The sequence below is a fragment of the Phyllostomus hastatus genome, unplaced genomic scaffold (genome assembly GCF_019186645.2).
Source record: "Phyllostomus hastatus isolate PE091 unplaced genomic scaffold, TTU_PhHast_1.1 phas_scaffold_501, whole genome shotgun sequence".
NCBI classification, from domain to species: Eukaryota; Metazoa; Chordata; class Mammalia; order Chiroptera; family Phyllostomidae; genus Phyllostomus; species Phyllostomus hastatus.
The window spans coordinates 8,498,555-8,635,013 of record NW_025334033.1 but is presented as its reverse complement, the minus strand read 5'-3'; the positions used below and the strand labels follow the sequence as shown (position 1 = coordinate 8,635,013).

At 55.9% G+C, this 136,459-nt stretch overlaps 6 protein-coding genes and 2 pseudogenes across 19 annotated transcripts; 5 read left to right on the top strand and 3 right to left on the bottom strand.

The window, feature by feature from the left end:
- Window positions 1-4,568: 4,568 nt before the first annotated feature.
- On the bottom strand, window positions 4,569-20,043 carry DISP2 (dispatched RND transporter family member 2). Its single transcript, XM_045823075.1, has 8 exons — window positions 19,903-20,043; window positions 14,632-14,961; window positions 14,326-14,355; window positions 14,056-14,179; window positions 13,657-13,772; window positions 13,334-13,461; window positions 12,874-12,971; window positions 4,569-11,560 (listed from the first exon to the last, which is right to left on the bottom strand). Exons 1-8 carry the CDS (start codon window positions 20,013-20,015, stop codon window positions 8,300-8,302), a joined length of 4,200 nt encoding a protein of 1,399 aa, XP_045679031.1. The 5' UTR covers window positions 20,016-20,043; the 3' UTR covers window positions 4,569-8,299.
- A 5,743-nt stretch (window positions 20,044-25,786) lies between these two features.
- On the top strand, window positions 25,787-26,834 carry LOC123808731 (annotated as a pseudogene).
- Window positions 26,835-30,347: 3,513 nt separating this feature from the next.
- Window positions 30,348-31,359, top strand: LOC123808563 (annotated as a pseudogene).
- Window positions 31,360-39,788: 8,429 nt separating this feature from the next.
- Window positions 39,789-48,643, top strand: CCDC9B (coiled-coil domain containing 9B). Of its 3 annotated transcripts, none has more exons than XM_045823479.1 (11): window positions 39,789-39,926; window positions 40,684-40,797; window positions 41,069-41,176; window positions 41,712-41,867; window positions 41,959-42,084; window positions 42,740-42,939; window positions 43,242-43,300; window positions 43,894-43,947; window positions 44,049-44,148; window positions 44,752-44,794; window positions 44,877-48,643. In XM_045823479.1, exons 1-11 carry the CDS (start codon window positions 39,915-39,917, stop codon window positions 45,414-45,416), a joined length of 1,512 nt encoding a protein of 503 aa, XP_045679435.1. In that variant the 5' UTR covers window positions 39,789-39,914; the 3' UTR covers window positions 45,417-48,643. The 3 variants fall into 3 exon arrangements, with proteins under 3 accessions (XP_045679435.1, XP_045679436.1, XP_045679434.1); XM_045823480.1 differs by having other exon boundaries at window positions 39,909-39,926; window positions 40,998-41,176; XM_045823478.1 differs by lacking the exon at window positions 39,789-39,926 and adding an exon at window positions 40,479-40,581.
- Window positions 48,644-53,519: 4,876 nt separating this feature from the next.
- Window positions 53,520-56,643, bottom strand: INAFM2 (InaF motif containing 2). The gene is made up of 2 exons (XM_045823717.1): window positions 55,223-56,643; window positions 53,520-53,821 (listed from the first exon to the last, which is right to left on the bottom strand). The coding sequence occupies exon 1, from the start codon at window positions 56,130-56,132 to the stop codon at window positions 55,668-55,670; it is 465 nt and encodes a 154-aa protein (XP_045679673.1). The 5' UTR covers window positions 56,133-56,643; the 3' UTR covers window positions 53,520-53,821; window positions 55,223-55,667.
- An 8,654-nt stretch (window positions 56,644-65,297) lies between these two features.
- PLCB2 (phospholipase C beta 2) lies at window positions 65,298-85,096 on the top strand. Of its 3 annotated transcripts, XM_045823455.1 has the most exons (32): window positions 65,298-65,589; window positions 68,972-69,049; window positions 69,491-69,559; window positions 70,096-70,236; window positions 70,372-70,451; window positions 70,528-70,581; window positions 70,688-70,763; window positions 73,802-73,902; window positions 74,054-74,220; window positions 74,309-74,455; window positions 74,625-74,782; window positions 75,026-75,108; window positions 75,347-75,431; window positions 75,953-76,115; window positions 76,268-76,383; window positions 76,470-76,566; window positions 77,603-77,687; window positions 77,810-77,934; window positions 78,446-78,600; window positions 79,136-79,300; window positions 79,889-79,988; window positions 80,521-80,625; window positions 80,792-80,886; window positions 81,026-81,101; window positions 81,360-81,401; window positions 81,514-81,739; window positions 81,826-81,997; window positions 82,098-82,174; window positions 82,268-82,363; window positions 82,877-82,934; window positions 83,561-83,647; window positions 84,001-85,096. In XM_045823455.1, the coding sequence occupies exons 1-32, from the start codon at window positions 65,506-65,508 to the stop codon at window positions 84,202-84,204; spliced, it is 3,567 nt and encodes a 1,188-aa protein (XP_045679411.1). In that variant the 5' UTR covers window positions 65,298-65,505; the 3' UTR covers window positions 84,205-85,096. The 3 variants fall into 3 exon arrangements, with proteins under 3 accessions (XP_045679411.1, XP_045679412.1, XP_045679413.1); XM_045823456.1 differs by lacking the exon at window positions 81,360-81,401; XM_045823457.1 differs by lacking the exons at window positions 65,298-65,589; window positions 68,972-69,049; window positions 69,491-69,559; ... (2 more) ...; window positions 70,528-70,581; window positions 70,688-70,763 and adding an exon at window positions 71,252-71,490.
- A 4,203-nt stretch (window positions 85,097-89,299) lies between these two features.
- On the top strand, window positions 89,300-92,781 carry ANKRD63 (ankyrin repeat domain 63). The gene has a single exon (XM_045823053.1). The coding sequence runs from the start codon at window positions 90,031-90,033 to the stop codon at window positions 91,189-91,191; it is 1,161 nt and encodes a 386-aa protein (XP_045679009.1). The 5' UTR covers window positions 89,300-90,030; the 3' UTR covers window positions 91,192-92,781.
- Window positions 92,782-95,161: 2,380 nt separating this feature from the next.
- Window positions 95,162-129,879, bottom strand: LOC123808510 (serine/threonine-protein kinase PAK 6). Of its 10 annotated transcripts, XM_045823200.1 has the most exons (15): window positions 128,950-129,517; window positions 128,717-128,798; window positions 118,219-118,301; window positions 117,620-117,738; window positions 111,852-111,988; window positions 110,310-110,399; window positions 109,020-109,071; window positions 106,137-106,345; window positions 104,609-105,259; window positions 99,671-100,177; window positions 99,406-99,539; window positions 98,932-99,058; window positions 98,699-98,824; window positions 98,114-98,248; window positions 95,162-96,719 (listed from the first exon to the last, which is right to left on the bottom strand). In XM_045823200.1, exons 8-15 carry the CDS (start codon window positions 106,338-106,340, stop codon window positions 96,552-96,554), a joined length of 2,052 nt encoding a protein of 683 aa, XP_045679156.1. In that variant the 5' UTR covers window positions 106,341-106,345; window positions 109,020-109,071; window positions 110,310-110,399; window positions 111,852-111,988; window positions 117,620-117,738; window positions 118,219-118,301; window positions 128,717-128,798; window positions 128,950-129,517; the 3' UTR covers window positions 95,162-96,551. The 10 variants fall into 10 exon arrangements, with proteins under 10 accessions (XP_045679156.1, XP_045679155.1, XP_045679161.1 ...); XM_045823199.1 differs by lacking the exon at window positions 110,310-110,399; XM_045823205.1 differs by lacking the exon at window positions 110,310-110,399 and having other exon boundaries at window positions 111,852-111,906.
- Between the last annotated feature and the right edge of the window lie 6,580 nt (window positions 129,880-136,459).

Sequence of the window (136,459 nt, the reverse complement as noted above, 5' to 3'; positions counted from 1 at the left end):
TCCCTTCCACTTTCTATAAATAAATAAAGTCTTAAAATGGGGAGTCACCAATGTAAGGATGATAAGGATAAGTATGTAAGGATGATAAGGAAAAGTGAGTAAGGATGATGAGGATAAGTGAGAGTCAATCAGATGAACGATGGGGGAGGACAATGCGGGAGGGGGCAGAAATGCGAAATCCTGAGGCAGGAAGGGGCTTTTCCCCTAGGTGGGGACTGGAAGATGGGAGGAGAGTGGTACAGTTAATGCTACAAGAATGGCAGCCTTTGTAGGTCCAAGGAAAAATAATGGGAAGTCATTGAAGTATTAGAGAAGAAGACTTCTTGAAGTTATATTTTTAAAAGCTCATTCTAGCTACCTAGAGAATGGATTGAAGGGGGCAAGAGTGGAACTAGGAGACAATTGGGAAGCTACTGCAATCATACAAGTGAGAGAAGATGGTGGCTCAGCCAGGATGGTTGTGGTGTGCGTGGAAATGAAGAGACAATCAAATACATTTACGACAAATTTTGGAGGTTGAATCTCAGAACTCAGTGCTAGATTGGAAGGAGGATGGGGGTGGGGATAAGGGAGAGGTAGATCTTAAGGACTGTAACCATGATTTAATATTACTAGTTTAGTGATCAAAGATGTGCATTCTGTAACAAATCAAAGAGTATAATTAACCCTGTGCTTTTAATCAACTCTGTTCTGTGTTTTCATTCCCATTTGCTAAGTTCTTGTCACAGCCTAATAACTCGTTCCTGGAATGAGGGGTGCTGACACTGACAATGAAGCAATGGACCACAGATGTTGAGCTTAACTATGTCACAAGATAACATCAGAAACAGAAAAATGAGCCCAAGCAAGAACTGCATGATTCCACTTCATTCCCCCTCCCCTCACTCCCAGTTCCCTTTCTCAAGAGAAACTGCATGTCTGCATTCCATCCTTTGGAATTCTCCCCCTTCTGAATTCCTACCAACTCACTATAAGAACCACTGGCTTGACCAGAGATGTTGAGATGGTTTTGGAGGCATGAGCCTGCCACCTCCTTAGGTTGCCAGCATTTAAAATCAACCACTGTCTTCCGCACCAACTCCTGTCTCACAAGTTTGGCTTTTGTGGTGGCGGGCAGTGGAGCCTGTGGGGACAATTTTCCTGGTTTCAGGATGAGTCCTTGGCTTGAATAATTATGTGGATAGAGTCACAATTTTGTGGGGGGTGGGGGTAAGAGTTAAGTTTTGAACATGGTAAACGTGAAATGCCTCTGAGACATTCAGGTGTTTAAAGTGTCAAGTAGGCAGTTGGAAATACAGGCTTTGAGCCCAGAGGAAAGTCTAGGTTGGAGATACACTTTTGGGAATTACGGGTATATGGATGCATTTAAAACCAGACCTTGGAGGAGATCACCAAGGGAAGAAGTGTACCAAGAGACTTAGGGCCAGGACAGGGACAGCCGTGTTTAGAAGTTGCAGTAAGAAGGTGCCAGGCAAGAAACACGATAAAGAGGTGCCAGAGAAGTGAGAAGAAAACAAAAAGAGGGTGATATTTTAGAAGCTAAGAAGGAAGTAGTAGTAAACTGCTGAAGGAGGGATTGGCAAACTATTGAAAATAACTAAAAGGGCAAGTGAGGTGAGAAATAACAAGGATCCTTGAAACTTAGCAACAAAGAAGTCATTGATAAGTATAGGAAGAGAAATTCTCATGGGGAAGTTTGAGTGGAAACCATGTTGGAACAGGTTGAAGAGTGTATGAGAGAGGAGGAAGAGAGAGATGGCAGGCATGGATTTGAAGTTTGTGAATGGAGTAGAGCCACCGGGAGGTAACTGGAAGTGGGTTGAGGGGCGTACCCTGAAGGTGCAGGTACTGGGTGGTGCACGTGCTGATGAGAATGAGCCAGCTGAGAGGAAAAAAGGGATGCTTCAGAGAGGAGAGGGGATGAGGAAAGAAGCAAAGTCATAGAGAAAGAGGGAAGAAGGTGGGATCTAGAGCAGCATCTTTGAATTCTTTTGTTCATGAAACCCCACAAAATAACGAAACAAAAACTATGTACCTTCTCCCCCATTTTTAGTTGGTGACTAAATGTTTTCATAAATTATTTGTAAAGAATATATGCTTTCTACCTACTATATATTATGCATGATCTTTATTCATTTCTAAAATTCTTTTTTTCTTAAATGTCTAAACTATGGTTAATTCTAATTCAGTAGTTTTTTTTAAAAAAAAGATTTTTATTTATTTATTTTTAGAGAGGGAAGGGAGGGAGAAAGAGAGAAAGAGAGAGAAACATCAATGTGTGGTTGCTGGGGGTCATGGCCTGCAACCCAGGCATGTACCCTGACTGGGAATCAAACCTGTGACACTTTGGTTCGCAGCCCGTGCTCAATCCACTGAGCTACGCCAGCCAGGGCTTGGTTCAGTAGTTTTTCATCTCAGACATTTTAGTTTGCATCTCTCCACGTTCAATTCGGGTATTTTAAAAATATCTCCCAAGTTTCTACTTAGCTATGTTAACATTTGGAATAGTTACAATAACTGTTTTGATGTCCTTATCAGGTAATCAGTATCAGTTCTAGGTTGGTCAGTTGATTTTCCTCCTCAATATAGGTCATTTTTTCTGCTTCGTTGCATGACTGGTAATTTTTTATTAGACTCTGGACATAGTGAATTTTATGTTTCTGGGCACTGATTATTTTTTGTATCCCAGTAAATATTCTGAAGGGTTGTTCTGGAGTGCAGTTACATCACTTAGAAACAATCTGATCCCTTCAGGTTTTGCTTTAAAGATTCGTTAGGTGGGAACAATCAGTATTTAAACCAGGGCTAACGAGTTCCCACTACTGAGCCACACATGTTTTGAAAATTCTAACCAATGCTCCATAAGTTATGAGGCTTTCCAGTGTGGCTAATGGGAATAGGCAGTGTTCCAGCCCTCTGTGACTCGTGGCTACTGTTCCCTCTGATCATTTTGGGTGGTTCTTTCCTTGGTCTCAAGTGGCTTCCTCACAATTTTATGATGAGCAGTGCTCTAAAGAATACTCGAGGGGGTTCCTTTTCAGATCTCCAGAACTCTCTCTCTCTGTGTACCTTCCTCCTATCTAGTGTCCTGTCCTGAGCACTCTAGCTCCCTTGGTTGCCCCAAATGCTGTGCTGTCTCCTCAGCTCAGGAAGTCTGCATGGGCCTGCCTGGGTTCTCCCTCCCTGCAATGGATACTGGAAACCCTCTCCAGCAGTCAGCTGCACAATTACAGGGCCCACCTCATGGGTGTCTTGTACATCAGGGATCACTGTGCTTTGTTGTCTGGTATCCAGTGTTGTGAAAACTGTGTTTCATAGATTTTTTTCCTGTTTAGTTGTTGTTTCAGGAAAGAGGGTAAATCTGGTTCCTGCTACTTCATCTTGGCTAGAAGGGAAAGTTGTATATGTACTTTAAATCTATTTTGTTCAAACTATGAAGCTTTAGATTTAAATGAGTCCACCTTTGAAAGATATCCACCACGTGTCCTGTTTGCAAAGCCAGTCCTCTACGTCAAACCCATCAGCCAGATCAGGCTGACTTTCTATTAGAAAAAGCCTGATTTTTTAAAATTTATTTTTTTGTTTTTAATTTTGTTTTTCAATGGAAATAATTCAAAGTAAATGAAGAAGGCACAGAACTGAGTTATAGAGTTGCCCCCTTCGAAAATTCTCATAGAAGCTCTCTAGACTTTGCTTTCTCAAGGACTTCCTCAAGGAGAGCATTCTCAAGTAGCCCCGCCTTTTTACTCTAATACTGCAGAGTGAGCTCCCAGAGCAGGATTCAACATGAAGGAGGGGGTCAGCTGGGAAAGAGGAGACAGAGAAGAACGGACTGACCCAAGGCTCCTTCTTAGGCTGATCAATACAAAGAAAGGAAGCATGAAAGCAGCAGCTCTGGAAGTTGATTCCCTTACAACTGTGTCCACGTGCCTTTTAGAAAGTCTTCATGTTCCTGTGGAAATGCAAGCCCTGTTTGAAGGCCGCTGGTGCCATGTGTGAAGCCATAGATGGAACAATTACTGTGTCCTTTGTTGTAATGGAGGGGATGGGGAGAGAAGCGGGCAGGGGCAGAGATGGGTAAGTTGGGGACTTGGAGGCTTGAAGGTGAGTGCATTTCCAGTTTTCTTTACGAAGAATGGGCTGTCCATGGACAGTGGGGTTGTGGAAGGTGGAGGTGGGTATCAGATACCTGAGGAAGGTAGAGAAAGTATGAAATGGTCCTTACAAAGAATGGACACTAGTAATTAGAATGGAAACTAGTGAGGCAGGGACTAGCTGAGGGGTCAGTTGGAGGTTGGTGGTCATCAATTCAGACCTACATCACTCTGCCCAACTGTCTGATTTTCTTTAGCAACACTAAAGCTCCTGTTCGATGTTTGCAAAGTTGACAAGATGCTGATCTTTCCCCTCTATTGAGAGACACTGTGAATAATCACACAGAGGCCTGGTAATAATTATAAGTTTATCAAGGTCCTTCCAGGGCTCCTCAGCACAGGGCAGCTTTGGACTGCTAGTCATTCACACGGCACGGAACGGCTTCCTTCTGTTTCCAGTTAATCTTCCCAGTTAATTGTGTTACAGTTTCTTCCCTTAAGCATAAACACCTCCAGACCTTGAGTTACCGTCGCCCCTGGGAACAAGGGTGAGGGTAGAAAGGGTGAGGAATGTCTGTTTTTGCTGTTACCAAGCAAATAGGATCTTGACGAGTGGCCTGGGATGCCAGGGAGCCTGTCATTGCCCGTGTGTGTTATCAAAGGCTGAGATGAGGCCACCGTGGCAGAAAAGATCAGAAACTCTCTGGACAGTGAGTGAAGGTCATACAACAAATCAATGTATTATCCTCCTTCCCGACACCCCTCAGCTGTCTCCCTGCCCTGTTGTGCACTGGGAGAATGAAATGAGTTGGAGGGGGTTGAGGAAGTTTGGCTTCTAAATCTCTTAGGAGAATTAGAAGCTGTCTCTTTCAAAATCAGGCTCAGGCTGGGATATTGACTAGATGTCATGGTATGGGATACGCCGTGTGCCAGTAAAATCTAACATTTGGCCAGTCACATCAATCCGTGTCCACCACCATCATCATCAAAGTGCCACAGCCATGGAAGGATGGGCTTTCCCGTTGTCACAAATGTTACCAAGTTACATTTTAAAAACACAGCCCACATACTCTGAGCGTGAGTTCAAGCATCTGTGGCACCAATAGGAGAGATACTCAAGTCCCAAATGACATAGTTCTATTGTAAAGCATCTCAGTGCTAGCTAAGAAACCATTTCTTGGATTTTCCAGAGCAAACATAAATGCTTCGACTGGTTTCCCTGCCTCATGGCACGCTTCTAAGCCTCTCCCCACAGGTGTCCAGGGCCACACACTCACTGTGACCACCCACAATGATAATGAAGAGAATAGATCTGCTAAAGTCAAAGGAAATTGAAAGTGCTAAGTCCTGCCTTCCAAAATTGGGGCTGGAGAGGTGGGCTGGGTTACTCACTGAAGCAGGGCGACTGCTGTCACTGTGGGCCATTCTCATTGCAAGGTGAAGTGTTTGATTGCCCCTGGTTTTCCAGTCCTTGGGGCCTGGAGCAGTAAAGGGCAAATCTAGTCAGCACCTTGACGGCTCTGGCACATCTGCCCTCCTATAGGGTTTTACGGCCGTGGCCTGCAAGACTGAGACCCGGGAGTCCCTGATGGCGTCCTCAGGCGTGCCCAACCCCCTGTGACCCTCCGCCCCATGCTCTAACATTTCAGCGGTTGTGCTCAGGCAAGGTTTTTGAAGCTCCAGTCCCAGACACCAATGTTTTCCTTTGTAAGACACGAAGAAGGGTGTGGAGGAGCAGGTCTTTTGGGTCCAGGTCCCTGCTGCCCTCCCACAACCTGGGGCAAAAGGGCCTCGGTGAGCTGTTGAGAAGCAACTCAGATGCTGGACTCTCTTTTGAGTCAAGGCCAGACTTCTGCTCATGCTTGAAAGGAAGAGCTCACCTGTCCTCCCTCTAGAGGGCTGATTGTCCCAGGTGAGACCAGGGCTCTCACGGCCTGGCTGTGTGCTAACAGAGGACCCAGTCTTCGGTGCAGAGAAGGCAGGACCCTGATGAGCAGCCCTAGACCAGGGAGGCTGAGACAGGGAAAGAGATCCAGGTGACATCTTAGTCACTGCCTCCTTTCCTAGGAGTCGAATGGGTTTGATTTATTTGTCTCGCAGAGTAAAGGGTCCTGTCATTCTGCCCATGGTCATCTGTGTCTTCCACAACTCCAGTGTCTCACTGGGGTTTCTGTCCCTGGGAGACTTGGTGCGGGAGGCGAGTCTCAACAATACAGAAACAAAACAAAACAAACCACTCCTTGATTTGTCTCCAGCTCTGCCATAGACTCTTCCTAGAAAACTCCCTTCTCTTTTGTGACATTCATCTGTCAAATGGCCTGAATCAGTTTCCGCACCAAACTCGGCGGAGCCTTCAGGAGTTGGACGGCTCCCGGGCTCCCAGAGAAGTGCGGTGGAAGGGGAGGTGAGCCGGCTCTGTTTGCTCCCACCTGGCACCCCCTGGAGTGGCTGCTCTGTGTCTGTTTTATATACTGTGTTCCCACACAAGAGTTCTTTGAAGAAGGGGTCCTGAGGCTACAGAGTTTGAAAACTTCTGGATGGATGATCATTGAAGTTCCTTCTAGTCTGAGATACTTAGACTTCTGAAGCCCAGCTCAAGCAAATCTTCCAGAAAGCTCTCCTGGTTACCCAGTCTTGGGTACTGGAGCTCCAGCGATACTGATGGTGACAGGCATATGTCCCTCAGAGACCCACTGATGCCTGCATGGGCGTGTGAACTGTTTTCCCCGTTACAGTGTGAGCTCCTTGAGGGAAGCTACTGTTTCCTCCCGTGCCTCTGCCTCCTTGGAGTGTCGTGTGCGGAGTGGGTGTTCAGCAAGCTCGCTGTTGCTCGGAGTGTCGTGAGCTCTTACATGTGATAAAGCCTTCCAGAGAGACTCGTTGCTTTAGAGGGGAGGAACCACCCTTTGGTCTGCTGGTGGCCACCAGAGAGACCTGTCCTTAGGAAGCTGGGGACCCTACCTGGCAAATAGCTTCAGATCCACGTAGTCCCAGCAAGGACAGCCCTGAGGTCTTGCCTTAAAGGAACTCTGCTTCACATCTACTGCCCTCAGTGTCTCTCCCGGCAGGGGCTCTCCACACACTGGGGCCATGGAAGAGGCTTGTCACAGACTCTGGACCTGGAGATCAGGAGAGCCAGGACACCCCGCGGCCAGTAGGCATCTCAGCGCCCAGTAGGCATCTCAGCCAACTGATGGGGAGGAACTCCAGGCTTGTTCAGGGTGTAGCTCTCTCTCTGGAGATGCAGGCCTTTTAAAAGGAGGCGGGAGGGGAGCTTACTCAGAGACATTTGAGAAGGCGGGTCATGGGAGGGTGCTAGAGGCAAAAGATAAGGACAGCCACAGACCAACGTCCTTGGGGCAGGTGACCACCAGGAGGAGAGTGGGAGCTGCAGAGGTAGAGTGAGTGTGGAAACCTGCTCTGCCATTTATTAGCTCTGTGACTTCGGGCAAATCACTTTGTTTAGTTTCAATGTCTTTACCTGTAAACTGGGGGCAGAAGGACCTGGCCAACTGCAGGCTACGCCATAGTGAAGTGAGATTCCAAGGAGACAACAGGAACAGAAGTGTTCTGTAAACTGAAAGAGGCAGGGATGGAAAGGACTCTGTTAACAGCAGAGACCACCCTTCCCTGCCACAGCAGCTTCCTATGAGGGACCAGCCTGCAGTATCATAGGGATGCTCCGCAGCTGAGCAGGCGGCCTCCTCCTGCTCCTCCCGCTCCTTCCATCTCTGGCCTTGATGAACTTCCGGTCAGGCTGGGAGATGTGAGGTGGGCAGGGCAGTTCAGGACACAGGCCCCCTGCCCAATTCTGGCACAATGAAGCTCCTCAAAGAGAAGGAAGTATCCTGATAAAGAGCCCCTGAAAGGTGGGAGGCCCAAGGGGCTGCTGAGATTCCTCAGGACTCTTCTGCGCCAGGTGGGTCCTGGCTGGCACTGTGGGGGCACAGGAACTTTCAGCAGGTCACAGGGAGAGCTTGGCATTTCCCACCAAAGACTTTCCCTACTGAATCCTCCAGATGTGGGGTGTAAGCAGCAGCCCAGGCCAAGGATGGAACATCTGGCAGGGTTTAAAATCCACAGCTGGAGGGTGAGACCTTTCCATGCTGACATGGGGAAACACCATCAGGCTCCAGCCTGATGCTGCCCCTGCCTCGCCATCCCTGACAGGCTCTGTACCCTGGCCCAGCCTCCCTGGGCTTCCCTCAACTACTGTAGCCTGAAGTGTGGGTGCTGGGCCTGCGCAGCCAAACGTCTGGCAGATCTGGCTGGCTGTTGGGCAGAACCACGGGGCTGCCATCCCCAGGCCCCCCACGGCCCTTCCAGGACGAGCTGCTCTGGTGAGAGGCAGGCAATGATGGGTCGTACACAGTCTCCTTCAGCGCCAGCCACAGGGTGTCCCGCTTCCCATTCAGCTGGCCCCGCTCGGATACTGACTGCTCAGTTTCACCTGGGTCCTCTGGAGAGGCACCCGTGGAATCTGGCACACGGGCACTGGGCTCAGAGGTGCTTAGGCAGGTCTCGTCAGAGACGCTGAGCCCCTCCAGGGTGCTGGCTGAGGAGCAGAGGCAGTCAGGTGGTTCTGCAGCCTTGGGCTTGGGGGCGTGGGCACGGGCTTCTGGTGAGGCTTGCACAGGCTCAGCCTTCTGCCCTTGGGAGTCCTGCCTGGCCTGGGTTTTAGGGCTGGGGCCAGCCTGCTTATAAGGAGAGGAGGTCTGCAGGGCTGGGCACTGGCTGAAGACTGCCTTGTGGTCCAGGAACAGCTCCCTTGGGGAGGCAGGGGCTGGTGGGGGACGGGAGCAGCAGGGGCCATCATGCAGCTGTAGATCCTCAGAGAGCACTGAGGGCCGGTGGGACAGTTTGCTGGTGGCTGTGCTGGTGTCAAAGCTGGGGCTCCGGCGCCGTGCCAGGGGCTGTAGCTCATATTGCTCTGAGCAGGACCCGGGCTGCCCTCCTACTGGCCCTGGTCGTGGGCGGCCTGTTTTCTCCCCACGTGGCTCCCCAGTTCCGGCATCCCACGGCAGGTGGGCACAGGGCCAGAGGATCTGACCACAGTTCTTCTCTGGTCCGAAGAAACAGCAGAGAGATTGGAAGAAGAAGCTGGCAAAGCCACAGCTGACGCACTTGACCATCATGAGGACAATGCCCAGCTTGCGATAGAGCAGCACCGTGGCAGGCAGCATGAGCACACCAGCGGCAAACAGGGCCGCGGCCCCCATGGCCGTGGCGCAGCTGGTCTGGCGCAATGAGAAAGCCACGCGGCTCAGGCGGTCCGGGTGTGGGCACAGGTGATAGGAGATGCAGTAGTTGACAGTGAAGTCTACTGAGAGGCCCACGGAGGCAGAGAGAAAAAGTGCCTCGGCAGTGTTGAGCTGCCACTCGAGGAGAACCAGGAGCCCGACGGTGAGCAGCACCGTGCCTGCCACAGCTGCCACGGAGAATAGGCTGAGTGGAACGTTCCAGGTACCCAGCAGCAGTGTGGCAAAGGCCAGCGCCAGAGCCAGGCCCAGCACCACAGCAGGCTCGGTGCTCAGGCTGTGCTGAAGGCTGTACAGCTCCAGCTGGCTGGTGAACCAACCTTGGCGGAGGCCAGGAGGCGCCCTGCGCAGCTCTGCTGCCAGCCAGTGGCTGACCTCAGTGTAGAAGCGGTGAGACTGGCTATAGTCCGGACTATACTGGAAGTTGGTCTGGAACTGAAGGACCAGGGCAGTCAGGCCGCCCTGGGTGTCAAAGCGGGGTCCCAGGTCACGGGTGCTCTCCGGGCCTTGCTCCAGAGCCATCATCTTGAGGCAGTGCAGGAAAAGCTGCGGCGCCCAGGGGAAGCCTGAGTGGCCACAGCAGAGGCCAGGCCCCAGGCGGGCACAACTGGGGCTCTCCATCCAGTGTTGGAGGGTTTCCACAAAGCACACTGTGGGCCAGCCCTCGGGCTGGACACCAAAGAAACTCTGATTCCGAGCTCTGTGGCAGAGTGCCAGCAGCCAGCGCTGGGCCTCAGGACTGCTGGCAGAGAAGGCAGGGTCACTTACCAGTGAGCTGTTGCTGCGAGGGTCCAAGGGGTCCCCAGTGTCCACAGGCAGGATGCCCCACACCAAAGCCACGGGCATGTGGCCCCCCTCGCCCTCAGGTAGCCGCTCGAACAGGAACTGCTGACGGTACTCTGCATCGAAGCGCTCGAAGGGATGGCTGGGCCGAAAGACCTGGCCTCGGGGCGGAGGCAGGGTAGGCAGCCTCAGGCGGGGGCTGACGCCGGCGATGTAGGCGCCCCCTGCTGCCAGCGCCGCGAACCAGCAGATCCAGATGTAGCGGAACTTGATGACGCCGCAGGGCAGGAGGCGCTGGAAGAGTAGGCGCGAGGTGCCGGCCGCTGCCCTCCGAAGCCCGCGGAGCCTCCGGTGCAACGCCAGCGCTAGCCGCCGGGGTGCGCTGCCGGCCCATGGGCCTTGCGCACGGGCCGCGCAGCCCCGGGCCAGGTAGCGCTCGTGAAGCACGGCAGAGGAGGGCAGCCAGGCCAGCGTGAGTGCCAGGTGCACCAGCACAGCAGTGCCCATGTAAAGGGCGAAGCAGCGCACGGCCGGAAGGCGGCTCAGGTAGCTGGCGTAGAAGGCTGCACTGGTGGTGAGGCCGGAGACCAGCACCAGGTAGCCAAAGTGGTGCATGGTGCGGCCCACTCGCTGTGCCATCCCTCCAGAGGGCAGCTGGCTCTTGCTGAGACGCCAGAGGTCGAAGAAGATAAGGGTGTGATTGATGCAGACGCTGCTGAGCAGGACGAGGGCCGCCAGATTTACAAAGGGGAAATAGGCCATTCGGAAGGCCACCCGGTAAAGGAAGTAGGCCACCAGCAGGGAGCCGAGCACCCCTATCAGCACCATGAGTGTGAGGAAGAGGGAGCGCAGGTAGAGGGCGGTGCTGAGGAAGATGGCAACCAGGGCCAGCAAGGGGTACACTGTATCCTGGGCCAGGTAGTGCCTCAGCAGCTCCTGCTTGAGGCCCAGGTCCATGCCGGTGATGGACGTGTAATTGTCAGAGAGCTCCCAGGGGGTGGCTAGGCGGTCCAGGTAGATGCCCATCATGGAGGCACCCTTTGGGGTGGGCAGGAAGAGCAGACTATACTTGAGAGAGGGCACCTGGTAGTCAGCAGTTTGGGGACTCAGAAAGTCCCTGTCCAGCAGGAAGTGCAGAAGTTGGTACACAGCACTGCTCCGGGAGCACTTGGTGGGCACCTGGGAACAGCGTGGGGGCTTATCCTGCCCTGGTCCCAGACAAGAGGGCACTAGGACACCACGGTGGTAGTAGAGGGCACAGGCCCGAAGCAAGGCCAGTGTGTGGACTGTGTCTGCTTGAGTAGTATCCAGGCAGGAGGAGCGGTTGGAGAGCACGGCCACATAGTTGCCCAGGGACCAGCTGGGGCAGCACTCCTTGGCTGCTGTGCGCTGGCACAGAGCCCCGAAGTGGGAATGGGAGCGGATCTGTAGGGCACAGACAGCAGGAGAGAGTTCACGGGCAGGCAGTGAGGAGGTCCAGGGTTCCCCAGCCCTGCCCAAGGCCCTCTCACCTCCTTTTGCAGGGCAGAGGCATAGCAGTATCCTGACAGCCTAGCAGAGCGGGCTTGTCTCAGAGCTGCTTTTGGCTCTTGGCCCAGGTGTCAGCAGTTACATCTTGGCTCCATCAAAGGAGCTTCAGAGATGCTGCCAAGGCCCCAGCCTGAGAGGTCCTGCCCTAAGGGCCCCTGTGGGTCACACACCCCAACTCTATGCTGCCTGAGCCAGAAGTAGGAGTGGAAGTGGCAGCCACAGATGGAACAGGGTCAAAGGTCTAGGAAACTGGAAGCAAATGGTGAGAGAAGTGGAGGCCAAAACATTCCAGGATCAGGGTCACTGCCAAACACTAGCCCTTTCCCTCTGTCTACTAGTCTGTTTAAACCCTCTCAGGCACAGGGCTGTTTCTTTTCAGACCTCCTGCCTCCTCTTCTCTCCCACCTGCTGTTGACATCACGACAACCAGTATAGTTACAGAGCACCTGTCTGGGAGCCCCAGGCTCTGTTCTGTCACCAACTGGGTGTATGGCTTTGCATCTGAGATCATGGTGACAGTCTTAACATTTATTGAGAGATTACTATTGCCAGTCATTGTGTTATAGTTTTACACATTCCATCTTAATTGTCACAACATGCCTATGAAGAAAGTACCATTCTTATCCCCATTTTATATGTACAAAGACTGAGGCAGTGAGAGGTTAAGAAACATGCCTGAAGTCACACAGCTTGAGGGAGGGCAGCTGGTAGTCAGTCTGAATTCAGCTAGGGAGTACCAGGGCTGGCCTGGAAACCAGGCATCTGACTCCGGAGCCCATGTTCTTAACCAGTGTCTTTGGTGCTTTGGGTACCCTGTGTGAAGTGAGCAGCTGGGGCTACTTTGTGGTGTTCAGCAGACCTTCCTGCAGATGTTACGGTGTGTGGTTGTCTAGTGAGAGGCGGGGGGCCTTGGGCCAGTTCTTGAGTTCCGCAGTTCCTGAGGTTCCTTTTCGGTACCTTTAGGAAATCCCCAGGCTCTGCATGTTGGTCTTCCAACACTTGTGTTTTGGTTCTTGTGAAAACAGCTGACCCTTCTTTCCCTACCCCAACCCGGAGCCTTTCAGCAGCATCGGAATAATTTTCTAAGCAGAGAATGCTCTTGCCCGTCCACTCTGGCAGTCATGGCTCAGCAGTGTTTCCCTGGGATCAGGTTCTTGGCGACCTGGTCCCCCCACACCCAGCCTCTTGTACCTTCCGAGTCAGCTCACCTGGTCCTGTTCCATGCGACACATGGAGTGGATGGCGTGCAGGTTCCACAGGCTGCCCGCGGAGGTGGACATGAACACCAGCTGTGCATAGCTCTTTTCTGCAACACAGCCCCCAGAGTTCAGCCCTTTGGCCCCAGGTCCTGGGCCCACCAAAGGAAAGATTCTTACCCAGAGCCAAAAAAGGTTCAGATTCTCAGGAGCTTGTAACCTGTCCCTGGCTGCCTTGTCCTGGGCCCGCATCCCAGCTCCTGTGCCCACCCACACCCAGCTTGACCCTACCTGGCAGATCGCCTGAGACCTGACTCATCTTCCTAGATACAACCCAATTTTCTTGGCTTGAATGTGGCCAGCTGGCTTCCTTCCCTTTCTGTCTGCTGAAATCTGTGCTCCTGGGTCCTTCTGTTCTAGTAATGGGGTGGGAACCACTATTAAAGCCAGGAACTGGCCAAGTGAAGCTTACCAGGGGGGCCGCAGAAGAAGCTTTCTTGCCCTCTGTCCTCCAGGGGCTCCACCATCCTCCGGGGCCGGACCATGCCCTCTTGGGCACTGCTCCAGGGTTCGGGGCTCAGAGTGGTATGCGGGTTTGAGCTGAGGTAGAGAGAAAACCAATGCCAGGCACCATCAAGGGGCGGGGTGCTCAGAGGAGGCCAGACATTACTCCCAAGAGGTCCCCAGCCAGCCCCTCTGACTGATCTAAAAGGAGGTCACTCAATGGTCTGTCCCTAGAGGCCTCATTTCCTCTTCCATTTCCCTCAGTGGTGTGGAAAGACGGGAACCCGTTACCTGTTCAGCTCAAGGTCTGGGGAGAGGGAAAGCAGCTTCCTGGGGCCCGTGAGGGTCTGCAGTGCTCTCCAGACCACTAGCTTGCGCCCGATGTCTGTGTCCCGAGGCTCAAAGCCCTGTAGGGAGGAGGGCCGAGAAGATCAGGCAAGCAGGAGGAGGGGTTTTCTGTCTGGTGCTTCTTGGCTCTGCCCCTTTGTCTCTGGGGAACAGGGAAGGCCAGCTCGCCTGCCTGGATTGTTAGATAGGCATGTCGCCTCTGTACCATCTTCCCAACTCGCTCTGTAGGCTGAGAGCCCAGCACTGCCACCCCACCCCCAGCTGGGCCACGCCAACCTGTTGCCCCACACGGAGCTGAGGTGGCCAGACCTGGGGGTCCCCTCCCTCCCCTTGGCTCCTCACCAGCAAGGGCTTGGAGAAGTCAGGCAGGTGGCCCCCTAAGAGTCCAGCCAGGGTGCAGAGGAGGATGACAGCTAGACATAGCAGCAGCACTGCCACTGGCCACTCAGCAATCAGCTGGGAATAGCTGGGAAAGAGGAAGACAGCCCACATGAATTGGTGTTGGGGGTGGTAGCAGGGGCCAGATGAGCTCAGAGCCACCTGGAAGGGGTGGTGGGGCTATACTGGGTGAGGACTGGGTACCCCAGGGGTCAAGAAAAGACCTAGGCTTACCTCTTTGGCATCTGGAAGGCCTGCTTCTGCCTGTGGAATAAAAGAAAGGATAGCTGCTTGCCAAAGTCCTCTTATAGGGTGGGATGTGGGGGTAGGGGGTAGAGGAAAATGGCATTAACCCTTTTAGGCTTTCCCACACCTCAGCTACAATTCTTACTTCCAAGCTCTCTACCGGAACTGCCTCCTTCATCAGAGGCGGGGGGCATCCTGGGCTGCACGGAGCCTAGAGCCCAGGGGATCGGCCCCACTTTTTAGCCCTGCCCTACCTTTCAGTGGCGGCTGGCAGGCTGCAGGACCCCTCCTTACCTGACGCTGACCACATGGTGTTGCACAGATGGCGGCTTCCAGGCCCCATCGTGCTGTGAGGGGGCTGGGGAAGGGCTGAAGCTGGAGCCATGGGAGCACAGAGCCGCCCGGTCCCCAAGCCCGGGCAGGGAAGTGCCACCCCGGTATTCCTGTGGTGCCCGGGCATAAGTGAAGAGGGCAGGGGCCGAGGGGCTGGATGGGCCCACAGGCTGGAGGGTAGAAGTCACTGGTGGAGGTCCTGAAGAACTGGAAATGTCCTCAAGGGGGCAGCTGTGGAGGGAGCAGCTTCTTTCTGGGCTTGCTGCAGGGGCCACGGCCTTGCTCTGGGACCTGGGGAGAGAAGACACAGGGAAGACTGGGTGGGGGAGCACTGGTAGGACTTTTCCATCGCCAGTCCCAGAGGGGAGGCAAGAAGGGTGGGGGCTGTGGATCTGCATCCGCTGCCTACCTCTTGGGGTCCGTTGTCTTACTCACCCCATGCACTCCAAGAAAAATTGGCAGCCTGCTTACATGCCAGACACTGTGCGAGGCTACAAATGTGATTTTACATGTATGATCTAATTTACTCTTTACAAAAACCTACAGAGGAAGTACTTTCCTTGTGCATAGATTTGAAAACCAGGGTTCTGTGGGATACGAAGAGCTGGGCCTTGAACCCAGTTCTGACTTGTGGTCCTGTGTTCTTTCTGCTACAGTCGTCGGTTCATTCTCTCATTCGATATGTATTGAGCACCCGCTGCACCCTTGTCCCTACAGATAATCGCTGCTCCCCCAGATAATTGCATGGCTCTTACTCTCTCTTTATTCTATTCTCAGTTCAACTATTACCTTCTTAGAGAAACCTTCCATGACTACCCTCTCTAAATAATCACCTACCAGTTTTCCATCCCCCTACCTGCTTTATATTTCTTCAGAGCATTTGCCACACCTGGACATTATGTTGTAGAGTGGTCATGTTTATTTCCTGCCTCTCATATGGAATGTGAGCATGGGAGAGCAGGGGTCCAGTGCGTTTATTCATCTCTCTGTCCTCAGTGCCTTAAACAGTGCCTTACACACAGAAGGTGCCCAGGGAATGTTTGTTGAATGAATACTGAGTGCCAGACAGGCTGCTAATAGTGGTGCTAGGATAAAGAAGGCCCAGTCCTTGTCCTCTAGGCACTCATAGTAGGTGGGAGATGTGGACAGTCTACCATGTTGAGTGCTGTGAGAGAACAAGTCCTAGAGGGCTGAAGGAGCCCAGAGGAGGGCCCGACCTTCACCGGGCTGGGGTAGTTGGAGAAAGTTTGGCAGAGGCTGCTGCTGTCCTTCCACCAATGTTGAGTTGTGGAAGGAAGGTTTGTTTTGCAAGGGTATGCATTGTTGGGAGATGGAGTTTGGACCCTCAAGGAACTTGCTAGGGAGGAGTCAGAAATAGATTTCTCTTCCAAAATTACTAATGAAGGCGGGACTCTGTGTATGGACCCAGCCCCACCCTTTGGGTGTAGGGCTAGATGGATCCCATCCCATGATAGGATTGCCAGACCCAGGACAGGAGAACATGGCCACAGAACAGAGTGGGGACCCCCAGGGGTTCTGAGATGGGCAGCCTTGGCATAGCCCTGTTTCTTTCCTCCCATCTCCCTGGCTCACCTGGCTCACCAGAGCTGCATAGCTCCTGCGGGAGGGCCAGGTGTATGCTGAAGCAACCCTGGCTGCCAGTCCCGCCAGCTGCCCTGCTGAAGGGGCTGTGGGCCACAGTCCTGGTGCAAGTGGACATTGCCTCCAGAGGCTGGGCTCTGCCCAGAGACCAAGTAAAGGAACTGGAAAGAATGGGCAAGCTCATCCTCTTCCTCCTAGAAGGCTGGCTGGCACAGCAGTCGGGGGAGCATGGCCTTATACTGAGAATAAAATGGGGGGGGGGAGCGGTGGAGGTGTGCTCCTGGCTCCATGACCCTTTAGCTCTGGGACCTCGGGGAAGATACACAATTCCTGGGGCACTGGCATCCATGTCTGTTGTGTGAGGGTGTGCTGATAATGACCCCTCCCAGGTTTGGTATTAACTGATACAACATATGTGAGGAGCCTGGCACATTTTCTTTCTTGCCCCTTCTCACACTCAGTGCTGCAGGGAGCATGTAGTCTAAAAAGTACATATGTATTTACAATTTGGCCTCTTTAGGCACCTCAGTTCATAAATCTCTATGTGAGAACTTCTCACACCTTGAAAATCTCGCTACATATATAATTATAAATGCTTTCCTTTTTGTTATCCAAAAGCTGCATCAGGATTTGATTCCATGATTTAAATCACTGATACTTATATTTTTTTACTAACTCAGAATTTTGAAAAATAGGAATTAGCCCTGGCTGGTGTGGCTCAGTGGATTGAGCTCTCCGGTTTGTGGACCAAAGGGTTGCTGGTACTATTCCCAGTCAGGGCACATGCCTGGGTTGTGACTGACTGCTGTATCTCTCACACATGTTTCTCTCCCTCTCTTTCTCCCTCCTTTCCCCTCTCTCTAAAAATAAACAATATTAAAAAAAAAAAAGAAAAAGGAGAATTAGACCAATGTTGTTTTAAAGCAAGACCTCAGATTACCGCATATAGTTAATGATATAGCGACCAGGATCCTGGCAGTTAAAAGACCATATGGTCCCATCTCCATGGGCCAAAAGGAAGCTGGATATATGGCCTGGGTTTATGTGTATAAGTGTGAGCATCTACTTCTTTAAGATTTTTACTCTGCGGGTGCTTTTTTGAGCACCTACTACATGTTGGGCACCGTGCTTGGTCTGAGTTCAATCCTGAAGGCATGAAGATGACCCATTAGTCTCAGCCTCCCTCTGTAGAGCTGGGCCTGCCTCCCAGAGGTCAGGAGGGTGGGGCAACCAGGGTGCCTAGTCCAACTTTTCACGGCCTTAACACACTCATTGAGCACTGGACTTGTCCTAGGAGCCAGGCTCCCACTTGGAGTGTCAGTTTCTTTTTCATTAAGAAGGTGCTGGAGGAGCACGCTCCCTTAACCAGCCTACCAAACCTCAAAGTCCAACCCCTTCCTTAGGGGTTGGCTTCTGTTCAAGGGGCATTCCAGGTTCTACCACTGGTTTGCTTCTATTGGGGTCTTCCTGGCTCCACAGTCTTCCTTTTAACCCCTTCTTTCCTCTCCAGAGACCAAGGATTAGTTGTTTCCAAATCTCACCCTTTTTGACTGTGCCCATCATTATCAAAATGGTAGAATTTGAAAGTCTCCACATTCTGACTGCTGCAGGACCGGGCCTTTGTCTCCACTCTTTCAAGGAGAATAGCCAAACTCTTCTCAGAATAAAAGCTTTCTCTTGCCAGCCCTTGCTGCCCTCTGTACTCAGGAGGCATAGTAATAATATGAGTTAAGCAGTCCAGGCCTTGCCTCCCCAGGGGGCTTTCATTCTCACCCTCTCAGTTCCATGGCTCTCGCTGGGATGATCAACTTCCTGGGCTGTCTGCCTGGACCTGCTGGCCTGTAAGCCAAGTTAGTGATTGAGGCGGGCAGGCAGGGGAATGGAAAGTGGTGACGCAGACCTCCTTAAGAGGCCAGAGTCGCAGCAGTCAGGGCCTAGCTGACAGGGCCCCAGACACAGAGCCCCCATTTGGGAGCCTCACAAGAGACAATGTACATGTGCATTAACCTTGCCCCCAAGCCCACAGACACATAGCCATATGGACATGCATGTGATCCTGAAGAGTGGCCAGGATAGATGGGGAAGCAGCTCATGCTACTAGGAAAATAAAATGGTAATTTTAAAGACAAAGAATGAGTTATCTCAGTTGGCTCTGTAGTCAATGTGTTAGTTAAGTACCATGTGTGTGCATGTGCACGTCATCATCTTCACTGTGTATCTATCCCCAGAGTTCTCCTGAGCTCGGCAGGAGCATATTTGTTCTTGAATTGAAGTGAGTCCCTTTGCCTGATTAGTATCCAGGGTCTCTGGGGAAGTGGAGAGGGGTCAGCGGTCCCAGGGAGGTTTTGAAGGACAGCAAGTGGTTCCTGTGCCCAGGAATGACCCTCATGGGCAGGGAAAGTGAGCAGTCCAGTCAGGGTTGATCCTTGGCAAAATATCCAAGGAACCAAATGACTCTTCAGCACCTTCGGGGAGGCTTCTGGCCCCAAGTCCCTTCTCTGCCCTGTTACCATCCCTGCCCTGTCTACCTCTGGCTCTTTGGTCAAGCCACACTCCCAGGCCGACCCTGGTCCCGGGAGCATATCAATCCTGTGTCTCATCTCTTTGAAGAGATCTCTGTGCCTTTCCTAAGAAAAAGTGACTAAATCCATCCAGGCTAAGGTGTTAACAATAGAGGAATGACAATATTTCACTTGTGGAGCCTCCTCTTGCTCTGAGGTACAGAATGTACATTTTAACTGCAGCAGTCTGGAGACCATGTGTCTACCTCTGCTTTTTGCCTCTAAAGAATGCCTCTTATTTCAGTGCAGGCAGCATAGAAAGGCAGTGTCACATTAGGGGAGGGATCCTGTAAGTGGCAGACCATGCAGGGCACAGAAATTGCGCCATATTGCTACCTGGCTGGGCTGTTCCCTCACACATATGGTGGAAAAAGAGAGAGGATAGGCACCAAGATCTGGGCCTTCAGCCGGAAGGTATTCCTCCTGTCCTGCCAGCCTGGGGCTCTTTCAGGTTTGGTTCTGACTGTAGCCTGAGCCTCTGAGCCTGCCTACCTTAGTGTCTTCAGCGAGTGCAGGTAGCTGCCACATGCGGGGACTCTGGTCCACACGTGTGCAGCTGGCCATGCAGGGAAGAGTGGAGACTGATGGTGATGGACAAAGACAGTCCTTGGCGTGGTCGCTGAGTATCTGCTCTCCCCAGGACACACACCTTGTCAAACATTCCGTCTATGGTACATACGCACTCTCCAGCCCACTGACACACTGGAACCCCACCTGAGGTTGCTGCAGGCTACGGGTTTACAAAGAAGACGTGGGGGGCAGGGCTTAAAGGGAGGGACTCGGAAGGCTAGAGGGAGGGAACCCCAGACCTTAAGATAAGAACAGTGGGTGGGGCAAGAACTGGGGCGATGAGAGCGATGGGGGGCTGACAGTGGGGTGTAGCAGGGAGAGAGAAAATTGACTTGGCAGAATAAGGGCGTGGTCAGGGGGCCGGGAGCATGGAGGCGCCGGAAGAGGCTGAGAGGGGCTGGGGAATGAATAGGGGCGATGTATGGCGGCTACTGGGAATAACTGGGGCGTGCGTGCTGGGAAGGTCTGTGAGCTGGGTCTGTGGAGTGGTTTGCCCTACCTGTCCGGGGAGCTTCCATCTGGGGCCAAGGGCTCTCCCTCGGGTCGCTGCTCCCCTTCTGGACCTGGGCCGGGAGCCGGACCGCTACCGCTGCTGCAGCTACCTCCGTCCATGCCCGTGGGCGGCGCCGCTGTCCGTGCGCTGGTGCTGAATTGGTGGCAACGGAGGGCTTCTGCGCATGCGTAGGCGCAGGGCGTGTTTGCTGGGCGGAGCTGATGAGAAGCCCAGCCAATGGGCGCGGAGCCGGGGGCGGGGACAGAGGCTTCCCGCGGCGCCGCTGCCGGGAGCTGGAGGCTTGAGGTCTTTAAGAAACCCCCGGGCTGGTGGTGTGGGCCCCTGTAACCAAGCCAAGTCTGAGAGCTTCTGTTAGAAGTCCGGCCTTCTAGCTGTAGTCTGCACATTGGCCTTTCCTGAGTGGTATCAGTCTTCCTGTAAGGAACTAGGAAGCACGAACCCAGGGATCGTGTTTGGGAGCCTCACAACCTGAAGTGCAGACTACTCCAGTGGCAAAAACGGAGTAGCTCCTCGCCTGCACTTCACAGCACGGGGCACGGAGGGGTCGACAGGTCGGGTGACTTTAGTCCCACATTTTTCTGGGATCCATTCAGTGCCCCCCTTTCCTCCCCAGTGGGTCTAGACAGCTGCTCAAGTTGAGTCTTCCTTCACTTTCACCTGGATGTGGACCTGGACCTAAGTCTGCTCCCATCAGACATGGAGCCCCAATTCCGTTATTCAAGTGTGCGTATGGTGGGGAGGGGGGGGGGGAAGGGAAGTACTCAGGGAACCCCTGGTACCTTTTTTTAATAATCACCCCACTTCAGCCTGGGAAGTACCTAGTAGCCACTTACTCCAGGGCACTTGCTGCCTCCCCTGTGAGGGAGTGACTATGAAGGAGAGGAGGAGTGATGGGCTGTGGACAGGCCTGGCTAGAGGACTGTGGTAGCTCTAGAACAGATAGGGACAGTGTGAGAAGCCTGGGAGTTGGCGAGTGGAGAGGGTCCCAGATCTGGGATTTGCATGAGCAGAAAGGGTTTCACAGCAGGCAGACTGGATGAGTGTGCAGGGAGGTGCTTTGGCTGAAGAATGGGGCTGGGGAGTCAGAACCCAGAAGCTTTTGGCATATAGGTATCTCTAAACTGTGTGCAGACACCACCCTTTGCAAGACATAAATCAGTAGAGGATGGGGGTGGGAGAATCTGGACATGTGGAAGTTGGGCCTGCCCTGAGTAGTTTGGTTGGAGAAATAAAAGGCTAGCCCATGAATTGGTGCTGACTGGGTAGGGTGTGATCACACCCATGTGAGAGTTAATATAAGGTGTAGAGAAGGAGGCAGTGTGCAGAGAGAGGATCTCTCTTTTCCTAATGGGCTTTAGGGAAGGCATCATGCTAATGGTGGAAATTCATCTGGCTTGGAAACAAGGCATTACTGACCTGGGAGTGGGGTAGGGGTGGAGGTAGTGGGAAACTGTGTAAAGTTAAAAAAGCTGGAAAGTTCAATGTCTGCTCAGGGAATGGTAAGAAATATATGTGGACAGTAGGGATTCCTGTGGGCCGCATGCAGCTCAGGATGGCTATGAATGCGGCCCAACACAAAATCGTAAATTTGCTTAAAAAATTGAGATTTTTTTTGTGATTGCATGTTGCAACATATTTAATGTGTGGCCCAAGACAACTCTTCTTCTTCCGGTGTGGCCCAGAGGTGCCAAAAGGTTGGACAACCCAGCATTAAAGGTTTCTGATCTATAGAGTGAGGCATGCAAGATGGAACTTTGGAAGGCCCACTAGGTCTGGGTATATATGGTGGGGTAGAGGTGGTGAGTCCACATTTTAGGCCCTCTGATGGGAAGAAGCAGAAGTGAAAAAGAAAGCAGGTGGCCTTACACAAGCATATGCTATGGGCACCACTGAGTCAAGCTTCTGAGGATGCCTGGCTGGGTAGCCCCATTCTCACAGCTAGGGAACTCAGAGACCACTGGGTTCCTGAGTGCCAGGTTGGATGTGAGGGAAGACTGACTCTTTTAAGAGTAAAACATGGCCTTTAGGAGACTGTTTATTAGGAAGAGAAGAGTCTGGTTCAGGCTCCATGTCAGGTCAGCAGGGCAAGCCACTTAGGCTTCCCCTTCTTCTGTCCTGTTTCTTCTGCTTTCTCGGTGATGTGTATCAGGGGGTGCTCACAGGGCCCTGGAGGATGGCTTCCCCCAGGACAGTGCCCAGGGCCAGGGTCATGGCCATGCCCACCACCGTGGCAGTGCTCCTGCAGAAAGCCAAATGAGCAATGTTAGAGCCAGTGCCTATCTCACCCCAAATTGACTTCCCCTCTTCTCCTCCCTTCACTCTGTAGAGGACTCAAGATTCCTGGGCATTAGCAGGGCATCGTGGTGGAGGATTGGGAGGTGGGACCAGCAGCGGCAGCTCTTAGCACTGGGCTTTTTGCTTTGATGAAGCCAGAGCACCAAGCAGACAAAATGGGAGGAAGCTAGATTCATTGGTCTCCATTCCTTGTGCGGACATATGATTCCCACTCCCTGGACCTCAGTTTGTTTTATCTGTAACAAAGAAGGACAATGATCTCATCTTCTCCCTTCCATCACCCAGGAACCCTTGTAGAGTGACTAGAGGTTTTGCCATGCTGGGAACTGCAAACTGACTGTACTTAGAAATGAGGGTGGGGCTGGGGAGGCTACAGAAGAGCTCACCGTGGTCCCAAAGCAAGGAGGAGACAGGAGGCAGGATCAGTGGATGTGTAGGAGCTAGGGGTGCAGGGAGGAGGAAGGCAGCTGGAGACTGGGAACAGACCAAAGGCAGGAGGTGGTGTGGCAAGGTAAAGGTGTGCATATTCACTATGTTGGTAGTGCATGCATATGCATAGGTACAAGTGTGTATGCTAATTTACATACAAACAGCTATGTCTGTGTACATGTGCATGGTTGGGTGGGTGCATATACATGCTTGCTGTGCATACAGATACATGCATATGGGTGCATGTGTGTGGTTGTATGTACAAGATAATGGGAGAGTGTGTGTGAGCCAGTGCCTGTCTCTCAATAGGTGCCAGACTCAAGAAACCAGGAAGAATAGAAAGTAAAATCAAGGCTTTACTGCCTCAGTCAGAAGAGGCCTACAAAGAGGCTAGTTTAACCTTCTGTCTTGGCTGGAAACACTTTTGAGGTCCCAAGGCCAGAGGAATTTCTTTGCCTTTTGCCACAGGCCCAGGGAAAAGGAGAGCAATTTTCTGGGGCCTGGAGGGAGCAGGAGTAGGGCTATGCCCCTGCTCTAGGGGTGGGATGACTGGTCAAGTCTGCTTCTGCCTCCTAGGACCTGGTAAAGTCTTGGGCATTGGGGTGGTCGTGAGCTGGAGAGGCAGGCTCCAGGACTAGGGGCTTTCCTGTCAGCACGTTAGAGAAGCTCCTGCCCCATCCAGGCTCAGTGATGCCTGGAAATAGCCCCTTTCCTTGCCTGCCTCTCCTTCTTTGACTATTTTTATGGTGGGACCAGTTCCAGGCCTGGGTGCTGGGTCTGCTTGTGGTAGCCAGTGGAGGGATTGGGGGAGCAGAGAGGAGGGCTGGCAGCCTCCCTTCTCTGGCCTAGGCAGGTCACTGGGGCCCCGTAGTGTGGTTGGGGTTTGGGAGCAAGCCAGCCATCCAGGAAGTCTGTGGGGGTAGCCAGGAAGGCAGGGAAGCGTGGAACAGGCGGGGAAGCAGCAGGAGAGAGGATGGGCTGCTGCAGCAGGGAGAGGATGTGAGGAAAGGGGAGAGACAGATGGGAAAACAGGAGAGCAGCTGACAAGAAGGCTGCAGCCGGCAGGGGGTGGATGAGTGCTGTAGGGCTGATGACTGAGCCTGCTTCCTACTCTTCATTTGGGAAGGTCTAGGAAGGTGGCTAGAGGCCTGGAGAACAGGGCAGTAGGGAGGAAAAAGGGAAGATGACTGGGAAACTTCTACCTTCCAAGTTGTGGAAAAGAAAGGGGAAAAAAGAAGCAGCTTTTGTCATTTGGTTCTGCAGCCAGAAGCCTGACCTCTCCCTGGTGCTGGTTTTGTGCCCACCCCCGCCTCCAACAAGGCTCCTCACTTTCCTGACCCTCATTCCTTCCTTCATCCACTCAACAACAGATACGGGTATATTGGAAGTCAGTGGAAAGTTCAGCTGTGCATTGCCGTTGTTCGGGAGCTGGCCCTGTCCTCCTGGGTGGGGTGTCGCCACCATCCTGCCAGCTGTCCGCCCTGCAAACCTCAGCCAAACCCTATAGCTCTAAGGGAGGCACTCTGCAGTGGCAAACCCTGATTCTTCTGCTGCCGCCGTCAGAAAGGCCCCATCCAGCCTTCCCACCTGCCCCTCTCCCCAAATCCCACTTTTCTCAGCCCAGTTTCTGTGCAGACCCTCAGCGATTTGTTGGCTACTGCTTACCACCCTCTGTTCCCCTCTCTCAGCCTTTGCTCATATCTCCTGCCACTTGAAAATTTCTCTTGTTCAACTCCGTGTTGCCTTCCTGCAGGATGTCTGTTTAGATCGGGCCACCCCGCCTGCCTTGCCTGCCCTGCCTGCCCTGCCTTGGCTGCGGATGCCATAGGGTCACTCTTCAGTAACCAGTCCGAGTGGTCCTGGGTGCTCTGAAGTGCTCTGTTGGTGGGAATTGCCTACTCAGTGAGGCGTATTTCTTGAGGGCCAGGATGGCCTTTCGTTCCCTTTGAGGGAAGCCAATGGCACAGATGCCAAGAGCTGAGTTCTGGACTCCCCGCCTAGCTACACCTCCACAGCCTCGCCCCGACCACAACCCATAATTTCCCGCGGCCTCATGTGTACAGTGGGAGAAACACCTGTCTGCTTAGTCCTGAGGATGTTTCTTAAACCATAAAGAATTCTACAAAGTGTAAGAGATTTTTTCGTTTGGGCCCCTACCACTCCCTTTGCACAAACACACATTCTGGCATGCAGTGGCATGGTGATCTGCCTTCACCATTTTCCTTCCTTCTTGCTTCCTGCTTCTGCCCCTCAGCCTCCAGCCACAGTGGTTTCCTGGCTCCATCTTTATCAGGCAAGCACACAGAGTGACGAAAGGAACACCAGGGGTTTTAGTTTACAGTAATCTAAATCTCAGCCTTTCCCTATTCCCTCCCTGCAATGTGGACACACAATCCATTCAAGGACTAACAGGTAAAACTGCTCCCTCTGGCTTAGCTTGCCCCCAGCGTGGAGCTGGGCACTGAGTAGGTGCCAGGCATGGGTGGTGAGTGGATGCAGCAGGTTCGCTCACATGGTGGGTAGACAGAGACATGAAAGCATCATGTACTGACCCCCGAACTCCACTCTCACACTTGACCCTCAGACTCACAATCATGTATTACTTCAATTTCACTTGGGCCAATGTCGACCATGGTAATTATTCATGTTGTGGGCCTACCATGTGCCAGGTCATGGTACCCAGTCCCTATAGATTCTTGTCCCTGTGGAGACACCTGGCATAAAGGTGGGAGAGGGTGGCTTGGTGAGACCAGGTTGCCCAGGGCAGGGAAGGGCAGGATGGGGTTAGTGGGTAGGGGCCTATGGAAGATCCAGGGACCCAAAGATGTTTGCAGGTGAGTAGAAAGCCTTCCAGGGTCCCAGCTGCTTGTTCCTGTCTCCTCCCACCAGGATTGGAAGTTGGCGGGAGGCCTAAGGTCTGAGCCAGGCTGTCATTTACCAACAAGTGTATTCTCATTGGGTGGAGCTGCTGAGGTGCTCTGGTGCCAGGGTTGGCCTCGCTTGCTTGGGCCTGGCTTGTAGACCACAGTGGACAACCCCAGAATGGAACAAGTGCACACACAGTATATTCATTTTTTTTTCTGACTCACAAATTAGAATACATTATATAACATGAAGACCAAATCCTTGAGCCTCCACCACAGCCATGTCGTTCTTCCTGGAGCTTTACTTCAACATGGACAATGGCTACTTGGAGGGACTAGTGCATGGCTTGAAGGCCGGGGAGCTCCACCAGGCGGACAACTTCAACCTGGTGCAGTGCAAGACGCTCGAGCACGTGAAGCTGCACCTGCAGAGCACTGACTATGGCAACTGGCCAACGAGGCATCACGGCTGACAGTGTCAGTCATTGATGTCCGGTTCAAGAAGATGGTGGTGGAGTTCTGCCACGTGAGGAACCATGCCTATGAGCCACTCACCAGCTTCCTGGATTTCATCACTGACAGCTGCATGACCGACAGCGTGATCCCACTCATCACGGGCACACTGCACCAGCACTGTGTCACTGAGTTCGCACCCAAGTACCATGCACTCAGCAGCTTTGAGCAGATGGAGTTGTGAACATTTCACAGACACCTGCTGAGCTCTGCCATGCCATTCTGGTGGACACACCCCTGGTGGCTGTTTTCCAGAATTGCAGGTCAGAGCAGGACCTCGATGAGATGAACATCGAGCTCATCTGCAACAAGCTTTACAAGGCCTACCTGGAGTCTTTCTACAAGTTCTGCACCCTACTGGGCAGGACCACGGCCCACGCCATCTGCCCCATCCTGGAGTTTGAAGCAGTCCGCTGAGCCTTCATTATCACCATCAATTCCTTTGACACAGAGCTGTCCAAGGAGTACCGTGCCAAGCTCTTTCCACACTGAGGGCAGCTGTACCCTGAGGGCCTGGCCCAGCTAGCTTGGGCTGATGACTACGAGCAGTTTAAGAACATGGCTGACTACTACCCAGAGCACAAGCTGCTTTTTGAGGGTGCAGGCAGTAACCCTGGAGACAAGACCTTGGAGGATCTATTATTTGAGCATGAGGTGAAGCTGAACAAGTTGGCCCTCCTGAACCAGTTCCACTTTGGTACTTTCTATGCCTTTGTGAAGCTCAAGGAACAGGAGTGTTGCAACGTTGTATAGATTGCTGAGTGCATTGCCCAGGGCCACCGCTCAAAGATCAACGACTGCATCCCCATCTTCTAGCACCCTGGCCTAGGGCTCCCCACAGGTGTGTGTGTCTGCATGTGCTGGGACCAAGGCCATGGCTCACATGCCTGCCCTGGGGTAGCACATTGTCCTAGCATTTGCCCAGCTTCCCTGCTCTTCTGAGGCTACTCCTGGGCCTGAAAAGGGGCTGGGTGCCTGCTCCTCTGACCAAAGAGAGACCAAGTCCCCCTCCAGATCAAGGAGGTCCCTCAGCTCTGTTACAGCCACTGATACATCTGAGAAGCATGTGGTCAGTTTTGTGCCCCTTCCTAACCTGAGAATCCCTGGGGGCAGCCTGAGCCTCCTCTCCCCTCTGTGGGTCTCCCCCAGAGCCATGGGGAAGCAGTGTGTGTGTGTCCTTGAGGCGTGGGAGAGGTAGCTGTGCACATCCTTTCTCAGCTCTGCCCCTCTGAACAATAAACTGCCCTCTCGAAGGAAAAAAAAGACCGCACACTTGACATCAGAGCTCTCTGGTACTCATGTAGTTGCTGAACATAGAAACACAAATGTTCACACACACACACACACACACACACACAGTACAACCATCCAGCCCCTTGCAAGACAGGCCCCTTGCACCTCCTGAGCCACCTATTTTTTGTTGGCTTCCACTTGCACCACAAAGGTTCAGCTGTAGTCAGCCTCCAAGCTGTGCCTGTGGTCCTTCCTGCCCCTGCCTCTGCCCTTTGATGAGTGATGAGTCTGGAAGAGATCCATGGGGCTGGGCTCGGGCAAGGGAGCAGTGAAGGAAACCTTAGGGCCGGTCGGAATCTGGCTTAGCAGAGGAAAGATAGGCTTTGGAAAAACGCAAACGATCCAGTTGGAAATCAGGTGGAGGATATGAGCAGACTTTCTCCAAAGAAGACATGCAGATGGCCAACATGTACATGAAAAGATGCTCAACATCATTAATCATCAAGAAAACACAAATAAGAACCACAAGACACCACTTCACACGTGTTAGAACAGACGCCATCGAAAGACGAGACGTAACAAGTGCTGGTGAGGATGTGGGGAACAGGGAGCCCCGTGCACTGGTGGTGGGGATGCAGACTGGTGCAGCCACTGTGGGAAGCAGTGTGGAAACAGGTTCCTCAAAAAGTTAAAACTAGAACTACCATATGACCCAGCAATTTCACTTCTGGGTATATTTAGTCAAAGAAAATGAAAACACTAGCTAGAAAAGGTAGGCACCCCCATGCTCACTGCAGCACTACTCGATAGCCAAGACACGATAGCCAAGACACGGCAGCAGCCTAAGTGTCCACTGGCAGACGAAAAGGGTACAGGAAATGTGATACACACACACAGTCATATTATTCGGCTGTAAAAGGGAAGGAAATGTTGCCCTTTGCAATAACATGGATGGACCCTGAGGACATTATGCTAAGTAAAATCAGTCAGATGGAGAAAGACAAATCTCACTTACATGTGGAATCTAAAAAAACCCCAGAATACTAAAACAAACGAACAAAAACGCCCTCAGCTCATAGACGCAGAGAACGCACTGGTGGTTATCTGGGGAGGTGAGGGATGGACGGATAGGTGTGGGTGAAATGGGCGAAAGGGATCGAAGTTACAAACTGTTGCACACCTTACACTGATATGTTATATGTCAATAAAACCTCAAAAAAAGATGGCGGGGGAGGGGCTTGGACTGTCTCTTCCCAGTTCAGACCAAGGTGTTTGAGGGGCAGCAGTTGGTGGCCCTGAAAGGGAACTAGTCATCCAGTCTCTTTGATCCTCAGCAAAACCCCTCTGCCTGGCATGGCAGAGGCTGTAAATTCATTATAACTCAAGTAGAAAGTAGGGGTTCAGGGACTTGGCTCGGAACGGGACAAGGACAGGTGAACAGACCTGGATGCAGACACACAGACACATGGCCTGCAGACCCACACTGTGTTCATGAGAGATGCAGCCTAACACACACAGGTGCATGACACCCACACAGAGACTCGGGAGCACCCTGACCTGCCACACCCTCACATAGAGTCCCTTCTGTCCCTGGCCCGCAGCAGCAGGGCCAGACCCTCACCTGAGAGAGCGGAGTGGGTCAGGGGGACGCCCAAGGCTCTCCATCTCAGGTATATGGGTACAGGGCAGTGGTTTTCAAATGGTGTGCTATGGCGTACTGCCGTGTCACAAAAATTCTTAAAAAACGTGCAGTGCTGAGCTATTTTCCCTCAGATTGTCAGATAAAAACATGACAACAGCACAACAAAAGCCATCTGGTGCGAATGAATCAAGATTATACCTATTTTTTTTTGTCAGATTGGCAAAAAATCTATTTTTTAGTGTGCTGCAGAATTTTAGTTATCATTTTATATGTGCCATGAGGTGAAAAAGGTTGCAGGTCACTGGTACAGGGTGGGGAGGAGCTGGTGTGGGTTGGGCGCACTGGAAGGAGCAAGGGCAGAGAGTTGGGGGGCAAGGAGAGGGTGGGCTAATCTTTGTCTGGACAAGGAGCAGCTGGCAGCATGTGCGTGTGCGTGTGTGTGTATGTGTAGCTGGTGGAGAGCGTGGGAAACAACCCATCACCTGATTGGTCTGGTAAGCAGACACATAGAACCAAGGCAGGGGCCAGCACCCAGCTGGCTCTAAATGTTTGTGGAGCTGCTACTGAATGCCAGGCCATGTGCTTCGCATGCTTTAGTTAACCGCTGACTCCTACAAAAGAGATAGGATCCTCACCTGCCTCCTCAGGTGGAGGAGGAAACAGTGGCTCTGGTGGAGGAAACTGGCAGAGTCTTTGCCCTGGGCACCAAGCCCCAGTCCTGAGTTCTCGATTATGCTGCCCCAACCCAGGGAGCCGTGTTGTGAGTGGAAGTCGAACAAGTCAGAAAAGGGCACTTTGGAGATGGAGTCCAGACAAGAGGGAAGGGAGCCTGGGGTTTGAAGTTCAGACTGCCAGCTGGCACTGCGCTCGGCAAGGCCCTGTGCTCTGGCCCCAACGAGGCCCTGTGACTTCTGCTGTAGGCCACAACCCTGGCCACACTGCCCTCCACTTGTGCCCTGCAGGCAGCCCAGCCACCCCTGTCACAAGCTCTCCTAGCTGCCCGGATCCTCTCTTCTAACGCCTCTGCCCTCACCCGCCTGTGTGCTTGCCTTTGTGCTTGCGGTGACTGGCCCTCGGCGGTTCTCCTGTCGCTCTGCAGTGCCCAGTAAATATCTGGTGAAGTCTGAGTGCAGTTACTTTGGGTAATTATAGAAATATAATATATATGCTTCCATTTCTGTGGTTTATGTTTCACGTTTTACATATGTAAAAAATTTTTTTTGGCCCTTGCTGGTGTGGTTCAGTGAATTGAGCACCAGCCTGAGAACCAAAGGATCGCTGGTTTGATTCCCTGGCAGGGCACATGCCTGGGTTGTGGGCCAGGTCCCCAGTTTGGGGTGCATGAGAAGCAACCACATTGGTGTTCTCTCCCTCTCTTTCTCCCTCCCTTCCCCTCTGTCTAAAAATAAATAAAATTAAATCTTAAAAAAATTTTTTTTGGATAAAGGAGGAGAATGTCTTCCATGATTGCCGCCCCTGGATGGCCTGAGCTCCGGCTGCCCGCCCTGGAGCTCGAGGTGTGGGGCGAAACCGAGGCCAGCGGAGACTCCCATCCGCAGCTGGGCCAAGGGCTCGGCTGGCCTGTTTCAGTCAAGGAGAACAAGAGCCATGTGAAGTTGAAGGCACACAACAGAAAGCAAAGAAGCTAAAATAGTCACTGTTCTAGGTTTTCCTGTAAAGAGCCTGCATGAACACTCTGCACCCGAACAGCATCACATTCATTTTTCAGAAGTAACATACCTCATCTCCAGGTAAGGGTGGTGGAGCTTTGCATTGACTATGTTCAGCCCATCTGGTAAACTTGTCCAGATTGAATATGTTTCGGCTGCTGTAACTGGAGGAGCCCCTTCAGTGGGAGTTAAAGCTGCAAATGGTGTGGTATCTCAGGCAAGAAGAAACAGAAATCCGTTCTGTATGACGAGCAAAGTGTACACAGAGCGGAGCCAACCACCAAGCGTGAGGCATAGGGCCAGACGACAGAGTGCCTGTGCACGGCGACACTCTCTTGCTCACTAAGAATCGTTCCCACAGCTCGGCCAGTACACAGAGTGGCTTCTGGGATGCAAGTGTATACCCAGTCAGGTACATTGGAGTTATCAGAGTCACTGTACTGATTTGTGGTTGGGATGAGAGACAACCACATTCACTTCTGTCAGATCCCTCAGAGCTCACTTTGCCTGGAAAGCCATAGCAATGGGAAAGAACTATGTGAATGGGAACGTTTTTCTTGAGAAAAGATGTAAGAAATATCTAGAACCTGAGGATGCCATTCACACAGCCATATTAACCTTCAAGGGAAGCTCTGAAGGGCAAGTGGCACACGGTGACAAAGAAGCTGGAGTCGGCGGTGCACGGGACTCAGGCAGCTTACTCCACCTGAACCGGCTGCTGGGCGGCTGCTGCTCAGCCATGAAGCGACTGAGAAATCCAGGACTTCAGATCGTCTCTGCACATAAACATGTCTGAGGTATGTTTTGTTTTGCAAACTTTTTGCACACTTATTTCTACATGATTTAATGGGTCAATGTTTTTCACATGATGTTTATAAATTGTAATAAACCGTTATATCCAAGTGGTGGGGAGAAAGTGCAGACAACTGTAATTGAACAATAAAGTAATAAAAAACTTCTATATCCAATAAAGTGAAATAAAATAAAATAAAATAAAATATACCTGGCTGGCATAGCTCAGTGGATTGAGCGCAGGCTGCGAACCAGGCATTGCAGGTTCGATTCCCAGTCAGGGCACATGCCTGGGTTGCAGGTCACGGCCCCCAGCAACCACACATTGTTTCTCTCTCTCTCTCTCTCTCTCCCTCCCTCCCTCCCTCCCTCCCTTCCCTCTCTAAAATAAATAAATAAAATCTTAAAAAATGTTTATTGTATAAAAAAAAAAACCCGTAACATACCTGTTGCCAGATGGATACTAGACTTATCGAGGTGTTCAGTTTGTAAGGTATAAATGTCTAATCACTATGTTATATACCTAAAACTAATATAATATTGTATGTCAATTGTAATTGAAAGATAATTTAATATAAAAAGTAACATGTCTGAGAGAAACGAGAAAAGGCCCTTTCAGAGGTTTATACTTGAATGTTCAGAATAGCTTTGTTTGGAAAAGCTAACAATTGGGAACTTTTCAAATGGCCATCAACAGGTGAATGAGTACGCAAGCTGTGGTGTGTGCATTGGAGGGAACACTATACAGCGATAAAAAGAACTTTGCCATGTGCTACAGGATGAGTGAATCTCAGAATAACTGCTGAGTCAAAGCAGCAACACCTAAAGAACACATACTGTATAATTCTGTCCAGAATGTACTAGAATTTTGGAAAATTCTAGGAAATGTGAACTCTTGTAATGACAATGACAGCAGACCAGTGGCCGCCTGGGGAAGCCGGTGGGAACGGGAGGGATGGAGGGGACTCCAGAGGGGCACCAGCACGCCTGGGGGCTGGCGGGCGTGTTCATCGTCTTGATTGTGGTGATGGGCTCGTGGATTATCCGTGTGGCAAAACTTACCGAAGTGCACAGTGTGTGCCGTTTGTGGACTGTCAGTTTGGTCGCAGTCACAGCTGTGAGAACAAATAACACATCCACATCAGAAAATGATCTGAAAAAAGGAGACAAGGAAAAAGGGTGATTGTCCATTATTTCCACGGCGCGCAGAAGAGTATTTCAGTGTGTCAGGTTCTTTCATAGCTTGGAGACAGGTGTTACCTCCCCTCTTTTGTAGATTAAAAAGATTCAGGACTCAGAGAAACCAGGAAACTGGCAGAGGCCACCCAGCCACCATGCTGGGTCCCAGCTGCAACCGTCTCTGAGTCTAGCCTAGGCCCCTCCTCCACCTCCTCATCCTCTCTCCTTCCTGGAATGCTCTTCTGAAAAACATAAGCTTTGGTAACACTGTGGGCAAAGGGCTTTGGTCACTGACCAGTGGGGAGTTATTACTGTGTCACCCACACGTTTGCTGTGAGCCTTGGGGGAGCAGGGCATGGAGGACGGAGGACCACAGGGCAGGGTGCAAAGGCGTGGTACCCGAAGAGCTTCCACCCCTCAGCCCACACCGCCTGAGCAGAAGGCCCTGACTCCACCTACGCCAGCCCTCCACACCCCTCTCTTCCAGGAATCCTCCCTCTCACTTTCAGCCACCCCAACAACACGACCTCCCCAGCCCAACCCAGCTGTGGCAGGAAGCTAGAAGGGGAGGCCTGTGTCCTCGCAGGTCCTCACAGGGGGCTGAGGGGCTGCAGGGCTGAGGAATGAATGCTCTGGTCTCGAGGTTCAGGGACACCATTCTCACCATCTCTGGAGTCAGGTCTGAGGTCGGGGCCTCGGTCACCGCAGAACGGCGGTTGGAGGTACGAGGCGGTAGACCTGTCTTGCTGGGGTGGACAGAGAAGCCAGGACAGACTGAGCTGGGAGGCCCAAGGGAGGCGAGGATGCCCACAGCAGGGTGAGCACGCTGGAGTCAGTTTGCAGCAGATTATGATGTTCTGGGTTCTTCCCCACCAAGCCCTAAGATCTTGTGGACAAGCAGAGCCTCAGCTGCAGGCGTGTCCCCTTTTTCCTTCAGCACTGTGCCTTACAGGTGGTAAGCACTCACCAAGTGCTTGAACTTATTGCCTTGCTGAGAGAGGTAGCACTTACCTGTCAGAAAGACACTGCCTGGAAGAGAAGGAGGCCTGGGGAGCAAAGGAGACATTGCTGGGGCGAGAGGCCAGGCTCAGGGAGAGGAGAGGCTGAGAGGCATCTCCTGTAGTGATAGGAATCTCGGGAGAGTGCACACGGACAGTGGGGGCCAGAAGGCAGGGTGTCCTTCTCTGTGACCTCTGATCTCTCTCAGCAGAGCCAGCCAGGCCCCTTGCTCCTGGGCTGCCTTGTTGGGTGGGGAGGGAGGCAGGCGGCCAGGCTCCTCCACACATTTGGTCGGACAGGTTTCTCACTGCTGGAGAGCAAAGGGGGCCAGCCCTGGGCATGCACTGGAGAGTGTGCTGCAAGGCTGGGGCGTTGGCCTGAGTGATTCAGGACAGGTGCCGTGGGGAGGCCTCCACCCTCCACCCAGACTCCTGCGCAGGTCACTGACCCTGATCGACAAGGAGAAGCTAATAACACCTGTCCTGGCTAATTAACAGATTTCAGAGCTTGATGAGGTCAAATGGCACCACTGTGTGAGGGTGTGGCCACGTCAGATGTTAAGTGCAAGGTGTTATGTATGACCATTGTCAGGGTTAGCTCGGAGGACTGATTTGATTTCCCGACCTCTCCATTCCTTCCCTTGCGCACACAGGGATCCTCCTGATGGACACGCCGGCCAGCCTCCACCCCCACCCACCCCCCGGCCCCTGGCATCTCTGAGTATCTCATTAACACGCTTCTGAGAAGTTCTCTCCCTGTCCCAGGCTCTTGCAACACTGTCCTTCCCCCTAAGTCACAGGTGGCAAACACAAGGCCCGTGGTCAGAATCCGGCCCTCCACATTGTTTCTACCCAGCAGCAGCGCTGAGCTCTCACTTAACTGTTAAGGAGCACTTACATTTATATAGTCCTAAATTCCTTTCGGCCCTTTGAAGGCAACGACGAGGCTGATGTGGCCCCCAGTGAAAATGAGTTTGACACCCCAGCCCGAAATTGACCAATCATTCAGGTTTGCCTAGAACTGAGGGGTTTCTGGATGCAGGACTCACAGCGTTAAAATGGGGTCAATTCCAGGCAAACTGGGACAGCTGCTCTCCCCACCCCCAGGCTGCTTCCTCTTCCCTGTGGTGAATATGTCTGTCCCTCTGCCTCTCTCCCTCTCTCTCATCTTAGTTGCCCTTATCTGCCTTGCAGCCTCTAAGCCAGGGCACAGCACCCAGAGATGGGGCGTGCTGCCCCTGGCTATTCCTTCCCTCTTCTCAGCGGGGCCGGCCAGCCCTCACCAACCCCTCAGCCTCCTGTTGAGCTTCTATCCCCTGTACACCTCAAAACTGTGCCAGACCTTTTCCCTAATGAGAGAAGATATAACCGCACCTCCCCCCACCTGCTTTGAGAGGCCTCTGGGATGAGCTTCAAGGGGGAAGAGAGCCTGTCTGTCTGGTCCCAACCCTCTCTGCCACCCAGAGGAAGGAGCACCCCGGGTGCACATGGCCAAGCCCCGCCCGCTCCCGACATCCACGAGGTTCCGCAGGCCTGAGTCCTCAATGCTGGGTGGGCCCTTCCGCTCTCCACGGTGCCCACCTTCAGCCATGCTAATACTCTGGGCCTCCTGCTCACTCTTCCCCAGACCCCCACTGCTCTGCCTGGCCCAGACCCCTCCCTCCAGGCTCTAGACACGGCTTCCTGCCCGTGCGCTTCCCTGCACCTCCACCCCGCTCCGCCATGTCTTACCTGCTTGACCCATTCTGGCTTCATCTTCCCAAACCACCGCACAGCCCCTCAGACCCTGCTGTAGGACCTCCGCCGAGCCCCTCCGGACCTCTTGGACCACTTTACCCCCTCAACATGCCTTTCGCGTCCTTCTGGTCTGGTCTGCACCTTCTAACCTAACATTCTCTGGCTGGTCAGAGCTGCCGCCACTGCACCGACAGGATGCCTTCTTGCTGCCATCCCCTTGCTGAGTCTTGCTCATTCCCTTAAGGCTCCTGTGCTGGAAAACTGTCCTCCTCCACTGGCCCGGTATTTGCAAGTGTCTCTGAGGCAGAGCTTGGGTGTTCACCTCCTCGTTCCATAGCCTCAGCCAGGCAAAGCACACAGTAGGTGCTGCTACTGTCAAGGGCAAGCCCTGATGGGGGCAGCACTTGGCCTTTGGTGTGGAGGGCTCTGGGAACAACAATCTGAGTCATCTTTGCAGCTAGCGAGGAACAGAAAGCCCCCTACACAGGAGACCCCAGGCGTTCAGTGCCACACAGGGTTCACCTCCCAGTGCTGGGCGCAAGGCTGGAAAGCACCAGAGGCCCCAGCCCGGGGTGTGGCCTGGAGAGCAGAATGGAAGGGTAGGTCCCCAGACCAGTTTTCCTTCCTGATACCTCAAAGGGCTTCGGGCCTGTCCTGCCCCAGTATGCGTGCTCGTGGAAGAGGTGGGGCCCATACTTTGTCTCTGGGACCTCAAGCCTGCCCACAGCCTGTCCCTCTGGCCCAGTCTCATGCCCATGAGTCTTCCCCACCCTGGGCCAGGCCTGGCCTGACCTGAAACGCCTGCACATACTCTGGTCAGTAGGAGTTAGCATGGCAGTTTCTTGAGCCAGGAATGGCCATGGTGGGGGCAGGGGGGGGGCGGGTGGCTCACTGGAGGGAGTGGGTTTGTAGGAAAGGAACACTGTACTTTGAACTGCCCTCTTGCCCCCTCCCATTTGGAGGGCTGCTGCCTAGTAGCTGGGATCTTGTGCAATCCAGCTTCACTCACCCTCTTCCTCAGTACTCATCCGCCCACCCAGACCTGGCAAGTGGAACCAGTGACCACTAAGGCCTAGGCTGCAGTCAAAACGAATGGTTCCCAGGCATTGGGATGTGAGCCTGGAGCTGAGCCTGGTGGGACCCAGAGGCAGGTGAACACAGGGGCTGCTTCCGGGAGCGCCAGAGCCGCCTGGAAAGATATGGCAGCCAGAGCCTGGATTTCAGAGGGGGCAGGGCATGGGGGAGCTGGGGCAGGAGTCTGGCCCTGCAGGGTCCGCTGGGCAGGGAACAGCATGGAGGAAGGCACAGAGAGAACGCCGAGGGGGTCTCCCCACCGGCTCACAGAAGGTCTCCACATCCGGGGGCCCAGAGGTCTTCAGTGTGTCCCCTGCAGGCTGGCAGGGGTCAGCCTTTGGGGTGCCTCAAAGGGCGCTGTGATGGCAGCAACCAGAAGGTGGCTATCACAGTTACCTGAGGCAAGAAGAAAACTATTCCGAGCTTTACTCTGGGTCACACGTTGTTCTAGAATCCAGATACATATGGATGTTACCAGGTTACTTCATTTCTTCTACCAGTGACCCAGTGAAGTGGGTACACCTCATCTGACAGACAAGGAGCAGAGACATTAGGGACATTACTTAAATCCACACAGCCAGTGAGGGGTGAAGTTAATTTGGAATCCAAGAATCTGTCTCATTCTATGACAAGGACAAGGGCTGGAGTGCTTCTGTTTAATGACCGGCCATCCTCAGGGGCAGCTGTTCTGGAAACAGTGAGCAGGGTCTGAGCGACGCAGGCTCCATGGGAGGGGCCTCCGCCAGGTCTCCGCTCCCCTGCGCAGCGCATGGTCCTTCCTCCCCGGCATGCTTCCCTCTGCTCCTCTTTCTCAGCGAGGATTTCCAGACTTGCTGCCACTGTGTCCTCAGGGTTTGCTCTGGGTCTGTGCCTTGGATCCACAGTACCTTCCAAAGGGGAAAGATGTGACCTGTGACGTGTTGGGACAGTTGGTGGGTTTGGGGGTGACAGGGAGAGTGCTGGGCAGGGAAGGAAGGTGTCCTGCCGGCTTCTAGTCTCATTTGCCCTTCAAATAGGCTGTGCAGCCTAGGCTGATGGGGCTACCTTTCTAGGCCTTCTCATCCATAAAATAGGTCTGGAACTGCGTCACTTCTCCAGTCTGGTGGAGGTGGGAGGTGGGGTTTATGGAGACTTGAGGTAGAGGAGCTGGAGAGCAGGAGAGAAGGGGAAGACCCCTCCCATTCCCAAAACGGGGTTTTGTAACTTTGCTGCCCCTAGTGGTGGCATGGAGTGACAGAGACCGGGGCTCACTGAGTACACCATACTGGCCATCTCCCTGCCTCACCAGCCACTGTCTACCTCAGGGCTGCATGCTCTCTGGGTGAAAGAAAGGCAGTCACAGCCTGTACATAAGATACCCACAGCTGTGCCCAGGATTGCATGGGGTATTCAGTCCTGTGTTCATTCTCCAAGTGGTAGGAGGAGGGTCTGCAGTTTGCAGGGGAATCTGGGGCCCTAGGCACACCATTTTGCCCTCAGAGAGCCTCTGTCCAGTGGGAGAGCAGACTCTGGAGCAAATAGGAGAACGTGGGGGCTGCTCCAAGGTGTGACATTATAACACGTGGGAGGCACACGGCCAGACACTGTGGGTCCCTGTCTCACCGTTGGCTTGTTCCGGGCACACGGGCCTCACAGCCTGACGGGCTTCGAGGCTTTGTCACCAGGTCAGCGGAGTTTCTCCCTGCAGACCCTCCAGAAGAGCTGGGCCACCCTCCCCATGGGATGGCTGGATTTCTACCTGTGCCTCCTGTGCCCCCGGCTGGGAACGGGACCCAGAGGGACGGCCTCACCCCTGCAGCCCTTCCGTCTCTACCCTTCCCACTTGGGCCTGGGATCTGGGTCCCAAACGTGACGGAGAACATTCAGCGTCAGCTGCCTCTCCCCGTCCCCGGCCGGTGCTCTGCGGGCCTCCCAGCTCCAACAACAACACGGCAGGGGCAGGCGATGGGAAGCCTGACAGCCACCCACCAGAGCCCTGTGCCTGGACCTTGGGGGCTCTGCAGCCTGTGGGGGGCAGCGTACGGAGAAGGTGGGAGATAGAGCGAGCTTGTGCGAGAGAGAGAGAGAGAGAGAGAGAGAGAGAGAGAGAGAGAGAGAGAGAGAGAGAGAGAGAGAGAGAGAGGGCCAGGACGAGAAGCCCAGTGAGTCACATTGCTGGGGAAGCAGGCGAGTCTGACTCAGCGGGAACATCCGGCAGGAAGGGAAGAGAGGGAGCATTGGCGTCTCCGAGCGGGATGGGAACTCCGGGGCTGCGGAGACGGGGTGTGGGGTCAGGGGTGCTGTGTGAAGGCCTGGCCGGGAGAGAGGCTACATGTGGTGAGGAGGGGAGGGTGGACAGGAAGGGGTGGTGCAAGGTGAGCAGAGGCTGGGTCCCTGGCTGGACTGGGGACGACAGGGGGGGCAGCAGGGCTTTCTGCTCTGGAGACGAAGGGACAAGTCGTGCCATGTAATTAGGGAAACTGAGGCCTGGTCAATCAGCGATGTAGGGAATGTAGGGACGTCTGCCACCTCAGGCCGCAGTGGTCAGGGCTCTGTAACTGCTGAAAGAGACCACAGGTGTTCCTGGCACAGAGATACCACCCCTCCTCGGGGCACCCCAAGCCCCGGGTCCCAGAGGCTCCCAGGGTGGGGCTGCCAGGTAAGCCGCGCCCCGGGGCAGAGGGACCAGCCTTAGCCCTACAGGGAAAGTTTAGGGAGGAACTTTCCCAGGAAAGTCTGCTTCCTTTCTCTGGGTCAGAGGGCCTGAAAGGGCTAGCCCCAGAGATCAAGGCCAGGACGGGCCCAGAGTTAGGAGCCTGAGGAGAGGAGGCTGGTGGCCAGCTGTGAACTGTGGTGGCAAGGGTCCTTCACCCCACACCAAAGAGAGACACGAACAGCTGAGCCTCCCAGGGGTGGCTGAACTTCAAAGTACAGGAAAGACAGCATTCAACCTAAAGGAATGAGTGACTAATGGTGTTATTCTAGGTACTAGGTAGTATTCGGTAGCAGAGGGCAAGTGAGCTTCTTGATCCCTTCAAATGATTTTAACTTGGGCTGGTTAGGAGAGTGAGGGGGGGCTTGTTTGAGGAGGGGACCCTCAGACCGGGGAGATGGATGGGCTGGGTCCTATAGGCCTTTCTCTACTAATGGGAGGGGCAAAGGCTTATGCGGACTGCCCCTCTGTCTGCAGGCAGGCCCAGGCCAGGGTCTTGCAGAGGTAGGGGCACAGGGCCTCAGGAATGCAGGGCCTGGGGCAGCCAGGTCCCCGGTGTCGGCTTACCCTGCCAGGGAGAGGTCCCTGTTGGTTTGTCTGGGACGCTGGGGCAGGGAAGGCAGAGGTGCTGGGCAGGGCCAGCTGGCTGCCGGTGTCCTGGCCCTCGCCCTCCGAGAGTGGATGGGTGGGGGCAGCGTCCAAGGCGTTCCTGGCTGGGAGCCCAGAGGAGTCTTTTGTAATCACAACATGATCTCGTGTGCTGAGCAGCGAAGCCGGCAGGGAGAGGCCGGCAGAGGCCTGGCTCCGGCGGCTCCCGTGTCCCTCCTGCTTTAGCTCCCCCAAGGCTCCTCTGGAATTCTCTTCGTGCCCGCTGTTGCCATGCACTCAGCTGTGAGTGGCACCTCACCCTTGGAGGGCTTCTTGGGGCTGGGAGAGGGCCGGGACACCAGGAAGCCATACTCTGGGAGCAGCTGGGGACAGCTGGGCCTGGGAGGAAGAGGGCTGTGCCTAGGAGGCAGGGGACTGGGCAGGGGCGTTGGTGACAAAGGAGACCCTGCAGGCAGAGAGGGAGGGACCTGGGCCTCCCCGGGTCTGACTCCCTCCTGTGCCCACGGCCAGCAGCTAGCCGCCCGGAGCGGCTGGGCGCCTGGGAGCGGCTCTTTCCCACAGGCTGGGCACAGGCCTGAGGAGTGGGGTCCGGGGCCTGGGAGCTCAGGACGGACCGGGGGCCTCTCTTTTAACTGTGGTTTTGGGCCTGGGAGCCAAAGAGCTCCCTCCTCGACCTCCTGAATCCCCTGGCAACTTCCCAGTCACGGCAGGTTCCGCTGCCAGAGCCATTTATAACTCCCATTCCAGGCTGTGCTCGGCAGTGGAGCTCCCTGGGGAGCCGGGGGAGGGGCAGCCCACTGCTGGGAGCTGCAGGCCTGGGTACGAGGTCCTGACCTGAGCCCACGAATGCAGAGTGATGGCAGGCAGGCCTCGTGGCGTGGGGACTCGGGGCCTTTTGTGTGTCATCTCTTCTTTGGACCTTAGCGCTGGGCCTGGGGTATGTTCTTTGGGTGGTAAGAAGCCGATTGGGAGGGAGAGTCTGGGCACTGGTCAGGGAGGACCCCAGCAGTCAGGAGCTTGGGCCCTCTGCCCTCTGCAGGGGCCTCACGGGGCCGAGTCCCTGATGAGCAGGCAGGAAGAGAAGGATGCAGAGCTGGACCGGAGGATTATTGCCCTTCGCAAGAAGAACCAGGCCTTACTCCGCAGGTACCAGGTGAGTGGGTTGTGCCGGGGCCTGGGAGGGCCGACGGGGTGGGCACTGCCTGTCTGGTGTGCTGGTCTCTCCCTGAGGGCTCAGCCTGGGGACAGGGTCAGGGTGGGCGTGGTCCATCTCGGAGGCTGTGTGAGGGTCTTGGGGACTCTGTGATGCGGTGTCTCTGCCCCCTGGTGTCCCACCGGTGTCTCTCTGTGTAGGCCTGTCGGCGCCTGTGTCTCTGTGCCACTGGGGGGGCCATGGCCCGTGCTGACCCCCGGCCCTCCCACAGGAGATCCAGGAAGACCGTCGGCAGGCGGAGCGGGGGGGCATGGCTGTGACCACGCCGGAGCTCCTCCGACCTGATGGCCTCACCATCACCATCAGCCAGGTTCCCGGTGTAAGCCCCACCTGGGAGATCAGGCGGGGCGGCAAGGAGGTGTCCACCCACGTCGGGGGCGGACATCTGCTCCTCCCACTTACAGTTGTGGGGTACTCCCCAGCTCCCAATCTCATGCAGCCCAGGCTGCCATTGTCCCCCCACCCCCAAAGGGCCACAGTTGAAAGGCCAGCAAAGGGTAGCCTCCCTGTACCCTTTTCCAGCTCCACAGCCCTGTACATATGCCTCAAAGCACAGGCTACCCTTAAACCCCAAAGCCCAGTGCTCAGAGCAACGCGGCTGAATGCTAGCCCCAGTGGGTGAGGGACAAAGTCACATTGTCTGAGTGCTCTGGGTTTCCCTGCTCAGAGATGACGGGTCACTGTGGCATCTTGGGCCTCAGGGTGGCCCTAGGCCTGGATAACCTAATGCCACTGGCATGTGAACGCCCCTGGCAGTTGGCTTTTCTGTGGGCATTCGGGGGAGGGCCAGGGCTGGGGAACCACCCAAAGGACCCAGCCCCCAGCTCCTGGCCAGCACTGCCCTCGTTCTGCAGGAGAAGCGAGTGGTCAGCCAGAACTGGGCAAGGAGCACCCGTGGACCTGGGGCAGCCAATGAGGCGCTCACAGATAAGGATCTGGAGGACCACACGGACACCTTCTGCTTAGGGGAGCGGGTGGAGCTGGCCGTGACCATGGAAAACAAAGCTGAGGTGAGGGGGACGCGTGCGGGAAGCCCAGGTGTCAGGCGTGTAGCCTCTTCCCCCCCAGCTCGGCCACACTGCCCATGCTCACCTCCCCCAGGCCAAGCGGATCGTAAGTGAGAAGCACACCAGAGCGAGAAGCCAGGGGGCAGAAGGGCCACCTGGAGAGGGCTTGGGGCGGAGCTGCTCCACGCAGATGGATGTCAGCTCGGATTCTGCACGGAAGGTATATCTTTAAGAGGGGAGGAGGACGTGAATGTGGTGGTACCCATTCAGGGGGAGGCCGAGAAGCTGAGTCACATATGTCCCCCGTCTGTGGGGACATGCCCACGCAGCCCCAGCAAGAATTCCTACCCCTTCTTCCTGTCCTGGTCCAGCCCCCACACTGGGTGGGCCTTGCCTTACCCCAAGAGACAGGGTAAGCCAGAGGTGTGATCCAGCTCCTTACCCTACCTGGACTTCTGGTGGCAAGTGGGGGGGGACTTTGGGTGGGGCCAGGAGGGTGCAGAAGACTGGCCCCATGCCAAGTCCGACCTCTAGGTGGCAGCAGCCCCTAGTCCTGGCCCTGGCTCATGGCTTCTGGGCTGCCTGGCCACACCCCCTGCAGCAGCCCTGTGGATAGGTGTTATTATTATCCCCATTTTACAGATGAGGAAATGATACACAGAGAGGTTTAGTAACCTGCCCAAAAGACACAGCTAGCAAGTGGATGGAAACCGTACCTATGGCAAACAGCACATTAGAGATGGAACACATCGAATTTTTAGATGGGGACGGCAAAACCTTGAGAGAGGAAGGGGTTAGTAGACTCTGGATTTCCATTCCAAACCCAGGGATCTTTCTGCTTCTACCTCATGGTGCTGAGTGTCTTCTCCTGGCAGGGTGCCCGGGAGCCCCGGAGTCCAGGCCTGGCTCGCAGCTCAGCTCCCCACCGGCCAGTGTGGGGACCCCTGGAGGGGGACTGGGACTATGCCCAGTGGAAGCAGGAGCGGGAGCAGATCGACCTGGCCCGCCTCGCCCGGCACAGAGATGCACAGGGTGACTGGCGCCGCCCGTGGGACCTGGACAAGGCCAAGTCCACGTGGGTGGCAGGGCTGGGAGGCTTATCGGGCCGACATGCTGTGGGACTTGGGGTAGGGCTAACTAAATGTGGGTGCTTCTTGGAGGGCTGATGGGACCCTCCCCAGGGTGGTGAGGGTCTGCCTGGGCCTTCAGGTCAGGGTGCTGTGGGGGCGCTGGGTCCCCCATCTTTCTTGGGCCCACCATCTCCCTGCTGCCCTCTGTGCTGGGGATGGGGCTGGGGAAGGTGGAGGCAGTGTGGGTCTTGCCGCAGCCTCTATCCTCCCTGCGCCAGCAACCTGACTACCCTCTCTGTCTCCACAGGCCGCAGGGCTCCAGCAAGCCTCAGGAGGAGGGCCGGGGCCGGGCGGGCAGCACCAGGGGTGAGCCAATGCCCCACATCTCCCCTTTCCCCTTGGCTTTTTTGCCCCTTGCCCCCCTTCCTCTCTTTTCTCTGCCTCTTGATTTACTACTCGCTTTCAGAGCTGGAAGGAAGCCTGGAAGGACAACTTCCTTCCTCTCCCTTGCCATCAGAGGAGGATGCCATGACCTCCCTGTCCACCCTCCAAAACCGCAGCTTCTGCCCAGGGTTCTGACCCCAGAACGTGTGGGGAGAAGGCTTGTGAGGAACTCTGCACTGGGGCCCCCGGGGTGTGAGCCCCCGTGCCCTGCCTGGCCTGCTGTAGGAGCAGAGCTCTGCGAACTGCTTCTCCCCTTGTTTTACACACGGGGAAGCTGGCGCTGGAGAGGCCACTCAGCCAGGCCGGTCACTCAGCCAGGAGTGGTAACTAGAGCACAGGGACCCCGCCTGCCTGTTCTCCCGGCCAGGGCTCGATTTAGGGGCCACAAAGCCAACAACTGGACCAAGGGAAGGACTGACAGCTTCCTGGCCCTGGAAGAACTGGTGTTCCTGCTCCAAACTGGTGTTTGGGTCCTTCGCCACCTCACCGTTCCCCTTTTCCTTTGCCCTACTCAGGTCCCAGGAGCCACCGGAAGCTACAGCCCCCACCATTGCCCCCTGATGGCAAAGGTGAGTTGGGAGAGAAGGAGGAGCAGGGTCGCATGAGCTGGTGCAGGAGCTGCGCTGCTAAGGCCCTCTTCTCTCCTTGATTCGTGGACCATTTCTTGCAGGTGCTACTACTCGGGGTGGGCAGTCTAGCAGATCCCTGGTGGCACCAGCCATGTGCAGCAAAGCTCGAGGGATGGATAGGCTGACTGGCAGGGCCCGAAGGTAACAGGCGGCAGGGGGCAAAATCAGGGAGGCATCTGGGCTTCCTGATTGGCTGGCTCTCCTTTGCTCCTGGGAGTTGAGAACCCCCACTGGTCAGGTGCTGCTGGTCTGGGGCCTGCGCCAGCCCTCCCTAGAGCCTCTTCCCCCTGGTTGACTGCTGCCTGCTGCCTGGGGGCAGGTTAATAAGACACAGGACGAGACCATCAGCAAAGGCTGTGGTGGCAGCAGCAGCAGCAGCTGCCGCAGCAAGAGCCTGGTGCCCAGGGAGGTTGGTGGTAATTACAGCAGCTACCTTCCCCCGGGAAGTCAGGTGCCTTTTCCAGGCAGCACAGGCAGGGACATGCCTGGAGTCTCCACAGAACTCAAGGTGCTGCAGGCTTGGCACAAACAGCAGCTGGGGACCTGGGCTGGGGCTAAGGAGGGCAGTGTTCAGAGAAAACGGCTGAATTTGGGGAACAAGTTGGGCTGGAAGAAAGCATCCAGGAGCCTCGTTCTGGCTCTGATGCCCCTGAACTCTGGGGAACATAGGTCACCGACTACAGCGCTGGTGATGTCAGGCAGGGTGGGTAAGAGTGGGGCCTGCCATGTGCTGTGTTTCTACAGGTGGGAGACAAAGGAAGAGAAGGAGGAGGTGGAGAGCCCAGAGGTGGGTGCTGGGACAGGGAGTGGGCGGGCTAGGGACCCGAGCCCTGGATTTGCCAGCCAGCAGAGCCACTCTCTTGTTTCAGGGAAGTCAAAGCCCCGGCCAGACTCTGAATGAGAAGGAGCATGCACAGACACAGAGCAGGACGGAGCAGGGCGGGCCCCCGAGTGCCCCGGCAGCCAGCCCAGCTCCAGCATCCCCAGAGGGGCCAAAGGGGGAGTCAGGAGCTTCAACAGCCAGTCCGGTCCCTGGCTCTCCACAAGCCTCTGACTTGGTTCCCCTTGACCTCTCTCTAGGAGGCACCAGTAGCCCTGGGCCTGGGAAGAGCGTGGGTGTGCTCAGTCCAAGCCCTGGGGCCCAGGAGAGTCCTGTGTCCCGGTCAGAGGGTTCCGAGCAGCCCCTGGGGTGGGAGGATCCCCAGGCTGAGCAGGAAGTCCAGACTGGCTCTGAGTCACAAAGAGGAACAGGGCCCTTAGAACCCAGAAAAGATGGGCCTGGCAAGGCTGGGGCCCAGCAGGGCCTGGCACCACGAAGTAGGCCCCCCAGGGGAACTGGCCAAAAAGTGAGGGGCAGAGGAGCTGTGAGGGGCAGGACAGGGGTCCCTGGCCCCACAGGGAGATGCTGAGCAAAGCTCCTGGGAGCAGGGGGACCAGGCTGAGGAGAGGAGGAGAAAAGAACACAGTCAAGAGCCTTCTTTGTGATGGGCGTCTTGCTACTGGGGGCTTGTGGCAGTCTGGCTGTATGGTTTGGCAAATTCTCTGGCCCAGGGACATTGTGAGGGCAAGGAGCTGTCCTTCCCTGCACCTCATAGGTACACACCTCTGTGCACAAGTGTGTTTGCACCTGCAGGCACAACCCTGGGTGTATTCCTGTGCCACACCTGGTCTCCGAGGCTGGTAAGCCCTGTCTTGCTTGGCTCTACTGCTGCCTAGGCCACAAGCTTCCCCCACATTCCCTAGGGCAAGAAAGCAAGGCTGAAAAGTACTGAGCCCCTGGCTTGTGTGGCCTCCCTTTCCAGCTGCCAGCTTCCAGCTCCTCAGGTGCGGGCAGCCTCAGCAGCTGGCACGGCCAGGCCTCTGCCCTTCCTCACCTCTGCCTTGCACCCAGGTGGCTCACGGCCCCAGATTCAGGATGGCCAAACCAGGGGAATCTCACCAATCAGCCAGAAGCCTTTTGCCTTTCTGGGAGAGGAGGCTGAAGCCCAGAGAAAGGGAGGCCACAGTCAGCAGGGGCTGAGCTAGGGCTGGAGGAGCAGAGCTGAGGTCTGCCCTGGAAAGGCCTCCTCTCTGAGATGGGGTGGGGGTGGTTGGGGAGGAGAGGGCCTCCTCTCCCTGCAGTAGGTGGGGGAGCTTACCATCAGGGAACCCCATCTCCACACCAGGTCAGACACTGAGTGCACCCCAAATGGGGGTCCGGGAGCAGTCCTGCAGCCCAGGGTCATTTCCTGCCATCCGCTCCTTCCTCCCCCCGCCACCTTGCTGAACCATGGTCAGGGAACAGCAAGGACTCAGACAGGATCTGAGAGATAAGAAATGGCGACTGCAGCAAAGGAGGGCATCAGGACTTGCCTGTCCCACCTAAGTCTCCACTCCTGCCCCTCCGCTGAGGCCCCCCGTCTGGTGAATGATCCAGACTCTGCACAAGCTGTGGCTTCCTCTCAATTCAACAAACATTTCCTGAGCACCCACTACCAGCAACACAGCCAGTGGGCGATGGGGACTTTGCCAGCAGGAGGGAGGGCAGAAGCCCAGTCACTGGGCAGATCCAGGCGGCACAGCAGGAGCCATCCTTGGCCCAACAGGGGACAGGGGCTGGGGGTGGCGGTGGCAGCCCAAAGGGAGCCATCCTACCTCTGCTGGAGAAAGCAGGTGCCCCTCCCTCTCTGTGTGCACCCTTTGCCCCAAGCCCTTGCCGGGATCTCCCCACGTGGCCCCTCTGCCCTCCTCCTCTGCGGTCCTGCCATGGTTGCTCCTGTCTGCTGACCATGCCTCCCTAGGTTCTCTGGGGAGTGTCCAGATTGTCCCCCGGATTTCTCCATTGCCAACCTGAGGCCTTAACCATGAGGTTGCAGCCTGGGCTTCCTCACTGGCTCTCATTCCACCCGCCCCAATGGTTCAGGAAGTGTGAGGAGGGGATCAGATTGTTTAAAGCAGTGCTTCTCGCATGTGCAGGTGCAGAGAAGAACAGATGCTAATTCAGTAGGTCTAGGGTGGGCTTGAGAATATGCATTTCTACTGCTTCTCCAGGTGATGCTTACGCTGCTGGTGCCCAGACCACGCTGTGAGCAGTAAGGGCTTGGACTAGCACTTGTGGAGGGCTGGTGGCCGGCTCTGCAGAGGATGGGGTGGTGCTGCCTCCGCTGGTGGGACCTGCTTGGCTTCAGACCTGGGTGGGAAACTGAGGCAGCTGGGAAGATGCTCGAGAGGCCAGTGAGTGGCGGTGCCAACTTCCTGCAGTGTGGGGTGAGGTGAAGGGGGTGGAAGAGCTCGGTGTGGGGTTGATCACAGGGATTTTGGAAAGACTTGGGGACATTCTTGTGCATGTGAGAGGGAGGCCCCTGGGACATGAGCAGGCAGGAATGAAAGAGTCCCAGTTCAACTGGGCCCAGTCGTGGCCCAGTTCTTCCTCTTGCCTTCCAGTCACACAAATATGGCTTTGGAGCACAGCCCTGGTCCTGGCGCCCGTGACTCCCCAGGATGGGCATGGGGTGGAGCAGGTGCAGGCAGGGCCCTTGACCGCAGGTGTTTCCAAAAATAACTGTGACCGAGGACTTGGATTCTAAGATTCACAAACTGCCACCAACCCCCAACGCCTCCAGCTGCACGGATGTGCCAAGGCACGTCTGACCCTAAGGAGCACGGGGCTGGGTAGCTGACAGAGCTCTGCTTCAGCCCTCACGGCGGGACATACGCTAGAGAGGAAGCTGGGTGGAAGGGCCACGGAGAGACTGGGCTCCTCTCCCTGAGGGGGACATTCAGAAGGACCTTAGGAGAAAGGATGTCATAGGAGCCACTGGGGGCTGGAGGGGATGAAGACTGATACAGGACATCTTCACTGGAGGAAGATTACAGGGCAAGGCAAGTATCCCTGAGCTTTAATTTTTTTAAAAAAGGAAGTCCTTCTTCAGACTAAAGGGAGCCAGCAGCCACGGGGCCACCCCTCCTGCTCCTGGGTGCAATCAGCTATGGCGCAGAAGGGAAACATAGGGAGATAGCCCTCTGGGAGGGGACAAACCCCGGGATCATGGAAGGCTGTTTTTACTCTCTTCCTGGATCCTTCCTTTTGGAATTCTGTCTCCTCTCCCACTAACAAACAAGATTGCTATAAAAGTTGGGAAGTTCTTTGTGAGACATGAGTATCCAGAACCCAGGACCCAGCTGCAGGAACAGAGAAGAGAGGGTCCAGGAGGTAGCAGAAAGCCAGTAGGGAGATGACAGCTTTACCTAAGGCCCCAGAACAAGGAGAACGGAAGAGGCAGAGGCATCCCTGCCTGGGGCCCAAATCCCTTAACGGGGGAGCAGCAAACTGCGTTGCAAGGGAGGCCTGTTTTCTGAGGATAAGCAGCATGGCAGAGTGGCACAGACACAGGTCTTAGAATCCGACATTCTGAACCTGAATCCTGTTTGCCATCTACTAGCTGGATGATCTTGGTCCATTTATGCTCAAAAAGCCTCAGTTTTCTTATCTGCAATGTGGGGATAGTAATACTTCGAAGGGAGTATTAATGAAATACTCAGAAAATGAAATCTAAGAGTATGAGAAATATGCCTGGCACACTGTAGGCACTCTAACAGTAGCCTAAAAGCACTTAGTAAATATCTGTGGAATAAACGAAGTAGCTATTTGGTGTGATCTCTGTCTACTTTGTTTCCAGTCTTTTCCTTTACCTTCTCCTCTAGTTTCATTCTCACTGGGCTCAGCATGGCCTCAGGGAAACAGGGATGGTTTCTAAAGCTTACCAGCATTCCAGGACCTGCTTTCATGTGGGGGGAGTCTAGCTGAGGCAAAGCCTCAGGGAGCAGCCCTTCTCGTACAGGGAGGGTTCTCTGTTCTCACCCACCAGTGGGGTCATAAGGGTATCCTAAGCCTTTCTGCCTAACTTCACACATTGGTTCCCACTGCTCAGAGTGGTTCCTCTCTCCCTTTGTTCACATCGGTAGGAATCTCAGGAACTTCCACCAGTGTTTACTTCTTTCATGTTGTTTGGGGCATCGTTCTGCAAAGTGAAGGGTTGCGGTTTGATTCCCAGTCAGGGCACATGCCTGGGTTGTGGGTTTGGTCCCTGGCTGGGTGCATGCAAGAGGCAAACTGACCGATTTCTCTTTCTCACTTCGATGTTTCTCTCCTCTTTCTCTCTCCCTGGCTCCTCTCTCTAAAAATAAATAAAACCTTTAAAAAATTTTCCTTCAGAAACAAAATCCTTGGTGGAGTTGGCTCATGCCTTCTACTGTTAGGTTTTGCCACCCAAAGGAGCAGCATAACTACATGTTCTTACGGTCAAGGGATGGGTGAACGGGGACCCCTGTGAGGAGGGGCTCCCCAGCTCCGTAACAAGGCACAAGTTGGGGAGGTCTGACCACTAGTCGACTCTGGTCCCAGCCCTGGCCACAGGGACAGGAATAACAGGCAAAGCTGGTATCAGCCCCCCAGAAGAACAAAGAAAATGGCAAAGCTCCCCATATCTTTCTATTTCGGGCACCAAGTCAGAGGGAGTCAAGGGAATAGGAGAAACCAAAGACACCAACCACGTCACTGCTGCTTCTTGAGTCATTTATCAGTGTCCACAGGCCTCGGCAAGCATCTCTCTGAGCTCTAAGCGAGGGTTATCGAGGCTCACGAGGAAGGGCGGACACCGGTGACCACAACCTCACTGCGGGAAAGAATTCAAGGCTGGAAAAGGCAATGAGAGGAGCCAGCACAAGGCCCAGACTGAGGCTGCTTTTCTTCAACGAGTCTGCTGGCCCACGTCACGGCCTCTCATTAAGCATCCACTTGACGCCAGGGAAGTGAAATTGCACAGACCTGGCACCAGAAGGAACAAACGTGGCACCCGCTGCTCCTTTTAAGGACTGGCCAGAGGAGCAGCAGGCCCCAGGGAAGGAGGTGAGGAAACACACCAATACCTTTGTGGGACGGGGAGGGAGGGCTCTCTCAGGCCGGCCTCCTTCTGAACGAGCTCTCCAGGGCACGTTCTCCTGCAACTGCCAGAAGTGACCAACAACGTGGGCTTTTCCCTCTTTGCTCACCAACTCTGGCAACACAGCATCTCCTCCCCGCCCCCTAGCAGGGCAGCTAGCTTCTGCCAAGAAAGAGCATCAGAAGTCCCCCTCAATAATCATCTGTGAAAACAGAAACACCCTAACCCTAACCCCCAGATTCAGAGGGAAAGGTTGGGCCTGCAGTTCTCACATTTTAGTGCTCATCAGAATCGCCTGGAAGGCTAGTTGGAACACGGCACTGGGCTCCATCCCCTGAACCTCTCATTCAGTTGGCCTGAGATGGGGCCCAACACATGGCATTTCTACCAAGTTGCCAGTGGTGCTGATGCCGACGGTCACAGCACTGGCATGATGCTTGCTCCCTGCCCCTTCGCATTTCTCTCTGAGCATCGGTTTCCCAAAGGGACAGACTGCCTTGAACATGAACCTCCTCGTGTGTGTACGCTGTGCCTTTATTCCCAAGGTCTCCAAGCTCTGTCCCATCTATTACCACCATTCGCTCTCATGCGGTCCCATTAAGTCAGGAAAAAGAGAGGAGTCAGGGGCCATAACCAGTGGCTGCTGCCGAGTCCTCAAGCCTCCTGTTTCCCCAAGAGCATGCTGCCTCCCACCCAGGTCCCCATGACAGCGTGAGCTGTGAGGGCTCAGAGGCTGGCTGCTGGGACAACGCTGCCCAGACTGACCAGCAGCTGAGGGAGGAGGTAGCCTCCACAAGACGGTGTGGGGAGGCCTCGACTCGTGACCCAACACACCACGGAGGCGGCAGAGAAAGGTGTATTTAAAAGGAAATCCTTGGTGATCAACACAATTACTTTTTTGGACAAGTTGGCTGGGACTTTTGAGGCTCACTTGGCCTACTGTAGACACTAAATAAATAGTTCTTGAATTAATGGTAGTGGTTTGTGGAAAATAATCTAAGTTAAGTTAGAACCTTACAGCTGTTTAACTGATAGGCTACCGCAAAAACGGATCCCTGAAGGTAAGAAAACAGGGCATAACAGGGATCCTTGTTGGCGTGACTGTCAATTCCTCTTTACGGGGCGGGGCCCGCAAGGTGACCCTGCGGTCCTGCACATTAACAGGCAGAACAGGGAGGCTGGTCCACCTGCTGTTCCTGCTGACTGGGCGGCTGGCGTGTGCCGTGGGAGCCGTGCTGTTTCCGCACTTAGGATGGAGAGTCTAGTAGAGTCTGGCTGTGCGGTAAAAAAAAAGTTTTTGTTTTTCTATTTTTAAAATTAGCTCCTGGAGGCAACAAAGAGCATAACATAGGTTTTCTGGCAGCAGAAACCCACAGGCCATGTCAGCAAGTAAAACAGATGTGGCCAGAAAACTGTTGATGGATCAACATTACGCATAGGGCCGGACAGAGGAGACCACGAATGGATCACGTATCTCTGTCACCTCCATTACGCTCCACATGGAACACCGCTACGGACTGGCGCCTGCGAAGAACAGGCAGGCCAAGCCCGAGTCCCTCAAATTGGAAATGCAGAAAACCACCACTAGAATGGCCAGTGCAACTGTTTTCCAGGGGTTCTCTCGAGCAGCCCATCCACTCCCTTGAACCAGATTGTGGGCTGTGGATGTGGGTCCACAAGTGGATTATGACAGTGACACCACAATGACCCGAAGAACAAGTCTATCCAACACAGTGACCAACTGTGAGCAGTGACAAACTCAGAGCACTGACTACTGCGCCAGGCACGGAGCGCAGAGCTCAGCACTGGACGTGTGAAATGAGCAAAGTCACTGTGGTCCCTCCCTCAACCCAGTGGGGGTGGGGGCACCAGAGTGCAGTTCTTGCCCTTTTGTTACGGCAGTTACAATTCCAGAAATACCTCCATTCTCTGCAGACAGGAAGGGGAGGACAATTATTACCCCTTTTAAATAGCTGTGGTAGCCCTAAAGCTCGGGAGCTGACCTTTCAGTTCCCCTTAAAGAAACATGGAGAAACAAGTAGATGCTCTCCACTCAGCATTTCAGAACAGGATATAAATACTCAACTAAAAGAACACAACTCAACTAAAGAACACACTATCTTAGAATTCCCTGGTGAAAACTGAAAAACAAGGTAGACAGAAAATGGCCTCATACTGTGCAGAAATCTAGAGCTCTTAGGAAGAAAAATATTTCTTATGCTTAAAATTTCAGAGAAACACTTCTTTGTACCTCGGCATCCACGGGGGAGAGAAATGATACCCACACAAACTCAGTGTAACCAGCTTAGCCAACTGCTGGCCCATCACCCCCAACACTTCACTTTCCAAAGAGGATTATCTCTTCCTTCAAACCCAGGCTGTCAGGGAATAAGTGCCTGTGGTAACTTCTAACACAAGCAAACACCTAGAAATGATCCTGGTGGTGCAGGTAAAAAGCAGTTGAAAGTAATCCCCTTTGCACAAACCTCTCCTTCCTGGCTCAAAAGCCAATGGACAATTTTGCAGCGAATTTCTAACCCTTGAAAACAGAGCTATTCAGACCACTGCTCCCCACCAACTGGGCCCTGTTCTGTGAACAGGGCTCTTCTCATCAGCCAGCAGGTGCCTGCCACACACACGGCTGTACAGGCCCACCCTGTGAAGCCCTGGTGCAGCTGCAAAAGCCGCAGGTCACCGGCTACAGAGAGGGGGACTGACTGGAAGAACCTTGAAACTCTTTCCCTCCCCTTCTGCTCTGCCTTACCAAGACCTCTCTTAGAAACCTATTGTGTAGGCTGAAGAGAGAAATAAAGAAGGGCGGACTTTTCCATGCTCCCCTGCAGACTACAGGGTGATGTAAAAGTGCAGCAGCCACCCCCTAACAGCTCTGGAGAAGTGCAGGCCCCAGGGGGCCCTCCAACACTGGCTTCTGGTTGTGTACTGGGCAGCATTGTCTAAGAATGAACTGAGCTCAACTGCTTGCCACATATTTTGCAGGATAATTAATCCCTCATTTTTGTGCTTTTCACCCACATGTCTTTTATTGTTTGCTTTAGGGAGAGAAAGAGCCTCACCTTTGAAGCGACCTAAAGCTTCTCTCAGCCATTTGGCTCTTTCACCTCCTCCACTGTAGACAAAGCTCTGACCACTGCAGACTCCTCACTGTCTTTCCCAGTGTTTGCATTTCTCGAGTTATCTAGGGGCCAACAGTTTGTTTAAAGGTGAGAACAGTGATGCCCTCAGCCAGCTCACTATTTGCAATAATTCTTAATATGCATGGTGGCTGGTCCTTTGGCTTCCTTAGTTTGGCATATGCCCAGTCCTTTAAGAGCATAACTTTTTTCAACCTTTTTTAAGCTAGATATCACTGTTCTTCCAACCCCATCGTTGCTTCCCGACTAAGATGGATCCTGCTGCCCTTCACGAATCAACTCAGTCGAGCTGCACAGCACTGAGAGCAGGAGAGTGACTGTTTTCCCTCCCATACCAGTTCATCACCACCCACCCATGTCTCAGACCACCTCCTCCTTCAACCTCCACGCCTTCCCAAAGAAATTCCAGAACTGGAGCGATCAACTTACACAGCTTATGTGTGGAGTTTTTAGAATGTATTTTTGTTCACCTGAAAAATAAAACTTTTAAAAAATATACAAGACTTTTTGAGTACAGGTATATCTTAAATGGCTGCATTATAAATAATGTCTCTGGTCATGTTCACAGCTAGAGCTGGAACTAATGTCCCGATTCCAGTGAAGGCTTTAGAGAGTCAGGAGGCCAGCAGCTGGACCTGTGAGCGGTCTCTTTAGACTCTTTGATCCGTCCCAGAGTGGATTAAGCAGTCCAAAATGCAGGGGTCGGGAAGGGGACAGGGGATTGGACTCTCAGATGTTCTCCTGCAAGTTCAAAGAATTCTTGGAATAAGAGATCAATTTATAAATTATTAAAATATAGGACTAAAAATTCACACAATAAATATAAATTACAGGCTATTATTGAAGTTATAAAGTGGCATTTTTATGTTTCTTCCCCCAGGCTCCCACCAAAAATTTTAAAAGGCCTCAGAGGCTTTCTAATGACCAAAGTCAAGTCAGCTGCTCAGAAATCTGCTCCAGCCAAGACACCCTTGGGGTGCTACCAGCCTGCCCCTAGGCTATGACAGCGCAGCTGCTGTTATCTCGCCTCCTACAGGACAAGGCTTAAAGCAAGGCTGTTCATCTTGTGAACTGGGATCAGAGCTAACTGGAGTGCAGGCCAGAAAACTGGAGAGAAAAACTGCTTCCGGACTCAGGTGGCTAAATTTTTGTCTTGTTTTAAAAAAGTGCCTCATTTCCCAAAAAGGAAACACTAAGGGGTTTGATATCTCATCACTACCCACACTCAATTGCCTAAAAGCAAGTGGCAGAAGGAAATGGAATCTGAAATTGAGGATGTATCATTCTTGCTGCCCCAGAGCTAAACAAATGTCATTTCCCTTGATGATTCTCATTTCAGTAAAAGTACAGGCTGTATATAAGTTTATCAGGAGAGGTAAAGACAAGCCAATTTAACTTTCCCACTACTGGTCTAATAACTGGCTCTTGGAGCACAATCCTGAGTTTGAAGCCCATCTTTTAAACGGGAGGACGCGTGCAAAGCTCTGGTTTCACAACAGATTTCATCCTAATCGCAGAGCTACTCTGTCACTACAAGCTCATAGAAGAGGGAAGGCTAGGGATGCTTACTGGAACAAGACAAGTTTTTAAGGGAAAAAAGATAAAACACTTGTGACTCAACCTACTTACAAAGTTTGCTGTTCCTAAAAAACTATGAGAAGGCCAAGGATGGAAGCACAGAGGCACTGCTCTTTCCCTTCCTTTTCCTTGGCCCATGTCCAAATACTTAGGGTGCAACAGGAAACCTCTTAAGTGAGGGCACTAGGGTGGGAAAGAGAACAGTGCACTCCCCACCCTCCCTACACAGCTTCTACTGCTCTTAAGGTTTCCCACTATCCTTTCAACAAGTCTAAGAATGATTATACTCTTGTGTCATAATCCTTTTTTCTGCAATAGGAGAGGGAGCAGGGGAAAGAGTGGGTGATGGAAAAAAGTGTCTGTGCCCTCTGGCTAGCTGCACTTGGGGCTTAGCAAATAGCCCTTGCCTGGCCCCAACAGTCAGTAGCTACCCAGAATGTGGGAGGATAGATATATACTCATATAGTTCTATGTAATTACTGCTTCTAGTGCACATGTCAACAACTATATACAGGGATCTATAAATTAAATGCATTTGTGGCCACTGCAACTAGGTTGACGTACCTGAGCTCCACTACTTTTGGTGCCCTCCTCCTTCCGAGAGCTTCAGCTTATTTAAGAGCCCCTACAACTCCCTCTTTCCCCTGAGTCTTGTGGGGAAAACCCGAGTGACCCCGCACGTAGGATACACAAGCGTGAGCGGCGCAGAAGTGTTCCGGGCTGGGATCTCCCTACCCCTTCCCCCAACGCCCAACGCCCTACGGCTCAGGGCACCAGCGCTGCTGCACGGGCCTGGGAAGACCAAACTGCGAGTCCCGGACGAATCGCGGTCCCCTGGCTGAAGATCCAGCTGTAGGCCACTCGCCCCTACAAGCCCGCGATCGTCCTGGGAGGAGGGGCGTTCGCTCCCGTGAGGGTCACTCCAGCGGGCTCTCCGCCCCGTCCTGCTGCACAATCCAGCCTGCAGGCTTGGGGAGGATGGTTCCCCACCGCCCTGGTGCGGAGGGGTTCAGCGGCTCCCGGGCGCCGCCGCCGCTTCCTCCTCGTCCTCCTCCGGCCCCCGTGGCCGCTCCAGCGGCCCGGCCAAGAGGCTGTCGGCAGAGGGCTCAGGAGGCGTGGGCCGTGCCGCCTGCAGCGGGGGCGCGTCGCGCGGTGCCTCACGGCTGGACGATCCCGTGGTGTTTGGCCCCACTGCCGCCGCCGCCACCGAAGTCCCAGACGGGCCGGTGGTGTTGGAGCCGCCTGGGGGCGGGCCAACGGCTCCCCCCGAGGTCCCGGCACCCACCGGCTGCCAGATGAGGCTGTAGTAGACGGCGAGCACGATGGCGGCCAGAGACACAGAGAGCACGTAGGCGAACACGGTGGCGAGCCGGACCCACTTCTTGTTGGTCTTGGCCGCCATCTTCGCCTTCTTGTCCCCGGTGTAGGTGGCCGGCTTGCCCCGCTCGGCCGGGGCCGCGTCGCGCTCCTTCATGGGGGGGCCCCGGCCTTTGCCCCGGTGCTCCACGGCCCCGGCTGGAGGGGGCCTGGCGGCCTGCGAGGACTAGACAAGGGGCGGCCGGGCGCCCTCGGTTCCTGGCTGCTCCACGCTCCGCCGCCACTCCTCACGACGCCCGCCCGCAGCCCGCCACCGTGTCGCTGCAGCCGCCACCGGGGCCTGGACCAGTCACCGCCGCCAGCGCCGCCGCCGCCGCCGGCCCGTCAGCTGCTTCCCCGCCGCCGCCACAGCCACAGCCGCCACAGCCGCCCGGCTCCGCGTCCCCATCCGCCGCCGCCGCCTGCCCGGCCGCCGGCCGCTCGGTCTCCAGTGGCCGCGCGGACAGCGCGCTCCGCTCCAGCCGGGCTCCCCCGCCTCGCGCGCGGGCAACAGGGGGCGGGGGAGAGCGCTGCTGGGGGCTGCCTCTTAAAAGGGCGACGCCGGGGTCCGGAAGTGCCGCGCGGGGAGGCGGGCTTCTGCAGGGCGCCGCAAGCCCCGCCGGGGCGCCCGGGTACGAGGGAGTTAAAGGAGGCTGGTTCTTAAAAGGGCAACGTCGCCGCAGCCCCGCGCGGGCTGGCGCGGTGAGGTGGGAGCCCGGGCGCTTCTTTAAAAGGGGAACGGCCTCGTTTGGGGCGGAGTGCGGAACGGAAGAGGGCGGGGAGGGGCATTCGGAGTGCGGACCTGTCAACTCTGGCACCTCTCCATTCGGTCCTGTCCCAAGTGACAGATGGAATACCAGCAGCAACTTCGGCCCCCAGGCCTCGGTTTACCCCAGAGTGGGGGAGAGACCACTTGTGCTCTCGGCTCGCGCCCCGCTCCACGTACCCTCCGTACCGTCTGTGCGGGTCATCCAGATCTCTTTATACCTAGCCAGTCTAGCCCACGTCCGGCGTACGCAGACAGGGACCAGTGGTTCACACTGTGGTCATAGTGGGCTCCGTCCCTTCCCCACCGGCCCCATCCCCTTCCCCGTCCCGCCGGTGGTTCAGAGCTTCGCTGAAATCTATCCGATCCCTTGTCCTCTTAGAGCCCGGAGTCAGGATGTCCAGACCTTTCAAAGCTTCAGAGACAGTACCACGTGCTAAGCTGGCTTTCCAGCCTCGCCTCCCACGTTAGTGCCAGCTTACAACAGGTCTCAGGTCCCTCTTTGGGGGGCTTCCGAATCCCAGGTCAAGGGGCTGCCCTGAACCCATAGAGGGGCTATCAGAGATTTCCCCCTCTCTGATCATCTCTGGGCCTTAGAGTCTGGGCGTTTGTTCCATCACCCCCTTCCCATGTGAGGTTTGTCCTCCTTCAGGTCGATTCTGACACCCTCTCTAAGCTTAGACTCACATCAGCCGCTTTCCCTTGTGCCTTTCCCCCTCCTTCCACCCTCCTCTCTCCTGCCTTCTCTTCTTCCGATTCCCTCTCTACAAGGCTTTCTAGAATTTCTGGCTCCCTTCTCTTTGAATTCTACTTCCTGTGTTCCCAGAACTGGATATGTGGACCACCTGGGTGCCTCAACTGGCTGTGGGAGACTGTGTCTGTGTGAATGTGTGTGAGGAGAGGACTGTGGTCATGATGGGATTCTGTGGGTGAACAGCCCCCCACCCAGTCTTGCCCCTGTAGATGTGAGCCTGACTCCTTACTTCTATTCTGTGGGGCAGGACCCTCTTGCCTTTCCCACTTCCCCTCATCCTCCACAGGAACCTTTGGTATCCAGACACAGTGTCCCTTTATGAGGAAGCCCCTTCCTGACACTGCTGCCCTGCCCCCAAATAAGGGTATGCAGAGGGAGAGAAATCAGAGAATCAAGGCAGGGTGGGGACAGAAAGGGCCCAAAAGGTGATCTTTTGCACATACCTGCCGACTCTAGAACCTCCTACACAACACCCCTACAGAGCACTCTTCAGCCTCAGCTAAAAGACCCTCCATGATGGTGGTGGACCTTGTCCACTCCCTAAGGCATCCTTGTCAGGCTTTGGAAAGTTCTGACCAATTACACACAGAAGTCAGGTGGCTACCAGAGCTGAGTGTGCTGATGGCTGACAGAGCTAAAGGCCTATAATCCGAGCCCTCACTCTCATTCCTGAGGCCCAGGTGTGAGTCTGCCACAGCAGTGGCCAACTGTATCCTGTTTTCAGGAGCAGCCTGTCTTTTTACTTTCTGAGAAATTTCAAGAACACTGCAAGTTTGGAGTGTGTATTGTGTTCTGTGGACTGATGGGGAAAATACAACCACTCCTTCCCCAGCCGGCTCCCAGCTTGTCTAGCAGGGCGGCCTGTTAAGTTAAAATCCCTGAGTTGTCTCTGGGTGTTCGCCTCTCTTCTCTGCTCCGCTCTCTGGCTTTCCTGGCAGGACCGTTCATACCAACTACAGCAAGGTGAATTATTCTGAAACATTCCAGGGAAAGTCAACCCAAAGCCTCCTTCTGTCCTCTTTCTTGAATTCTGTTGCAAATTAAACTTCTTTCTTCTTGCTTGGTTCTCAGGGAGCAGAAAACAGCATGTCACTCTCTTCTAAGGAATAAATATACTTGAAGCACTAATTCAATTCCTCTCACTGTATTTTTCTCCAAACTAAACAGTGCCAAATTCTTTAACCTATCATCAATAAGCCCTATTTATTATCTGGATTTACATAGTGTCTTTTACCCTACGAACTCAAATTGCTTTCAGATATAATTGAGGTTGATCTCCCTGGTGCCTGAGCCATTAAGAAACCATTAGTGTATTCCTGCTGTAGGCAACTAAATGGCCCCCTAGTGGCCTGATAGTGAATGTGCTTGTCTAAGTGTGTCACCAGGGGTAGGCACAGCGAGGGAAATCTGAGAATCAAGGTAGGGTGGGGAAAGGAAGGGCCCCAAAGGTCTAACCTTTTGTACATACCTATGGACCCTAGAACCTCTCACACAACACCCCTATGGAGCACTCTTCAGCCTCAGCTAAAAGACCCTCTATGATGGTGGTGGACCTCGTCTGCCCCCTAAGGCAGCCTTGTCAGGCTTTGGAAAGTTCTGACCAATTACAACATCAGTGACATCCACGCTCTTACTATGTGCTAGGCTGCATACCAAGCATTTACATTTCTTATCTCATTGATCTCAGAATAGCCTATCAGTTACTCTGAAAGGGCTGGTGACTCATTCTGACCTGAATGGACATATATTCTGGGTATATATTTCTCTCTCTTGCCAAAGGCCTCAACCAGCACCACTCCCTAAAGGCTGAAAGAGTGTTTGATCCACTGACTTGGGATCTCACGTAATGTTGCATCAGATCAAGAGTCCCACTTTATAGCAAAAGTGTGGTTGTGGAATCTTCTGGGCATATCACATACTTTGCTGCCCACTGGTGAATAGAGTTGACTGAGTAAAAGAACAGTCTTTCAAAGGGGCAGCTGATGCCCCATTTTAGAGATGGTGGGACACGGTGCTCCAGCATCGAGTAGACACCTACCCAGTAGCTGTCATATGGCACTGTGGTCCAACAGCTGAAATACAGTGGTCCGGGGAGGGGTGGAAGGAGGGAGGAACTAATTTACTACTGACCCTTGGCGGGGGGCTTGGACTGTGTGGTTCTTATTCCGACAGTTCCAAGCTCTCTGAGTTTAGAGGATCTAGGGCCTAGAGGTGGAACACTTCCAGCAGGGGACAGAACAAGAATTCCACAAAGGTTCCATGTGGCTGCTTTCATCCTTCAGACTCTGTGCCAAGACACCAGCAGGCAAAGAAGGGAGTCAATTCCTGGCAAAGGTACTTGACCCTGATGCTTTAGGAGAGATAAGGCTGCTGCTACATAGTGAGGTCAGGGAAGAATATGTTTGGCACTCAGGGGATGCACCAGGCTATCGCTTGGTACTCCCTTGCCAATTTTAATAGTAAGTGGACAAATTCAGAAGCTCGGTTTGAGAAGGGCGTGGTGATTAGGGGCTCAGACCCCTCAGGAATGCCACCAGGTAAGCCATGTAGACCAGCAGAGGTACAAACTGAAGGTACATAGAATCTAGAATGGGTAGTGTGGTGGGGACAGTGCTGACTATCAGTTGTGACACCAAGACAAGCTGCAGTAGTGGGGAGTCAGGACTGAGCAGAGGAATGAATTGATCAGTGATGCAGGCACGACAAAGGACGTCTCCACAGGGAGCTCTGGGGTTGGGATGACCTTCCAGACCTGGCCCCCGACTGAGGCAAGAAGGCTGAACCTTTGAATCCTCACGCTGACCAGGCAGATTATCCCTAAGAAGGGCTCGTGAAGTCGGGCGAGGCAACTGCTTTTGGAAGTGCCCAGGGAGAGGTTCAGTTATGAGCTATTCACTCCTGGCAACGTGGGGATTAAGTTTCTTGGCCCCAACGGCAGGATCTGGGTGGTGCACCATAGCAACCACGGCAGCACCCCCTTCACATGGCTCAGACCTGCATGCTTGTGTGGAAATAGCTCATCCAGAATTCTGGCAACCATTTTCTCTGGGAAACTTACAGGAAGGTAAGTAGGGGGAACTATAGCTCCCTCTTCATGAGCCCTTCCTAGGGGTAATCTGCCCAGTCAGCGTGAGGATCCAAAGATTCAGCCCTCTTGCCTCAGTCGGGGCCAGGTCTGGAGGGCCCAGAGCTCCCCGTGGAGACATCCTTTGTGGTGACCTCATCACTGATCAAGGTATTCCTCGGCTCATTCCTGCCTGCTTCACTCCCTCAGATGCCATATTGTTTCTGAGAGCACCTCCCAATAAACTTTCTGCAAGCAAATCTCCTCCCTGTAATGTTGTCATGGGAAACCTGATCTAAGACAGTCACTTAATTCACCTAAGATTCTAACCTTGGGGACCCAGGAGAACAAATCTCGTCCATCTGAAAGTAGACCTCCTGGCTGCCTCTGTCTTCTAAGCCATGATTCCCTCCACGAGGCCTCACAGAGTGTTGCGTGTGTCCTGCATCCCGGCTGTCCCCCACCAAACAGCCTCCAGCTACGTAAAGCAACCGAACTGCAGTCTCTGAGTACATCATGCCAGGAGGGAGAATGTGACTGAGTCTTCCTTGGTTCTAGAGCCCTAGCCACACACTAGAACCAAGGGTGAAACCCTTTAGAAACTCAAACTCCTCACCTTCCTTCCCCGCTCCCCACTCACCCACCCTGATTCAGAGGGTCGGGTGCAATCAGGAATACACAGTGTTACCAGAGCTTCCGGGCAATTCTGATCGATACCACGATGGAGAGTCACGGGGCTCAGTACCCACTTCAGTTCAGGAGCCTAAGAGGCTGCCCGAGTTTCTGGCAGCCTTTCCGTTTGACTCATAGGGAGCTGGCTGTCAGCAAGAACCCTCAGTTTTCTTCACACTCGCTTCTGCTAAGCCGCCACCTCCCCGCCCTGTCCTTGTACACTTGGTGCCTTGGAGCCAAGCCCAGACCTCTGGGTTAGGCCCTGTTCATTTCACCTTTGAGGTTCAGCCTGTTACCGCAGCAGGTCAGGGTGTTTTCGGATCCCGTGTATCTCCCAGCATGTCCCCTGTTCTCATGGACTTCCTGCTGTTCACAACGTTGAGGGGTTTGATCACTGTGGCTCTGCCCAGGTCCTGATAAAAAGGTGGATAAGGACAGAAATAAGGACAGAAGCAATCAATCTTTCTGAAGGCTGTCCTCACGAGCAATGCACTATGCCCGCCTGGCAAAGGACAGCATCTAACCTATTTTCATCCCGCTTAGGAAAATGGGTCCATTTCACAGATAAACAAAGGCAGAGAAGATAATAAGTAATGCGTCTAAGAATACCCTGCTGGGGCAGGGACCAATCCTTTCCTGCCAGCTACAGCTCTTCTCTCAGGGTTGGCCCTTCTGATTGGAAAGAGAGAGATTTTTAGAGCTGGAAGGGATCTTAGAAATGATCAAAAGCTTAACAGTTTTGAGAGCTCAGGTGACTTGCCAAGATCACACAGCACACCTTTCCTCTGTTTCGGACAAAAATCTGGGTTTGCTGAGAATGATCCAATGTTCGGGCAGCTACATCTCCAGGTAAGTTTGTTCCAAAATGACACTTCAAAGGGAAGTGTATGCGGGACTGATTCTTTTCCACTTCTAAATCCCAGACGGTTCCTTCTGTGATTCTAGAAGGACTTGGTTTGGGAGGACAGGCAACATCTTCCTCTTGGGCTTCTACCAAGAGCTTCTGTTTGCCTCTCCTCTCCTGCCTAAGGGATTAGAACTTCAGCACCTGCTGCCCAGAGTGTCCCTTCATTCACACTCAGCTCTGACTGCGCAGAGGGTGGCCAGATCGAGGGCCACAGCTGGACATACAGACAGGCGATGGACGATGGACGGCTCCTGGTCCTCACCCCCAGCCTGCCTCATCGGCTGTGGGGGCCGTGGTGGCACAAAGGTGGTGGGAGGTTGGCACTCGACTTCACAGGTCCTGGCCGCTTGGAGGACAGCCTGCCTCAAGCCCACAAGCAGGAGCAGTCCTGACTCAGTCTGCCCTGGGAAGGTGGATCCAGCCCTCAAATTCACACACACTGCTGGGGATAATATCCAAAGAACAAGTCAGTGAAGAATATATACTGAAGAAGAAGTAATAAGAAATTGCATTTCTCCTGTCAGTGTCTGTTAAAATAACATCACAAGTGGTCGGGCTCAGAGAGTAGTGAGTGTGGCTCCATGTGTCAGGCTGGGAAACAGACCCCAGATGGAACAACACGGGCCCCTGAACCCCGCTGCTTCACCAGGTGAGTCATGGCATCATGTAAGAAACCCTTCTAACTGGACTCTCTTACTGCCTGGTAACTGGGTCGCCTGAAGATATGAGTCTAGCTTCCACCACTGGACTTCTCTGGTAAACAGGTTGGGAAACTAAAGCATGAGGGCCCCACACAAAGCTGCCCGGTGAGCGAGTGAACCTGGGACCTGCCCCTGGGGCTTCAGGCCGCCAGCATCTCCCGAGGAGGCAGCAGCGTGTTGACTGTGAGTTCTCAGAGATTTGTGTGGCCCAAAGCTCACACACGCCAATCTCTCCGAGGTATGCGTCTCCAGGGATCACAGCTGACACAGGCCCTCCAGCGACTTCCCTGAAGATCTGCTTTCCGTTGATCCCAGCCTTTCCGCAGGAGGCACACGCTTTCTACTGGAAGTGAGCCCAGTAGGGGGCATCCTCACCCTTCCACCTTCTGCCCTGCGGGAGGGGGCGGGGTGAGGAGAGATTGGCAGGCTGCCGCCCCGCCCCCCTCCCCGCTCCGCTCCCCAACCCCGCGCTCAGCTGAGGAGCGCATTTCCCAAACCGGGTATTCGCGTGACCGCCTGATTTTCTCCACGTCCATGCTACTGTTATTTTATACAGTATTTTTCTTTGTCGATACACGTTTTTTAAAACCCCCAATGTGTTTTTAAAAGAAAAAAAAGGCTTATTTGATGAAGGTTTTCCAAACTTCCCTCAATGTGTGCATTTCATGCATTCTGAGGGCTACTTCGCAGGACACGGGCAGGAAAAGGCAGGCCCCGTGGAGGCTGCCGTTGGGGGTCTCACAAACTGGTCCAGGCGGTGCCATCATCGGGTAAAGACGGGCCAGGGCTTGTTTTGTGGATTCACAGCCTCAGCCTGCAGAGCCGGAGAATGGGAGGATCAGAGTGAAGAATCCTGAACTCCCTGCCTCCCTGCGGCACCCCCAATGCTGCGAAAGGAGAGGAGCCTGCCAGTCCCTTTCCTTCCCCAGGGTGAGGAAGACAGAGGGAATTGTCTTTCCAGGCCCATAGTGGAGGGACAGCTGAGACTAGAGGGCAGATAGGAGGGAGGGACGCGGGTGCAGGACCAGGGGTGGCTGCAGGTGACAGGTGCAGGGGCTTTGGGAAGGATCAGGGATTTCCCTTGCAAAATCCATTCAAACAGACTGAGGGAATCTGATCCCAGGGAGGGAATCAGACCTTCAGGGACACCAGAAGGGCCCCCAGAGGGGCTCAGGGTTGGAGAGAAGGGGGAAGAGAAATGGGGGGAGGGCGGCAGGGCTTGGAGAGAGGGGAGAGGGGAGAGAGAGGATGAGCCCTGAGGGGAGAGGGCGAGGAAGCTGGGGGATTCCCAAGCTGCTTCCACGGACTCAGTCAGGCCTTGCTCCAGGCTCCACCCCAAGAGTCCTGGGATTGCTCTCCTGGAGGTTACTTTTGTGCTCAGAGACCTCTTAGCTCCAGCCCCACCGGCCCCCATCCTCCTGCTCCAGCCCCGACAGGCCAGCAGAGGCAGTTCTAGGGCCTGAGTGAGGGTTTCCTCGTTGTCAGGGGCTGGTGCAAAGACTCAGGTCCTGAGAAGGGAAGGAAGTCCTGGGTAGAGCTCCCCTGCTCCCCCAGTTGAATTAACGAGGGTGATAATCAGATCAGATTAAGCAAGAGGAAGTGGGCTGGCTGAGCTGGGTCAGGACGGAGCTCCCCCGGGCCAGGGCAGTGTTGGGGCTATGCACCTTGAGGAAGTTCTCAGAGCTGAGGCCTCTCCAATAGCCTCCCGCCTCAGTGTTCTCTCCCTAGGCTCTGGGCACAGAGCAGAGGAGGGAGCTTGGCAGGAGAGCCCAATGAAGTCTGGTGGCCCAGGGTTGCTCAGCTAGCCTTGTGTTGAGGGTGGCTGGTCAGTGGAGGTTCCAGGTCTCAGCCAGGCCCAGGGGACCAAGAGGAGTCAGTCATATGTGGTGGGTATGATTGCCCCACTTGCACCTTATTTTCATGGGGAGGAAGCGTTGAGAAAGAGGAGCTGGGTGTTCAGCAAACTTTGCTTATTCAAAGCGCTTAATCCCAGCTGGGCCCTGCCTTACCCTCAACTCCCGTCTCCAGGGTGGTCCCAGCCTCCTCATGCTATGGGAGACAGCCCTAAACTCTGTGCCCCACCTCTGTGGAGGTCTCTTCCCTGATGACCTCCTTGCCTCCCCTCCTCAGTCCCTGCCTGGCAACAGTGTCCCCAGCTGGCCCCCTATATTTCCTTCTTCGGTCCCCCAGCCGCATCTGGGGAACAGGGATTACTCCTGGGACCCAGAGGCCCCTGCTCTAAGTGGACCCGCCTCGTGACCTGCCCCACAGTGGGGCGAACAGCACAGAGAAGGAAGCCCTGAGCAGGAAGTGCTGAGGCACAGTGTGAGGGCGGGGGCTTCGGGGAGGGGAGCCCGGCCTCCGCCTCCCTGGGCAGAAGCAGTAACCACAGCCCCCCGCTGCAGACAGGCGGGAGGAAGCTGATTTAAAAGGCAGCTGGGCCTCTGTCCGAAGCACTCAGCTCTGCACCCGGTCACGGCCACCCGTGGGCTGTAGGAGCACACAGACTTCCGGACCGGCTCAGGGCGGGTGCCATGTGAGCCCAGCTTGGCTCTCCTCCTGCCCACCCTCCTTCTGGCCGCCTCTGCCTGTCCAGTTTCGTTCGCCAAAGAAAAATACTTGGCACCATGTCTCTGCTCAACCCTGTCCTGCTGCCCCCCAAGGTGAAGGCTTATCTGAGCCAAGGGGAGCGCTTCATCAAATGGGACGATGTGAGTGGGGCAGGGGCTGTGGGCGCTGGGACACTGGGGCACAGGGCCGGGCTGCTAGGCCTTTGCCAGGGTGGGCGGGTTGGTTTATGTCTGTCAGGACTCAGGCGTCTGTGTGGCTTGGCCAGGCAGCCCACACAACTGCCTGAATAAACAACCCTGGGGGGTTGAGGGAGTGTACCCCAAACACCTGTCCCTGCGCTGCTGAAGCTAAAGCTCTGTGTCTGGATGTGAGAAACGGGGCGGGCAGTCTGGACGGAAGTTTCTCTGGGTCTTCGTCTGTCTCCGCCCCAGCCCCCCACCCCAGAAGAGCACGTTTTGCTGCACTTGGCCCCAGCCTCAGTGGGAGGAAAGAGTGCCCTGGAGCTGAGGCAGGGCCAGAAGCAGAGGTGAACTAGTCCTCTACTTCCCATGCAGACACCCCAGTCTTGCCCCATTAGGATGCCTAGACTGAAATTGTTCCAGCCTCCCCTCCTGGTCCGGGCCCTGTCCTAGTCCCGAGGAAGCCCCGCTCTCCCCTGAGCTGCAGCGGGGCAGCCACAAAAGGGCCCTGGACCCCAAGTGAGAACTGGAGGCTTCTGTTCTCAGGGGCCTGGGAGGGAGCAGACTGACTTCTGCTTCTGCTGGCTGCTCTCAGCCAGGCTCCCGAATGCCTGCCTGTCTGCAGGGGAAGGGGGAAGGCACTGCTTTGCCCTGCACAGTGCACTGTGTCTGCTCATTCCCAAACTGGGACCTGCTTCCCAGCCTCTGGCCCCACGCCCCCCAGACACTGGGGCCAGGGATTCTCTTGGGTAGGTGAGGAGATCAGTATGGGGACCCTTCTTCAGGGCGGGAGGCTGCTGGGCTGGCCCTGTGGGAGAGTTAGAGGGGCTGGCCCCAGGAAGGGACCAGGAAGGCTGGGGGTGGAGGAGAGGGCCCTAAGGCTGGCTAGTCCCCTTCACAGGGGGGATGAGAAGGCCCTGGGTCTGTGAGTTAAGGCAGCCTGGGGCTCTCGGCTTTCAGTTTCAGCTTTTGGGACTGGGCGAGGCTGAGTAATCTGGTTGCCATGACTATGGGGAGGAGGCTGTAGCTAGTCTAGCTAGCTGCTTTCTGCTTCCCTAGCGGTGTGTGGTCGATGTGGCATGGTGGTGGCATGTCCCAGGAGCCTGTGGAATGAGGGAAGTGGCTCAAAGTGAAAAATGAAGTGGCCTCTCTCAGTTCCTCTGGGAAGTATGTGTAACCTGACTGGACAGAGGGTCACTAGGTGTGGGGACATGCTTTGTGGCCTTCTCTGAAAGCCAGCACCTGGGAACCTGGCTGCCCCACTCCCCTCCCTGAGGCAGGGCACTGCATTGTCCTCCACCCTGACTTCCACGGGCAGGAGCCTCCCAAGCCTGTTCCCGGGGCACGTGGAGCCGGGAGCTGGGGCTCTGCTCTGAGACTGCATCCGCCCCACTCAGCTGGCAGGGACTTGGGTGTGTCGTGCCGTGTTGAACAAGCAGAGTGCACAGTACATAATCAACTCCCTACTTGATTTAGTCTCCCATGCCCCTTTACAATGTATCTGGTGGGAGAAGTTCTCCTCCCGCCCATGGAAGGGAACACAGACAATCCATTTGCTCTCATGGGAATCCCATGGTCGAGGTTCCTCACAAAGCCCAATCTTATGTCAGAAACCAATTATAATCTGAAAATCCAACCTTCATTTAGAATGGTATCATCTGCCCTCCTCTGTCTAGGAATGGTTTTAGGTGGGCTGCAGTCCCCCTGGTGGGACTCCCTGCCCCTCCCAGTCCCTCCGGGATGGGGTACAGGGAGGAAAGTGAGCAAGGGGCACTGAAGTGCTTAACTAAACAGACATCATCATCGACTGGCTCATGATCTCCGAGCCTGGCAGAAGGCTTAGGCTTTTTCTCTCTCTGGTGCATATTTTTGAAGATTCTCAGGAGACCCTCCCCGCCCTGAGCTGGGGATCTCTTGCTTAGGGTCCTGCTGCTACGTTCATTTCAGGAGGTCACTTGCAAGGACTTCTTCAGCCCCTCTGAATCCAGTTACAACTTTCAGCTTTCTGGAGCTTTGCATGCACTCTTTGCCCCTCTCTCCCAGAGGCCCGCTCTGGACCCCAGCAAACACACGTGTGTGTCTTGTCCCAACAGACTCGGGGGTCGGGCTCATCTAGCATGTTGGGGTCCTTCTGCCTCCAGGAGCCAGCTGATCTGTCACCAACTCAGTTTCCCCGGGCAGGAGTCAGACCCCAGTCTGCTGTGTCCCACATTGCCAGGGGCAACAAAAGCTCTCCGAGTGCAGTTGACACCCCTCACTAGGCTTAAGGTGAGGGGTCAGGCACCCTCTGCCCTCCCTCGAGGAGGGAAGGGAATGGCACTCACAGCACATCTTTCTCCACAATCAGCCCCGCACAGCGTGAGCTTTCTCCAGTCCCACAGCCAGCCCTGACCCGAGAGCTCTCCGAACTCTTTCCTCTGTGAGCTCTGCATTTGATTGGGTTTGGTGTGCAGGAACTACCACGTCTCGTTGGAAACTTCCACTTTAGAATCTTGTTATACATGCATTCAAATATCAGAATCGAAGGCAGGCGGTGTGCTCTGCGAGCTGCATGGGAATTTAGAGAGGAGTTCATTCATCATTCACTGGCTCCTTTAGCAAATCTGGGGCCACTGGACACATGGTCTAGGACAGGCTTGTTTCCAGGGAGTCCACAAGCCCCTGGGGATTTCCTGGATGGGCTTTTAGGTCTGAGAACAAGCCCCACCCACCGTATTTCAGAAAAGGGTTTTCAGAAGAGGTGAGGCTTGCGCTGGTCCTTAAGGGTGTTTCAGGCAGGCGAGGACTGGGTGCTTAGGCTCGGAGGTGAAAACGCACTTGGTGTCTGCGTGACAGCTGGATGGCCCGGGTGAAGGGGGCAGCTCACTCAAGGAAGGACTGGGCATGTGGGAAGCCAGCTTTTGGCTGGGCTTTGTAGGACTTTGGATGTAGGCACAGCAGTTGGGTTCTCAGCTCTTGCTGTGTTGAGCTATCCTGGAGGTAGTATGGGCCCTTAGGAGAGACATTCGACCCCTTCGGCGGAGCTGTGGCCCATAAAAACAGGGTGAAGTGGGGGCTAAGGTGCTGTCTGGAGTGTGGAGGGAGAACCTCGCTTTGGGGTTTAGATGGGAAACCATCCTCTCTTCCAGAAATGGCGCCTCCAATCCTCTGTCCCTCCCCTCCCCTGATCCAGAGCTTTTAAGGCTCCTGCCCTGACCGTAGCTCTGGGAACAAAGGGAAATGCCTGTAGATTCCTGGGGCAGCCACCTGCCGGGGAGCTGGGGAGCTCTGAAACCCTTGGTGCCCAAGGTCAGGGGAGCTTGGCCTGAAGGCTCAGAGCGGGGTGCTGACTCTCTCTCGGCAGGAAACAACCATCGCCTCCCCGGTCATCCTCCGCGTGGACCCCAAGGGCTATTATTTATACTGGACGTACCAGAGTAAGGTGAGGAAGCCCCTACCCACAGTGGCCCTGAGCACCTGCTAATCCGTGGAGTCAGAGCAGCCTCTTGGCGATGCAGAGCCGGAGGTGTGGATGCTGGAGGGCTGAGAGGGACCAGGGAAGGGCCTCAGCAACCAGACAGAAGGAAGGGAGGGGGAACCTGGGGAGAGTCCAGGATGGAGGAGGCAAGACTGCAGACTACAGGTCCCCAAGGAACTCAGAGTGGCCAGGGAAGGAATGGACAGAGAGGAGAGGAGGAGGGGAGGAGAGTCACCATGCATAGGGAGAAGCTGATCCCTGGGAAGGGAAGGCTGGGGTCCAGGTGGCCCCACACAGTCTTGGTGTCTTGAGAGGGCAGTTGGCAAGACATGAGGGGACATGGAAGCTCCCTCCTCACTGTTCTATGTCCATGCCCCTTCTTTGCTTCCACCCGTCCCCTTCCAGGAGATGGAGTTTCTGGATATCACCAGCATCCGGGACACCCGCTTTGGGAAGTTTGCCAAGATTCCCAAGGTAGGTGGGCCCGGTACAGCTCAGGCCCAGCGCGGCCCCTGCTCCACAGGGCTGGGGCAGGGGTCCCTGGGGAGAGAGGAAAGCTTCCTGGGCTGGGCGGCAGGACCTCCCCCTGAGCCGAGGAAGGAGTGGCGCTGCTCCTGGGTTTGCTGAGGCTCTGTTTGGCGCCATCTGCACAGATGTCTCAAGGCCGGCTCCTGCGCTAAATCACCCCGGGCTGTCTGGGAGGGGTCACTGGAAGCCTTCTCCACCTCCGGCTGGTTTGCCTGTTTTTGCTTAATGCTACTAGGCAGATTGGAGGAAGGGATTGGTGGAGCAGGTCTCCCCAAGACAAGGAGCTAAGAACATATCTTCAAATAAAAAGGGACAAACAAAATACACAGAACTCCCAGACCCCATGGCCTTGGTTAACCTCTTCCTGTGGGTTTCTCCCTCCCAGCCCAGCCCTGGTGGACACTCATTCGAGTGGCTGAAGGGGAGGGACGGGGGAGCCACTGTGGGGAGGGACGATGCTAACCATGTCACCACTGCTGCAGAGCCAGAAGCTCCGGGATGTCTTCAACATGGACTTCCCTGACAACAACTTCCTGCTAAAGACACTCACCGTGGTATCTGGCCCTGACATGGTGGACCTTACCTTCCACAACTTTGTCTCCTACAAGGAGAACGTGGGCAAGGTGCACAGGGGTCCCCTGGCCTGGGGCTCGGCACCTGGCATAGCACGGACTTCCTGAGAGACAGGGCTGGACCGAGGGGTGGTGTGGACACCTCTGAGGTCATGGGCCTGACTGCTGTGCTCTGGGGTCCTGCAGGACTGGGCTGAAGATGTCCTGGCCCTGGTCAAGCACCCGCTGACAGCCAACGCCCCCCGCACCACCTTCCTGGACAAGATGTAAGTGCCTGGCCTTAGAGCACAGGGCTGAGTGTGCCGGCCTCTGGGCCTGACGCACTGCTTTCTGCGCCCCCAGCTTGGTGAAGCTCAAGATGCAGCTCAACCCTGAAGGGAAGATTCCTGTGAAGAAGTGAGCCTGCCCTGCTCCCTCCCCACACTTCTGCCCAGCTCCCCAAAGCCTTCCCTCTCTCAGCTGACTCCTCTCTTTGCCCACATGCCTTTGTCTGCTCCTGTAGTTTTTTCCAGATGTTCCCTGCTGACCGAAAGCGGGTAGAAGCTGCCCTCAGTGCCTGCCACCTCGCCAAAGGCAAAGTGAGTGGTTCCCCCTCCCTGGCCCACCCGACTATTCTCCTTGTCACCTGAGCTGGCTCTAACCAGAGGTCAACTTGGCCAGGCCTGGTGGGGGCTGGAGAGGGAAAGAATAACAGCACAGTCCACAGTCTCCGCAAACAGCTCAAAAGCCACTTAACCCTAGAACCACTGGTTTATGATCCACAGAGACAGGACCAGGCAAGGGGGGTGGGGTGCCTGGGTTCTGAGCAGATTGGCTTCCTACCCCTGGATGGCAGTGGGGGACAGGGGCTGGTGTTCAGGGCAAGCAGCAGGTGTGGGCCCGTTTTCATTCCAGCCTTGGAATGCAAGTGGAAACGAATTCTGTTCAGCCTGGAGGAGTGAGGTAAGGTCAGCAAGGACAGGAGGCCATCTGCAGGGATCAGAAAGCTGCAGGAGGGGACTGGCTCTGCGGGGTGGAGGGAGAGGCTGGCATAATCAGGGGTGTGAGCTGCCAGGACACAGATTTTAGCTCAACACAGAACAGTGTTTTTTCCTTTCTTTTTAGTCAAATAATTAATTTTTAATTGCAAGTTGTGTGCAGGTGTATTATGTAACACACCCATGAGGTGTATTATGTAAATTACAAAAAGGAGCCCTCAGGGCAGATGTGGTCCTGAGCCCTGGCCGGGGGAGTGGATCTCAGCGCCCCTCCCTGTTGTGCCTTTGTGCAGAGCACCACCTGCGCCCCACTGAGTCTTTTTTCTTGGTAAGAATTTGAAACATTCTAATTAAACTAAGACCTCACTGATCACTTGTCCTCATGAACCCCAAGAGGAATACTTCCTCCACAGTCACAGCTTTATGGGGCTGGTGACCCCTGGGTGACATCAGGACGCAAGCGTTGGGTGGAGAAAGAATGGGAATGGACTCCTGCTGAGGGCCCTACAGCCTGCGTGGCAAACTGTGGTCTGTACGCATCCATCCCCCCTTTCTCCTGCCTCCCGAGCTCCCACCCTGGCTGAGTTCCTCTGACTTGTCAGCTCTGCTTGTGCCCCAGTAGGGGCCCCGGCCCATCTTTGCTTTGAAGCTGACTGGCCCAAGATCCAGTCGTAGGGAGATCTGCTCTAGCTCTCCTGCTCCAAAGGAAGACTCCAGTGTGACCCCGGAGGACATTCCATGGCTGTTTCTGGGATGGAATCCTGGAATGCCACTAATCTGCTTTCTGTTTCTGTTTCCACGGATTTGCCTATTCTGGACATTTCGCGTAAACGAACCACACAATGTGTGGTCTTTGACATCAGGCTTTGTTATTTAGCATTCCAAGGTTCATCCACGCTGTAGCGTGGATCAATACTTCATTCCTTTTTACGGCTGAAACATAGTCAATCGTACAGATATATCACATTTTGCTTATTTATGCATCAGGTGATGACCATTTGGGTAGTTTCCACTTTCTGGTTAGTATGAATAATGTTGTTATGAACATTCATGTACACTGTTTTGTCTGGACTTATGTTTGCAGTTCTCCTGGGTATATCCCTAGTAGTGGAATTAATGAATTATAAGGTAACTTTTTTTTTTTTTTAGATTTGATTTATTTATGTTTACAGGGAGGGGGAAGGGAAGGAGAAAGAGAGAAAAATCAATATGTGGTTGTCTCTCATGCGCCCCCTACTGGGGACCTGGCCCACAACCCAGGTGTGTGCCCTGACTGGGAATTGGACCAGCAGCAACCCTTTGGCTCACGCAGGCCTGTGCTCAATCCACTGAGCCACACCAGTCAGGGCGGTGATTTTCTATTTAATATTTTGAGGAACTGCCAAACTGTTTTCCAAAGTGACTACACCATTTTACAGTCCCACCAGTATTGTATGAGGGTTCCAATTTCTCCACATCCTCACCAATACCTGTTATTGTCTGTTGTCTTCTTTTCTTTAATTTTAGTCATCCTAGAAGGAGTGAAGGGATAGCTCGCAGAGATTTTGATTTGCATTTCCCTAACGACTAATCCTACTGAGCATCTTTCCATTTGCTTATTGGTTGTTTGAATATTTTCTTTGGAGAATTATCTATTCAAATCCACTGCTCATCTTGCGATTAAGTTATTTGGTTTTTACTGATGAACTATCCCTTCTTGGATATCTGATTTGCAAATACAGGGTGAGGCAAAAGTAGGTTAACAGTTGGCCTTATGGAAAATAATACAATAATTAATAAGTAATCATACAAGAATAAACTCTGTCTTGCACACTGAACTATAAACCTAATCTTGTCCTACCCTGTATTTCCTCCCATTCTACAGATTGTCTTTTCACCTTTTTGATGGTGTCCTTCAAAGCACAAAAGTTTTAAATTTGATGAAGTACGATTTATCTTCTTTTGTTATTGTTCTTGTGGGGTTTTTAAAAAAGATTTTATTTATTTATTTTTAGAGAGGGGAAGGGAAGGAAAGAAACATCAATGTGTGGTTGGCTCTCACACCCCACCCCCAGGGACCCGGCCTGCAACCCAGGCATGTGCCCTGACTAGGAATCGAACCAGCAATCCTCTGGCCCACAGGCCAGCACCCAATCCACTGAGCCACACCAGCCAGGGCTGTTCTTGTATCTTTTGGTGCCTCCAACTATAATTGCCGCCTTGTCTATTTCTCCCTTCATTCTGTCAGGTTTTACTTTGTGCACCTTAGGACTCTGTTTTTAGCTGTATTATTTATATTCAAATTGCTTCTTTTTAAAAATTTGTCCTCCACTTTAAAAAAAGCTAGCCCACTACTCTGGCAAGCAACACTACTTACTTCTGACCTTCTTTTCTCCTCATTCTGGTCATTCTTAGTTCCAATCCTGCTCCAACCAGGAGACTACCTACAGCGTCCAAGTTCAGGGACAAAGCAAACCAGCTAAGCACGCTCTCTGCTTGGCACCCAGGGCCTTGACAAGTGGGTGCTCAGCATGTCCGCAATGCTCCTCCGTCTGCCCTGATTCCTCCCTCTAACTGGCCCCCTTGTGCAGGCCTAGTTTGTGGTTCTTCGTGCTGAGAAGGTGGGGCAGGCGTGATCAGGTGACTTTCTATCCCTCCAGAATGACACCATTAATCCTGAGGACTTCCCAGAATCTGTCTACAAGAGTTTCCTCATGAACCTCTGCCCTCGGCCAGAAATAGATGAGATCTTCACTTCCTAGTGAGCTTCTTGGGCTTCGCTGAGTATGACAAAGGGGTGGTGGCTGAAATTCCCACTTGCTATGCTGAAGTTAGGAGGCTTTGCTGGACGAGGGGTGTGTCTGAGTTCCTCAGCCTAGATGTAGGCCAGTGCTCTTTCCTCTGGCCTGCAGCCACGCCAAGGCCAAACCCTACATGACCAAGGATCACTTGACCAAATTCATCAACCAGAAACAGAGGGACTCCCGCCTCAATTCCTTACTGTTCCCGCCCGCACGGCCGGACCAGGTGCAGGGCCTCATCGACAAGTATGAGCCCAGCGGCATCAACGTGCAGAGGGGTGAGGACCAATGGGAGCCCTCACCCGCGGTGGGCTTGTCCTGCTCTGAACTGGGCTGTGGCCCTGATAGTTATCCCCTGCCCCCCAGGCCAGCTGTCCCCGGAGGGCATGGTGTGGTTTCTCTGTGGGCCGGAGAACAGCGTGCTGGCCCAGGACAAGCTGCTGCTTCACCACGACATGACACAGCCACTCAACCATTACTTCATCAACTCCTCACACAACACCTACCTGACAGGTGGGCCTTAGCCACCGCACTGCTGGCTTCGCTTTTATGGGGGCTGCTCCTGTTCCCTGAATTCTTCACGGGGTTGCCATGGGCTGCCAACAGCACAACCCCGGCTGGAGCAGGGTTGGGGGCCAGTCCTTAAGTGACGTCCCTGCCCCTGCCCCTTGCCCTGGCTCAGCTGGCCAGTTCTCAGGCCTTTCCTCTGCTGAGATGTACCGCCAGGTACTGCTGGCTGGCTGCCGCTGTGTGGAGCTGGACTGCTGGAAGGGGAAGCCCCCTGACGAGGAGCCGATCATCACCCATGGCTTTACCATGACCACAGACATCTACTTCAAAGTAACGCTCGGAGCGTGGAGGCTGGTGGTGGAGACCCTGGTCCCCAAGCCCTCTGGGTGTGGGGGACATGAAGCAGGAGGGATGGCCGGGAGACAGTGGGGAGACTACAGGGGATCAGAGGAGACAGGGGGCCAACAGTGGCCCCCCAGTTCCACGAGAGTGTTTAAATGGGAGAGGGAGGGTGCCATGGGGGGGGTGAGCGTGGGGCATGGACCTCCTCTCCACCCATCCTCTCTCATTCAGGAAGCAATTGAAGCAATTGCAGAAAGTGCCTTTAAGACTTCCCCCTATCCTGTCATCCTGTCGTTTGAAAACCACGTGGACTCGTGAGTGTCCAGGCCTCCCTCTCTGCGCTGTTCCCACCTTCTGCTGGCACTGCCCTCCCCCAGCTATCCCGGCCTCCACCTGTGCCCCACACACAGTCTCGGGCCCCCAGGCCCTCCTGCCTGTGTCCCTGCCTCCCCGACCGCCGCCCGTACTCCTGACAACCCAGATCTGGGGCCCAGAAGGATGGCCCAGAGGAGGGCCGTGCTGCTGAGCCCCGCCCCACTCCGCTCCCCGCAGACCCCGCCAACAGGCCAAGATGGCCGAGTACTGCCGCACGATGTTTGGCGACATGCTGCTCACAGAGCCCCTGGAAAAGTTTCCGGTGGGTGGACTTCACTGTGGGGCCTCCGGGGCTGGGGGCTGGGGACCAGGGGCCCTGTCGGGGCCAGGTTAACCACATGTCAACCTGTGCTGGGGGTACGCTGGTGACAGAGATGCAGCCCCCACCCTCAGATGGCTTACTCTCTAGTGGGGAGACAGACAAGGAACCTGGCGTGACGACCAGTGGCTGCTATGGGAGCACGTGGGGAGTCCTGGTCTGGTCTTGGGGGTCAGGGAAGGCTTCCTGGGGAAAGTGGTGGCTAGGCGGAAACCTAAGGAGGTACTGGATTTATGTTGCTGAGAGTGGGGGAAAGGAGCTCTAGGCAGATAGAATGGGCGAGAGAGAACATCGCTGAGGAACGGGGGTCCACAGGGCGGGCAGCGGTGTAGCACATGAGGGGGAGTGATGAGAGGCGAGGCTGGAGAGGTAGGCAGGGGCGGATGGAGCCAGCTGGGATGGAGGGACTTAGGCTACACCCTGAAGAGGAGGAGATGGTGCCCACACCCTCTCCTCTCCCACAGCTGAAACCAGGCACCCCCCTGCCCAGCCCTGAGGATCTGCGTGGCAAGATCCTCATTAAGAACAAGAAGAACCAGTTTTCTGGCCCGGCATCCTCCAGCAAGGAGCCAGGTGGGGAAGCTGAGGGCAGCTGCCCACCTGATGCCCCTGTGGTTGAGGACACAGGTGAGTCAGCCTGGCAGAAATGGGGGTGGGCTGGGGTGGGGGCGAGGGAGCATCTGGAATGGGAGAGAGGGGCTGGGCCTGCAGGGGACGTGCTGGGGGGCCAGCCTGGGGTGGGGGCCCGCCCCGAGTGCTGACAGAGGTGTGTGTGGCAGTGTGGGCTGGTGCTGAAGCGGCCAAGCTGGAGGAGGAAGAGGAGGTGGAAGACGAAGAGGAGGAGGAGTCGGGAAACCTGGATGAAGAAGAGATAAAGAAGATGCAATCAGATGAGGTGTGTGAAGCCCTTGGGGAGGGATATGGGGCCAGGTCCCTGGGCTCTGTGCTGTCCTACCCCCCACCCTCCTCTCTCTTCCCTAGGGCACAGCGGGCCTGGAAGTGACAGCTTACGAGGAGATGTCCAGCCTAGTTAACTACATCCAGCCCACCAAGTTCATCTCCTTTGAGTTCTCTGCCCGTAAGTTAGCTCGGGGTGGTGGTCAGCGGAGGTTCGGCTAGATCCAGAAGGCCCCAGAAAGTGTGTCCTGACAGCAGGCAGCTTGATGGGCGGGGGTGAGAGGAAGGGGAGCCCTCCCCCTTCTCTGGACCAGGGGCCGTGTCTATAAACATCCATCAGAGGAGTCAGGCGAAGGACTTGTTGAAGTGGTAGTGGCTCCCATTTCTGAGCACAGTGTGTACTGAGGAATTTGGCACTGAGCAGAATGCTCTGGAGTATGTCGGTGACAGGCAAGCCATTTGTGACGGACCTCCTCAGTGGGGCTGGCCTGGGACTCCTGCAGCCTCCTGCAGGTTCTGTGGCTCCTAGTCCCAGAAACTCCAGCCTTAGGGTATGAGAACTTCTAGGAGGCAGTGGAAGGCAGAGGAACCAGCCGGTACACACCTGCCCTTGTACCTACCTGCCCTTTCTGTGCACACCGTGCTACTTATCTTCTCTGGACACGTGTGCGGTGCCTTCCTCTCCCCCTCCATTTGTGTCCCCAACACGATCACCTCTTTCTCTGTACACCTGCACACAGTGCATACACCTGTAACCTTTTCCCTCAGCCCTGAACCCACAGTCTGCACCCCCACCTGTGCTCACCTGTGGCATGTACCGCCCTTGGTGTGTGCCTCTCACCCTGCGCCACCCTTTGGGTTCAGACCCTGCACATCAGTGTGTTCCCAACTCCCCGAGCTCACCCTAGCGTGTTCCCCACACCCTCCTCGCCCCTCAGGGCAAGCACCCCTCCCCCTCTGGTGCTGCGATGCACACCTGGTCCTGGTGCACACCCACCACTCACACCCTATACCCCCAGCACACACGTTACCCATAGCAGACCTGCACACCCCTGCCACTGGGTTCGCCTGCCCCCCTGATCCCCCGAGCCTCTATAGGAGTGCCGGGTTAGACTCGCTTGTCTCTGTGCTGGACACAGCTGCACCAAAGGGGAGGGTGGGTCCGAGGGACAACCTCAGCGTGACACGGACTCCCCTCCTTTTTGTCCCCCACGCAGAGAAGAACCGAAGTTATGTCATCTCCTCCTTCACGGAGCTCAAGGCTTATGACCTGCTCTCCAAGGCCGCAGTGCAATTTGTGGAGTATCCTTGAGGCCTCAGTAGCCAGAGGCTCTGGTTGGGGTGGAGGGGTGGGGACAGGGCTCGAAGGGGGGCTGCTGGGCACTCCTGACGCAGCCTCAGGGGGCTCCTATACTCTGGGGCAGCTACAACAAGCGCCAGATGAGCCGCATCTACCCCAAGGGCACCCGCATGGACTCTTCCAACTACCTGCCCCAGATGTTCTGGAATGCTGGCTGCCAGATGGTCGCCCTCAACTTCCAGACGATGGGTGAGGCACTCCCAGGCCCTTGAGAACCTTCCCTGGGCCCTCCCACATTTACCCCACTCCCGGGGGTGGTCTTTAGGACAGACAGGGGGTCCAGACGTCTGTGCAGACTCTGGGAGCACGTGCAGGGGTGTGGCTGCTTCGGGATAGACATGCATCAGCCCACGCCTGCAGGACACACGTTTGCGGGCGTGTATGTGAGGGTGCCAGGGCGCCGGCATGGGTTCTGGCCGCTCTCTGAGCGGGTCTGTGGGAGCCCCTGCTTCATTGGCCTCAGCCCCCGCTGTGAGCCTGAGCTCTGGTCGAGGCTTTGGTCCTGCCAACTCCAGGCTGTGGGCCCTTCCTGAGAGAAGAGACACCCTAAGAAACCAGGCTGAGACACGAGAAACCCTCATGCCCATGGTCTGTTCAACCACCCCATTCACAAAACAGGAGAAAGGCGGGAATGGGGACACGGGGACCGGATTGGAGACACAGGGCAGAGCCCTCCTCACCATGTGCTCTCGCCCCCCAGACCTGCCCATGCAGCAGAACATGGCACTGTTTGAGTTCAACGGGCAGACGGGCTACCTCCTCAAGCACGAGTTCATGCGTCGGCCAGACAAGCAGTTCAACCCGTTCTCAGTGGACCGCATCGACGTGGTGGTAGCCACCACTCTTTCCATCAAGGCAAGGCCCTGAGATGGATGAGCGGCGGCCAGGGGGATTGGGGTCTTGAGGAGAAAGACACAGGAGCCCCACTCCTCTACTCCCAACCCCCTCCCCTGATTATCTTGAAAACTTCAGCCCCAGCCAGTTCCAGCAGTAGCAAGTTGCCTTGGAAACTGCCTCCTCCTCCGCCCTTGAAGCTGCCTCTTGGTCCCCATGGAAACCAAGGGGAAGGGCTGAGGCTGGGGTGGGGGAAGGGGGAAGAGTGGGCAGAAAGGGGCAGCAGGGGCCCCAGGCCCTGGAAGAGAGCCCTGTTCCTTCTCTGCTCAGGATGGGGGGCCCCCACCTCTTCCCAGAATGCTGGAAGCACCCCAGTCACCAGAGCTTAGCTGCGGTCCTTGGGCCACACAGCCACTACTCAGTGGCCCGAGCTGAGTGGGGCTCTTCACAGTACCCAAGGGTGGACGCTTCAGCTAGAGAAGCCATCAGCCCCAGGTGCTGGGGGACGGCCTGGCTTGGGGGCCTGACACTGGCCTCTCACGGCCCCCACCTCCAGGTCATCTCCGGGCAGTTCCTGTCAGAGCGCAGTGTGCGCACCTATGTGGAGGTGGAGCTGTTCGGCCTTCCTGGCGACCCCAAGAGGCGCTATCGCACCAAGCTGTCGCCCACTGCCAACTCTATCAACCCTGTCTGGGACGAGGAGCCCTTTGTCTTCGAGAAGGTGGGAGGCGAGGGCTGGGCAGGGGCTGCAGGCTGGGCAGGATGAGGGCTGTCCCCGGTTCTTGGCCTCTACTCATAGAAGAGAGGAACTAAATGAAAGGAGTCCCTGACCCTGCTCCTGTCCCCACCCCTCCCTTTGTGCCCACCTGAAATTCAGGAGTCCAGGAGCAAATTTACAGGAATGTACTTGGTGGGCAGGTTGTGTGTGCGCACACGTGTGCACGTGCATAGGAGTGTTCATGTTAGGGTCAGAGGCAGATGTGAGCTCCCAGACCAGGGTGCAAGGTCCCACGGGGTCACTGGGGGTCTTATTCCCCCACTGGGCACTTGTTGACGAAGCTGTCACAGGCCATCTGCACCAGGGTCTCTGGAGCCCTGGGCTGCAGCCCTTCTCCCCTGGGTGGACCAGCCGTGGCATGAGCTGTGAGGATGCCTGTGTGTGGGGTCTAGAGCGTGCCCTCCATCCTCACCAAATCTGGTCACACCTGCCAGGTTCTCACACTGACCCTAGACTTCGGAAACTAGGGAGGGGCCCAGCCTGGCCCGCCCTCGCTCCACACCAGCTTGTCCTGTTCCGAACTCTCCCCAGATCTTGGTGCCTGAGCTGGCCTCCCTCAGGGTGGCCGTGCTGGAGGAAGGCAACAAGTTTCTTGGACACCGCATCATCCCCATCAATGCCCTCAATTCTGGTAAGCAGGGGTTGTTCCTTGCAGCTCCCAGCAGGTCTGAGACCAAAGCCAGCACCAGGAGCCTGTCCAGTGGGTGGGCCAGCTTCAGGGAGGTGGTCCTGAGATGTCACCTGACTTTCTTATGTCATCAGCCTTAAGGAATGGAGTGGGGGTAGTGCTTCTCCAGGAAACTGACAGAGGAGGGGACTCTGGCCACCTAACAGAATGTCTGTAATTTTCTGGAACTACGGGGGCAATTTCCCAAGTAGCTGATACTTATTGGGCACATAAAATGCTTTAAGAGCTTGTAACATATTCTCACTGAACCCTAACAGTTAACCACACGAGGCAGACTGCTACCCCCATTTCGCAGGGGAGGAAAGCCTGAGGTCACAGTGACCTGCCCGAGGACACGCAGCCAGGAAGGCACAGGACCAGACTCAGACCCTGGCCTCTCTGACTCTAAGACCAAAAGCCTTGCGTGCTGGGCTGCCGGCATGCAGTGGGGGCGGCAAGGGGCTCTGCTCACTGCCCGCCCTGCCGTGCCCCATAGGGTACCACCATCTGTGCCTGCACAGCGAGAGCAACATGCCCCTCACCATGCCAGCGCTCTTTGTCTTCCTGGAGATGAAGGACTACGTACCTGACACCTGGGCAGGTTAGGAGGCCCAAAGGGTGCTGGGTATCAGGGCTGTCCATTTCCTCTCCCCTTCCTCAAGTCAGCCTCTGGAGTGGGCCAGGACAGGGGATCCTAGGGCTGGTGAGCGGTGGGGAGGCTCCCAGGTCCTTTCCACACCAGGCCCGTGATGCTCCTGTGCACCCAGATCTCACCGTGGCCCTCGCCAACCCCATCAAGTTCTTCAGTGCCCATGACAAGAAGTCCGTGAAGCTCAAGGAAGCCATGGGAGGTCTGTCTGAGGTCTGTGTTGCTGGGTCTGTCACCAGGGGCCCCAGGAGCTTTCCCTCTCTGTGGGAAGGTGAGGGAGGGGCAGAGTCCGGGGCTCAGGGAGAGAGGGCTGTTGGAGCCCTCTTCCTAACCTACTGCTCTTCCTGCACAGAAGCCCTTCTCTCTCGGGAGTCCAGTTGCCAACCAGGCCAACGGAGCAACTGCCTCAACCAGCAATGGGTCAGCAGGTGCGCACTGCGAGGTCCTCCCACCTACTGTGAAGGGCCTTGCTTTCTTTGGCTGCATCCATAGGCACATCCCAACCTACCCACAGATCTTTAAAAAACAGACTTTAACCCAGGGAAGGGAACACTGGGTCTGAAACCTCAGCGCTGAGAAAGTGCACCGCGGGGGGCTGTACTGGCACCCGGAGCAGGCGGGGTGGAGCAGAGCTGGGCCAGGGACCCCAGGGCACCCGTCAGCCAGCCCTGTGGCTGTTGCAGCAGCCGGGGCCGGGGCCAGGGAGGAGGCCACTAAAGAAGCTGTGGGTAAGGCCTGTTGGGTTGGAATAGTCTTGGGAACCAGCCTGGGGAGGGTTCGGGACTAGTGGGGAAGAGGGGGGCTCCTGGGCGGTGGGACGCCTCACCGGGGTCCCCGCAGAGCCCCGGACCACCAGTCTGGAGGAGCTGCGGGAGCTGAAAGGCGTCGTGAAGCTGCAGCGACGGCATGAGAAGGAGCTGCGGGAGCTGGAGCGGCGCAGCGCACGACGCTGGGAGGAGCTGCTGCAGCGGGGCGCTGCGCAGCTGGCAGAGCTCGGGCCGCTGGGCATGGGGGGCAGCTGCGGGGGCCGCAGGCTCTGCCCGGGCAAGGGCTCCCGCAAGAAAAGGTAATGACGATGGCTACCAGCTGCCCACCGCTGCGCAGGTGCCGGTGGCAGAGTGCTTAGGACCTGTTCCCACGTGGCCTCCCCAGGACCCTGCCCTGCGAGGAGACCGCTGGGGCCATGCAGGGCGAGGGACCCGAGGGCGGCGCGGACACGCGCGTGCGCAGCGAGCTGAGGGACCGGCTGGAGCTGGAGCTGCTGCAGCAGGGCGAGGAGAAGTACGAGTGCATCCTGAAACGCAAGCAGCAGCAAGTGGCTGAGGTGCTGGCTCAGGGAGGGAGGAGAGCTACAACCAAACCCAGCCCGCACCCTGTGCACAACAAAGGGCTTCACCCTAAGCCCATCCTTCCTCTCCCCGCAGCAAATCGCCAAGATGATGGAGCTGGCCAGAGAGAAACAGGCTGCAGAGCTTAAGACCCTCAAGGAGACCTCGGAGAGGTATATGACTGCCTCCTTACCACGCCTGACTGCTACCTCCCAAGACTCCTCAGGTCCCCACAAAACTTCTCCTTGTTGCCTGTCTCTCTATAGTGACACCAAAGAAATGAAGAAGAAGCTGGAGGCCAAGAGGCTGGAGCGGATCCAGGCCATGGTCAAGGTCACCACTGACAAGATGGCCCAGGAACGGTGAGCCCTGGCAGAGAGGCTCAGGGCTCCATCTCCCGGCCCAGGGCTGAGCGGGAACCACTCCAGGGGGGGAGGCCTCCCTGCAAGTGGGCCTGACTCTCTTCCCAGAGATGCGCCTGTCTCCTGGCTCTAGAAAGTTAATTTCACTTCTGTCACCTCTGATTAGAGTGACTTCCTTCTGCAAGACACAGATGCCAACACTATTTGACCAAAGAGGAAAATTTAAGGGAAAATTAAGCATGCAAAGAGAGAGGTGAAATCTTGGGACAGCAGCTTCCCACCTGGGCTTTCCCATGCAGCTTGAAGGGCAGTGCGGGTTAGTGAGAAAGCACTTCCTTCAGAGGGCCCCCCGGAACTTTCTGTGACCCCTTAAATCCTCCTGGGGTCCCCATGTCAGCCCTGTGGTTTGTTCCTGCCCTTATATAGTCCTCATTTGGCTCCGAGGAGTCTTTGTGTCATCCCGCTCTTCCCAGGGGCCTCCTGCCCTCTCTGAAATTCTGATTACCCCAACAGGTTGAAGAGAGAGATTAACAACTCCCACATCCAAGAAGTAGTGCAGGTCATCAAGCAGGTATGCAATGCTGTGTCCTTCGCAAACACGCACATGTGCGCATGTGCTCTCCCGCAGGAGAGGAAGGGGGGTGCCGGGCCTGAAGCTTGCCCTTAGGAGCTACAGTGTGCAGAGTGTCCTGTGCAGCTGGGGAAGGCAGGAGGCAGTGCAGCGCCCGGGAGCCCCCAGGCCAGTGTGAGCATCTGACTTTCTGCGGAGTTTGGGTTACCAGTCTACGGGGGGTGTGTCCCTGTCGAGCTGCCCTGTATGGAAATGACACAAGCCAGGGTGGGTGAGAGGGAGCAAGGGGTGCTTTCTGAGGCTCCAAGGAGTTAGAAGAGGAAGGAAAGCCCTGCTGAGAATGGACCTAAAGGGGATTAACACCAGTATCAGAACTACTAGCTACTGACATGACCTTGTGCCAGACACTAAGCCAGGTGCTTCACACGAAGGGTCTCATATAGGCTTTCGTCATCCAGCGAGGCAGGTACTATTATCCTCATTTTACAAATTCAAAAAAACCTGTTCGAAGGTTAAGGAATTTACCCTAAGTGTTACAGCTGGTTAACCGGGACTGTCGCTGGGTGCCAGCCTGCCTGTCTGTGCTGCCCCGACTCCCCGACTCCCTGCCTGTCACTCCCACCCAGATGACAGAGAGCCTGGAGAGGCACCAGGAGAAGCTGGAGGAGAAGCAGGCAGCCTGCCTGGAACAGATCCGGGAGATGGAAAAGCAGGTGACGGAACCACCTCCCTCGCCCCCGGCACAGATGGCCTGGCTCCAGGGTGTAAAAGGGACCTGCTTCAGGGAGCGTCCAGTCAGGAGCTCGGGGTGGGGCTCACCCCTCACCAGTGGGTCACAGGGTCTGGTTCCCATGGGACCCTCTGACCCTTTCACATGAGGCAGCTCTTCAGGTCTCTGCTTAGTGGGCACCCCCTCTCCTGAGGGTCTCCACTATGCCCCACCTCCCGCCCCCATCACCTGGGAGCTCTGAAAAGGCTGGGCATCTCTTTGTTCCATTGTCCAGGGGAGGGAGAGTTGGTAGGTGGCCCCTCCTGAGCCAGGCGGTGGTCCTTGCTGTCCCCACAGTTCCAGCAGGAGGCGCTGGCAGAGTACGAGGCCAGGATGAAGGGCCTGGAGGAGGAGGTGAAGGAATCCGTGAGGACCTGCCTCAGGGCCTGCTTCCCCTCTGAGGCCGAGGACAAGCTTGAGAGGCCCTGTGAAGCCTCCAGGGAGCCGTGTGGGCTGGACCCACTTAAAGCCAAGGAAGACACCCAGGAGAGCTTCCTCTGATACCCCCATCCAACTGGGACGTTCTGCAAGGACCTATCTCCTTCTCTGGAGGAGGCTCCATACCCCAGGGAAGAAAGGCCCCAGCAGCCCCAGCACTCAGAGGCTATGGGACACTGGGGTCCCCTTGGAGCCTGCAGCACCCTCCTTGACAGCCAGGCTAGAGGAGGAGGCGGGGACCAGATATCGTCAGGGCAGGGGCTCATCAGAGACCTGGAGGTCCTCTGAGCTGACTTCCTGCCCCTCATTTTTCTCCTCCTGGAGTTAGTGTCACGTATTTGTTGAGGGCAAAAGAATGTGGCCTGGGAGGCAGGAAATGGGAGCCTGGCCTCCCTCTGCCTTTCCTGGTGTGCAGCCAGCGGTGGCCCACTCTGGAATCAGTTTCCTCAGCCGGACGGTTAGGCCTGGCCACCTGGAACCTCCACTCCAGCACCTGTAGTTCAAGCAGGATCCTTTCTGCAGTAAGGCTGGCAGCTCACCCTGGCTTCTGGGCCCCATCTCAGGCCTGCCCTGAGGCAGCCTCATTGCTGGCTCCCGGATACAGAGCCTGGCACTACCTCCAAGCTCCGGGGGGACTGCCGCCCATAGGATCCCAGGCTGAGGTCCCTTCCCTGGCTTCCCGCCTGTGGGGGATGGGAGGCTGACACGAAAAAGCTGCCTCAGCTGGTGGGCCCTCAGCCGCTGAGACAGCTGGGGCTGTAGCCGGTGGTGAGGGGAGAAGGATGGCCTTCTGGGCACTCTCCCACCCATAGCCTGGCTCACCCCTTTTCTTAGGTTGGGGGTGGTTATTTCCTGGCATGTGGCCCCACCCAGGCTGCCTGACAAGGTCAGCATCATTTTCTGTCCTGGTTTATTTATTTTTCTCCTTACTCCTACTAAAGAATGCTGTCCAAGATTTCCTGACTAAGCCTGGCCTCTGTTCTACAGCTAAGAAAAGGGGAGGAGAGGAGGCGAGTAGAATGGCCTGAAATGAAGCAGGCAGGGGAGAAACCCTTGGAGCCGAACCCCGGGGGGAGGTGTCCTCCACGGCCCAGCGGGATGGCCCTGCTTCTAGGCTTGAAGAGGAGTCACTTCCCCTTCCCCCCTCCTTGATGCCACAACCATTAAAACATGACATCACCCCCTTTCTCTACCCCCACCCAGATGTGGCCCTTCCCTGTCTCCACCCTCAGGGCTGGAGCAGAGGAGTCTACACAAAGGTGCCCCCACTCCCCACCCTCTCGAGGAGCTGCAAACCTTCAGACCCCTGCATCCCTTTAAGCTCACTTCCAGTGGTCAGATTCTCAGGCCCCTGTGGCTGTCATGGTTGACCCCAGCACTTGCTGTAGAAGGGCTTGTGGGCATCCAGTCATTGCACCTGTGACGTGGTCCCAAATCCCAAATGGGGCCAGGCACTGGCTTGGGAGAGGCGGGGTGGGGGTTGATTCTGGGAAGAGGTTGTTTTTGTACCAGAGTTTAGCAAATGCCATTAGCTATGTGCACCTGTGCCTTCGGAAAATAAACAGGACCCTCCCCATCCCTTTGGGGCCCTGACCTCTGGGATCCTAGCCATCCCTGACCGCATGGTGAGGCTCAGGGTCCGCTCATTCCCTGAAGTTAAGGCCTGTCATTGACCAGCCTGCGTACACACTGGATACAGCTGAGGGTGGTGCCCCGTCTCAGTCCTCCAGCTGCACCATCTGCCCCCCAGCTCAGAGGGAGAACCCAGGCCTAGAGCAACTCACTGGCCCAGACATGGGGGCGTACGCCAGAGCAAGCACCAAATAGAGCCAACCGGGCAGCGCCCAGCTTGTGACAGTGAGTGCCCAGGGGAGGGAGGGGCTGATTTCCCCTGCTTTTCTAAGCCAGGCCTGGCAGTCTCTGGGCTCCTAGTGTGGAGCTGGGGAGCCCAGGGATGGGGGCGCAATCCTGCCTCCTAGAGAGGCCTCTGCACAGCAAGCTGGGAGCTTCCGGACCCAGGTGCTCTCCTCCTTGCTTTCTGTTCTCTTAGGAGCAAGGTGCCCCTGGGAAAACACTGTCGTCTCTAGGCCCTGGAGATGAATTAATCCCCGGCATCAGGGGATGAGCCGACGAAGAGTTTACCTCTCTCAGGGCACTGGTCAGGTGAAAGGCACCTGGGTTCCATTCCTGCTGGGTATCTATGGGACTGGGCAAGGTTCCCTGTCTACTTACCCTGCCTCAGTTTCACCTTTTGCATAAAGAGTAGGGTCCCTACTGCCTTCTCAATCCCACTGCTGATTCAGATGCCAGATCCCCTGTTGACTCACCCACCCCCTGCACTCCCCCCCCCTTTTCCCTGCACCCCCCAAGCTCTCCCAGCCACATGCCACCAGGCCCAACCCTGCTGAGCTGGTGCAACGTGACAGGGTGAGGGGGTTGGTGACACTTGAAGAGGAAAGAAGAGGGTCTGGGGGGTGGGCAGCTGCAGACAGTGACAGACTGCAGACCTGAGCTGTCTTTGCAAGGAAGCCCTTTTGCCAGCCTGGGGCCAGCAGGGGAGAGGCTCAGCGGGTGGGAGGAGAGAGGGAGTGGAATGCCTGCCTGCCCCCTGCCTGCCTCGGCTCTATCTCCTGTCAGCCTTCAGCTCCCTAAGAGACAGCTTCTAATTTGGGCTGTTGGTGCTCTGTGCTCTGCAGCAAAGTTTCAGCTTTTTCCCCCCCCCCCAGCTTTGCTATTTCTTTTCTTTTCGGAACATACTGAGCCCACAGGGAAGTCAGAGCAAAGGCTCCAGGGCCTGAGACCTCACCCCGCCCCCCCCACCCTACCCCACCACAGGCCTGGCCTGATTGGCAAGGCCACCTGGAGCAAATGGAGCAGCTACTCCTTCCAAAGAGCACCCAGCACAGGGCTCTCTAACAGGCCAGGGTGAGGCCCTCAAGGGCAACTTCCTCAGCTCCTCTCCTCCGTGGAACTGTCTCCATCTTCCAGGGACAGCAACAGGGACGTTGGTGAGGCAGAGCTGCCTCAGGGAGGCTCAGGGGAGAGGGGCCATGGCTCTTCGGGGCCATGGCTCTTCAGGGCCAACGAGGTGCCCAGTCGGTGTTCCTGTTTCTCTCCTTCATGTGGCAGGGTCACTGCCTCGCTGTAGGATGGCCTGCCACACACAGATTCCAGGGGTACCCCTGGCCTGACCCTGGAAACAGAGAAAGAAGGGAAGAAAGCAATTTCCTTCATGGTGGAGAAAAGGGAAATTAAGTCACGAAGGGAAGAAAAGCCTTTCTTCATCTGCCTGAGTAAAGAGCTCAGAGAACATTCTTGTCTTCGTGGGGGTTGGAGAGTCTATACCCACCCCTGGGCGACACCCAGGTCTGGGGGCGGGATTGGGCTTTGTGCATGCTGGATAATTGTGTAGTTCTTCTCCTGACACTCTCTAGCAACATCTTGCCTGATGCAGGCAGGGTAGTATTATTGGCTCCATTTTGCAGGCGGGAATCGCACTGCTAGTAAATGCCTTCAAGCTGGGAATTAATGCTGATGTCAAACCCTGGCAGAGCCCTGAGCAGAGGGATTAAAAAATGCAAAAAGAAGGAAGAGGGGCTTCACAGTTGCGCAGGTTTGCATCACATGTTCCTTTGGGGCAGGCTCCCAGGGGCCTGGGAGCTGGAGAGAGGCAAGAAGTTCAGGGTGCAAGGCCATGAGGCCACTGGCCATGCACCCATGCACAGTCTTCCTGCTCGAGGCAAACCTTCTCCTGGCCCTGTACCTTTCCCCAGGCAAGCCCTGCTGCACAGCTTCTTGTCACTGCTCTGTGTGGGCTGAGGACACTTTTCCTTTTCTCTTAATTTCCTGTCTTTCATAGGAAGGGACCCTTTCAAGCAGCCCCCGACACTCTCCTTCCAAGGTGTTTTTCCTGCCTCCAGGCCCTTGCTGCAGTAACCGGGCCTGGAAAGTCCTCCTTGCTTCTTAGCAGCCGGATCCTGCCCCACGCTTCCTTGAAGACCCCCTCAGAAGCTCTACCCTTAGAAGACCTCAGAGCCCTCCCTTCCCCACAACTCCACCTTCTGCTCTAAGGGCTGTCTCTGTTTGTATTTGACAGATAAATTCAGCCTTCAGGTGATAGACTCCACTTCTTATGTTCCACTCAAGAGGGGAGGTCTTTTCCATCCAGAACCGAACTTCTGCTTCTCTATTTCCCACCGTTGGAAACACAATACCTGGCTCACGAAAAGAATCGGCAAATTCTGTGGTTGATACCTGATTTCACCTCTTATTTTACAAATATCAATTTCAACCCTACACACCCTCCCACATCCCTCTGGCTCTGAGGCGCCCTGACTCCCCGCACCCTAAGCCTGTGCACCCCGCCCCCCAGGGCCATGCAGCTGGCCAGAGGGAGACTCGATGCATTGGTTTTTCCACACCCTATTGACTCAAGCTGTCTTCTCTCCGAAGGGGTCAGCTAGTGGTGAAGTTCAGAGCCTTGTGGTCTGGGGGTGGTTTTATGCTCAAGAGGGAAATGGGGGCGGCGGGGAGAAGCCGTGGGGAGAGCCTTGCGTGTGTCCCTCGACCTTTGCTCTTTCCGGGGTGGCGGCGGGTCCTGAAGCAGAGAGAAGGCGGTCCCCAGGAGTTGCTGCGGCGGCGGCGGCACTCCGGAATCCTAAGGCGCCGGGAGCTGGCGGGCGGGGCGCGCTGCAGGGGTTGGAGACGTCTGAGACTGGAGAGAGCGCTCTCCCCCCCACCCCCACTCCCAGGGAGCCTGTGCGGGAGGCACAATTGCGAATGCGTGGTTCGCTACACGAGTGGCAGTTCCCAGCCAGACTGAGCGCCCCCGTCCTGCGCGCAGCGCAGCTACCCTTTCTCTCAAATTACTCCCAGTCCGCCTCTCGCAGCCACCCTAGCTCGCTTTTGGTCCGGTTCGGCTTTCATGGGGTACCATTTCTTCCCACCTGGACCTCTGGGGGCAACGCCCAGTCTTCCCCGACGGTCCCGAGGTCCGGCCAGTTTTTAAGGAGTCCAGGGCACAGACTCAGATGGGAGCAGAGGGCGGGGAGAGAAGACTGTGACTTTTGGATTGGCCCGATCGGGTGCATGTGGCCCACAACGAACAGCCCCCGCCACCTCCCGCAGCCGCCGCTGTAGCCCTAAGGGAGCGCGGAGGAGGAGCTGCTCCCGTAGATCTAGGCCCGCGAAGCTGTGGGGGTCAGGGTTGGTCTCCGCTGCCCGTCCTTTTCTGACTTGACGGCTCAGCCCGCTTCCAGGGCAGCCATTGCCATGGAGACCCCCGAGGCTGTAAAGTCAGGTATCCAGGTGGGTGGCGGCTCCCGCGCCGCTGAGCCCCTCAAGTAAGGAGCAAGCGCCCTGGCGTGGCCCGGCCCCCGCGAGAGGAGAGGAGGCGGAGGAGCGGCGTTAGCAGCTCGAGGAGCAGTGCGCCCCGCCAGGGCTAGAGGCAGGCGCGCGAGGCTGGCGCCACCGTCTCGGCAGGGGAGCGGGGGCTGCCCCGGGTGCGGGTGAGTGGCGCGGCTGAAGGCCACGAGGGACTGAGGGACACGGGGGAGGCAGCGGGAGTGTCAGAAGCGGGCCGAGTTTCGGCTCCAGCCGTCTCGTGGTGGGCCAGGCACGGAGCGCGGAGGAGCGAGCAACCTACACCTCTAGGCAGGCGGGAAGCCCCGGGAAGGAGAAGCGAGACTCCAGGCGTGGGGCCCAGTTGCGGCAGGACAGCGGGAGCCGCGGGGGCACCGGAGTGTAAAACTCAGGACCCTCGGCCGCAACCACCCACGCAGGCAGGGTGCCACGCCAGAGACCCAGCGGGGGCCAGAAGCCGGCGGGGCACGGGAACAGGGGCGCCCCCGTGCGGTGCTGCCGGGCCGCCTAGGGGCGGCGGCCGGTGCCATGCTCAAGCCCAAGGACCTGTGCCCCAGAGCGGGTACCCGCACCTTCCTGGAGGCCATGCAGGCGGGCAAAGTGCACCTGGCTCGCTTCGTGCTGGACGCGCTAGACCGAAGCATCATCGACTGCCGCGCGGAACAGGGCCGCACGCCACTCATGGTGGCCGTGGGCCTGCCGGACCCCGCGCTGCGCGCGCGCTTCGTTCGACTACTGCTGGAGCAGGGTGCGGCCGTGAACCTGAAGGACGAGCGCGGCCGCACGGCGCTCAGCTTGGCATGCGAGCGTGGCCACCTGGACGCCGTGCAGCTGCTGGTGCAGTTCAGCGGCGACCCCGAGGCAGCTGATTCGGCTGGCAATAGCCCCGTGATGTGGGCAGCGGCGTGCGGCCACGGGGCGGTGCTGGAGTTCCTAGTGCGCTCTTTCCGCCGCCTCGGCCTGCGCCTCGACCGCACCAACCGTGCCGGCCATACAGCGCTGCAGCTGGCTGCCGCCCGCGGTCATGGAACCTGCGTGCAGGCCCTCACCGGGCCCTGGGGCCGCGCAGCCGCCGCCGCCGCTGCAGCCGCGGCTCGGGGCTCCAACTCCGACAGCCCCCCTGGCCGTCCGGCTCCCGCGCCCAGCCCGGAACGCCGACGACCCAGTCCCCGGCGCCTACAGCGGCCTCTCCTGGCGCGCTTTGCGCGAGCGGCCGGCGGCCATGGTCATGGAGGCGAGGCTGGCTCAGGGGGCAAGAGCTCGGGCCGGCACCGGGCGCAGGGAAGCGAGCGGCCCGAGTTGGGCCGGAGCATGAGTCTGGCTCTGGGTGCTGTGACAGAAGAAGAGACGGCTCGACTTCGGGCGGGAGCCCTGATGGCCCGACCACACTCGCCCCAGTCTTCGGGGACCGGGCGGTGGCATTCGCATGAAGTGCTGGAGGGAGCGCCCCCAACTTTAGCGCAAGCCCCCATCGGCCTTAGCCCCCACCCCGAGGGCGGCCCCGGCTCCTCTGGCCGCTTGGGTTTGCGCCGACGCTCCACAGCTCCAGACATCCCCAGCCTGGTCGGGGAGGCACCAGGGCCCGAGAGCGGCCCGGAGTTAGAGGCCAACGCTGTGCCGCATTCGATGCCTGGACCCCAGGCTTGGCAGGCAGGCACGGAGGCCGTGGTGTTGCACGCTCAGCAGTAAACAGCATCGAGGACGAGCCCTGCTCCCTGCACCTGCCTGCCTCTGCTCCCGTCCTCACTTTCCTGGCAGTTTCCCTCCCATCTGTGATCCCAGCACCTGTCCCCACTGCCAAGATAAGTGGCCTTCTCTCTGAAAGGGACCCCTATTATTTCTTTTTTGTGCTTATTGGTATTTTTGGTATTCCCTGCCTAAGTCTCACCTTCTCCGCAGCCTGCCTTTCCTGTCCTGCAAGGGGAGGAGTAGAAGACTGGTTCCATGGGCTACAGCCTTCCAGGAAGGTGGACCCCCTTCCCTGCACCCTGAGGCTCGGTCCTGAGTCTGGCTGGCCCTTGCTTGGTCTCCTTCCCCTCCTTTGGTGGGGGGCCAGGTTTCCCCACACCAAAGCAGCGAGTATGCAGCAGAAGAGTGGACCTGTACAACCAGGGTCTAGTCCTCTCCCTCCCAGTGATGCTGACAATAATGCCATACTTGACCTAAGTCCCCTTCCCCTTAAGTGTTGGAGACAGGGAGCATGGAGATGGGCCTCACAGACTTTTGGGCAAGAGGGCTGATGAGGAAGGAATCTTCTAGAGGTTAAGTTTTTCTAGGGAGGATCTCCTGCTTCAAGACAATGAAAGCCTGTTTTGCAAGTGACAGAACCTCTGGTGTTGAATGCTAATTGTCCTTTGAACCAGCTTCTGGGTAATTCCAGTCCCCTCTTTCTCTTCCTCAGGCCCACCCAGAATTCAACCTCATTGACAGTGTGGCCCTGGCCAACACCATCCCCAGGCTCAGCTGCATTTGAGTTCCATCTTTGGGGTCTCATCCCTCGTGGCCCAGCCTTATTTCCTCTCACTCTAAGAGGCCTGAAATGGAAAGCACTTCTCCCACCCCCACCTCCTCCCAGCTCCCCCATCCCACACGTGGGTGCTCCTGCAGGGTGGAACTGTTGCGAAGGCATTTTGCTTCATTGTGTTTCTCCCAATCCTCAAAGAACCCGTGTTTTGAGTCTTTGTATATGAAGCAGAAAGCAGCAGGTCTGATCCGAGGCTTAAGAACCTGACAATGTCTCTTTAAATAGAAGCTCCGCGAGGGGGATAATTGACTGAAGTGTTTGCCACGTTAAACGACGGCGCGCGGGAGTCAGAAGCCCACACGAGCTGCAGGTCTGGGTTTAAATTACATCAAACTCCAGCGAGAGCTGGGAGGGGGCTGTTAAACGGCTCCTGCTTCTCGCTGGGCCGTTAATGGAGGGCAGAGCGGATGATGGATGCAAGGGGTCAAGACCAAGGACCCCTGCCTCTGCCCCAACGCGTGGGACGCAGGTCCGGCCCCCGCTTCATTACTGGGCAGATTAGTGAGTCAGAGGCAACCGCAGAGAGGTGGTAAAAGGCCCTTTCCCGGCCTGGCCTTCGTTCCCTCCCTCCCCGCCCCCTTCTTTGTGCCGGCCTAGCCAGGGGGGAACTAAGGGGCCTGGCGAATCTCACGCCCCCGGGCCGTGCGGAAGTACTAGCACGCGTCTGTGCACCCAGCCCGCCAGGCGGCGGCGCGTGGAGCTCTTTCTGTGAACCCCGAAGGTTGAGTGTGCACCCACTTACTCACCTGCGGAGGGGTCTTTTCAAGACGTCCATCTGTTCGTCTTTGCAGAACGAAAGGTTTCTCACCAGTAGCTCTAAGGGAACTGCCAAGAGGGAGAATGACCTGTGCTGGGAAGTCAGGTCTCGGGGTGACGGGTGGCTGATCAGGAGTGGGCCCTGCGGGGGCAGGTATCAGACGACTCCCTAATCCGCCCACCCTTCCCGGCCCGCGAGGCCGCGGGGAGCGGGAGGGGCGGAGGGCGGGGGTCGGCGCCCTACACGGGCCGTGATCTCTGGTGACCCCTGGTGGCGGCACTGCAGTCTCACTGTGTCCTGGCTCGGAGTTCGGACTTTTGGTTTTATCTGAGATCATCTCTGCTGTTTACTTCTTCCTCTGTGTGCATTTGCCCATAAAATCTTCAAACTCTTGTAGTATATTAAATCCTGATACTTGAAGTCATTTCACAGCAGTGAAGTAAGGGACAATGAACAAAAAAATCGCATTTGGAGTAACGGGAGCGCAGACCCTTCACTAAAGACCCCAAGATCTTCCAGTCTAAGTCTCTGTCTTCAGAGGTCCTGCCATCTTCTGAAAAACTGGAGCTTCCAACCTCTTCTTCATGATTTCTGAACCGTGGGACCTGCTGATCACGCACTGTTTTCTTCTGATGAGCCCTGCTTTTGTTTCTGGGGTGCTTTGCCCTTCCCCCACTCCTTTCCCCTCAAACATCTGCCTCCCTTAGTCCACTGCCTGGGTGGTGGGGTAAACAATACAGAAGCTCCTGAAAAGCCAGAAGGAGGGGATCTGGGGTAGGATGGGGGTGGTTAGTCACCCCAAGTGCAAACTCCTTTTTTTCCTGATCACTTATCCCATTGCTTGCTCACTCCCTTTCCAACTGTGTTTAATTTTCATGAAGTTTCTAATGGTATAAAAATACAAGTATTTTGGCTTCTTCAAAACACCCTGAGGTCTGAGTTGCACATTATGTTGAAAGTTCTGTATCTTTCAAGTGTCACTGACATGGGGCTTTCTGGTTGAATGTTACCTGTGCCCTCTTTATTGGGTAAACAACCACAAGGGCCCCTCTCTGTGGAGTTGCCAAGGGCTGGGTAGTTGAAAGTGATGTTTCTAAAAAAACCACAGCTGATCTTTCCTGTCTGAACTGAACTGTGTGTCTGATTGACTTGCTGTTCTTGCAGGTTTCTTACCAGGCCCAGCTCAGTGCAAAACTTAAATGTTTCACCACATTTTGCTGTCCTGAACTTCCTCTCATTGTCAGCCCCAAGGGCATTGGGGGCTGGGGTCCTCTCTAGCTCTCTCCACTTTAGAAGAGACTTTCTAAACATTTTGCTTTGCCAATTCTTGTTGCTTTCGTCATTGTGAAAACGTACCCATGCCGCTGGAATCCAGCACTGAGATCAACTCAGAACTGGTCTGAGTGAGGCGGAATGACTGACACACACTCTTTCGGAATGCCATGGTGTGGGGGAAGGACTGTCAGGACTCAAAGAATAGTTAATAAATCCCGTATTGTTCAGTTGGGAGAACTGGCCTCTCTTTGCCTTACCAACCGCTCCTGACTGCAGGCTTGTTTTGGAGAGGCGGAAGGGTGCACTTGCCTCCATCTCTGCCCGTCCCACTATGGCTGCCTCCAGGAGGTAAGACTCAGGTGCTATTTCTGGCAGAGCTGGTGGGCCTGGAGCCCTGGACCAGGGCAGCTATCTAGGTGTGAATGCTGTGGAGAGCAGGCCATGGTCTGCATGGCTCCTTGCTCCTGATTAAGAGGTTTCAGTGAGCCCTGGGTTAGGGGGTAGAATGAGCTCTCAGAAAGGAAGTACTGGAATCAGTTTTAGAGCTAGAAGTTTTAAGATAATTTCTTCCACCCACCCCCCCACCCTCAAAGCCCGCTTTCTTGATTTCCAGCCACTGCACGGCTCTTTCACAACTCCTAAGTCCCTCAGTTCTGAGAACCCAAACAGAGACCGCTTTCTCACTGGGAGCAGTTTCGGGCCCCTTCCTATGGACAGCTGAAAGATAGTAGCTTTTCACTTTCCAGGGATGAGAAGCAAATAGGGGAAGGGAGAAGCTGCTGCAGAAAGCGGTCATTAGCCTTAGTGGCTGCTCCCAGAGCCCCTGTGGAGCCAGCAAGCAAGATGCAGGGCCCTGGCTTTCCTGGCTAGGCCCCTCTCCCCTGGGAAGGAGCCTGTCTATTTCTCAGCTCTTGCAGTCTCAGGGGTATTTCACTTCCTGTTTCCCTCACTCTCTGCCGTCATTTTGGGTCCACACACCACCAGGAGGATTGGGTTTTCTGTGGACTAGAGTGGCCAGTGGAAAGCTCATGTTGGGGAGGAGAGGGCCACACTAGACACCTACTATGGAACGCTCGCTCCCAGAGACAAGAGGAAGTCCAGAGGTTTTGAACACTCAGTTTAATTTAAAACAGGCACAAGTGCAAACAATTCACAAAAGTTTCTAGGGAAGATGCTTTTGTTTTCAAAACTCTGACCCTTAAAAAAAAATCCTTTTTTTTTTCTTGTTTCTTTTTTGCCCCAAAGCAGGCCACTAGGGAGCAGAGGAATCTAAAAATACGATCTAGATAGGGTCTGGGCTCCCGGTGTTCTTCCCTGTCTCACAACAGCCCTGGAAGTAGGAGGAGGACAAGGAGACAGGTGCCTGAGGAGGCAGTGAGGGGCGGAGGGTTTGCACAAATGGGGTGCCCATTCTCTGGACATGATGGGGCCCCAGGAGCTGGTTCACCTCTGCCCCAGACCAGGATTTTGGAAAGAAAGAGTCCCTGATGTCTTGGTTGTTGAGATGAAGCTCACAGGTAAAACAGAGTTTGTTTCCTCGACCTCGCACGCTCAGGCCCTCAGGCTCCACCACGCAGGGGAAACCGGGAGCCCCGCGCAGCCCACGGGACGAGTTCGTCTCCACACGGACCTCTTCACTGTTCGGGTAGAGACACAGGACTTTCGGGGGTGGGAAGCCAGATCAGGAGAGCCGGGCCCCTCAGAGCAGAACTTAGTGGGGAAGAGGACGAGGATGCCTAACTGAAGGGGCCAGGCTGTGGGGGTGGCCTTCCTCCACTCACACACACACGGGCACATGTGAGCACCCGCACCCTGTGAAGTGACACCACCTTGGCCACCGGCCCCAGTATTTCTCTTTCACCCAGAAAATGTCCCTTCCCCTCCCATGGCCTGCGAACGGGCTGCCCACAGCTGGGAGCGGCCGTGCACGAGGGCGCAGTGCAGGGTCTGGAAGCAGGTGCAGGTGGGGCTGTGCCTTTAGGAAGGCAGATCAAGGGAAGACGATGGGTGCAGGTAATAAAAGCCTTCCCTGTGACCCTCTCCAGACACCAGGGTTTGGAACTGGATCTGAGAACAGCAAGTATCCTAGTGAAGACAGGCACTCTGCCCTCTTGGGTGGCCTGGGATGCCAGTATACAATTGCCTTTAAAAAAATCGCAGCAGCCTTTTCTGCTGTGTTGGCTGCAATGTCCAGAAATGCTGGTCTCCGTGTGTCTTAGAAATATCCCTGTGCAAATAACAAAGGGTCATTCTGAAAAAGGGGTCTCCATCATCCCAAAGGCAACTGGGGACTCTCTTGTGAGGGGAGAGAGACTGAGGGGCAGGTCCGGCCTGGCCCAGTGGGCTGAAGGGCAGGAGGGTGGGGGTGGGGTTTCACATTCAATCTTTGGAGAGAATACTGAGAGAGTGAGGCAAGCAGGCCCTGCCAGCAAGCTGGTTGCCCAATGTCCCCTGCCTGTGGGCACAGGTGGCAGGTGCACCCTGGGGGTGGGCTCAGCAGGTGGAGGTCTGCTTGCGGTAGAGCTGGATCAGGGGCACCAGGCACTCGGGGAGCCCAGTCTGCAGCAGGAAGGGGTGGTCCAGGAGCTCCTGGGCCGTGGCTCTCTCCTGGGGGTCCCGCACCAGCATCCGTTCCAGGAAGTCTCGCAGCACTGGGGAAACCTGTGGAGACAGGGCAGTGAGGAAAAGCTACGATCTGTAGTCATGTTGGGGCTACCATACACCTGGCCCCACCATCATCTGAAAGTCTTAAATTCTCTCTTTTCTTCCTGCTGCCTCCCAGGTTTAGCACTTCTGGGATTATCTGGTAGGCATAGAAAATCAGTATCAGTCCAGAAAAAGTGGCCAGTTTGCCTCTAGGGGGTGCTGCTGAGCAACAGACTTAGGATGCCTGGAGCCCTGGGGAGGGGAGCTCTGAATACAGCCCAGCTCTAAATACAGCCCATTCCACACCCCCTTTCTCTGGGCTCTCTCTGCGTTCAGGTCCTGTGGAAGGGGGCACGGGATAGGTATCAGTGATGCAGCCCTGTGTTTATCCCTAACCTCCAGGAAGCTGCAATTTTCTCTAGACCTCAGTTTTCTCATCTGCAAAATGGGCTAATAATAAATTGTGCTTGTTCTGTCTGCCATAAAGGGCTTTAGTGAGGATAAAAAAAAGAGGTTAGGGATGAAGAAGTGTTTCTGAAAAATAGAAAAGAACAAGGTGGGCCCTGAAAAGGAAGATTTCTTTGTTGCTCTAAGCCTTAGAGTCAAGTCAAGGACTTACCTTGGTTACTTTTGAGCCAGTACCTTGAGGTGAGGTAAGAAGGCTGCCTGCTCTGGGTAACTAGTCAACTGGAAATGTCCCCTATCTGCTAATGCTGGGGTCAGCAGTGGTCCCCCAAAACTTGCTGTCTCAGAGGTGTTTCCCATCCAGCTGTGTTTGAGCCACAGGACTTCAACCCTCTGGGACACTTCTCACTCTGGCCACCAGATGGCAGAGACACTTTGCAGCCCTGTGCTGACCTGGCCACCAGACAGGTGTCTACAGGTGAGGCCTGCTGGTTTGGGTGGATTTGGTAAAAAAGGGTTACACACGTGTGTGCACACACACGCGCACGCGCGCACACACACAGGTTTTAAGGGGAAAACTGTGGCTCAGATGTGGTCAGGATGTGCAGTGATGGAGGACAAGCCGATTCACTGCGACAGACTGGGGAGGGCCACGCCGAGGCTCAGCTCTCGCGACAGCTGGGGCTGAAGGGTTCCCGCTCAGCTCTCCTCTCTAGATCCCTCCCCAGATCACCAGGGATTCCTGGCAGCTTTGCTCTCCCTTCTCTCAGGCTCCTGTCAATCTCCCGCAGGTAGAAACTTGCCGGAGGGACCGTGGGAGTCTGTATACAGACGTGGCTCCATGCCTAGGTTCGGGCGTTGTGTGGAGGAGGAGGAGTCTTTTCCAGGAACCCAGACTCTGGCTTCTGTGAAAGGGAGAGGCTGGGCCTGGGAGCCCAGGCTCTGGTCCTCTAAACTTCAGGGAGAATGGGGTCTGTGGGGTCACGCATTATGCACCCACTGACCTTATGAGAATTTCTCAGCTTGGGTGGGGAGCTGTCCCGGAGCCTCTTCATGGCTTGCACTGGGGAGTCACTGAAGTAGGGTGGCTCCCCATCCACCATCTCAATCACCATGATGCCCAGAGACCAGATATCCACCTGCAGGAGGAGAATGTCGCTGACTCTGCTGGCCAGAGCCTGACCCTGGGTAGCAGCACGCTGCGGGGGGAGGGGGGGGGGCGGCGGGCAGCTGCTCCCAGTTCTCCGTAGTGAGTTAGCTTCCTTCCTGGACACTTGCCCTGTGAGCAATTACTTCCTGTATGAGTGACCTTGACCAGGGACACTCTCTGAGAAAGATTATCACATATGGGGAAGCCTGGCCATATCCCACCTTGCCCTTGAGCTGGGGACAAGCATTTTGGGGACCAGTTTGTGGCAGCAAAGTCACAGGCAAGAGTAGACCCATCCAAGAAGGGACAGTGGGCAGTGCGGTAGGGTCTTGAGTAAGTGGGGACCTGAGAACCAGGGCTATTTTTGGTGGGAGGGGACCCAAAGAGGAAAATTTCCCAGCGATTTCTGGGAGGGCTGGGGGATGGAGGGATCGGTTACCTCGGTGGCATACGGAGACCTGGAGATCACTTCCGGGGCCATCCAGTAGGGAGTTCCCACCAGGGACTTCCTCTTAGGGACGTCTTTGCTGATCTGAGCGCAGAACCCGAAGTCTGACAGTTTCACCTGGGGGTCAGGCAGGAGGGAAAAAGGGGAGTGGTGAACTAGGATGGGCCATGCTGGGGGAGCAGGGAAGTGGGAGTGTGGGGGTGCCAGGGTGGGGAGGTCCCTACCCTGCCATCAAGGGTCAGCAGGATGGAGTCACTCTTGATGTCCCGGTGTATGACACCCTGGGCATGCAGATAAGCCAGGGCCTGCAGCACGGCCTCACACACAGTGGCAATCTGCTCCTCGTTCAGCCTGGACAGGGAAGGCAGGGCCACCATCGGAAGACAATGTTAGCTTTGGCTGGGCTACAGGACAGATGGGCTGAGAGAGCAGGCACCCCACAGGCCCCACAGTTCCTGGGCGGCGTGTGCAGGAGCCCTGTTAGGAGGGAACCCTGGAGGAAGTGGGCCTGGGCCTGGGCTGGACACCCCCTTGCCCTCCCACTGCCCTGGGTCTTTGGGTCCTCTTAACCTGAACAGATGGGGGCTCTGGGGGCGATCTGAGAGTTCCCCAAATCTGCTGGGCCCCCGGCTGCCTGACATCCCTGCCAGGCAATGGTGGGGCAGCCAGCACTCGGGGCCCAGCCCCCAGCTGCCCACCTGACTTGGGAGATGATGTCGGTGAGGGCCCCGCCCTGCAGGAACTCCATAAGCACCCACAGCTCCTCGCCCACCAGGTAGCTCTTGTACATCTCCACCACGTTGAGGTGCTGGTAGTCCCGCATGATCACCACCTGGGGGCAGGCGGGGATGCCTGAGTGCCGGGCAGACCCCACAGCCCTGCTCGCACCCATCTGGCCTGGCTCCTGGCTCGGAGCTCCCTGCCCATCCCAGATGACCGCCCACATCCACTTTCTCCTCCCACCTCATTAAAGAGCAGCTCCCTGCGCTGCTGCTTCCTGAGGTCCATCATCTTGACGGCCACCTGGCGGCCCGAGTGCTTCTCCCAGGCCAGGCAGACAATGCCCGTGGAACCCTCGCCAATCTTCACGTAGCTGTCCAGCAGCAGCCGGGGGTCACCCTGGTCCACCACCATCCTGAGTGCAGCCTTGAACTGCTCGTGCGTCACGATGCCCGTGTCCTCACCAGCCAGGGCACCCTTGGCTACCGTGGGGTCCTGGGGCAGGTACAGGTTGCTGGTGCTGATCTGGGTGTGCCGGGTTCGTGGGGAGCCAGCAGGGGAAGACCGGCCTGGAGGAGGGCCAGCGGCGGGAGCTGTGCGGAGGGACTTCTGGGGGCTGCTGGTATCTGAGGTGGTCAGAGGGCTGAAGGTCCCCGTGGGCTGGTCTGAGGGCAAGGACTGGGCCTTGGCCACCAGGCTTGTGGGGGAGCCTTGGCCACAGGCTTGTGGTGGTCGGAATGAGGAGCTGGGCTGCAGGGAAGAGAAAGAGAAAGAGGTCTGGCCGTGGGGATGTCTGGAGCAAACGTCCCACAGCAGAGGGCGGCTGCCATGACACCCGGACACGGGCCAGGTTAATCACCAGGGCATCGGGCCAAGTTGGGGCAGTGCTGCAAGCAAAGCTTTTCAAACGGAGCAGAAGCCAAACGACAGTCCTGCTTGGGAAACCAACCCCCACTGCTCCCAGGTGAGCAGACCACACAAGAGCTCTCTATATCCACTTGCCTGCTCCTGGGAAGACAAAGAAAGCAGAGTCCCTGGGGCGTCCTTGTGCTAGCTAGGTGTTTCTTCCTGGGGAGTTGACAGCCAGAGCCCTGAGAGACCACTGGGAGGCGGTGCTCCCTCTGCAGCCGGCTGCGCGGGGTTCTGGGTCAGAGGCAGTGGTCCCTCCCGCGGTTCCCCACCCAGGGGCCCACGCAAGTGGAAGTGCTGCTGCGTCCCCCACAGAGGACTGCAGGGCCGTGCTTCCCTCTCGGGGCTTTCAGGTCCCCCCCACCACACACACACACACACTGCCCCGGGCTGAGATATGGTGCCAGAGAGAACTGGGATCAGGAGGGTAGGTCAGCCAAACCCAGCCCTTGGGGCCAGGGATCCTGGGGAAGTTTTCTGAGGGCTCCCCAGAGGAGCCCCTCCACTTGCTCTCAAGCACAAAACTCCTGGCTGGGGACCACCCACAAGCAAGGGATGGCAGGGCCTGTCCGTGTGGGAAGGGAGGGGAGCTGGAGCTGAGAGACAGACAGACTGCCATCCCCCCCCCCCCCCCGCCCCACACGAGCCCTGTGCAGCCCACCCCTGGAAGCTTTTGAAGCTCCCCCGCCTTTCTAGGCCCGGAGTCTCCCACCAGTCCTGTCAGGAAATGACCCCCAACCTCGGGGGCTCCCCATGCAGCTGGTGGTGTGCGACACGATATGAATTATGTGTTTTTAAGAGGGGCACGGGGAGAGGGCCCTAAGCAACCCAATAGGGGCCTTCGGGCCGCAGAGAGGCCCTCTCAGGGCTCCTTGGAGCCCACCGCAGGCGGTTGTCCCGGTGCCGCTGGCTACCCGCCCCGGTTCCTGGAGCTGCCGCCACTTTCAGGAAGCCTTCTCAAGCAATGAGCTTGGGCTGAGCTGCTTGCTCAGGAGCCCCAGGTCTGGGCCCTGGGTCCCCTGGGCTCAGCCAGAGCCTTTCCAGCCTCTGCAGCACCCCTCCCCAGGCTTCGGGGCCCCCACCCCACCACAGTCCCCGGCCTTGTCTAGGGCTGAGCAGGTGTCCCTGCCTGCAGAGAGCTGAGAGCCCAGCACTGCCGTGGCCGGGGACGTGGGGCACAGGGGTGATGCGGCCAGACTTGGTCTTCACCTCCGCAGGGATAGGTCCAAGTGTCCCTCCGCTGGCCCTGCTGCCTGTCTCCACAAGGAGGGAGCTTTTACTCAATGTCACCACAGGAAGGGACCAGATGAAACTTGCTAAACCACACCAGGAAAGGGAAAGGAGACAAATACAAAATTAAGAAATTTTGTTATGGGCTCTGGATTAATTCTGGAGTTCCTTGTGTGCCTGAGACCTCTTTTCTGGCAGGGAACCGCAAGCAGAGTCGTGGGCAGAGTTACAGCGGTGCTCATGCTGCCTTCCCGGCCACGGTAGCAGCACTGGGCTCCCCGGCTGTGGGTCTGGGGCTGCACTGTAAGTGCCCCAAAGGCAGAGGCCATGGCATAATATTCAAAAAATAATAAAGCCATTCATTGCAGGTTTAACACTCGGACAAGGGCCTTAAATGCATTATCTCATTTGATTCCCACAACCCTGTGGGCTGTTTTATTATCCCATGGGCACTCTTATTATCACACTTGTAGATGAGGAAACGGGGTCAGAAAGGCTAAGTACCTTGCCCAGAGTCACTGAGTAGTGAGGGGCAAGGCAGACTTCAGCTCCGGTCAGCCCAACCCCTGGCCCCTGTGCACACTCGTGTCGTGTATCATTGGCATGCAATGGAGTACCCAGTACACAGTAGGGGCCTAACCGATGTTTGCTGATTACTGAGGTCTTCTGACGTGGCCTTTCTGCCTCTAAGCGGAACCACTTCTAAATCCCCAGATTTATAACTGTCCTGTCTCTTTGTCCTCCCCGCCCCCACTCGAGGTCTTCTATTGCTCTTTAGCCAAAGTGAGTGACCACAGGCCAAGCTGCCTGGGCCAAGCCCGTGAGCCCTAGTGCCACAGGTGCTCCTGCAGCCACTCCTGGCCGGCCTTGGCCACCGGCAGCCTGGCCTCCTCCGGCCCTCGCAGCACTGCTGCCGGCCTGCAGGCCTGCACGGGCTGAGTGTGCGGGGCTCCTGGGGCTGCGAGGGAGGAGCAAGCTGGACGCCTCCCATCCGTGTGGTGATTTGCCTGAAGCAGTGTTCTCGACTGGGAGTGACTGCCACTCAAGGGAAGTTTGGCCGTATCTGGAAGGATTTTGGTGGTCTCATCAGCAGGGTGCTGCTGCAGTCTAGGGGGCAGAGACCAGAGATGCTACTAAATGTCCCACAATGCACAGGACAGCCCCTGTGACAAAGGATGATCCAAATGCCTCCAGTGCAGGGTTGAGAGGCTCTGGCTCCCAGCAGCTCAGACGAGGTCTCAGCTCTGCCTCAGAGGCCCGGCTTAGGGTATTTACGTAGAAACTTGCGCCCAGAGTGCCGAGAAGGAAAGCACTCCCCCGAACTCAGAACCGTGGTGTCTCCAAGCCCAAGACAACCACCACTTTCCTCCACGGGTGTGCGGCCAGCCCAGCACACCGGCAGCAGGGCCGGTGGTGGGCACCCAGTGCAGTGTGAGGGCATGGGCCGACTGGCAGTCTGGGTGGGCAGCCCTCACCCGGTTGTGGGGTGCTGCCAGGATCCCAGAAACACGCATGTCAGTGCCTAGCCCAGTGCTGACACCCCCTCTCCCCAAGTCCCTGCAGCCCTCTCAAAGGACTCCCAAGAGGGAGGGGGCAATCAAGCCCCCTTACACACCAGCAGGGTGCGCTGTGCTGCTCCAGCCTCGGTTTTCTAGGGAATGTCCCCCCAGGGGCACAGACTCCCAGACCCCTCCGCTCACAGACTCCCCGTTCCTCACACAGGAAACGTCAATCCACTTCTCATCTCTTTGTCCCCAGGCCTCTACTCCGCAGGGGAGATGGCCCACTGTCCCAGTGCAGGGCTGGAGGGCACAAGGCCCAGAGCATTCCCTGGGTGCTGCAGGCCGGCAGTGACTGAGAGAGGCGGAGGTCCAGGCCCCTACCCCCACGCCCCACCCATACTCAGGCCCTGGACAGTGCCAGCACTGCGGGGCAGGGACCAGGCTTGCCCTCTCCCAGGGGAGGGAGCCTCCATCACGGAGCTACCAGTTTCTTAGTTCTGACGTTGAACCCTCGGGCTGCTTGCTGCCTACACTAATTTCTGCCGTTCCCTCAGGAAGGAGCTAGAGAGCCAGTGTCGGCTGAGACCGCGAAGCCTTCCCTCCCTGACTCGCGAGTGACACCTGGGGGCTGCCTCACCCCTCTGAGTCAGTCTTCTCGGTGGCCAAAGGGGAAAGGATGTTACTGCCACCGCAGGCAGGATGCCACACGGCACGTAAGAAGCCAAACGGTTCTCCTCGGCCTCCCCAGAAATGTCACCATGAGGTCCCCCTTCACTGTTTCCTGTTTTATAAGAAAAATATGTGCATCTGAGACTGTCACACAGGCCAAAAGTCAGTTCTCCGGCTCCCTCTGGGCCCAGGCAGATTCAATCCTCTAGCTTTTCATACCACGCACAAACTTGAAATTAATCACTACAGAAATATTAAACAAAACCACCACCACTGAACAAAGGGCAGGCAGGCATCCTCACCAGGGCCAGGAACACTGCCGAATGCTGGTGGGGAGAGGCAGTGCGGGGCCTCTGGTGCAAGTGAGGGATGGGGGTGGCAAGAAGGTCTGAGAAGAGGGAGGCAGAGAGGCCTCACCCTGCCCAGGGCCAGAGCCCTCATCTCTGCTGGGGCCTGGGTGGGGGCTGCTGGGCACCCGGGACAGGTGAAAGTCTGGGCTTCTGTGGTTAAAGATGCTGCTTTTTCAGGGGGTGTCTGCCAGCCCGTGAGGTCCACCTAGACACACCCCAGAGGACAGGGGAGTGAGCTGCTTGCACCACAAGCCCCTCGGAAGCACCCCTGGAAAACGACCTGGTGTACAACCTCTGACTCACATGTGTGAAGCCTCTGGAGGAGGAGGGCTGAGCTGGTTCAGGAAAGAACCCTCAGTCTAGGCTGAGCTGATTTCTTGATTATTTTGTCCCCTCAGGCTGTCCCCAACCCAACCTGGTAAACAGGGAAGGCCAGGCAGGGCCCGAGTCCCTGACACACATCCCCCAGGCCAGCCCCCAGCCCTGCCGAGAGGGGCCCCAGAGGGCAGTCCCCTACATACCTTGCTCTGTGGCGGGGGGCCGGGCTTGCTGCTGCTCGGAGGGGCTGTGGCGGGAGTCGACAGGAACATGCTCCGGAACAGCCTGTGCTTCAGGCTGCTCTCCTGGGTCTTGGGGCTGGGGCTGCCCTCCCCACCCGGCCTGCCCGCCGAGCCCACCAGGCAGGACTGCGGCCGGGCCTCCTCGGGGCCATGCCTGGCTGCCTTGGTCCCACGCCTTCCGGCGGCTGCAGGGGGTGAGGTGCCGGGTGGGGAGCTCTGTAGGCAGGCGCCCAGTTGCAGGCAGCGCTGCGTGGCACCCTGGAACTCGGTGGGGCCCAGGGACTGTGCCTTGGTGGCCAGCCCATTGGGCAGGACCCGTGGGCTCTGAGGTTCTGGCCATGGCATCTGCTGGCGGCCTGCTGGTGCGCCCCCATTGCAGCTGAGGTAGAGGCCATGGGGGTCAGTGCGCTCAGACTGGGGGCTCTGCAGGTACATGTCCGGATCGGCAGCCCAGGGCTCCTCCCCTAACAGCCCCAGCGACTGTGCCCGCCGTCGGCTGGTGGGGCTGCGCCCACGCAGGGTGTTGGAGCTGATGGCTGACAGCTTCTGGATGTCGTTGAGCAGCCCCGAGATGTAGCCGTCCACGGGCACGGAGCTGCCCCGCACCACGGTCTGCAGGGGGAGCAGAAGAGCAGGGGTGAGAGGCCTGCTCTCGGCAGCGAGGGGCAGCCTGGGGCCAGGCCGGGAGGGGGCCTCCTGGGGGCCTTGAGGAGGAACACCTAAGGACCTTGTCTGCTATGTTATCCATCCACTCCTTGATTTTTCAGCCACTTACCTGGGCCTGTGGTGGGTCAGACCCGTGATGGAGCAGAAATAAAGGGAAAAGGCCCATTTCCATGGGGCTCGAAGTCCAGCAGGGCACACAGGTGAGGAATCACAGGCTACAATCCAGCACGCTGAATGGTGTGGGCAGCTGAGCTTGGGAAGCTGAGGGGAACCAGCGGGGACGGGGCACCCACCAGGCACTACCCGAGGCCCCCTGCCATCCTCTAGCTCTGCCTGTGGCCTTCGGGAAGATGTGTGGAGCTCTCCAAGGAGGCAGGGACCGTTCCGGACTCTCCTCCGCACTCACTGGCTTTGTGGCCTCCTAATCCTGACCCAGCCCCTCCCAGGCTCCTGGCTCTACCCTTCTTGACCCACACAACCCAATCCCCTAGTCCCACAGGGGCTGCAGGTCCAAGTACTGCGTGGGCATCCTTCCTACTAAAAGATTATTTGTTGTTCTCTGAAATTCAAATGTTCTTGGGCATTCTCTATTTTTATTTGCCATATCTGGCAACCCTTCCCTTTAGAGGACTCTCCAGGGTCCCCCTCCCTGGGTCACCCGGGGAGCGAATGAGAGGCTTGGTCGACAGGGAATAAATGGCGGCTAATTGATAGCTGGTGACTGGGTGGGTCCTCCAGGTGTCTTTGTGGTTTGGCCAGGCCCGGGCATGGGTGGAGCAGGAGAAGCTGAACTTGGCCTCCCCATCCCTGCCCCCCACCTCACCTTCATGGGCTGCAGCTGCACCCGAGTGATGCGTGAAGGGTCCACCACGGGCTTGGGCCGCCGGAGCGTGTCCAGGATGTTCTGCCATTGAGGGGGGAGGCCCACGAACTTCCCTTCTTTAGGGTCAAAGGAGGTGTGGACTCGGTGCTGGAAGTTCTGTGGGGCTGAGATCTCAGGGCGTTTCTTCTTTTTCTTGCGGAACATGGTGCCTGCGTGGGGAGGGTCAGGCTGAACTCTGGCGGGGGCTTCACCGGGGCCGGCCCCAGGGAGTAGGGGCGGCTGCAGGGGGTGCTGGGGCACCAGGTTCTGGGCGCTTTCCCTCCCTGGGAGCACGTCTTCCCTGCCTGGGCCCAGGGCTTCCCCGCACCCCCCACCCCACTTCCTCAGGAAAACGGCCAGCTCCCAGCAGAGGGGTCCCAGAAACAACAAAAGCGCCACATAAGCCAACACAGACAATCAACGAAGGAAAGAGGTGCCTGTCCGCTGGTCTGTGCCAGGCCCCCTGTCGAGCAGGTCGGCTCCGGGGTGCGTCCTTATGAGACCCAAAGCCCATTACAAACATCGCCCACTGTCCAAGAATTAAAAACGGGGCAAAGCGGGAGGAGAGCTGGCAGATGCATGTTATAAAGTGCGTATGACCCTGATTTTTCGACCAGATAAGAAAGTAGAAGAAAAGGAAAATATGCACCAATCTCACTTAGGAACATGAATGTGAAAGTCCTAAACTAAACTAAGAAGTTGAATCCAATAGTATGTTAAGTTTTTGTTGTTGGCTTCTGTTTTACCGCGATCAGCTCGGGTTGCCCCTGCACGGCTTGACCACAGAAGGCCTGTGGATGAGGCGCACAACCTTCACGAAAGCCAGCCCCCCAAGCCGCGGACCTGTTGCCGGTCTGGGACCCTGGCATTATCAGGTGCTCCGCCCAGACCCTGGGAAGCCCGAGGGGCAGCCTTCTCAGGAGTGAAGCTCTCCAGGGGAGAGAGCCCCGCCCCCCTGGGGCCCGTTCTCTGGGTCTCAGAACACTGGCTCACAAAACATCCAGTCAAACCTGCCTCCCTCTCCTCTCCTTGCCACTCTGGGGTCTAGCCGAGGCCCTGGTGCGCTCCCTCGCAGCTCCGGGTGGCGCTGGCGCGTGGATTTGAGAGAGGGAGACTGGAAACCCAGGAGGTCAGGTGACTCCTCCCAAGTGCTGCTCCGGCCTCACCTTCAGGAAGACCCTGACGAGACCACACATGATGGAGGTCGGGGTCACAGGGTCACTTTGTGTTTGGAGTGGCTCAGAACAGCTCAATGGGTTTTAAAAATCTTTTTCTTTAATGTGGTAAATAAAATGCACTTAGTGGGTTCTTATGTCACCTGAAAAGGTCACTTCTGGGTTTAAAAAAATATGTTTCTTGAATGCTCACGTCATTCATCTGTCCATAGATCTGGGGGACCTTTGGATACTGGGGCGTTCTCTTTTGGATCCTGCTCTGGAAACAGCATTTTCCTGGGCACTTCAGCAGGTTCTGGAGAAGGTCACAGATCCGGGAGGCAGCTGGCGCCCACTCAGGACAGCCATGGGCTTGAATAGCCGCAGCTTCCCCGCTGGAGTTCACCCAGTGTGGGTCAGTCTGAACCCATGTCCTACCCCTTGGAATGTCAGCTACTCTCCAGGGCCCTGAGGTTCAGGAGTCCACCAAACACCCCCTCCGAGCAAAGCACCCCATATGGGACCCCCACGGACCAAGGATTTCGAAGTGAATGCACCTATCTGAGTTGCAGGTGAGCTGTGGGGGTCCCCCACTAATCTGGGAGACTTGGAGCAAGTTACCTGGATGGTCTGAGCTTCCTTCACTGGTAAAATGGGGTTAATGGGCGATACTGCACAGGGTTCGGAGAGCATTACGTGAGCAGATTGCTGGGCCACTTCTCTGGGTCCCTGCTTCTAAGCTCGGGCCCTACAGACAGGGCACGTGCGCAGATACTAGCCTGGGAGCAACACTAAACTTCAGCCTCAGATTCCTCTGTCAAAGGGCCAGGCCTGCCTTCTGGGACCTCAGGCCCTCGACACCTCTTCACTGTTGATTCTTGATGGTTTGGTAAAACCTAACCTCCTCCCTCTCAGCCCTTGGCTATAAAGAGTTCATCCCTCTGTCTGTCCTCACAGTGTCTGAGGTAGATAGACCCTCTATCCTGGACTTAGCTTAGCTGAGCGGAAGGTTTCTTTCTGCTCCCCCACTCTATTAACTTCCCTGCAGATGCAGGGACACGCCCTAGAGTTAAAGACGAGCTGGCTAATACTTCTTCCCCCCAGGACATCCCTCTCCCCTAGCCCCTGCCCCAGTGAGGGCCGGGGTTTCGCAGGGTACGGCATCTTTAGCAGATCATCTGAACAACTCTAGGGTCCCTGAGGCTACCCCAACAGTGGTTTCAGAACACTCTTCACAGAGGCAGAAAGCAAGGCTGGGGGAAAATAAAGATGGTCAGGTGTTGTGGAGGTGAGGGCGGGAGCCGGCAGAAGCAATGATGGAGCTCAGGCTACGGGCTGGGACAGGCAGAGAGTTAGAGGTCAGAGCCAGTCACTTAGCTAGTGGGCAGTCCACACCTACTGGGAGCCTGCCAGCACTCTTCCAAAGTGTGGTGGAGTCGGCACTGCTGGGATGATATGATTATGTACATAGAAAGTTCAGGGGCAAAGCTCTACCTACAAACCCCTGGGCTTAGGTAAGTGAGTTGAGAAGGCCTCTAATTCAAGGTTAATATAAAAAAATCAACTGTAACCCTGGCTGGGTGGGTCAGTTGGTTGGAGTGTCACCCCGTGCACCAAATGGTTGCTGGTTTGACCCCTGGTCAGGGGACGTATCTAGGCTGCAGGTTCGATCCCCAGGTGGGACACTTACAGGAGGTAATTGATAGATGTTTCTCTCTTTCTCTCCCCTGTCTCCTTGCTCTCTAAAATCAACAAACATATCTTTAGATGAGGATTAAAAAAAGAGAAATCAATTGTATTTTGACATACTTGCAACAAATAGAAAATGAAATTTTAAAAAAGTTTCTGTGATATAGTGGGAAATAGAAATCTGGTCACGGCCCCTTGTTGCTGGCGCACAGCTCCTGAACCCTTGGATTCCCCAGGGTGACAAGAATGTCAAGCTCTCAGCCTCCCCTGCCCCCACCTGTGGGGAGGGGAGAAGGGCTGGAGACTGAGTGAATCACCAGTGGTCAGTGATTTAATCAATCGTGACTGTGTAATGAAGCCTCCATAAAAACTCCCAAGTGGCAATGTTCAGGGAGCTTCTGAGTTGGGAGCCCACCCAGGTGCGGGAGGGTGAGGCGTCTGGAAAGGGCGTGGCAGCTCCGTGCTCCTGGCCACATCCCTACACCACGCATCTCTCCCATCTGGCTGCTCCTGGCTTGTATCTCTCATAATGAGCCGGTACAAGTAAGTAAGTAGTTCCATGAGCTATTCTCACAAATTACTGAACCTGAGGAGGGGTCAGGGGAACCCCTGTTTTTATGGCCATTTGGTCAGAAGAACAGGTGGCCCACGACTGGCAACTGGAATCTGAAGTGGGGGCAGGTTGGGAGACTGAGCTCCACCCCACGGGGTCTGTGCGTCCCCCAGGAAGTCGGTGCCCAAGCTGGACTGAATTGAATGGTTGAACACCCAGTTAGTGTCCGAGCTGGAGCAACGGCCTCGGGAAGAAAAAACTCTCTCATTTGATGTCAAAAGTTACCAGGAAAAAGAACCATCAGGTACCATTTACCATTTTACATTAAATATATCAAATACCTACGAATTAATGTAATCAAAAATGTGTAAGTTTTCGACATTAAAAAGTATTAAAATAATTAAAGATATTAAAGAATGTTCATGAACTGAACAACTCAATTTTGTCAAGATGTCAATTATTCAATTAATTTATAGATTTAGTTCAATCAAAATTTCAGTGTATTTCTTTTTGTGGAAATTGACAAATTGATTTTAAAATTCACAGAGAAACATAAAGAATCAGGAATAGCCAAGACAATCTTGAAGAACAGAGTTGGAGGATTATGCTACTAGATATCGAGGTTACTGTAAAGCTGTATTAATTAATACATATGAGGCTGGCACAAAGACTGATGAACAGTGGAACAGAAGAGAGAATCTAGAAATAGACTCAGTCATATCAGGTCACTCAACTCACGACAAAGGTGACACCGCAGACGGTGGGAATGGATGACCTTTTCCATAAATGCAGCGAAGCAATTAGATATCCACATAAAAAAAAGGAATCCTGAAAAATGAATTCATATCACCCCTCAAAATTAATTGGATCTAAATGTGAAGGATGAAATAATAAAGCTGGAGGGAGTGGTGGTGGGGCCAGCGGAGGGGGACCCAGTGTCTGGCCATCCCTGCCCGGGGGCCCCTGCGAGCGACTGTGCGGAGCCTAAGTTTTTTTGGGGGGGCGTCCCCTGAAGCCTCTGACCTGCTGGCGCCGAAACCCGTCCACACCCGGGGGTCCCAGAGGTAAATTAAACTACCTGGTTTTAGTTTTCCAACGCATAATTTTTTTTTTTTAATGTTTGTAAGGGTTTATTTGATCCAAACTGACAACATACACCAGGGAAAAGATCTCAGAGGACCCTGAGAACAGCAGTTTTGTGGTTGCTTCTGTGCATTTGAAATTAAGGAGGGAACCTCAGAACAGTTTTGGGAAGGTAGGAGAACGCAGACCCGAGAATTGTGTTACAGGACAGTTGAGATCAGAAGGAGGGGCTGAAAGGGGGCGCTTCAGAGCTGTGCCGACCAGGACGCACAGAAACAACGAACAGGGCCTGCCTAAGGCCCTTTTGCTAAAGAAGGTGTGTGCTGGGGCGGGACTGCTGCCTACCACCTCCTGCCCAGTTAGGGTTTCTAGTCAGGGCGCCCTGTGAGGGTACTTTCCACAGAACCCCTTTCTCTTCTTCTGCACCAGCTCAGAATTCTTGAGGTCACAGGTTAGGAGTAGGGCTTCTTTCTAAAGATTTCACCGAGATTGATTTGTACATGTAGTGTGAATGCAATGGCAGTTGAAGGAAATACAGCAAAGTATTCATTATTGTTGAGTTTGACTGGTGGGCTACAGGTGATTTCCTCCTACCCCATCTTTTTTTCTTTTCTTTCTTTTTTTTTTTTATTTTTTTGAGAGAGAGAGAGGAAGGGAGGGAGAAAGTGAGGGAGAGAAACATTGATCACATTGATCGGTTGCCTCTCGTACGCGCTCTGCACCCTGACCGAGACCAACCCCCACCCAGCCACGTGCCCTGACCAGGAACTGGATAGGAACCTCTCACTCTGGGGGACGACGCCCAACCAACTGAGCCACATCAGCCAGGGGAACCCCATCTTTCTACTCTTCTCAATTTTCCTCAAAGCCAATGAATGCTTCTCTAAAGAAAAGGGCGATCCATGATGACTGAGCCCCGAAGAGCCACTCACCCACTCAGGTATCTAATGCTCCGAGTCATTGGGAGTGAAACACCTGAGACACGAACATCCTGCTTCCTTCCCACCACAGAGCCCGAGCCCTGGGAGCACACCCGCCTGCCCAGACAGGGGCCCTCAAGGTGCCGGTTCTAGTTCTCCATCTTCCACACCCCCCCTCCCAGGGAGGGCACTGCTGCACCAGCCCTGAGGGCGTAGTGTTAACGCAAAGAGGCCACGCCAGCGCCAGCCCTTCCAGTTGCCATCCCCAGATTCTCACCTCTGCATCCACACTCAATTCATCTAGTAGAGGCACTTTCCTCAAAGACGGGACCCTGAGGAGGAAGGAAGATGATTTTTCTTCAGAGAGCCAGTCTACCTTTCCTTCTGACTTGGAAGTGCTGTGGGCCTCAGACTCTGCAGGAGACATGGACAGAGGCGGGGCGCCAGCTCAGACTCGGGGTGACCTCCTGTCTGTCTGACACCTCTCCCCAGCACAGGGCAGGGGGATTCTTCCCCAGGCTGGGGTGCATCACTGTAACAGAGGAATGCTTTGAACTTTCCTCTTTGGAATGTCTGCAAATGCTGCTTTCCGGCTGGCTGGCCCGAGACTGGACCAGAGGGGATGCCAGTGCTGGCAGGGACGAGCCCAGCCCAAACCAGTCGGAGAAGGAAGCTCCCTGGGCGCAGCCCCTGCCGAGGCTGCTTCCTCCAGCGGGAGCCGGCAGAGGAGCCTGTCAGTTCCTGGAAGAGTCTCTGGAGGAAGTGCTGCCACACCCAGTGCACCCGAGGGCAGAGCTGCTGGGAGAGTTCGGGGAACCACAGAATGGGGTCACTGACGGGGTGGGGGGGGGACAGGGGACACTGTCATGCTGGAGGGGACTCGAGACAGAAAGGGAAGTTACTGTTCTTAAGCACCTACTATGTGGGTAGGCCCTTTCCAAGGATCAACTCATTTAATCACAACAATGCTAGGGGGTAGGAATTATTATTATTCACAAATCCAGACAGGCTCAGAGAGGTTAAGTAACTTGCTCAAGGTCACAGAACCGGGGTTTGGGGTTGGGCCCTGGATGGGGTTCCACAGCCCCTGCTCCGCCCACCGGGCCCACTCCAAGGGCCTTGGGTTGCTGTTCGTCTCCTTCCTGGGGACTCTGTGAACACGGCCAGGCTGAGCAGCTTGAGTGAGCTCACAGCAACATGTAGGAGCGAGTGGACTAGGGCCAGCTCCATCGACCAAGATTGCTAGGTTCTTTCCCAGCTGATCTGTGAGTCAGAAGCCAAGGGGGCTGGGGCTGCCCTGACTTGCAGGTGGACCCTCACTTTATCTGAAACCAGGTTTCTTTTTGCCTTGTGAGGTGTGGGTGAAATATTCCAAACAGCTCACGTTGGTGGCTGTGATGTCAGGGCCTGGCACGTACGAAAAAGCCACAGAAGCAGCAGGGCTGCGTTCTCTCCAGTAGGTCAGGCCGCCTCCACAGGGTCTCGGTCTGAAGGCAGGCAGCCCACAGGCTTGGCTCGAGCAGTGGTAGGTAGAACTTTGTGGCTGCTGCTACAGTTCCGTGACCACACGGGGTTTGGGTGGCAGCCCTCAGAGCAGGGCGCTGTGGCGTGGCTGGCCTAGAGGTCATACAGGGGTAAGCAGAACAGCCGCAGCGCGGGGGTCACCCTCCCAAACTGCTCCTCCTCCAGGGCCAGGGCCTGGGGTGCGAAGGCTACCAAGCTGCCAGGTCCCATAAGCCCCAGGCAGGACTATAGCAAAATGAGCCTGCATTTGGACCTCAGACCACAGCTCTGACATCCCGATGAGTGCAGCCCCTGGGGGCGGCCATTGGGAGTGACTCCGACTGCTCTAAACAGGCTCCAGTACTTCCAGAAGTCCTCTTTGGAAACCACCTTTGGAGCCCATCTTGAACCAACACCGAGTGTTCTCTGAACCTGCCAAGTCTGCTTTCACTAGAAGTGGTGGTATCTGACCTGGTCGCCCACCTTACCCTCCAGGCCTGGCTTCCAGTGGGTTTTGGCTATTTCCATACATCAAATCCATTTCAAGGAAGGGACACTTAGCCCCCGGGAGGGATTCACAGGAACACACCGCAGGCTGGGAAGGTAGCTTCCAGAGACCAAGCGAAAGGAGTGTGCAGCTACTCTGAAGGGGGCAGGGCCTGGTTGGCTGCATTCTGAGGTGCTGGTTAACTGTGTGCTGGGAATGCAGCCGGAAGACTGGGGGAGAGGAGGCAGCTGCACCCAGCGCCCTGCTCTGAGTGCCGGGGAGCGAGAGTGGGGGCACAGCACCGCTTCCTCTGCCAGAGGCTCAGCTCCTGCTAATCAGAGCTGAGCTCTGGCTCAGGGTGGCCCCAGGGAACTCGGTTCCTGAGTTCCAGCTTGTGGCCTTGGCCTACTGTCCTTTTAAGGTCTCAGCCTTTTAGGTGGTGCCCAACGAGTGGACTCCTTTGCCTCTGCCAGCCTCTCCTGTGTGGCAGAGTGGGAAGAGGAACAGCATGTGTTCTAGCTTGAGGCCCCATTCTGGGCATTCCCAGTCACCGTGACTCAGGGAGGGCCTGGTGTAAGCGCCAGGTCATGGGCCGAGCGCTTCACGTGCAGTGTCCTCACCACGAGCCCGTGAGGTAAGACTGTTACTGTCCCATTATGCAGATGAGGAAGCCAACGCTCAGAGAGATTAAGTGATTTTCCCAAGTCAAAGAGCAAAGACGGGGCAGAACCTGTCTGTCTGCCCCAGGCCCTGATAGGGACATGGCTGTGGTCAGCTGCCGCCTCCCTCTGCCCACAAGGCGCAGTTCTCGGCCCACCCAGGGTGCTGCTTGGGGGGAGGAACTATTCTAGAATCGCGGCACTGAGACAGAAATATGACCCTGAGTTCAATAGCAATTAGACAGGCACCCCTCCTACTGCCACCATCCGGGCACAGAGTGGCCCACAGAGGACGACGCTGTCACGTCACCTCCAGAGCCGGCCCTCTCACCCAGACATCTGCGGCTTCCCGCACGCCGGCCCTGAGGAGTGGGTGCCTCGAGGCCCCCGGGTGAGAAGAGCGTGGGCCACAGCCAGCCTCCCATCAGGGAATCCTCATTGGCCAGAAGAGTTTTCTCAAACTTTACTTCCTGGAGTTCATTTAAATATAAAATTATATTATTCAATAATTTATTCTAAAGTACTTATTGTGCACTTACTCTGTTCTGGGCTCTCGGACCACAGTGAGCAAAACGAGCCCTTTCCCCCATGGAGATAGCTTGCTTTTCCAAACAGATGAGGCTGGTCACCCTCCTGAGCTCACCTCCCACCAGAGGAGATGGTGACGCTCGCCCTGGGGGGCTCACTCGGGGGTCTGGCCTCCCCTCTGGCCCTGCCCAAACCGCAGTCCCTCTTGCCTGTCTCCTGCTCACGCACTGCTCTGGTGAGTTCGGTGATGGGGAGCCCCTCCCCCTTCCCGAGGCCCCTGCCCTCTGTCCCTCGGTCCCCTTGCTACTCATCCTTTGTATGGGGCTCAGCTCTGTCCTTTCTCAGCCTCCACCGGGCGTCCAGGACTACCATCCGCCCTTCTTTATAGGACGTGAGAGTCGGGCGAGGTGGCACCCCAGCACCCTTTCCTGGCCCCCAAACACATACCAGGGGGAAGGGCCTGAAGAGAATTTCATTTGCTTTTCCGCCCAGTTGTCACCGGCGGGGTAGGTGGGTCCTAGAGCCAGGCCGTGGCCCTCACGGCCACTGCCTGAGGGTTCCGTAAGATCTGCCTGAGGCCACTGTGCTACAGTGCGGAGTGTCCCCAGGACGCTGAGTAGTACTCGGGTCCTGTCGTCACACTGGAGTGGCCCAGAGAGATGCGGTGTGTGCAGGGCAGAGGGCACTGTGCACAGAACAAGCCTGCATGTCTGGGCTCCCCGCCCTCGTCATCATTCCCACACTATAGGTCCCAGTGAATCCCCAGGGGAGAGATAATGGGGCTGTTGTTGAAAAGAATATGATAATAAAGCTCATTCAATCACTTGTGTCAACACTCCAGTTGAATAAGAGGCCAAAGAGCCAGGCTGGCCAGCCAGAGCAGGTCAATATTGACTCAGGCTCGCCTCTCAGGCCCGGCTCCAGCGGCACACTCTGCTGCAGCCCAGCGGTGGCAGCTCAGCCCTTTGACCTCTGCTCACTGTGCTGAGAATCCTAACCCCTCCCCAGTCCCTGGGACCGCACTTTCCTGGGCATGGGGTTATCTCCAAGAGAAGAGAGAAGCATGGCCTGCCGGGGGGCACTGCAGGCCAGGCTCTGTCTCACCAGCCCGGATTTGCAACAGCTTCAGAATGCAGAGGCCTGGGTCCCCATCACAGTGTCCTCAGTGCCTCGCCAGAGAGAACTTCCAGAGTCGTCCACTCACAAGATCAGGTCCCCAATCACACACACACAGATTGTGTTTTCACAGCCCTTAACTTTGTCTATTTCATTTACCCCCTCACTCTATGCTTACAGTACCACTGTGATTTGAGCCAAACCTGCTTTGCTGGGTGCAATTTAAAGACGACAGGAGGCTGGGGAGAGGAAGGAGGAGATGAGAAAGGGAAAGCACACAGGTACATGTACCAAGTACCCAGAACATGCCAGGCACAGCCGGTGCTTTTTATTATTAGTGCATTCGATGGTTACAACTCTACGCGGTAGATACTACGTGCTCTGTTACAATTAAAGAAACCAGAGCTTGGAGAGAAGCTATTGTTTGAGATGGTAAGTGTGGAGCTGGGATCCAACTCCAGTCTCTCCAACTCCAAGCTCCTCTATTCCCAGAGAAGGTAAACGACCTGCCTCAGATCCCAGAGCTACTTAGAGATCAGACTGAAAGCCTCAAGCCAGAGGCTCCCTCTACCCCAGGCAACACCTGTGTGGAGCGTCACCACGAACACACACAGAGCGTGCCACTGTTTCTGCCTCCAAACTCATACCCCCTTCCAGAAACGGGCCCTGCCCGGGGTGGGCTCCCTACCCACGCCCCACAGACCCTCTTCTGCCTTAGCTGTCTTCCTGGGGCTTCGCTCTAACAAGCTCCAGAGTCTCCTGCCACAGAGCCAAACCATTCTCAACGTTCTCGAAGCGAGGAGAGCTCAGGTAGCTTCACCTTTTCCAACACTAACAAGTGGAGGTGAGAGACGTGGTCCTCTGCTGGGCTGTTCTCATTTCCCAAGGTGACTCCTCACAACTATCCTGCGAGGAGGGCACGATCCTCCCCATTTTATAGCCGAGAACATTCAAGTTTGGAAAGAAGTAAAGCGACTTGCCTATGGAATCAAAGGCAAGGCCAGGATTCGAACCCAGCTCTTCTTGGTTCCAAATGTGTTCTCAGTCACTGTCCTACACACGGCATACAGGGAGCTCACAGCATTGCAATAAATGCTGTGCCGGCCACAAAAGACCTGAACACAGACCCAAGCCTCCTCAACTCCCCCACCTACAAAAACAAGGAGACCCTAAAAGAACACCAGAAGGGGGCAAAGCACAGAAAGCACAGCTATACCCTGGGAACTCCTTATGTCTTAGCGCTTAGTGTCCCCAGCGGCATCTCCATCCCAGGTTGCACGCTGCACACTGGGTACCAGAAAAGCCGGAGCAATTTCAGCAGGTTGGAGATCCAGGGAGCGAGCTGTCAGGCTGGGGTGTGCAGAGCAGCACCTCTGCCTGGGACTGCCTCCTGGGCTGCTCGGCACCGGCGCTGGGCCTGCGGTTGACTTCTTGTGCACAGCTGTGGAGAGGCTGCCCTGCCCCAGACGGGCATCGTGCCTGATGACAGGCAGAGGCTGGGCTGGGGGCAGGGCGGGGCATTCGAAGCCCAGCAGCCTGCTGTGGGCTGAGGTGGTGGAAGTAACAATGCATCTCCACTAAGGATTGAGAAATGGCACCTAAAAGGGATGACAGCTGCTGCCTAACAGGACTAAGAATGGGCTGGCCTAGGAGAGCCACCTGCCCGCTCACTGTCCCTTCCAATCTGTCCTCATGCTGGTCTCCGAAGGCTCCTCCTGGACACCCTACCGGGGATGGAGTTCCCTCACTCACCTCTGGCTGGCTGCCTCCCTCGCGTCCTCTTCTTCCTGATTCCTCACCCTTCGGTGGGCAGAGCTCTCAGGCACCCAGTGAGGGAACACTAAGCACCTTGCCAGTCAGTCCTGTGAGGCCTGGATGGGAAGAGACCAGAGAGCCATTGTGACAAATATGACAAGTGTCCCCATGGATTTTGCTAATGGCTGGAATCCAGAGCATTCTGAACAGCCCCATGCCAGCCTACCTGCTGAGCCACTTTCTTAGGTGCAAAGGGAGGAGGAGGGAAACTCACAGGTTGCAAGGGGGCAGTGTGCAGCAGCGCTTCCCACCCTTCTTCCAGCCGCTTCCTAATCCACAGCAGCCACAGCGCCCCCTTCCCCGCCTCGCAGGCCTGAATGGGGCGGGAATCTCTCAGCGACCCCGGCGCACCCTGGAGGTAAATCCGCGCCCACAGCCCCGGAGCTCTCACTCCCTGCGCTCAGGCACGGAGGGCTCCGAACTTTAGGGAGTGAGAAACTGGGAAAGGGGGCCACGCGTACAGGGAAGCTTGTCCCCTGGTCCCGGCCCCAGCCCGAGGAGGTTAGTCAGCTTCCAGGGGTGGCGGGGACACCCACCTGCGAGCAGGAAGCCTCCGGAGCACTCGGAGAGGGCGCGGGAGTCGGCCCGCCCTCCGCGGGAAGGACCTGGGCGCCAGGAACTGCGAGGAGAGGCCGCGCTTACAAGTTGGTACAACACCCGCTTCACCTGGCCGCGAGTTTGATTTTAGGGTGTGGCTCCAGGGAGGACTCGGCGGGGAACACAGAGCCCGGGTTTGCCCGGGGGGAAAAAAATGCCAAGGGGGAACGTGGCCAGGAGCCTCTCTGCGCTAGCGTGCCTCCCTACACAACCCTTTCCCTCAAACCCTTGGGCCCTGGCTTCCTCTGGCCCATCACCTTGGGACCCTGATCCCGGCCTAGCCCGCTGTGATCTGCCAGTGGCCACCAGGTCCCAGGGCCTCTACCTGGGTAGAGGCCCCCCTGACCTGGATTATCTGCTGAGCCCCTCTCTGTGTAAATAACTCATCAATTTGCATTGTAGATGCTCTGGGCTGCCTCCTCCCAGATCCTAGAAGTGCTGCAGGTCACCTCCCACACATCTCGGAGTGTCCCAGTGGGAGTCCTGCCACCTGCCACCTTGGCCTGTTTCTCCATCTGGGAGGACTCCACAACTGTCCTGGGCAGGAAAGCTGGGATTAAAAGAGATTCCAGTTTCCTTGCCAGACCTTGCTCAGTTCTAACAACTCTCTGGCCTCAGGTAAGGGGACCTCTGGGGGAAAGAAAGCTTTCAGGGGCCCTGCACCCCCAAACAGAGGATGGGGCTCGTTTCCACAGCCAGCACCTCCTGGTTGTACCCTCAGTGGCCTGGCTTAGGACCAGCATGGCTTTTCCAAGTAGCTCACTCCCGACTGCCCTCTGCCCTAGTTCTTTTGATTCGGAGGGTGATTTCTCCTGTGTAATAATGTTGTGGGGGAGGGGCAGAGGCCATCTGTGTCTTCCCCAGTAAAGAAGTGAGAATATCCTTGCTGTTTTAGACTTGGGCCCCCAGAAGGAGCTGTGTCCAACTGAGTGGTGAGGGGATTCTGGCTTGGAAATTCAGTACACCTGTGACCCAAATGGCTGCCCACAGGCGGTGGATGGGTGACCAGTAGTATGACTACAAGGGGACCCAGGGCAGTGCAGAGGTGTTGGGCACCTCAAACTTTGGTTATTAATTGAGGTTACTATTGTCATGTATCATTTTTCTTCACGAATTCTTTAGCTACATCAATGCAATTTACAGATAAAGCAATTGCATATGGGCTGTATTGCTTATGCACACTGTACTCCAGACTCCCACCGAGCTTAGTTAAGGTGGTGAGTGGGAATTTGCCAGCCCCAGGCAGGCCTGCACCCTGTCCAGCTGCCGCAGCGCCCTCAGCCTGTGTGGGGAAGCATGGCGGTGCCTGCCAGAGATGCTGGCCCTGTGGGCTGGAGCGCGGTGTGGAAGCTGGGGTGGTCGCAGGCAGGTCTCTGCTCCTTACCCTGTCTCCCTCCTCCTCTCCGTGTCTTCCCCCCAAAATTCTTTCTCTTTGCTCAGGCTACACCATAGGCCCAATTCTATTAGCCAACCTCTGACCTCCGGCAGCCCCCCAGGAAGCTGCCTGCTGAGCCTGGGACAAAGGGGCAACGTGGTACAAATACGGCTTTCTCCACAGATTAGTTACATAGCAGTACTGGCTGTGGGAAGTGGGTTGTGCTGGGTGGGTGGGGTAGGGGGCTGGCAGGGGGAGTTGGTTGCTGAGGATTTGAAATGAGCCATGAGCCAAAGCTAGAATGAAATGCATAACATCACTGAACCTAGAATCAGCACCCTAAATTATATTTTACTGACAAGCAAATGCACACATGAATTCTCTTCATACAAGTAAATACCTTATATACCAAAATGACAGCTCTAAGCAGTACTTTTGAACCGTTGAACTATGACAAGGTGTAAACATTAGAATATTATCAGAAGTGAATTGTTATTTAATATGGTTTGAATCCAGGCTTGGGTATTCCAGAGAGGCTACCAGCCAAGTCCCATCCTCACCCTGCAAGCAGTGAGTCATGGGAACCCTGAGGTCCCCCCACCTTTGGGAACTTCGATGGGGTTTGGGGAGAGGTAGAGACCCCCAAATAACACTGCCTATGGAGGTAATGAACCTGTCATCACTGAAGGCCTCAGGTGTGCTAGAGAAAAGCTCCATGCTGGATGCCAGGCTGGACCAGGGCCTCGCTCAGGGCCCTCACAGCCCCACGTTTCGGCACTTTTGGTCGCATCTACAGGTGGGTCAGCGGCAGTGGCTTGGACGACTGTCTGCAAGTTAGGATGGCTGGGATGTGCAGCATAGGTCCTGACTGATTAACTCCTGTGGGTGATTCCTCCCCTTCTCTGTTGTCCTCTGAGCCATGCCCAGCTCAGCCTGCCCAGGAGGACAGGACAGAACTCCAGTGCAGGGAGAGGCAGGGACAGTCTGGGGGGTAGCATCCCCTCCAGCGTCCACGTGCCCGCCTCTGGCCCTGTTCCCATGGCGCTGCACCTGGCCAGGCACAGGGATCAGGGACAGCCTCTTCTGGAGAGCCCTGGCCCCGCAGAGGCCTTCAGGTCGAGGGAGCCGTCCATGCACTGCTGCTCTGCAGACTGGGCAGGAGCTCTGAGCAGGGGCAGAGAACTGACATTTCACCCCGGGCGATGGGTCTGGGAGCCCTGCCATCACTGGGGCACTGGCCAACCAGAACCGTGTGAGAAGGCACACTGGGCGGGGCGGGCACTTGCCGGCTCCTTCTTGGCCTGGGTCTGTTGGGGCCTGCTGCAATGTCTGAGCACCTACAGCGAGGGCTGGGAGCCTGGGCTAGGACCAAAGAAGGAAGATACGGATTGGCTTGTGGTTTAGAAACACAAACACATTATCTTTTCCCTGCACCTTTCTGCAGCGTGACTTGAAACGCTGCCTGGGGATCGGGAACACTGTTGACAAGCTCGCTCACTGCTAGGGCTCCTTCCTCTGGATGACTCTGCCCTCCTCTAATAATACTAGTAACAATACCTGCCAATTATTAAACGCTTCCGACGGACCAGGCCCCATGCTCAGCCATCCACACGTATTATCTCACTCCAGGCTTCGCCACAATCTTAGCACAGAATGATGGTCCCATCATCTTCTCACTTTACAGGTGAGGAGATTGAGACTCGGGTGGTTAAGGAACCAGCTCCAGGTCTGTAGTTGCTGAATGGCGGGGCCCAAGTTTCCACCCACGTGCACCGCCCGATGGCTGTCTCAGCTCTATGCGGCTCCGAGGCCCCGGCTCCGAACACTGCCCGATATGACTTGACCATGATGGGTCCTAGTCCTGGGAACAGCTGGTGGGGGAGGCACCGGTCCCTTGCCTCCTCGTGCCAACGCTGCCACCCTGTATGGGTAAGTCACGTGACACTGATTTCTCCCCAGTTTCTGACAAGGAAATGAGGACCCCTACACAGGCATGGGGGTGAGGTGCAGAGGCGCTGCATTTTCTCCCACCCTGTCACTGAGTCCTCTGCCAGGAATCAGGTGCTAGATTCCCCCAGTTGTGAGCCAGCATCCTGTCGGAAGTCCCTGGATCAAGCCATCTGTCCTTCACAGACTTGGAATGGGCCCAGGACCATGAGGCCCACATGCAGGCACTGCCAGCAAGATGGGCCCGGCACACCTGCCTGCTCCTTGGCTGGAGGCAGCCGCTGGGGCCTGGGAGGGAGGCAAAGAGTAGGGAGACCTACTCTTTGGAGTAGGTCTCTTCCTCTCCTTCTCTTCCAGGCTGTCCAACACCCATCCCTTCCTGCTCTTGGGGTGGCCTGGGCCAGTGCTACTCACTCTGATGGCACCACATCTCTCTCTGTTGATGGGGCTGAGAGGCAGGTGCCCACCTCTGCGGCCCTGGGGGTGTGAGTTGAGTAGATAGACACTGCCAAGCCCCTGAGGTCCTGGAGCAGGAGAGAGGCAGAGCCCCGCTGCAGAGAGCACGGGTTCTTGCAGGACCAGGGCCTTCCTGTCTCCCCAGACTTCCAGCACGCCTCAGTCTCTTCGTGTGTGTAGGGGGGTAGGGGATGTGGCCCGCCCTGCAGAAGGGCGTGGAGTGATGAGATGTAGAACAGGGTGGAAGGTTCCTGACCCTGGGTGAGGGACGGAGGAGAAAACCCCCTCCCCATGCTGCACACACACATAGCTGCCACAGCGAGCAGCAGAGCCCAGTCTGGTGTGCCACAGGGGCGTATGCCAGGGCTCTTCCAGCAGAACTTGCTAAGGAATCCACCCCACAGCTCTATCCCCTCCAGACCCTGGAGAGAGAACCCAGCCCAGGGGCAGCACAGTCTGGGCCCAGTGAGGTATTTGGGAGAAGTCCATGGGGCCCCCCCGCCTGGCTGCCGGACAGACATAGCCTGCTGCCTCGAACCTCTGCAGAGGCAACTCCCACACCCAGAAGCCTCTGTCTCTCTCTCAGCCTCTATGCTGTTTCTCCAGCTTGTATCTGCACTGGGCTCCCTATGCCAAAGCGAACACACAAGGACGGTCCTCCCCAAATGCAAACTGACACTGGGGGCCACACTTGCCTGACTGTCCCAAAGAAGCCTGTTGACCTGGACGAGCCACTCAGATGCGGGGGACACCGTCCGCCCCCTTCGAGGGGCTGAGGCTGGGGCAGTGCAGGCTGCGGTGCCGTTTTCAGGACAGAGGTTACAAGCTGCCCTGGGGAGGGCTGGGAAGAGTCACTTCTGTGCTGAGAACACACATCTTAGAGACATGATGAATTCATTTAATATCCTCTCACTGCAATCACTTTACAGCCCCTGCTCTTAATGGGCTCCGAAGTTCCCCCCAAATGTCTGTTGCTGGCAGTTAGCTCTCTGGCTGGCACTCTGGCTGGCAGAACTAACGGTGGGAAGCCTCCTTGAATGGAAACCCTTCACTGCCCCAGTGCCTTCACTGTCCTTTCCTCCCTCTCCTGAGCCTCTGGTGGCCACCCCAGTCTGAGGCTGGGGCAGGGCTGTGACCGGCACCCAAGCCCTGGTGCCCAGGGCCTGACTTGAAGGAAGGACAGGTGAGCGGGGGGAGTAGAAGGCTTGTGACCAGGTGAGCACTCTGGCCAGAGGAAGGGAAGAGCCTGAGGAAGCGTGATGCCGGCTGTCCGAGCCCCCCACAGCCCTCCGCCCACAACGCCTGAGCTCTAAATGCACGAGGTTCACAGGCTGTGGGCTATGTGGTCTCCGGGGAGCGCTGACCCCCCACCTATAGAGCTCAAGGAACTCTGCCTCCGTTTCTGCCCTGGGCTAGTGAGAGATGCATGGCCTGTGTAACTGCCGCTGCGCTGGGCTGTGCTGTGCTGAGAGGTTCCTGGAGGAGCCCAGGCAGCTGCTGCTAACCCTTCTCAGGGTCTTTCCTTCCTTAGTCTCTGGCCCACCCCTTGACTGCCTCTGGGGTGGCAGCCTTCAGGACCTCCAGGTGAATGCTGGTGTGGCAAGGGCCTGGTGTGCACTGCCACACCCTCTCTGGTGGCTGGCAAGATGGACCCTCGGGAGGCAGCTCCTCCTCCCGTCCTGACCGCCCCTCCTCTGCAGGAGCCTGTGCCCTTGCTCACTCCCGGACCTTGCATCCTTGCCCCTGGGCTTGGCTCCACCCCTCACCAGGGTTGAGACCTCCGCCTTTCTCAATTCCAGACGCACCATCTCCAGCAAGACCCTCAATAGTATAATACTGAAGTCTTCTTGTCCAGCCTGGGCCTGGTGACAGGGTGACAAATGACAGGCCTCCTGCTTCTGAGATCTGACCTCTGACGGTGGCCATTGGACATGTAAATTCCTGCCAGGGGCCAGAGTATATATGCTGTGGAGAAATCCACCCGAGGTAAAGGGCCTCCCGTATGTCAACCCCCAACCCCTGCCCCAGTTTCTCTTTCATTCCTAGACACTCTCATCATCATCCCGCTGGGCTTAAGACATCGACAGCCTTCTGGCTATAATGTAAACTGCCTCCTGGGACAAGCAGAACTCGAGTCAATCCATTTACACTCAGTGGCCTGGGTGGGGTGGGCAGAGCCTCTTATGCAGGGCTGTGCTGGGCAAGCAGGAGCTAAGCTGGGCTTCTATGAGGAGCAAGATTGGTGGTGTGGGAGGGGGTGGGGGTGGGACCAGGACCATTAGGGCAGGAGCCACAGAGGAGGGCTTGGACCTGTCCACCCTCCCACTTTGTCAGGCCACTGCTTTCAACCCATCAAGTTACCGGGCAGCTACAGGTGCCCGCCCCTGCTTGGGGTGCCTTCTAAGCTGCTGCCTGTGGAAAGGCAGCCTGAAAGGTGGGAGTACGGGGCTGGGAGGCAGGAACCCCCAGGCCTGAACCGCCAGTTAGCTGCGTGGCCCCAGGACCCACTTCCCTTCTCTGGGCCTCTTCTTCCCTCTCTAAAATCACGGCGGCTGGATTAAATATTCCTAGGGACTCCTTCTGAATGGGCTACAGCCATCCAAGGCAGCTGGCTCCTCCCTGGGGCAGCCTTTTCCACCTGTGAGCTTCTCCTCACCGACCTGGGACTGTGCTCTGGACCTGCAAGGAGGCTGTCGCCAGTGGGTCCCCTGGCTTCCTCCACCCTCTGTGCCTTTTTGCATAACTCCACTTGAAGCCTCATCTGAAGCTGAAAAAGAAAATGGAGACTGGAGGTTCCAGGCCAGGAAGCTGAACCAGAGAACCAGTCCTTCCGGTTTTAACCCTGTTGTTGCTGCAGCCTTCGGGAGCTGGGGCCCACAGGCCGGCAGCAGGGGGCCTTGAGCAAGGTGACTGGTTCCTCGCTATTTGCCTTGGGGTGAGCTGCCACCCTGGGAGCAGAGAGCAGAACAGTGCCTCAGATGACCTGAGCACCCAGAGGCCCCCACCCCTGGTCCTGGGCAGCCTGAGCATGCAGGACACAGCCCTGCCTCCGCCCCTTAGCTAGAGGCCCAGGGGCCTGAGCGCTTTGAGTCTTGGGCAAACCAGAGCCAACCAGAAGATGCCAGCATTGCCTGACAACGCAGCACTCTCAGGGGGGAGCTGCCACAGAGAACCTGCGGGTGTACAAGCAAGGCCATCACTGTCTCTCTGTGAGGACGTGGGTCTTGTGCTGCCTGATGTGTCATAACAAGACTGTACCGAAAATGCTGGTCTGAATGGGCGTCCCTTTGCCGGGGCTGATGTGGCCCCATGTAGTTACGAGGGAACCCCCCCCCTTTTTGCATGCTAATTCCCCCAGCATACGAAAGTCTTTCGTGTTCTGGGTTTGCCTTATTCTTTCAGGTGAACAGAACTTGGGATTATCTTTCCTAAATTCATAGAGCAATAACCCTCGGGTAGGAAAAGAAAAATGTCTCTGCCTCTGAGCCGTATGAATCCTGGGCATTTCCGAGTCCCCTGCCACAGCAGTCCCAGAGACCGCTGTGGTCGCCAGTCTGGCCCTTCTGCACTACACACCTCCTCCAGGTGTGGACACAGCTCTTCAAGGAGGTGGGGCCGCCCTGTGACGAGACTCCAGGCCCAGAGAAGAACGTGACCAGAGTCAGACCAGGCTGCTAGATTCCTTCACTATGTGCAGTCCATGCCAAGGTCTCAAGACGTCAAACTCTACACCCCCAGAAAAAGAAGGAAACTCTTAACAGTCTCAAATCATTCTTTAGAGAACTTCAGTGGAAAAGCAATTTGCTATTTGGGAAAAAAATGGACCTGGTGTTGCGTTTCTTCCGGCATTATCAGGCATGGCTCTCTCAGCATTCTGAGTGCTTCAACTTTTCTAGACGGAGGAGTTCTTCCAAAGCCGCCTCCTCCATGAAGCCTTTTCCAACTCCCCTGGAGACCCCAGGGAGCTCGCTGCCTCCCAGCGCTTTGTTTCTCCGACACTAACAGTCACCCCAACAGCAGCAGGGCTGCGGAGTGCTCCTGTGCCTGCCGTGCGGCTGAGAGTGTTTGCACGGTGCCTAATAATCCTCTCAACAACCCCGTCTCATAGGTCCTATAATTATCTCCATTGGACAGGACAGGAAATTAAGACCTAGCGAGATGAGGTAATTCATCTGAGGTCACCTGGCAGGAACCGGCTGCCCAGGGCCTGACACTCACCTGCTGACTCTTGCTGTTAACCCTCCACCATTCTGCCTTCTCTGGCCCCTGAGAACCTGTCTTCCACTCATAACAGGAGAAGCCGCTCCTTCCTTTGTGTTTGCATTCTCAGCTAATCTTTTTTTTTTAAGTCTACCTTCATAAAGTTCTATGTTAAGAACCACCTCCTGATATTGGTCTAAATTTATAAATTATCCAGACTGAGTGGGTCATGACGGATATTTTCAGAGATGACTAGGGAGCCCAGAGCGAGCAGAAGGCAGTGCCCCCGTCGCACTGCAGCTCCAGCTGGCTTCCGGTGGGGTTGGCCCCGAGCTCAGCTTCCCTTTCCCTCCTCTGCCGAGAGCTGTGAGCTCCCAGGGCAAGGGCCCCGTCCTGTTCCTTTCTTGGCACTTCCGCCACCCTCCGTTTCTGCCACCAGTGATTTGTACTTGGGAGTCAGGCAACAGCTGGACCCTGCCTGCAAGCGAGCCAGAACAAGGCACCAGTTGCCATCTCCCAAGTGCTGCCTGGAGCCCGCATCCTGCCAAGACAAGACAAGTTTCCCTTTATCGCACACCCCGCAATCTCACCTTAGCCCTTAGTGGGCCCTAGGGCTGAGCTCAGAAGGGGGCTTCCAGTCAGCGCGCGCTCTCCCGGGCAGGAGGGCCGGCGGGGCCTCAGGAGGTGGGGAGCTGTTTCTGCCCCCAGGCTTTCACTTTCCCATGCTCTACTCCAGCCTGGTAGCCACCCGCTTCCTTCCCCCAAAGCAGGTGCACAGGAATGAACTCTCTTCTCCTAGCCCTCGTGGGGGCAGGCTGCAGAATGCCTGTGGATGAGGCTTGCCAGCACCCTTTCTACTTCCCAGTCTCAGACACTGCTCCTGAGCCCTGCACCTTCCCACTCATGGAGCAGAGGGCGTCCTATGAGGAGGGCTCTGCTTTAGGCCACAGGACAGGTTCCCACGAGTCCCTCGGCCTTCCACATCCCAGACAGACTGTGCTGGACTTCCCTCTGGGGCCACGTGTGTAAGGAGTACAGTCTTGGCGTTTCCACCGACCCCCTGCCGGGCCATCCCACAGAGGCGGGCAGGTATAAGAAAACCAGCGTCCAGAGCCCTCCCGAAGCCGTCCTTAAACTTCAGGCAGCCTCTCCCTCTCCTGCCCCTGTATCTGGCCTCTGACCTCTGCTCCCTCCTGGCTCCACCAGATGCCACCCTGCTTGCCTGCTGTTTGTCTGGCGCTCCACACCCTCTGCCACGCTGACCCAGCTGGACAGCATTTGCTGCTCAGCTCTGCACACACAGGGGACCCCCGGGCTTGGACACAGGGGGGCCCGGGCGTGGAGTCAGTCACCTTTTTGGGGAAGCAGGATTTCTTCATCCTGGAGCCAGGTGTGGGGGTTAGTTGAGAAGGAGACACTTAAGGGATTCATCCTGACTCTGGTCCCATGGGCTCCCCCTGCCTGTACCTTCCCTGTGCCTGGCACTTAGTAGAGAGCTCAGCTCACAAAGAATTGGTCTGTTCTTGGGGGACCAGGAGGCCCAGGCAGACCCCACACTCCCACCTTGCGGCTACTCACGGGCACAAAGCTTCCCCCAAATCAAGTGCTTCCTAAAGCTTTGCTCCTGGTGCACAGCCACTCCTGACTAGGCCCGAGGGTTCCCAGGTTTGCCACTCCTGATCTTGGCCCAAAGGCCTTAACCCCTTACTTGGCCCAAAGGCCTTATTCCCAGCTCCTAGACGAGCTTCTGTGGAGCCCAAGGGCCAGGCAGCCCAGAGAGCTCGTCCTCAACACTTAGAGCCTGGTTCCTACCAGAACCAGCTTAGGAAAAAAACCCAAGCAGGGCCCCCCAACCTTGGTGTATGACACCAGCAAAACAACAAATGACACTGTATTGGCCTTGCTTCTTGATGGGGCCCCAGCACTTTAACACCCCAAGCTCATTGTGCCTGACACCCCTGGAACAAACCAGGTCGCTCACCTGCAGCAGCAGTGAGGAGCCCCAGGCCTGTGAGGAGGAGTGACACTTAGCCAGGCACCCCTGAACCCTGCCTGCCACTGAGTTTTGGGGTCAGACTCTGTCCCAGGTCAAGCCCTCCCCATAAGGCATGGCCTGTAGCCTGGGTCCCAGAGATGCTCCATAAATGTTTGTGGGGTGAATACAAGAGGGGAGTGTCCCAGAGGTGGGAGGGGAAGAGGGCATCCAGGAGAGGTGGCACTGACTTGGCCTAGGAGGAGAGGAAGGTACAGGCAGGAATAGCAGAAATAAGGACACCAGAGGCCAGGTTGGACTGGGCTGTTTCAAAATCCATCTGGAAAGGGAGTGGCAGGTTGGACGGGGCCCACAGGAATCTAGAGCTGCTCCCCTGTCCCACATAGCAAGTAGCCTGGACACCTCTGCGCTCCACCCTGGCCTGGGAAGCCCGAGCCCATGTCCAAGTTAGTAGCAGGGACCTTACCGTGGCCGCTCCTCCGGGCAGCTGGGCCTTGAGCTCCCCAGTGCAGGCTGGTGCTTGTCTCTAGCCCAGGAAGCACCACTCCCTTCAGGCAAAAAGGAAAAAAAAAAAAGGAAAAGAAAAAGAAAAAGAAAACCTCAGTGTTTTTCTCGCTCAGCCGCTTTTCCCAAAGGCTCCTGGTTGGTGTCGTCCTGCCTCTGTGGGCACAGAGCCTCCTCCCTCAGCAGCTTACTCACCGGTGTGCCCGTGAAGCTGCCAGCTGTGTGGGGGAGGGAGGGGGCCCACGCCCCTCTGCCTGACACACAGCGGAACATGCCCCGTGGGGGCCAGGGGCTCTGGCCTGAGTGCCAAGCCAAGCAGCGGCCCCCGGCGGGGTCCTGAGCACGGGGAGGCTGAGCCCCGGCCGGCACTCTTCTCAGGAAACACACCCCTGGGAGCTGGGCAGAGAGCACGCACAGACGCTGACCGGCACCGCATGGGCGAACAACAGAATTCCTTGGTAGAAAGCTGTCTCCTCAGTGCCCAGGGCTGTCAGAAGAGGGAGCAGCCCCTGTGCTGTCCAGCCCACTGGCGGGCTGGCTTCCATCCTGGGCCTGCCTCCCCGGACCACTCCCTGCCCCGGCATTCCGCCGTGTGTCTGTGCTGTGGACTCAGAGAGGGCCCGGGCTTGTCTGAGCTGGAGCTGCTCCTCACCCTGCACGGGCCAGGTGCTTAGCTCCCTTTTCCACAGCTCCCATGTCAGAACCTGGGCTGGTCCAGCACCAGTGAGGGTGAGCTGCTGCCAAATCCCCCATCGCCAGCTCTCTGCGGATGCCCCCTGCTGTCCTCAGCACAGGCAGCACACACGTGGGGCCACACCCAGCACAGAGCCACCTACCTGCCCAGGCCAGCCTAAGCCAGTCCAGCCTCACTCTCCAAAGGCCACGCTGACCCTAGAAGACACTCATTTACAGAAATATCTCATGGGAGCTGAGTTCAAAGCCAGCCCGGGAGGATTCCAGTCAGCATGGGCCAGACTCCCCCTCTCTCCAGACACCTCTAGAGGACACAGCAGCCTGATCACCATATCTGCTATTGCACTTTGTTGGCGGGAGTCTTTCCCACGGCACCTCGGGCCCCTGCAGCGTCTTCCATGTCCTTAAGAAGTGGCGGCAGACTCTCAGCAGGTCCCATCGTTCACGGTGCCCAAGGTAGGGAGGGGAGGCTAGAAGGGGTGAGACTCAGGTGCAGCTCCAAGTTGCCGGTTCCCAGAATAATCAATGCAAAAGGGAAGAAAGAAACCTCCAAGCCAGCGGGTGACTCAGTGTCAGTGGGCCAGCTTAGTCACCTAGATGACTGCTCCCGGCTCCTGGAATGTCAGGCAGGGGAGCAGTGCCCTCCCCCACCTGCGGACCACAGCAGGGCTACCAAAGGGAACGTGGCCGCCCGAGGAGCCCCAGCTGGCCCTTGGCTGCCTGGCAGGCGGCAACGGCGGCTCCAGCGTCCTTCCCCGCCTCGGCGCGCCCCTCCTCCACCGCGCACCGCGGCTCACTTTGGGATTTCTCCATTAAATCCTCAGGCAACGACCTGCTCCAACGTTGCTTGGCAATTTTGATATCGTCGAGGGTTGCCATGGGGAAGAGGGTGATGTCACTGACACAAAAAACCCACTGAATTTACAAATCAGCTGGGGCTGGAGCTATTTATAAAAACACGTTTTTCCCTGCCTTCCTTTACTGAGGGGGAGGGAGAGGAAGGGCGGGCTGCCTGCCGGGACCAGCGGGAGCCTCCCCCAGCCCCCCAGAGGCCAGACCTCCCAGGCTCCCCGCCCCCGCGGAGCTGCGAGATTCAGACCTGGCCGGCCCTGGCCACAGCCGGGCTGAGCTCCCTTTCCGGGTCTCAGCTGGTTTTAATGTGAGCAGCACACAGGGGGCGCTGGGCAGCGTGAACGCTGGCGTCCTGGGTTTGCAGGAAGCAGAAGGCCGCCACTCAACCCGCCCCCAAGGTATCATTGCCCCTGGTCAGAAACGGGGGCATTTGCAGGTAGGTAGTTCGAGCTCCTTTGCGCATGCGCCCATCGGCCCCCTCTCCTGAGAGCTCCAGGTGGAGCCCGACCGTCTACAGAGCCCTCCGCTCTCTGAGCCTCTCTGCCTCCTTCACTTCTCCCGGTATCCCGCTGTGGGGTGCCCAAGTTTTGGCTCCCCACCTCTCTCTCTCCTCAGCCTCTCGGTTGAAACACTGTCCTCTCCGTGGCTTTGACCATAGACTTGGCAATGCTCACCCTGGAGCCCAACGTCCTGCTGCCCCGCTGCAGGTGCCGCCCTGACTGGCCAGCTCCCGCTCCCAGTGCCCAGTGCTTCCCGCAGATGGAAAGGGGCTGACTCTTCCCTCTCCCCAGCCCCCTACAACCAAGGTGGCACTTCGCTGCTCATTGTTTTTGAAAACTCTTTTGTATGTTTTCTTCCACAGTGAAGCAGTGTGGTATTTGGTTAAAAGCCCAGGCTCTGACTTCAAGTACCTGCTCTGCTGGTCATCAGCCAAGTGATCTTTGGCATGTCATTTACCAACTGAACTCAATTCCCTCATCCATAAAATGGGGATTATTTCACCTGACTTCCAGGATTGTGGGAATCAGACGAACAAAGCTCCTGGCACAGGAACGGCTCATTCTGAGAGCTCAACAAACATGAATTTCCTTCTAAGCTTTCAGCTGGAATGACCGCAGCTGTCGCTCATTCTTACCCACTTACCAACAGGGGGCAGGCTGGTCTTTCGAAACCGTGACCCCAGCCACCTCCTGTGCAAAGGGCTCAAGCTGAACACATAGACATTTCGATTGAACTGCAAAGTATTAGCCCACATGGCATTAACCATAAAAATTTTCAATTAGTCAGGTCCTCCAGCTACCAGCCATGGAACTCACCCTAGCTCCACCTTGAGCAGGAAAGAAAGTTTTTTGATGGCCACCAGGTAACTAATTCCTAGCACTGATGAGAAGTCTGGGGCATCAAGTTCAGGACAGCAGCCGGTGCAGCCCCAAGGTCTCCGGGCATCTGGACTGACCTGGACGGAAGGTCCTCCCCCCGCACACCTCACCTGGCACGCCTCCACACCTGGGATCCGAGAGCAGAGAGCAGCGTGGGGTCGGTGGGCTCAGGCCACGTGTCCACCTCTGGCTCCAGTAGGGCGACGGTAGCCTGGGCACAGTGCTCCCGTCACAGACATGATGTGGTGGAGACCAGGGTGCTGGTACTGAAGGAAAGGGTGTCTGAGGCCCCAAACCAGCCGTTGGTCACTGTGGCATCTTTGGCACTTTTTCTAATCATTTTAAATTGCTGAGTGTGATCACCGGTCATTGTTGATTCTTCTGTTCTTATAAAACGGATGGCCTGCACAAGCAGACTCATCCTCTGCTCTATCACGTTGTGTGACTGCTTGATTTGGTGAAAATATCAGCAAACTTAGATCCATTTCTTTCACAGGTTGTAGAAAGGATGGGGTAGGGGTGGGCGGGGGGAGGGACCTGCCAGCTTGTTGAGGAGACCCCGCAAAGCTTGGCGGCCTGTCGCAGGGGCAAGCATGCAGAAGCCTCCGCTCCTGGGCCAGCGGTGTGCCCTCTGCCCTTGATCCCGGGGGAGTTGCCTCTCTGCTAACCCCAGGAGGCGGAGTTGTCTGGGGCAGGAGTCCCAGCATGGTGCTGGGCACGCAGTAGATGCTCATGCAAACTTGGTTGAATGAATGAATGAATAAACACCCGCAGGGCTCCGTGCTCTGGCCTCCCTTAGTTGGAATACGGTGAATCACGGAGTTGAGAGGGATTCTAGAATCATCAGCCCCACCCCTGCTTTTACAGGTGAAAAAGCTGCAGCCAGAGATCAAGTGACTCAGCAAAGCCACACAGGAAATGGGGGGGGGGGGGCACGGCAGGGCTGGAATGTGGCTCCCCCTCCTCGCAGGCCTCTGTGGTTCCCCATGCTGTCCACACAGGCCCGTTCTCGCTCGGCCCCGAGTGCGCTGTGTCCGTGATCTGGTCAGAGGCAGTGGGAGCGCTGTCACCACGGGCATTTCTGCCTTTGAACCTTGGCTCTCAGGGCTGCAGTGTGCAGACCAGCCAAGATGGTGTCCTTACAGTTTCTTAATAACGTCTTCCACCTGAAGCTCTTTTGTTTTTGAAAATGGACGTGTACGAAGAGTCTCAAAAGCAACTTGCCTCCTCTGCACCATTTTGGTGAGTCAGGTTCAGCTGGAATGACCGCCTGTGTCAACAGTGCCGCTGCGTGGTTCGAAGAGAATCATTTGGAGTTATGCTTAGAAAGGCCCTGCAACAGTGAAGTCCTGAACTTTCCCAGAGACTGACGTTTCAGAAACAAGCGTAGTGTTCTAGCATGTGGGAAGAATTCCCTTTCACTGCCAAATTTTTCTAGATCTCCAGATTCTTCCACACACTCCCCCACCTCCTCCCGCTGCATGCAGAGAGGGTGCTTTACACAGGCCTTTTGATGGCTGCGTGGGCCTGTCTGTACCTGCCTACACTCGTCAGCACCTCGCACCTCAGGGCCAGGAAGGGAGGAACGGATCCCGCTCGCCTTCCCCTACCACCGTCCCGGGCCAGGGCAGGCTCCAGAGAGGAAGCCTTGGATTAATGAGCAGGTGCTGTCACCGGAGGCCTGTGTCCTGCACCCCGGGTGGGGCTGCAGTTACCTCAGCAGTGTCCCTCAGCCCTGGGCCTCCAGGAGAGCCAGGGCAGACGCAGGGGCCTCACCTCCAGGGCACTGCCTGCCCTCTCAGGTGTGGCTGCAAAAAGGAGGATGACCAGGTCAGGTCCTGGGGGTCCTCAGTAGGAAGGATGCTTAAGGACCTTGTCAAATGGGGGTACTCTGGGTACCTTCTGTGCCCCTCTGGTGCATTTGGGGTGGGGGAAGGGAGTCCAGGGTGATGAAGTACCCTGGGGGCAGGGCGAGATGTTGGGACGGCTGGTGGGGGGGCTTTTCCTCGTCACGCTCCATTGAACAGGAGTGCCTGCTGGGCTGCAGAGCAGGGGATTTCTCCAGCAACTCTCCACTACAAATAAAGCAGATCAGAAAAGCCCAGGAGTCACTACTGAGAGCCCTGCTCCCTGGCCACTGCCACTCTGGCCTTGAGCAGAAGGCCCAAGACTGGCCCTTGGCCTGGAAGTGAAGAGTGGAGGCCTTCCAGCAGCCCAGCGTGGGCTGCAGAACCTGCCTGGACACCCAGGGGCAGCGAAGTGGGCAGGAGGCGGAGGGACCACAGTGGCGCCTGACAGAAAACAGGGATTATTCCCCAAGAAGCTGGTTGGGCATCCCCCACGCCTCGGGGGCACTGGGGAAAGCCAGAAGAGAGAGTGACGGGACGGTCAGCAGAGAGACAGACCAGGAGGAGAGGGCAGTGTCAGCAGCTGACCAGAGGCACCGTTCTGGATGGCACCCCTGTCCTGCCCAGTCCATCACAGTGCCATAGGGGGCGAGAGGGAGAGGAGCACAGACCAGAATCTCTTCGGGATTAGTGGTGACCTGGGCTCAGGACATCCAGGAGTTTCCCCTCAGGAGAAACTGCGCTTCAAGGGAATGGAACACGTTTTCCAGGGGTGTGTGGAATTGTGAAAATACTTGGTTTTTCGAGGTGGTGTGGCAGCAGCTGAAAACATTTTAATCATGTATTTGGCAGGTGCCAGCACAGGCTGGATCTTTCTAGCTGTTAGTTCATTGAATCTTCAAAACACCAAAATGTCGGTGTTATTACCCTGATTTGTACAGAGGAGGGATCTGCGGCTCGGAGTGTCGCCCTGACTCCCACTGTGACCCCGTGGCCGGGGCAGGAACCCCCTGGGGCAGCTCTGGCTCGCCTGTTTCTGGGCGACACTGTGCAGATGGCTGAAGGGAGCCGCTCGGCCGGGGTCTGGCCACATCCCGAGCCGGGAGTGCTGCAGAAAGGGATGAGCTGCCTCTGGCTGGCTTTCATCTCTGCGGGATGGAGGACAGGGCCTCCAGGCTTCAGGAGGGAGTCAGCACTCAGTCCTCGGAAGTTCGGTGGCTGGCAGCAGGCCCAGCAGCGGCGTTTTCCTGGGAGCAGCCTCATGGGGGGCGGGGGGAGGCTGGCCTGGCTCTGTCAGAGCACGGACGAGGCAGGACTAGCAGAAATGGGCTGGACCTTCACAGAGACAGTGAAAAGGAAAAGCCCTTTGTGGGCATCCCTCCCCACTGGGCTGGTCCCAGGGGCACCTCGGGGGATGGACCCTGAGGAGTTAACGGCAAGGTGAGGGCCGGCTCAGAAACAGGTCAGAGCGGTTACAAACTGCAGAGCCCCAAGTACTGGACTCCACACGTGTGCCCTCTTTTCAGCGGAGACGCGACGGGCCTCTGCCATCCCAGCCCCAGCCTGCCAGGAGCAGAGTCCTCGACGTCCCAGCCTCTGCAGGGGCAAGGACTGCGGACGCGTCTGGCCGCCCAGGTGATACAAAGCGGGAAATGGAGATAGGCGGAGGGTTCCTAATGCCCCGACAGTGACTGTGGCTAAAAGTCATAATTTTCCTGAACATACATTATAGGCCACGTACTGTGCTTACTATACATTAACTCCTTAAATCCTCAAATAATCCAATTAATGAATCCATTCAATAAATATCCATTGAGTACTTTCTGGGTACAAAGCTCAAGTCCCTGTCCTCATGTAACTTGTGACCTAGGCTGGAACCCTTATCCCATTTCAGAAATGAAAAGACGAAGGCCTCCTGAAGTCGACTCCCCTGCTCTGTCACTGACAGGACAGGGGCTGACAACCCGGGTGATGTTTCTGGTCCAGGATGCGATTTTGCTACCAAATCCAACACCACCCGTGCGGCAGACACTGCTGGTTGCCTCTCTAAAGCCATCTCACCTCTCTTCTCGCTGGCTGGAAGAAACCCCAAGTACGTAGATGTGTGCTCTCCCCCTTCCCGTGTGATGGGGGGGCCCCTCCCCCAACACCAGTCCCGGGGATGACTCCTGGTTTGGACCAGTTTCAGCAATGCCCTTCCTTTTGCCAGGGATCAGTGTGGGAGCCCAGGGAGGGCATGTGACAGAATGACCAAAAAAATAAGAGGGGAAGTTTGCCGGGAGGGTTTTAGGCAAGTTTTCTTGTGCTGCTCCAGGTTGTTGAGCTGGGAGCTGTGGGAGCCATCTGCGTTACCCAGGAGACCAGCTGGAGGACAAAGCCAGCACGCTGAGGACGGCAGAGCAGAGACCTGGGACTTGGTCCTGCGCAAGGAGTCCAATGCCAGGCTGGTGTCCTGTGAGACAGCAGACCTTCTTACCCCTCCCAGTATTCTTCATTGTTGTGTGATTACTTTTGCAGGTGAAAACTACCTAATACAAGCCAGCTCCAATCCGTCATACCATGACGGCTTCCGGGATACCCCAACCCAGGGTGGCCCTCACATCCACCGCGTGTCCTAACACACCTTTGGCTTCTGGTCATGGCTCACTGTGAGATGTCCTTTGACTGACTGCCCTGCATATTGTCTTGGATTTTAACCCATAACATCCTGTTTGTTGAGCTAAGTTATAAATTCCCTGAAGGGAGCCAGCATGCCTTATGTCTCTCTATCCTACTGCAGCCCCCGTGAGCTCTCTATATATTTATTAGCTAATCTTCAACACATTTCAAGAGATTATTTCCTGTCCTGGAGCGGGTAAAAGAACACGTTTAAAGTAAAACAGGAGGCCCTGGCTGGTGTGGCTCAGTGAATTGAGTGCTGGCCTGCAAACCAAA

Coding starts and splice junctions, on each gene's coding strand:
- ANKRD63 (XM_045823053.1), top strand. CDS start 90,031: ATGCTCAAGCCCAAGGACCTGTGCCCCAGAGCGGGTACCCGCACCTTC.
- LOC123808510 (XM_045823197.1), bottom strand. CDS start 106,340: ATGTTCCGCAAGAAAAAGAAGAAACGCCCTGAGATCTCAGCCCCACAG. Junction 98,825..98,931: donor TGCTGACCCTTGATGGCAGG/GTAGGGACCTCC, acceptor CCTGACCCCCAG/GTGAAACTGTCAGACTTCGG. Junction 96,720..98,113: donor AGCTGAGAAATTCTCATAAG/GTCAGTGGGTGC, acceptor CTGTCTCCACAG/GTTTCCCCAGTGCTGCGAGA.
- PLCB2 (XM_045823455.1), top strand. CDS start 65,506: ATGTCTCTGCTCAACCCTGTCCTGCTGCCCCCCAAGGTGAAGGCTTAT. Junction 73,903..74,053: donor GATGAGATCTTCACTTCCTA/GTGAGCTTCTTG, acceptor TCTGGCCTGCAG/CCACGCCAAGGCCAAACCCT. Junction 75,432..75,952: donor AGCCCCTGGAAAAGTTTCCG/GTGGGTGGACTT, acceptor CCTCTCCCACAG/CTGAAACCAGGCACCCCCCT.
- INAFM2 (XM_045823717.1), bottom strand. CDS start 56,132: ATGAAGGAGCGCGACGCGGCCCCGGCCGAGCGGGGCAAGCCGGCCACC.
- CCDC9B (XM_045823478.1), top strand. CDS start 40,501: ATGGCAGGCAGGCCTCGTGGCGTGGGGACTCGGGGCCTTTTGTGTGTC. Junction 40,798..41,068: donor CCTTACTCCGCAGGTACCAG/GTGAGTGGGTTG, acceptor GCCCTCCCACAG/GAGATCCAGGAAGACCGTCG. Junction 42,940..43,241: donor CTGGACAAGGCCAAGTCCAC/GTGGGTGGCAGG, acceptor CTGTCTCCACAG/GCCGCAGGGCTCCAGCAAGC.
- DISP2 (XM_045823075.1), bottom strand. CDS start 20,015: ATGGACGGAGGTAGCTGCAGCAGCGGTAGCGGTCCGGCTCCCGGCCCA. Junction 14,356..14,631: donor CACCATGTGGTCAGCGTCAG/GTAAGGAGGGGT, acceptor TTTATTCCACAG/GCAGAAGCAGGCCTTCCAGA. Junction 13,462..13,656: donor CCAGACCTTGAGCTGAACAG/GTAACGGGTTCC, acceptor TCTCTACCTCAG/CTCAAACCCGCATACCACTC.